The sequence below is a fragment of the Paroedura picta genome, chromosome 5, assembly GCF_049243985.1.
Source record: "Paroedura picta isolate Pp20150507F chromosome 5, Ppicta_v3.0, whole genome shotgun sequence".
Classification (NCBI taxonomy): domain Eukaryota; kingdom Metazoa; phylum Chordata; class Lepidosauria; order Squamata; family Gekkonidae; genus Paroedura; species Paroedura picta.
The window spans coordinates 58074337-58206714 of NC_135373.1; the positions used below are offsets into that span (position 1 = coordinate 58074337).

The 132378-nt window shown below is 42.9% G+C and overlaps 2 protein-coding genes across 4 annotated transcripts; one reads left to right on the top strand and one right to left on the bottom strand.

The window, feature by feature from the left end:
• The first annotated feature begins 15449 nt into the window (after positions 1-15449).
• On the top strand, positions 15450-33438 carry DLD (dihydrolipoamide dehydrogenase). The gene is made up of 14 exons (XM_077338189.1): positions 15450-15716; positions 17168-17240; positions 19250-19329; positions 19988-20056; positions 21414-21483; positions 23670-23770; positions 24359-24502; positions 24863-24964; positions 27025-27215; positions 28783-28953; positions 29664-29853; positions 30621-30758; positions 32408-32497; positions 32603-33438. Exons 1-14 carry the CDS (start codon positions 15678-15680, stop codon positions 32666-32668), a joined length of 1524 nt encoding a protein of 507 aa, XP_077194304.1. The 5' UTR covers positions 15450-15677; the 3' UTR covers positions 32669-33438.
• Positions 33439-36815: 3377 nt separating this feature from the next.
• On the bottom strand, positions 36816-104079 carry LAMB1 (laminin subunit beta 1). Of its 3 annotated transcripts, none has more exons than XM_077338187.1 (34): positions 103935-104079; positions 103722-103822; positions 100585-100757; positions 95922-96057; positions 91280-91353; positions 88028-88216; positions 87879-87942; positions 85705-85907; positions 83020-83140; positions 82579-82767; positions 80588-80767; positions 79760-79872; positions 75872-75951; positions 73558-73693; positions 72684-72842; positions 70688-70815; positions 70393-70513; positions 69204-69408; positions 68399-68542; positions 67872-68103; positions 65281-65444; positions 64444-64668; positions 63622-63839; positions 61641-61737; positions 52290-52659; positions 45843-46027; positions 44183-44418; positions 42780-42983; positions 42273-42417; positions 40724-40931; positions 40353-40494; positions 39730-39906; positions 37505-37664; positions 36816-37205 (listed from the first exon to the last, which is right to left on the bottom strand). In XM_077338187.1, the coding sequence occupies exons 2-34, from the start codon at positions 103756-103758 to the stop codon at positions 37072-37074; spliced, it is 5349 nt and encodes a 1782-aa protein (XP_077194302.1). In that variant the 5' UTR covers positions 103759-103822; positions 103935-104079; the 3' UTR covers positions 36816-37071. The 3 variants fall into 3 exon arrangements, with proteins under 3 accessions (XP_077194302.1, XP_077194303.1, XP_077194301.1); XM_077338188.1 differs by having other exon boundaries at positions 103722-103832; positions 103935-104073; XM_077338186.1 differs by lacking the exons at positions 103722-103822; positions 103935-104079 and adding an exon at positions 101775-102052.
• Positions 104080-132378: the final 28299 nt, after the last annotated feature.

A 132378-nucleotide genomic window follows, 5' to 3' on the forward strand; every position in this document is an offset into this window, starting at 1 on the left:
TGACTTTGCAACTAACAACAAGGATTATTAGTAGGGCTGCCAACCTGAATTTACTTTACTTTACTTCTAGTTTCTCTATAAGAACTGGTCTTAGTCACTTGGAGATCAATCAGGCAGGAGATTTCCAGGAGCAACCTTGCAGAAGTAATATCATCATGTCAGCATGATGTTCCAGGATTCACCGAAAACTCTATGGTTTAAGTGGGCACCTTCTCCCATATGGACCTGCCCAAGCACTGAGATCTCAAGGAGGAAGTCTTCTTGTAATTCTACCTTTCTCAAAAGTGGAAGGGGCAGTGACATGCAGGAGGGCCTTTTCTGTGAAACAGCCTGCCTCTGGAGATTTGCCAGGCACCTTTATTGTATGGTTTTAGTGAAAACACACCCCTTCACCCAGGCCTTTGATATCGAGTTTCACCTGTGTGCTGCCCTGCCAGGATGTGAGGAAGGGGGTTATGCTTTAAATGTTTTTAGTGTATTTTAGATTATTTTATTTTGTACTGTTTGTGAGCCACTCTGGGACCTTTGGGTGAAGATATAAATGCCTATATAAATAAAACATAACCCTAGATTCCCCCATCTCCATTTCCCCTTATCATCATTTTGAATGGCGGGGAGGGTCCAGGACTAACAAGCACCTATAGAAATTACAAGACTGCTTCATTTACTGATATGGAATAAAGACAGTTACACTTGAAAACTAAAATGGCAGACATATATAATGAAAAGAGTCTATTCAATTGAGAGACTTGGATCATTGGAGGCATGGATCATTTTCTGAGATGTGTCATGCCGATTCTTTGTCCAGATCTTTTTGGACACCTGAAAATGTGTGCATATTTCACGACAGTAGTAAGATATTCCTTGGGTTGAACGTGAAATGGCTCTCTGTATATTTTAAAAGAGACAAGAAGGGTAACTTGTGATGTCTTGACCTACTGATAACCCCGAATGTGAGAGAGAAAGGTTTAAGAGGCTGGTAGGTACTCTATGAAAGTGGAGGAGTATCACAGAAACATTGTTTTGGATATACCTGTAAGGACACTGCACAAATACAATAAAACAATACATTTAGAAACAACATGCTCAGGATTGGGACGAAAATACACTGTTGTGAACTCAGCATAATTTCATCTCTCCTCAAAATTATGTAAGATAAGACTTCCTCTTGGCAGCCCTTGGCATAGATAAGGATGCCACCACCCCTGAGGTGGGATCTGGCCGGTCCCCAGAAAGAGGTCAAATCCTCTTTTTTTAAAAAAAGATGCTTTGAAGGGTGAATTCTATGGCATTGTATCCCACTGAGGTCCCTGTCCTTCCATCTCCAAATGTTCAGGACTTTCCCTACCTGGATCTTACACCCCCCATGCCCCTTTGGTGACCAGAGAGGACCTAGTAACCCTAGGAGTAGAGAGTGCATAAATGTTTTTATAGTCTGTACTTTAGTGCTTATCTTGCATAATAAAGGAATGCTACTTAGGATTCTGTTTAGTGGGTAAAAGCTAACAGCAGAATCTGAACATATTGGAATGGGCTATAACCACCACAGAACCTCTATGGACAGAGAGCCAATTGCAGGGCTGCTGGATGGGGGGGGAGGGGGAAAACCAGGAGACAAAATTCTCTGTTCACCTTGAGATACTTCTGTGTTAGGGTCTTCTTTTCCCCTGGAGCAGAATTTCAAGGAGATTAGTGGGTTGCAGTGGGAAGGGGAGGGCCAGGAAAGTTCTATCCTGCCATTGGAAAACATTGTCTGAATCCAATAGTATCATCATCAATCATCAATAAAATTAATAAAATGGTATGGTAAACTGACAGCAATTGGTATAAAATAATATTTCAACAGGGAATGCCTTCATAGTCTGCTTGAAATTTTTCAGAAGTATGAGACTACTTACTATTAGAAATAAGCTCCTAGATGGTGGACTGATCCAGTATTCCCCTCTCACTTCTTCTCGTGGGCCCAGTGGTATGCTCCATCTACACATGTCGTGACAGTGACATGATGATGCAGGAAACATTATCATCCTTTGATAATCAGGAAGCCTAGATGGTGAGGAGTGCAGCAACTGATGCTCCATCCTATCCATGACACCCCAAAACTTACAATTGGTGCCAGTTTAATACATTTTGGGTAAATGACCAAATAGATTCTGACAAAAGATGCTTCTTGAATAAACATGAATGCTTAGAAGAATGTCATCAATAATTGTTGATGGCTCCTAGTGATCAGACATTCATGAGTGGGAACAGAAACCAGCATTTTTGCCTCTTGGTTCAAACCAGATATAACATAGATCATAGAGTCAGCTTGTCATAGTGATTAACCATGGCAGCTTCTAATCTGGAGAGCCCGGTTGGATTCTCTGCTCCATACATCAGTTAAGCTTAGTCAATGATCCCACTTCAATTCATCAGTTCAAATCCTGGCTAGACAGGTTAGTGGAAAGGCCCATGATCAGACATTCATACTAGAATCATAGAATCATAGAGTTGGAAGGGGCCATACAGGCCATCTAGTCCAACCCCCTGCTCAACGCAGGATTAGCCCTAAGCATCCTAAAGCATCCAAGAAAAGTGTGTATCCAACCTTTGCTTGAAGACTTCCAGTGAGGGGGAGCTCACCACCTCCCTAGGCAGCCTATTCCACTGCTGAACTACTCTGACTGTGAAAAACTTTTTCCTGATATCTAGCCTATATTGTTGTACTTGAAGTTTAAACCCATTACTGCGTGTCCTCTCCTCTGCAGCCAGCAGAAACAGCATCCTGCCCTCCTCCAAGTGACAACCTTTCAAATATTTAAAGAGGGCTATCATGTCCCCTCTCAACCTCCTTTTCTCCAGGCTGAACATTCCGAAGTCCCTCAACCTATCTTCATAGGGCTTGGTCCCTTGGCCCCAGATCATCTTCATCGCTCTCCTCTGTACCCTTTCAATTTTATCTACGTCCTTCTTGAAGTGAGGCCTCCAGAACTGCACACAGTACTCCAGGTGTGGTCCGACCAGTGCCGTATACAATGGGACTATGACATCTTGTGATTTTGATGTGATGCCTCTGTTGATACAGCCCAAAATGGCATTTGGCTTTTTCACCGCTGCATCACACTGCCTGCTCATGTTTAGTTTACAGTCCACAAGTACCCCAAGATCTCGTTCACACACAGTGCTACCTAGAAGCGTATCCCCCATCCAGTAGGTATGCTTTTTATTTTTCTGACCCAGATACAGAACTTTACACTTATCTTTATTAAATTGCATCTTGTTCTCATTTGCCCATTTTTCCATTGTGTTTAGATCTCGTTGAACTCTGTCTCTATCTTCCGGAGTATTTGCCAGTCCTCCCAATTTGGTGTCATCTGCAAACTTGATGAATAGTCCCTCCACCCCCTCATCTAGATCATTAATAAATATGTTAAAAAGTACCGGGCCGAGCACCGAGCCCTGAGGTACCCCGCTACTCACCTCTCTCCAGTCTGATGAAACACCATTGACAACAACTCTTTGAGTGCGGTTCTCTAACCAATTCCCTATCCACCTAACTATCTGAAAATCCAGATTGCAGTCCTTCAACTTATCCATCAGAACATCATGGAGAACCTTGTCAAAAGCTTTACTAAAATCCAAGTAAATGACATCAACCGAATTTCCCCGATCCAGCAAACCTGTTACTTGGTCAAAAAAGGAAACTAGGTTGGTCTGGCAGGACCTGTTGGAGACAAATCCATGCTGACTTCCTTGGATCACCAAATTGTCCTCCAGATGTTTGCAGATCGCTCCCTTTAATATCTGCTCCATTATCTTCCCCACAACAGTGGTCAGACTCACTGGTCTGTAGTTTCCTGGGTCATCCTTCCTCCCTCTTTTGAAGATCGGAATAACGTTTGCTCTTTTCCAGTCCTCCGGGACATCTCCAGTCCTTAAAGAGGTTCCGAAGATGATGGACAAGGGCTGTGCAAGTTCTCCGGAAAGTTCTTTGAGTACTCTTGGGTGCATTTCATCCGGACCAGGGGATTTGAACTCATCCAGTGCAGCTAAATGCCTCTCGACAACCTCTCTATCCATGTTAACCTGCCACCCAAACACTATCCTTTGGCTATGGCCATCTCTAGATGTGCCTAAACACTTTGACCTGTGGGAAAAAACAGATGTAAAATAGGCACTAAGCCTTTCTGCTTTCTCTGCATCTTTCGTTAGAGTTTGTCCATCCGCACCCAACAGTGGGCCTGTTGCCTCCTTTACTTTACGTTTGCTCCTCACATAACTGAAAAATCTTTTCTTGTTACAATGGGCTTCCCTGGCCAATCTTAGCTCACTCTCAGCTTTGGCCTTTCTGATGATTGACCTACAGTGCCTAGTAACCTGTAGGTACTCTTCTTTAGAGCTCTGTCCTTCCCTCCATTTCTTGAACATTTTCCTTTTCTTTCTTAGTTCCTCTTGAAGTTCTCTGTTCATCCAAATAGGCTTCTTAGAGCTCCTGCAGTGTTTTCGTCTTTCTGGGATAGTCATTGATTGAGCATGCAATAGCTCTTGTTTGAGTAGCGCCCACCCTTCACATACTCCCTTCCCTTCCAGCATTCTCGTCCATGGTATGACACTCATCACGTCTCTGAGTTTATTAAAGTTTGCCCTACGAAAATCCAACATCCGCGTCTGGCTACAAGCTTCCTCGGCTCCCCATCTCAAAAGGAATTCTATGAGGACATGGTCACTTCCCCCTAGGGTCCCCACCTCCTTCACCTCATCCACCAACTCTTGCCTGTTGGTCAGTATTAAGTCCAGTAAGGCTGAACCTCTTGTGGGTTCATCTACTAACTATATCCAGTTTAATTAAAGAATATGCTCAGGAGACTTTTGACATTGGCTGCAAGTGACTGCAGGTTTCTCTGGGTGAAATTGATACTTCTTTAAAGCCTACCTCTGTGGGCCTTGGTGTTAGCCATGCTTAAGATCTATATTTGTTAACAAAGAGATATTACAGAAATTAACCGTATGTCATCCTGTACACTCCTGAAACTCCTTCATGGGAAAGTGGGAAATCTCAAATCAATGGCAGACAGTGATGTGGATGCAACCTTCCTCTAAGGAACTTTCCTTCAGCCTAAGGGGGCTTCATGAACATTCAAGTGGCTCTTCCATTGGAGAAAAAGCCCCTTAAACTGGAGGAAGGCTTCTACAGCTGGATGAAGGCTTCCAGCTTTGCTTAGCAGAGTGGTAGGAGTGGGCTAAAATCTTCCACATTGTCTTGAAGCAGAACTGCATGGGCAGTGTTATAGGGGCTTGGTGCTTTGTTAGAATTCCCATGCTCATCTTCCGTGTGTTATGGTTTAGTGGTGCTGTGCTGAATCCAGAGCCTCATTTTTCATTTCTGGTCTAGTAGTCGCGCCTACATGAAACTTACACAGACCCAGCTTGTCTGAACTAAGCACCAAAAATTTCCATTCATCTCCCCTCCCACACTATCATTAATATGTTAACTATGATGCTCCTGGCCTTTGCAGAGGGCTTGTGTAGTTATGTAACACAATGGGAAGCTAATTCAGTTTTGAGGCTTTTATGTTTATGGATCCTGCTGGCAGAGAGATAATAATTAACGCCAGTTCTTGAGTAAATCTGTGAAATGGTTATTGTAACCCCACTGGCAGGGTTAACAGCAGCTATTATGTGTGTGACCCTTTCAGCTTATTGTCTGAGGGTGGAAAAGAATGTTGGGTGTAGAGTCAAGATCAGCCTGATGTTTTGAAAGCCAGGCAGACGACTCTGGACAAAGGATATGTGAATCCTACTGTATCATCTAAGACAGCATATGTAGTGGCTAAGGGTCTTTCTTCATGAATAGGGGTTGCTAGGTCTGGGTTGGGAAATAGCTGGAGATTTTGGGGGTGAAACATGGGGATGGTGGGGTTTGGGGATTGGAGAGACTTCAGCAGGGCGTAATGCTCAACTGGCCTAACTAACTTTCCCCTGGCTCTTCATCTCTTGACTCCATTTATGACCAAATATATTGGAGAAGGGGAAGATGAGAGACCAGGGCTCTTTTCATGAAACAGTTGTAAACTGCTGCGATCTTGTTAGATCTCAATAGTGTGGTTTTATGTATTTCCTGCTGTAAATTGCCTAAGGACATAGCTGGATATAAATATTTATTTGACTTATAGGTTGCTCCTCTGGGTGGCTAAGAACAGTCAAAGGGTCCAGATTTATATAAATTAAAACAATGAAATCATAAATATATAAAAACTGAATTCTGTTAAAAATTGCTCTGCTTTTTCTCACTAAGTCAAACTCTCAAGGCTAGATGATGGTAGTGGTGATGCAGGGGAGGTAGTCAAGTGGGGAAAGAAATGCATATAATTGTTTCTATGTACACTGTATTGGCCTCAACCATATGCCTAGTGGAAAGGTGCCCTTATGCAGGCCCTTTGGAGCCGTAGCAGCTTCAAAAGGCCCCTACTCTCTGCTGGCAGCTCATTTCACCAGGCCAAGAGCATTTCTTTGGGGTCAGGAACCACGAGCAAGTTAGAGTTTGATTATCATAGATCTCTTTGGGGGGACAGAAGTTAAATAAATAAAGTCTTACACTGCTGTGGTGCATATTACAAACCAGTGTTACAAATTATTAAGTGGGACTCTGGAGAGGCAGCATATACAATTCCTAAATAAATAAATGAATTACTGAGAGACTGCATGTAAGGTACTTTGATGTGTGCAGAAGATTTCAGGTTCAGTCTTTGGCATAACCACTTAAATGGATTAGGTAGGAGGGAATGTGAATGTCCTTGACCTGGCATCTTAAGGAGGCACTGTCAGTCATATTGGACTCTGCTAGACTCAGGCAGCTTCCTGTGTTCAAGTTGGCTCAGTTCAGCCATCATGTGAAATTATGGTTTTCTTGAACTATGGTTAGTTTGTGAAACCAGGATTCAGCTTACGATCACTCATACTCTGGTTTACCTTGACAAATGTTGGCTTCCTCACCTTTTCCCCATTCACCTGATTAGCTTCCAAACACTGATGAGATTTGGCTAGCCTGGGCTATCCAGATCATCCTTACACAACTATAGTTAAGACTAACTAAACCAATTTCAGATCTTGGTTTTAGATCCTGGTTGACAGGACCTAATTAATTATAATGGAGTTGCCTCCATTCAAGCAATCAAGTGAACCATAACCATGATAATATCTTGGTTACAGTGTCTAAGATTTCTTGTACTGTTAGGATCAGCTAGAAGAAGAGTTGATTTTTATACCCTTCTTTTGTCTACCCTAATGAGTCTCAAAACACCTTACAATCACCTTTCCTTCCTCAACCACAGCAAGTCAGTCTCCCCAGCATTGTTCCCTTGTTGCATCTTTACCATTCATCAGATTCTCTGACCTCAGTTCAGCTTCTGCTAACATTTTGACATCTCACAAAGCCCTCAGCTTTTGTGCTGTGCTCATCATTCCTTGGCTTACCTACTCTGTTGCTGTCATTGAGTCTTTTTGAGTTTCTTGTCTCATCTAAAGGTTGCTCAATATCTCCCAGGCTGCCTTGTTTCCATATTTTTCTGCTTACAACCTAGTCCATCCTACTGTGGTCAAATGGATTTAATCAGTATGTATGGTAAATAAAGCCACGTGTGGTCAGAAGCAGCAGTAGGACCATTCCAGCTCATGTTCTGCTCCAGCCCCAAATACCATTACGTGCATTTGCTCAATAACCTGTTTAGATAAGGAAAAGCTGCTTCTGTTGGGGTTGTTTGAAGAAGCAGAGAAACAGCAGGAACAATTAACCCTTCCTTGCTCCAACACCCCCACCCCCCACCCCCAATGACTTTTCCCCAACATGATTTCAAATGCAGCAGTGCAAGCTGATTTGGTGCTGATTTGGAGCAAGGAAACAGGAGAGAAGGGAAGCAGCATTCCCCTTCCCTTGCTTTTCTGCCCTGATTACCTTTCACTGGACAGAGTTCTTTTCTTCTTATGAAAGATGCCAAAGGTGGATTGAATGGTGGTGGGTTGCAAGTCCTTCATGGCCAGGAACTGGCAAGCCTGAAGAATCATCACTCCATTAATGAACCTGTGGGCCCAACTCCTTTCCCTCTAGTCCTTCTATATTGAGGTAGTTTCCTAGTCGGGGTATTCCACGTGTGTGTGTGTGTTACTATTCATTCACTATGACTCTTTGGAATCATCTTTAACAAGGGGTTAGAACTGCCCCTTCCCCCTCTGTTTTTAGAATAAGATGTAAGTCTCTATAATTCTGGAAGGCTTTTTGGAGATTTTACTGCTGTGTGATATGGATTATGGTTTTATTCTTCTTATATACATATTGAAATACATTTTCCTTTGGATTCCCTACTATTTTTGGGGGGAGAGGAAATGTGGCCAACCTTTTAAGTAATAAAAAGGTAAAAGGTAAAGGTATCCCCTGTGCAAGCACCGAGTCATGTCTGACCCTTGGGGTGACGCCCTCTAGCGTTTTCATGGCAGACTCAATACGGGGTGGTTTGCCAGTGCCTTCCCCAGTCATTACCGTTTACCCCCCAGCAAGCTGGGTACTCATTTTACCGACCTCGGAAGGATGGATGGCTGAGTCAACCTTGAGCCGGCTGCTGGGATTGAACCCCCAGCCTCATGGGCAAAGCTTTCAGACAGCTGCCTTACCACTCTGCGCCACAAGAGGCTCTAATTTTAAGTAATAAAGCAGGCTAAAGCTTCTGCAGAGCCACTTTAGCGCATCCTATGTGTTGTGTGGATCAGTGCAACCCAGATTTGCCTAGATGATAGGAGTGGAATTGTACCAGGCTACTCTGGGGACAAGGAAGTGAGGGGAAATGGTATAGAAAGACTGAACAAAGGTTACCTCTTTAAAATCTAGTTTAAGAGTTGCAGAACTGAAAAGCTTTCTACTTACAGTGTTCAGGGTAATCCGGTACTGTTGAAGGGATGTTTATGGTGCAGTAGCAGTGAGTCAAAATCATAAAGTTTGTGAGCAACATTTACAACAAACTAAAGGCTTAGACAGGCGTTACACAAGTGCATGAAGACATTTTATTACTTGGAGTTCTTCCCCAGTTTCTAATTGATCTATTTCTGGCACTTACTCGATCAATTTTAACCCGGGGAAGAACTCTATTTCTAGCATTCACAAGATGATCTATTCTACAATTCACAATTTTTCCTCCTTCAGATTCAAATGTCAACATCTCTTCTAGGTAGTACAGGAGAAAATTCACTCCATCCTGTGTCAATCCATTTTATTTATTGGTTTATATATTAGACACCTTTCTGTCTTGTGAAATTCAAGGTGGCTTAACATGTAGTTAAAACAACAACTATAAAAAATATACATAAACCACAATCTAAAATCACATCACATGACTGTTAATAATTTTAAAAAACCCCAAACAATCAAATACTGTTTTAAATAAAACTGTCTTCAACTGCTGTACAACCCAAAAGGGATTTTTATAGCACATCCTGCTCCATTTCTTTCACTGTCTTATTTCCCTCGTCTCCAGAGATACTGAAAAGGACTGGGAATTTTTTAATTAGTTTCATTAATGATGTTTAAATTTTTTTGCAAAAAAAGAGTTAAATGAATACTGTACATATAAGTACTGGTGTGAATTTAAACGTTTCCCTGCTTAGAGTTGCGGCAGTAGTGATTGTGGTATTCAAAAGGGACCGACAGGTAGAAATCTCTCATGACATTTTCAGTTTTACTGAAAGGAAGTGAGAAAAGGACAGTGAACTTGACAAGACTTCCCCCCTCATGTTCCCTTAGATCAGTGGTCCCCAACCTTTTTATCACCGGGGACCAGTCAACGCTTACTGAGGCCCGGGGGGGGGTAATCTTTTGCCGAGGGACGTCACCGCCGCCGCCTGAGCCCCTACTCCATTTGCTTTCCCGCCGGCGCCCCTGACTTCCTGCTGCGCCCCTGGGGGGGGGGCGCTGCCAGCAGCAGCCGCTCAGTGCCACGCTGAGGGGGAGCCCCAGCCATGGCGACTGCTGGAGAGCACCAAAAGTTATCTGGCAGCAGAGTGGCAGGACAGCCCCCGAGGCAGCAGCCAGGGAGGAGGAGCCGCAACCTGGTACCAACTGATCCATGGACCGGTACCGGTCTCCGGACCGGGGATTAGGGACCACTGCCTTAGATGATCCTCATTCTGAAGTGTGCACTATTCCATGTAAAATGTGATATGTGGAAGGTGGTCATATTTATGCTTTCACAAGTTACATGCATGCACACTTGGGAGCATAAACCCACAGAAAGGTTAAAATGTGATTGTAAATCCATATTCATGCATACCGTAGATGCCAACCAACCTCATACAAGTGTGTGTTTCAAAGTCACAGTTCTGTCTTTCATACAAACATGCTGACAACAGGAGAAGGGTTCAGAAACACTCCAGGGACAGTCTGTTTTAGATTTTAAAATGCAACTGTGTGACAATAAAGGCTGAAATCATGGTCCGTGGATTGTTAGATGATTGCTCTGTAGGTCATTTATTTCTGAAAGAAAAAAGACAGTTAAAACCCTCAGTTGCTGAAGCAGATTTACAAAACAGTACACAGGTTTGAATATATGACACATTAGCATGTTTATTAAGAAAACATCAAGAAATCAAGAAAACAAAGATCATGGCATCCGGCCCTCTCAATTCCTGGCAAATAGAAGGGGAAGAAATGGAGATAGTGACAGATTTTATTTTCCTGGGCTCCAAGATCACTGCAGATGGGGACTGCAGCAAAGAAATTAAAAGACGCTTGCTCCTGGGGAGGAAAGCTATGGCAAATCTAGACAGCATCCTAAAAAGCAGAGACATCACCCTGCCAACAAAAGTGCGTTTAGTCAGGGCTATGGTCTTCCCAGTTGCAATGTATGGTGCGAAAGTTGGACCATAAGGAAGGCAGAGCGTCAAAGAATTGAGGCTTTTGAACTCTGGTGCTGGAGAAGACTCTTGCGAGTCCCTTGGACTGCAAGGCGAACAAACCGGTCAGTCCTAGAGGAGATCAGCCCTGACTGCTCTTTAGAAGGCCAGATCCTGAAGATGAAACTCAAATACTTTGGCCACCTCATGAGAAGGAAGGGCTCCCTGGAGAAGAGCCTAATGCTGGGAGCGATCGAGGGCAAAAGAAGAAGGGGACGACAGAGAATGAGGTGGCTGGATGGAGTCACTGAAGCAGTCGGTGCAAACTTAAATGGACTCCAGGGAATGGTAGAGGACAGGAAGGCCTGGAGGATCATTGTCCATGGGGTCGCGATGGGTCGGACACGACTTTGCAAATAACAACAATAACAAGCATGTTTATTTGCGCAGGTGTTACTTTTGAGAAATGGCTATAGCATGGTCAGGAAGGGCGGGTTATAAAAATAAAGATTTATTTATTTATGGTCAGGAGATCTGATATTTGGCCTAGTTCCAGAAGGGTTACCGGCTCTGGGTTGGGAAATACCTGGAGATTTTGAGGGCAGAGCCAGGAGTGGGCGGGATTTGGGCAAAGAGGGATCTCAGTCTAATGCTATGGAGTCCATCTTCCAAATTTTCTCCAGAGAAATTGATCTTTTTAGTCCGGAGATGAGCTAATTCCAGGGGATCCCCAGGTCCCACCTGGAACTGGCATCCCTAAATTCCAAAGATTATGCAACAGCCCTATAAGGATTTTTTAAATTATTTTTCTTGCATAGGAAATGAAAGAAAGACAACTGCAGTCACGGGAATAGGGAAGAAAATGGCAGAAAGAAGATGTGGAATAAGTCCCACTTCCAAACTAACTCTGCCTTTTAGGATTGACTTGTAAAAGAACTCTATACTATTTTTCTCCTCCCCAACCAAGCTATGAGGTGGTCTAAATAAAAATACAGGAGAAGTCAGCAAAAAAAAAATGAATCTGTGTTATTCCTCATGAAAGCTGGTGCTCCAGCTTTTAGAAAAATGAAGCACGTAAGCACTGCAGAGAGCAAGTGTCTGCATCTGTCATATATTTATTTATTTAGATTTCTAAATATAGTGCAGCTCGCTGTGCGGAGAGGGTAATTTTCTGAATGTCACTCATTGCAAACATCCGAAACAGTTGCAGGATACTTGGGTACCATATTCAACAGTTCACTGAGGAATTAAGGAGCCAAAGAACTGAGCAGAAAATTAAAAAACAAAGAAATGATAGAGCATTTCATCTTCACCTTCATTTTTTAAATGGAAGTTACTAATTATTCAATTTCTGTCCAATGTTTATTGCTGTGATTAAAGATGATCTGTGATGTGTTTGTGTGTGTAAACTTTATCCTTATTCTTCATGGTAATATTGATTCGTAATACAGTTCTGTCATTTATTAAAGTGACTTTGCAGAAATACGAAATGAGTGAACACTGACACCTTGTGGAGGACTGCACTAGGAGGAATAAATTAAGAGATGAACTACAGAAAGCCTTTTTGAACTAAGTTCCATGTACAGTTTCCTATGTTTTATGTAAACTGTCCTGAACCTCAGGAGAGGGTGGTATATAAATACAAAAAATAAAATAAAATAAATAATGTATTTTAAGGAATGAACACCCCATGTTTACGAGTATAGATCCTTTTTCAGCCACCCTTTTCACCTTCCGTGTTTCTGAAGTGCAAGACACATGGAAGAAGTCATGAAGTACAAAAAAGTGCAGCATCTAGAAAGACTTCTAATATGTATGTTTTACACAGGAGGAGGAGGAGGGGGAGAAGGAAAGAAGGAGAAGAAGAAGACTTGGTTCTTATATGCCGCTTTTCTCTACCATAAGGAGTCTCAAAGCAGCTTACAGTCGCCTTCCCTTTCCTTTCCCCACAACAGACACCCTGTGAGGCTGAGAGAGCCCTGATATTACTGCTCGGTCAGAATAACTTTATCAGCGTCCTGGTGAGCCCAAGGTTACCCAGCTGGCTGCATGTAGGGGACTGCAGAATCAAACCCGGGTTGCTAGATTAGAAGTCCACTACACCAAACTGGCTAGAGGAAGAAACGATGAGGGCAAAAGCCTCTGAGAGTTTATGGAATACCCAATGAGATTTTACAGTGCATTGTAAATCCCCCCTCCCCATTATTCTTGGCTACTCAGTGTATGGTAGTAGTAACAACAACAACAAGTGCCATCAAATCACCATGATTCATGAAGGCTCAGGACACAGCTGCCCTTCTTCTGGAATTATAACTGATCTCCGGCAACATAGATCAGTTCACCTGGAGAAAATGGTCACTTTGGAAAGTGGACTCTAAAACATTATACCCTATTGAAGTCCTTCTCTTCCCAAACCCCACCCTCCTCATGCTCCATCCACAGGTATTTTCTAACCCTGATCTGTCAACCTTACTGCAAGGCTACAGGGTTCTCAAGGCAAGAGATCAGAAGTAGTTGCCATTGTCTTCCTTCACATAGCAACCCTAAAATTGCTTGGTGTTCTCCCACCCAAGTATTAACTGTGGCTGGCCCTGCTTAGCTTCTAGACTCTGATGAGATTGGGCTAGTCTGGGCTATTAGACCTCTGTGGTATTTAATCAATACTCAAAATAGTAATGTTTCCTAGCATAATTCTGGTTCTACTTATGTTGTTTCTACTTCCTTGATAGAGCCTGCACTAATGGAGCAGTAAGTTTGTATCCACGGTGATTGGCATTCCACTCTGATATATAAAACACATTTGTTGATGTATTATCAATGTAGTACACTCACAAAAAGAGGTGAGCTCTGTGTGCCTCATGGATAAGATTATTCACAACCTTGAAGAAAAATCAGATATTCAGACTCTATCTGGTTCAATTTTACATACCAGCAACTTTACATGTTAAATTACAGGCAATCCTATGCTGGTTTCTAAACACGTTGTTCCTAATAGTCAAGGAATCCTTAGTCTTGTTGAGCTTGCTGGTATGTTTGAAATTTTGAAACACCATCACAAAATGGCAGCCATGGAATGCTGAAGTCATTCACAAAACGTTGGGAGGTTGCAAGCATCCTTTAATGATGGAGACAGCTAAATTTGAATGGGTGCTCCCTGAAGATGTAAAGGTGATCCTTCCTGGGCTTTCCTGAAGCACCTCCTGCTCTAACAAAGCAGAAGAAGGGCAGGACTGATTTCTTTGCTTCAGGGAAGGGATGCTTTGTCAATGGAGCACTAGACACTAGGGAACCCATCAGCAGACACCATGACCCCTATGGGGCCACATTGGGGATCACTGCAACAGTCATTACTTGTGGCATCTTCCTTCAGTGCAGATATTCGTTTGTGAAAAAGAGAACTCAGCACAAGGGTTTTCTTTTAGCCAGACACATGTAGCTGCTTGTTTCCAATTGGGCTTTAAAACCAGAGCCGGCTTCTAATCTGGCAAGCTGGGTTTGATAAACCACTCCTCCACATGCAGCCAGCTGGATGAACTTGGGCATTCACAATTCTCTTAGGCCCATTATGCACAGCCGCCGAAACGGCGATTTCGGGTCACATGGAAAACGCAGAGGGGGAAGATGCGACGCATACCGGTTATGTACGGGGCGGGGCGCGACGGCGGCAAAACCCAGAGTAACCGATTATGCACGCGGCGATCCGGGCGCCGCTTCTGGTTGCGCCCCGGTCACCCGGAAGCTGCGCTTTCTTCCGCGTTTCACTGACGCGGCTTTTTCGGCGGCATGCACCGAAGCTGCGGCCAGTTGCAGCCGGCTCCGTGCGTTATCGGTGATTTTAGTCGCCGCCATTCCACCCCGAATGTGCGCTAAAACCCCCGTGCATAATGGGTCCTAGTGCTGTTCTCTCAGCCCCACCTCACAAGGGAGAGGAAGGGGATTGTAAGCCACTTTGAAACTCCTATGAGTAGTGAAAAGCAGGGTATAAAAAACAACTGCTATAATTACATGCAATCTTGACTGTGAAGTCCGATCTATTAGGATAGCACACATAGCTTTCTTCCCATTTCACCCTCACAGCAGCCCTGTGAGAAAAGATGGGCAGAGAAAGAGAAAATTCCTGAAGGAGGGGAGAAAGGGCAGTGAGAGGCTTGTTGTGGATATTACCATAAATCTAAATCCTAAAGTAAGCTAAACTAACCAGAAATAAGCAATCTGAAGCATCATCATCGGGATAGGATAAAAACCAGAACGGTCCGGCTTTTACCCTGTCCCTGACCTGAATGGTCCAGACTAGTGGTCATAGTCGGCAACTAAGAAGGTGCACAGATGCTATGAAGGGAATGGAAAACTAACTCCGAATATTGCTTCCCTTGTAAACCCTACGGCGTGCACAACAGATATAACTCTTGCAACGGGGTGGATACAACAGTGATACAACAGATTTAACTCTTGCAATGGGGCGGGGCTACAAGCTTTTTAGGGACTGCAGGTGGTGGTGGGGAGGGTTTTGATCCCAGCTCCTGCACCAGGAGTCCGCCTCCGCCAGGGGGCTGCCTTGGAGCGGCCGCAATGAGAAGCCCAGCTCTTCTCCTCTACGCTCTCGACTCCTCCGGCGGCTGCACGAGGAGGCCGCCTCTATCCGGGGCGGCGAGCCTTGCCTTGCCTTGCGGAGGACGGAGTCGGCCTCCCTCGCTTCGCCGTCCTCTCCCGCCTCAATGCGCCTGCGCGAGTCCTAGGAGTCCTTGGGAGTGTGGCCCTGGACGGCGGGCGGAGAGGCAGGAATCGCGGCCGCAGCCTGGAGGCGGTCTGGGCCGGGCAAGATGCAGAACTGGGGCCGCCTCTGCTGCGCTCTCGGCCAGGTGCGGGCGAGTAGGGCGGGCGGGATGCGGCGCTGGAGCCCCTGGGGCCCGATGTAGGACGCGGGGGCGCCTCCGGTGTCGTGCTTGTGGGCCCCGCTCCGACCTTTACGGGGCTGGGAGGATCCTTGGCCCAACTGAGTTGCTGTGGCCCTTCCTGCTCTCGCTCACCGGCGTGCGTGGCATGCCTTCCTATGAGGAGGCGCAGTCGCGGCCCATTGTCTGGTCGGATTCCTGTGGCTTTAACGGCAGGCAGCAGTTCGACAGGTGGGGCTGTCTTCCTGTTGGGAACTCTGCCTGTCACGCACAGTAATGCCAGGATACGATTGGAGTCCCAAATGAGCGAAAATTGAGTGGTATTTTAAAGGTTAATAAGGTTGCATTTCAACAGAAGCTTTTCTGGAGTGCTCCTTTGGATGCAGTGTGGTGGATTCTGCTGGCAGACCTTATATGGAGGATTTCTCCTTCCCTAATATCTGTTAAGTTGCATATGATAAAATCACAAAGCCTATGCAAGAAGAAAATTTGGTTATTAGACTCAGGCTTTGTGCTGTGCCAGACTGTAACTCTAATGGGGCAGCCTTTCTAGCTTGTTGCAGGCAAACTGAATAGGACTTCAGTGAGTCTTTACTCCAGCAGAAGTTTTCATGGAGCCCACTTTTTGGGATGCCAGGCATGCATCCTTATTATGCAGTTTGAAACTGCAGAACTGGTATGGGTTGAGAGATTTCAACCCTGCCTCCCACCCCAGTTGTTACTTGGGATTTCTGTTTCATTGCAACAGTCAGGTGCCTTAGCAAAAACTGGGTTTCCTCACCCATTACAAGTGTCAATTCATGAACAGTCTCTATATTTTTTCTTGACTAGGCATGTCCAGAGCTACTTGGAATCTGTCAACCTCTGTTTCATTTGGTTGCATTTTGCTATATGCTGAAATTGTACCTAAGACCACATTCAGATCAAATAGTGTAATCCTAAACAGAGTTATGCCTTTTTCAGCCTGCTGACTTCTGAGGGGTTTATAAGACTGTGTAACTATTTTGGATCATACTGTAAGCGTCAAACTGAAGTAAGTCATAGCTTATGGACTGATCTGCTTACAGACTCTGCTATGCCTGTTGACAATTTTAAAAGTATCAAATTCCTATTCCTAGTAGCACTGTGAACTTTACTGGCTAGAAGTAACTTAAATTCTTTGAGCATGGAAACTTTGCCAGCCTCTGTCTTTTGAAACCCATCAGCTAGAGTTGTTTTGCCTGTGAGGTAGGGGCTTTATAAATGATCTCTAAGGGTATTGCTATTCCTGTAAGTGTTTATCTAGATCACATGTCCCCAGCATTTTAAAATCACTTTTAAATGTTTGTAGACTCTGAAATAGTATCTCCTACCATACCTTTAGCATAATACTTCTCTTCCGGGAGAACTGAAATTTGTCTTTTTGTTTTTATCATTAGAGAAGTCATTTTAACCGCATCCATGGCTTACAAGGGATTTCTGCAGTCCCGTTAAGGACTTACGCTGATCAAGGTAAATGTTATTTAACAGTAAATTACTTGTGAACTCAAAAAAATGAGTATGTGTTTAAGTTATTTTGTTCATAGCCCCACAATTCCTATCTCTAAAATATTTTGCTGGATAATATACAAAAGCATCTATTCTGCTTTATAGAATCTGTGAAGTCCAGAAGTGGCTTCTCAAGCTACCTTGTCTTTTAGAATGCAAGTACTTTTAGAAAATATGTATCCTGTGAGTTGGCCAAGAAGAATGCATCCATGCTAATGCAGTTTCTTTTCCTTTGAAAAGAAACATTCAGGAGTCTAATCCTTTCTAATACAGCACTAAGCAGAATTACTTCAGTGGATTTAAAAGGGCTTTTCTCTGTTTGCCCTGAGACTGCTGTGAAAACTCCAGCGGATCCAAAATGCAACAGAACATATCCTAAGAGAGGACGAGTGGAGGGCACACGTGACACCAGTGCTAGCTTAGTTGCATTGGCTCCAGATTGGAGACTGGATCAGGTTCAAGGTTTTGCTACTAACCTTCAAAGCCCTAAATGATTTGGGTCCGGTGTATCTACAGGGCTGCCTTTTCCATTACATCCCCGAAAGAGCGTTAAGATCAGCTTAGGATCCCTGGCCCAAAGAAGGTGAAATTGACCCTGGCCAGGACCAGGGCATTTTTTAGCCTTGCCCTCAGCCTGGTGGTACACTGTCCAAAGAGAACAGGGCCCTGCAGGGTCTGTAAGAGCTGTTCCACCAGGCATACGGTTAGAGTCCAGAGAGACCCTCAAGAAGTGCTGGCCCTGCTGCCAGGAACTGAGGAAGTTCTGCTTCATGAACTCTGACCACCAACTTGACCTGTTAATGTGCTTGGGAGTAATTGAGACAACTGTTTTAATGATTTTATTTTGATTGTATACCATTGCGTTGTTGCCCCCCCTGGGCTCAGTAGGGAGGACGGGTAAAAAAATAATTTGATTATTTATTTAGAATTAGTGTAGGATTCTACTTGTGTATATTTTTGAAATAATAGTTGGACTGCTGCATATTTTTCTGTTACTGCATTATCTGTGCATTGCACGTGTGTGTGTCATGAACATTTCCACCCAAAGGCTAAATGATCCATTATTAAAAATATTTCTCCAGCAAAAGTTGATAGTCGGACGTCAGTATTACAGGCAAATAAATAAAGAGCAGCCCAGCATTAAATGTAAATCATGGTTCATTAAATCAGAAGGAGAGTTAGTGCAATATACCATGCTGAAGTATCTGCAACAAGCTTTCCTCTTTTTCTTAAATGCTGGTAAGACTTTTGAGCAACTTAAAATTAATTGAATGCTTATTGTTATCCTGTGTTATCTAAGGCAGGGGTCGTCAACCCCTGGTCTGCGGCCCGGTACCGATCCGCAAAGGCCTCAGTACCGGACCGCCGGCAGCTGCGCCTGCCTCTAACCCCCCCCCCCCCAGCGAGAAGCTCACCAGGCCCCAAAGTGGCCTCTTCGCTCACAGCCCGGCTAGCTTCTTGCTGTGAGGGGGGGAGGGGTAAGCGCGGCCTCCGGCATGCCAGCAGACACAAACGTGTATGCACGGAGCTGCCGTGCATGCATGTTAGCGCCACCTGCTGGTGAACACACGTATGTGCAGTGCCTGGGCCAGCAGCTCTTCCCCACCCCTGGAGGTGGCCCTCAACCGGAAAAAGGTTGGGGACCGTTAATCTAAGTCATGGTTGCCCCCATGTCAGTGGGTCCCTGTTGTATCTTTTTGCTTTTATTTTTACATTATTCTATGGATTCAACTCAGAAAGCACAGTTTTAAAAACTGTCAAGAAATGTTGACTCACCTTCTGTCTAGATTTCCCCCCTTGATTTAATTAGAAGTAAACTAAGCTTTGTTCCTTCTTTCACTTAAAGGCTAGGTTGCATTATGTTTTTCTTAATGTTTAAATATATGTGTGAAATAAAGTTATATTTGTAGAAACCAATTATGCAACTTATTTTCCAATATCTTGAAAAATATTGTACCTGTTTTTTCTGATAGTTGATGCTGACGTTACGGTCGTTGGATCTGGTCCTGGGGGTTATGTTGCTGCTATAAAGGCTGCTCAGCTTGGCTTTAAGGTGAGGAAGTATGTAAGCATCTGCTAGTCCAGATAATCTTGCAAAAAGTTCTTGTAAAGGCAAAATATTTCTTAGAGCATGACTATCTGTATTTTGAAAATTCTAATTACATTGAATACAATGCAGAAATCTTTGCATCAACTGGGAAGGAAAATTGCTTTCTTGTGCATTTTAAAGCTGTGTGTGAATAAATGGATTGCTTGGCTAAATGCATTTCATATCTGGAAGAAAGGCACTACAGATTAGTCAACTGACTAATTTTGGTTTTTCTAATTTTATCATGTGATGATGTAGTTTGCATTACTTTTCAGGTCATAATGCCTGTGAAGGGGGCTGTCATCTATTATCTCAACAAGGGAGTCTGATGTTGTTTCTCTGTTCTGGCAAAATTATTTCCATCTTGACTATTCAGAGGATCTGTCATTTGCTTTTAAATAGACATGTCCCGCATTTAGCCATAATTGCAGTATTTTGTTTTTAGCATCAATTGTAAAAACTTGCTTTGTGATAGCACATGGAAATGGCTACCCAGCAAGTAAAACATTCACAATTACAAGATTATTGCAGAAATACTAAAGACCTGTTTGATCTTCAGGTTGAAGATTATGAACAAAACTATCTGAAATTTTGTAATAATGGCTTTCCTTTTCAATTCTAGACTGTTTGTGTGGAGAAAAATGAGACGTTAGGTGGAACATGTTTGAATGTTGGGTGTATACCTTCCAAGGTGAGTTCTAGTCTCATGTTATTCAGGGTCTTCACTGAATACAGGTTGAAAGTATAAAAAATTAATATCTCTGTATATGCCCCCAAAAGAGTCCTATGCTCCACCGGCCGATGGTCTGTCCGGAGGAAGGGGCCAATCGGCACCCTTCCTCATCCCGGACAGAGCCCGCCCTAACTCATCCCCCTAAGCCCTTACGGCTTTATTTAGTCCGCGGCGCCCGCAGCGCCGCGGGCTGTGTTAAGATGTTAAACAGTTACTTGTTATTATCAGTTAATAGTATTATAAATAATTATATGTAATGTTCTCTGTATAGGTTCTTCAGTTCCATGTAAACTGCCCTGAGCCTTCGGGGAGGGCGGTATATAAATGTGAAAATAAATAAATAAATAAATAAATAAATATGTACTACTGGGACTATTTGATATATGGTAAAGAACAAAGCAAAACTTGGTTACATCAACATGAGTTGTGGAACAAGAAACTATTAAAATCTGATTTTTGAATCAGATTATGCCCTCTTTTTTATAAAACAAGAAGCACGATTTCAACTTTAATGGTTGTTGATTTCAGAATCTGGTGGAGAATGCAGTGAGTTTCAAGCAGGCCTTTTGCTGGCCTTTTTATAATGTTGAGCAAAGCTGTCCAATGGGCAGCCCAGATCTAATAGCTTCTGCCATTCACCATGCGTCTATTTACACCCTGATCTATGTGGATTCCTGGCATTCCACAAACAGCCTAGGGTTGGATAGTATAGATCTAGGTGTACTTCTGAAAAGTTCATGTGGGTTTTCAACCTGTCTCCTTCAGTCTTTTTATTTTGATAACCTTCATTTACAATAGGCGGTTAAGGAAGGATTAATTGCTGGCCAGGGAGAAGGAAACTGAATTTTAGACATCTAATCACTGTAGTAGTCCAGTGCTGCTAACTAGAAGGGGAAGATGAAGAAGGCAAGAATTGTTTTTAGTATCTAGAAATTTAATTTGTGAAGCTTCTTGAATTGGGGTAATGTACCTTTGTATACAGTGTGCATAGGACATAGGAACATGCATGAAACACTGATGGCTGGTGCACACATATGCATACTTTTGGTTATTGTCATGACTGGCAGCTGAATGTAAACTGGCTCCATTAGAAAGGAATTAGTTGATGAAAGAAAGAACTTTGATATTAATCTGTGATGGCCTTATTCACACATGTAAGTATTGCAGACATCAAGTGATCAATACATGTATCTCAAGCGATATTGGTAGCTAAGCCAAATTACTGCATTCTGGTCTTATAACTAGTACCCATGTTAAATACATGAATGTTGGCTGTGTAGATTGTGTTTAACTCTTTTGTTTGTTTTGATGGTAGGCCTTACTGAACAATTCACACCTCTATCATTTGGCCCATGGCAAAGATTTTGCTAGTAGAGGCATTGAAAGTAAGTATGCAGTGTATCTCTTGGTATGTCAGCAAAATGTTTGTTGTAGTAGAGGATCAACTGATGCTACCTTTAACAATCATTGTAAAACTCTGTAGGCAGAAGGCGAAAAAAAATCACATTATTTAAAAATAGAAAAATATTAAATACTAGTTTCAAAGCCCCTTTATAAAAAGGGGTTTTGAAAGGCAGGGAACCCCCAGCAGCCGCGCCTGACTGCTGGGGGTTCCCTCGGGCGCCTCTCGCAGCGTCAGACCGGCAGGGAGGGAACCCCCAGCAGCCGTGCTTCGCGCGACTGCTGGGGGTTCCCTCGGGCAGCGGTCTGACGCTGCGAGAGGCGCTTCGCGCCTCTCGCCGCGTTAGTCCGGGAGCAACTGCGAGCCGCGCTGCGCGCGGCTCGCAGTTGCTCAGGCTGGGAATCGGAGGGACCAATCGGCAGGCGCTTCGCGCCTGCCGATTGGTCCCTCCGATTGTCTGTCTTGAGGAAGGGTCCAACCCGGACCCTTCCTCATCACGGACAAAGCCCACCTCTAGGGGGCTTAACGAATTATTTAGTCCGTGGCGCCCGTGGCGCCACGGGCTGTTTAAAGATTATTTAATTTAAGTGCTTAAATATATATAAAAGTACCATCCAGACTTCTAGTTAGGATTCTTCTCACAAGGCTTGGTGTCTTTGCAGAGATGAGGCTGGTAGAGATTAGAAATGGGGCTTTTTCACAGTGACACCTTCAGCAGTGGCATTTTACTTAAGGTTTTAACTAGGGAGGTGATCTTGCAATTGGTTTTACAATCTGCTTCTATTGGACCATTGTGAAAATAGGTGATGTTGCCAAATGTGTTGCGCTTGTAGGCTTTTATGTGTGGTTGTGCATCTTTATCAGTTCGTCTTTAATTTTAGTGATTTCCCCCCCTCCTCTTACGGTTGTGAGCTGCCTCAAACAAGCCTCTGGAGAGGCATACAGATAATTTAAATAAGTGTTTGTTAATTATCCTAGGATATTTGGTCAGGATATTTGGAATGGTGGGGGCAGGTGATTCCTTTCTGAGAAGCAGGCTAGAACACTGTGTGTGCTCCTTTTATTATTTTTCTGTCAATAAAGAGCTGGAGACTGAGGCTTGGATCGAGAGAACTATGTCAGGTGTGTCCTGTGCAGCAGAACTTTGGTTTTGCTTTAGTCTCTTGAGTTCTTTGGAAACCTCTTGTTGATTGGGGATCCCATAGAACAGTATGTGATGGACCTTGCTTATAGGAAATGCAGTATCTTGAGTAAGGAATTAAGTTGGTGATTTAAACCTAAGTTTTTACACAAAATGATGTACCTAGCTGGGGCTTCTTTATATTATTTTAACTTTTTAAAAATAACTTGCACTTATGACAGCTGTTATCTTTAAGTATTATTTTTATTGAGTTATTTTGTAAATGTCTATGGCTGATCTAAGACTGTAACAGTAAAACTGTAAATATAAATGTGAGACCATTGACCATGCTGGGAAAAGACACAAGCTGAATATTCGGGTAAATCTGTGACTTTACCGTGTTCACACAGAGATGAAGCACTTTAAAATCTCTCTAAAATATCTGTGTTAAAAAGGAATTCATTTCTGTTCCTTGCAATAATTGCGGCTTTATTTTGAGGTTTTGTCCTGTGTGGTATTCAAAGGTATATCTATGAAGAGCACTGTAGATTCAAAAGACTGATTGCTGTAAACCAGGGGTAGTCAAACTGCGGCCCTCCAGATGTCCATGGACTACAATTCCCAGGAGCCCCTGCCAGCATTCGCTGGCAGGTTCTCCTGGGAATTGTAGTCCATGGACATCTGGAGGGCCGCAGTTTGACTACCCCTGATGTAAACTATGGGATAGCTTAAGTTAGTAAGAATGATTTGGATCAATGGTTCCCAAACTGTGGAATGGGGTCTTGTGGGGTGCTGTGGAGTTACGGCAAGGGGTCTGTGAATCCATATGCTCACTAAGTATTGTTATTTTGATCTTTTGGGTCATATAACAATTGTCACGTGAGAGGTCCTCAGAATTGTTTAATGTTAAAATGAGTCATACTCAAAAAGGTTGCAAACCTCTGAATTAGACATCTTGCTGTGGTTCATGACCAAACTTTGACGTGCACTTTAGTGCTTTGTGTTCAAAACTACAAAGCCCCACACTCATCTGCATATCCCATTTATAGTTACAGGACTCCGATTGAATTTAGAGAAGATGATGGAACAGAAGAGCGGTGCAGTGAAGGCTTTAACAGGCGGAATTGCTCATTTGTTCAAACAGAATAAGGTATGTCTGGCCTCTGCACTACAACGGCTTGTCGGTTTGTTTAATGGTGATAAGAAATAATGGAAATAGATTCTCTTTGTCCTCTAACGTTTTACTTATTTCAGCGGTAGTTCTGTGTGTGGTTTTCCCCTTCATTTAAACGGCTAATGAGGCTGCCAGGATTCCAACTCCCAGGATTGCCATTAAGCATGCAGGGACCCTGATGGTGATGTTGAATAAACAAGCAGGGCTAAACTGATGGCCAGTGCTCTGAGAGAGTGACAGGAAACTGGTCCCTTTTGCTGTCTCTTGTCAATTCAAACAATAGTTCCAGCTGAGGCCCAGGGAGGAAATCGTGACTAGCTCTGTTTCTGGTGGAAGGCTGTCATCCCCATGCTTTCTTCACGTTTACAAAAAACAAATAGCTTCAATGGAAACTTATTTACCAGTGAAGGAAATTTCTGTTTGGTGACTGGAAGTAGTCTTAAAGATAGCTTCCTTTTAAGATAAGCCGCAGTGGTGCTATAGTTGATATACATTTGGGGTAACCATAAAATATTTCTCAGTTCATTTTCTTTAAGTGGAATAAATCTCTTTTCTTTTGGGAAGGTGACACATGTGTCCGGTTTTGGAAAAATAACAGGGAAAAATCAGGTCACAGCAACTAAAGATGACGGCAGCACTCAGGTTATTAATACAAAGAATATTCTTATCGCTACAGGCTCAGAAGTAACACCTTTCCCTGGAGTTACGGTATGCCTTGACTTTGCATATTTTCTAGCAGTGATCTGCTGTCTGTTGATCAACTGAATTTTTGCCATGCTTTTCAGTTTAAAAGACCTTTGTTCCCAAAGCTGCTTACAGCACTTAAAAGCTATTAATTGAAAATAAATTCAATGGGGTCTTGATACAGGAATGAGGGACTGTCTCTTGTGCTGGCTTTTCTTATGGCTGAGGGGTGCTCTCAGCCAGCACCAGACACAGCCAATGGATGTTTTCAGATATGTGTTGTATGGTAGTTATGCAAAATGCCACTTATTTAATTAATATGTTGTTCTGTAAATGATTATTATATGAAGGACATAATTTTGTCTCTTCCTTCCATTTATTTAGATTGACGAGGACACAGTTGTCTCATCTACTGGTGCATTATCTTTAAAACAAGTCCCTGAAAAAATGGTGGTCATTGGTGCAGGAGTCATTGGTGTGGAACTAGTGAGTAACATGTCTCACTCTTAAAATTTTCCTGCATCTATAATCATCGTGACATGTTAGTGGCTTACTGGGGTTGTTCTCATGGCCCTAGGGCTACCAGGAGACTCAGAACACCACACAGAACTGCTGTTTTGCATTATGTTCCCAGAATGGTCACATGTGACCCAGTGAATGCTTCCACAGGGCAGGTATTTAGCAGGGATTCTGAAGGACAGGAACGTTTTTGGTAATAACATTTTCTCTGTCCCATTCGGAACTCTACGCGGCGTGTGGCTCCCAACCATTTCAAGTGATGCTTCTTTAAATGAAATGGCTTTTGTGCTTGGGCTAGGATAAAGCAGGGCAGCTTGTGAAAGTAGCCAGGATTGAAGGAACAGCATATGATATCCCTTGGGAAGGCATCAAGGGAGGAATAGTGGCTGTTGAAACAACGTTGGTGAACGCAGAAGAGAGATGTCAACAGACTGAGGCTGGTGAGGAGAAGAAAGGCCAGCAGCAGGAGGTTCTATAGGGAAGCAAAAGGGAAGAGAATGTAGCAGCTCTGGGAGGTGGAGTGGAAAGGGAAAAGAGCCCAGGGGAGGTGTAGTACATGCACAGGCTCAATCAATATATATGCAGCACTTAGCAATTTTTAGCCATTCCGGGGAGATTGGTTGCAGTGCATAACTCTGTTGAAGGATTCTGCAGCAATAGTAATTTTCAAAAAATGTTAGAACATCTTTACTGGCAGACAATACAAGGGAAGTAAAGGAGAGAATTATGTAGTGATTGAAGTCTGATTTTCAGAAAGCTTTCAAGGCTTCTTGTTTCTGGATATACTTCCAGTGGACCTCCTCATGTCAGGCTTAAGGTTTTGGTTATCACCTTTAAAGGCCACACACGGTCTGGGTCCAGCATACCTGAGGGATCACCCCTCCACCTACGCCCCTCAATGAGCCTTGTGCTGTACCACCTCCAACTTCCTGGTGGTCCCTGGCCCCAAGGAAGCCCGCATGACCATGAGCTTCTACCATGAGCTTCTACCTCATCACCTTGCCAACATAGGAATTTGGGGGACAGCCCTTCAATGGCTGATCTCTTTCCTCCAAGGTTGCAGAATTCCAGATCAGGCTTAAGGTCTTGGTAATTACCTTCAAGGCCATACGCAGTCTGGGCCCAGTGTACCTTAAAGATCGCCTCTCTGCCTATGCCCCTCAAAGAGCTCTGTGCGTCGCCACCTCCAACTGGCAAGTGAACCCTGGTCCCAAGGAAGTCTGTTTGACCTCAACCAGGGCAAGAGCTTTCTCCATCCTGGCCCCCACTGGTGGAACAAGCTCCCAGAGGAGATCAGGGCCCTGACGGAATTTGAACGGTTCCGCAGGGCCTGCAAAAGGGAGCTCCTCCACCAGGCATTTTGTTGAGGTCAACCTAAACCACCGCTTCCCTTTGGCTCCCATGCCTCCCTCCTACAACGACTACTACAAATTTACCCAACCCACTGGGCCTCAGTATGAGTTGAACTGATGCTCTTTGCAGTTTCCACTGTTCTTTAATGTTATTAAAGTTGTTATTATGTTAATGTTATTGTTGCTATCACCTTGTTATTACTATAAATTGAGTTACCTGCATTGTTTCTTGTAAACCGCTCTGAGCCTTCGGGGAGGGCAGTATATAAATAAAATAAAGACAGAAGAAGATACTATCCCCCCACCCATTTTTGAGGAATTATTTTGGGGCTGTATTGCCTTGATGAAAAAATGTAAATAACGGCTACAGAGTGGAGAGTCTTTCTTGCATCTTGTTTTGTGTCTTGTGTGCAAAAACACAGCTGATCTGTTAGCTTGCTATTGGATTTCAATACTTAAGAACTTGTTACCGGAGCATATAGACATTCTGTAGACAGTAATTTCCATTAGTAATTGCCACCCTATTTGAAAATTCCTGTTATGATTCTGTTTATCTTTGGTGGGCATTGCTGTTAATGGATAAATGTATGGGCAAAGCAATATATAAGTACAAAGTTCCTATTTTCCTTCTTCCTGAGATTTCTGCTTCTTAATCTTGCCTTGTATTGACCATAGGGCTCAGTGTGGCAGCGTCTAGGTGCTGATGTAACAGCTGTGGAGTTCCTTGGCCATGTTGGTGGTTTGGGCATTGATATGGAGATCTCGAAGAACTTTCAACGAATCTTACAGAAACAAGGGCTTAAATTCAAACTCAATACTAAAGTTACCGGTGCAACCAAGAAACCAGATGGAAAGATAGATGTTTCGTAAGTACTGAGCATGACAGTGTTGGACTTGTGGTGATTGGTGATTCTCCTGTAAAAACAGAGACAAGCCAGCAATCAGAATTGGCGCTAGAAATATGCCAGAGGTCTAGTATTATGACACCTGGTATATCTATGGCTGATTTTGCTGCGGCCTTCCTCCAACCTTAAACACAGGAAGTGAATAAGAGGCTCCTTGGCCATCTTTGGAGAAAACAGTGAGTAACATCAGATGACTCACACTGACTGAAGTCAACAGGATGCTTACAGCAGTGAGACCAACCATGTGCCCACTAGACCCTTGCCCATTATGGCTAATAAAAATTCCAGACATAAGAATAAGGAGCCCCCCTCCAGGAGATAATCAACCTCTCCCTCAGAACGGAAGAATTCACGGAAGGGATAAAAGAGGCAGTGGGTCACCTGCTGCTGAAAAAAAATCTCTGGACCTGCGAGAGCTCGACAATTACCGACCCATTTTGCACCTAGAGTTCCTGGGGAAAAATGGTGGAAAGGGCTGTTGCGGACCAATACATCATCTTCCTTGCTCCTTTCCCACTACTTAATTTTCCTTCACTGTTATCACTGCACCCTCAGCTGTCACTCTTAGCTGCCACTCTTAGCTACCACTGTCAGCTGTAGAATTCCATTTGAATCCTCTGTCACTCAAGGTTCTCATACAGGGTTAAAGCATTAACCATTTACGGTCTGTTACAACCACGTATTTTGTGCTATTATTACCCTTTAGAACTGAAGCTGAAGGTGACCATACAGATCTACAGACCATACAGACTAATTGACTCAGTATCATTAGAAGTTGGGGGTATGTGTGGTGGAGATGGTTATGCACTCCTTTAATCTAGAAGCCTCACACATCTGAGGTACATTTGAATGTGGCACAGATCACAGATGGAAGTAGAAGAAGAAGAAGAAGAAGAGTTGGTTCTTATATGCCGCTTTTCCCTACCCGAAGGAGGCTCAAAGCGGCTTACAGTCGCCTTCCCATTCCTCTCCCCACAACAGACACCCTGTGGGGTGGGTGAGGCTGAGAGAGCGCTGATATCACTGCCCGGTCAGAACAATTTTATCAGTGCCGTGGCGAGCCCAAGGTCACCCAGCTGGTTGCATGTGGGGGAGCGCAGAATCGAACCCAGCATGCCAGATTAGAAGTCCGCACTCCTAACCACTACACCAAACTGGTGTAGTATAATACTGTGCTGCATGCTCAAAATAGGATGGAACCTGTGTAAAAGAGTATATAAGATATTGTGGGTTTTGTGATGAAGCACAGTAATATATTTTGTTTAACTACTGTTCATGCTGGCCCTCACTCTTATGCATTGGTGTTAACAGGAAAACTACAGTAACAAGAGTATTAAAAAATCTCCGACTAGTATTTCTTAACACTACAATGGCTAATAACTTCCTATCAGATCTGCCATTTGATTTTCATGCTATTATTCCATATCCATTAGAAGAAGGAAGTAATTAGGGTTCAGAGATACGTGATGTGTTAGCAGTATGTGGCATCTCTGTTTCCTAGGACTTTATTTCTTCTGTTGTTCCTCAGGATTGAAGCTGCTGCTGGAGGCAAAGCAGAAGTGATCACTTGTGATGTCCTCCTAGTGTGTATTGGACGGCGGCCTTTCACTAAGAACCTTGGCCTGGAAGATGTGGGTATTGAACTAGATAACAGGGGCAGAATCCCAATCAACAACAGATTCCAGACCAAAATTCCCAAGTAAGTGAAATAATAGGAGGGGCTTGGTAGATTACTTTTGGCTTATATTTCATGTATAATTCAGAAGTTGGGAGTTTGAATTAGTCTCTCACCTTCGTGGAAGTAAAAAACCAGCCCCATTCAGCTCCATGCTGCCACAAAGCGCTGTGGAGCCAAACAGGGCATTTTCTGTCCCTACCGGGACACCGTAAATGCTGGAGTCAGGTCTGGGAGGCCCGACTTGTCCCTGTGTGCATGGGCCGGGCCCAACATGGCAACCAAGGGTGCCTGCAATGAAAAAACATCCATGTTCCCTTGCTGTGAGGCACCGAAGGCTCTAAAGTGGGCCAGGGCTGGGAGAGGGTCAGGCCAGCACCGATGTCATATGTAAGTGGAGATTAGCCCCTCTGTCATGTGAGTACTGACCTGGCCTTGTCCCCCCCATGTGGAATCGGTCCTGGAGCGTTAAAGTCTAAATGAAGGTTACAAATATCAAAGTTTAGTATTTCCAGGATACTGATTTTTGTTTATTTAGTCTGTTCCAGCCTTGCATTCATGTCCCTAGAGCTCTCTGGGCTTATTTTCCTGTACTTAAGCAGCAGTGTAGTAGCACCTTTAAGACCAACAAAGATTTATTTTATTTTATTGTGCTACTTCAGGCCAACACGGCTACCCTTTTGAATCTTTTGAATCAAGCAGCAGTATTTAACCTGGTTTCATTTGCCTGGCAGCATCTATGCTATTGGTGATGTAGTGGCTGGACCGATGCTTGCTCACAAAGCTGAAGATGAAGGGATTCTGTGTGTTGAGGGAATTGCTGGAGGTGCTGTTCACATTGACTACAACTGTGTGCCATCGGTAATTTACACGCACCCTGAGGTTGCTTGGGTCGGCAAATCAGAAGAACAGCTGAAAGAGGAGGTACTGTGCCTGCTTCCTTTCACTCACAGTGCAGTTGTGGGGATAAATAGAAGTTCTTACTGTAGAGAAAATGTATGCAACTTATACTTGGCTTGCAAGCTTTTGTTTTTGTTCATAAATCTTGACTGTAGAGTTTTGTACTGAGTAGCAGTTCTCTGTGATTTGGGGTATGACAGGGGACTTGCTTAAAGATCCAAACTGCCTTTTACAGAACAGGCAGGGCAAAGTGAGACTTCAATCAGGCCTATTGTCAGAGTTGGAGCCTTTGGCAAGGAAGGCAAGATGCAAAGAACTGAGCCACAGGTGTGGGAGATTCTGCAATCCTAACCCAAGTGCCCTTTTGTCACTTAAACTGAACTTCAGCCATTTCTTTAAGGGGTTTTGGCAGATCTGCTTACTCCCATATCTAGTCTGATACACTGCAGCATAGATACATATTTAGGCAACAACTCAAGACTGTGTATACGCATATGCATGCAAGCATCCCTACGTATCTTTATATACACATGCACTCATATGCATAGCTGCCTCCTAGAGAAGAATAGAGTCCAATCCTTGGGTTTTCTGTGTGCGAGGTAGTTTTTGGAATGCAGGTGCCAGCTCCATTCTGAAGCGTCACATCTCATAGACAGAAGGTTTACCATCTCAGCAAGAACTAAGCTTTGGCTTTGGTGTCCGCTAAAGGAAAACCTCTGGCTGCATAAACTAATTTTTCCAGATGCAAACTGACAATCATTTATCATAATTCTTTATTGGCATTGTTTTAGGGGACAGAGTACAAGGTTGGAAAATTTCCGTTTGCTGCGAACAGCAGAGCCAAGACCAATGCAGACACAGATGGCTTGGTCAAGATACTGAGTCACAAATCTACAGACAGGATGCTGGGAGCCCATATTCTAGGCGCAGTGAGTATGGGATGAGAATCACAATACCTGGATTGGCATAAAAGGATGAGACCTGTTTCAGCTGCTGTAGAATTTTGAGATCTTTAGTGTCTGGGGCAGGGGATGTCAAACTGCGGCCCTCCAGATGTCCATGGGCTACAATTCCTATGAGCCCCTGCTGTGAATGCTGGCAGGGGCTCATGGGAATTGTAGTCCATGGACATCTGGAGAGCCGCAGTTTTGACTACCCCTGGTCTGGGGTTTAACTACATAGCACGGAGCTGTGTGTTCCTGGGCCCTCAGCCTTGGTTAGCCATTGTCAAAATTTGAAATAGTTTTATGTGCCTGAGACGCAGCTTGTAAGGCTTTCTCTACTGTGGCCAGCTCCATTTCCTTTTCCATTTTTCTTGGCTGTTCTCTGTATTCTTCTAGCATTTGCAAGGAAAGTGCTTAATTTTATTTTTAAAAAATCCATCCCATATTTTATGGGCAGCTCAAAATAAAAAATCTTTCTGGGGCATTTGAATGTTTTGCATGGAAGAGGATTTTAGTTCCTGATCTGGGGTGCCCCACCATGCCCTTTTGCTGTTGAATAGTATAGGGTAGGGTGCTTGGTATAATTACGTATTGGGAGTGTTTCTTCCCCTTTATCCTCAGTGTTCTGTGCTGGCAGAACCATGGCATTGACTAACAAGGTGGTAACTTACAACGGGAATTAAGCAGTACATCTAAGAAGCTGTCATGAACTTCATAGTTAATGCGAACTGGCCCCCAGGTGGGAGGCAAATCCCAGCAACCATGGGGCTTCCCAGCAGAGGCTTTCACATCACAGTCTAATGTCAGACTCTGAGGTCCAGTAATATAATCCAAATGTAAGGCCAGAGGGAGGCCAAGGTCATTCTAAGACTCTAGGGTCAAAGCACTTGTTGCTTAGGCAGGGTCCAAAAGCAGTCCCAAGGTTCAGGCAGTGAGGTTTCATGAATCAGTCTCAGGCCAGGCAACTCAGATTGATCCCACATTGGCTGAAATCTCATTGCAGCCTTATTATACAGGGCGTTTCCTGGCAGGTGAGGCTGGGCCCATGTCAGGCTTCTCTCCACAAACTCTGTCACCTCCCTTACTTATGAGGAGTAGTGGGGATCCTCAACCTGCAATGACTACTCAAATTAGGCCAGGTTAGTTATCACCAGTGGTCAGAAACCTTTTGTTTGTGATTAATGAAAGCAGAGTAAATTATGTAGTGTTAGTTAATTTGGTTAGATCAGCTGCTTAAATTTAAAAGATCCCTCTGATTAATCGAAGAGATTTAAAAATATTTCTTAGTACACTTAATACATTGTAAAAGAGGCATTCATCCCCCTCCCTTGCTGTCCTAGAGGGCATGGTGACTGTTGCAGCATGATCTGAAGACGTTTTAAAAAATGTTTTATTCATATTGAAATTTAATAATCATGTCAAAAGCCAGAATATGTTGGTTAAGGTTTCTTTAATCTGGTTAATCTTAAATATTTGCGAAATAAGTGTGTTTAAATTTGCATAGTTGATACAGGTATGAAAAGGTTTTCTTGTCATTGTAGTTTAATTTTCTAAAGCAAGCATTACTCTGTTGATATCTCTATGCTGTTTTTCATCCTGGGTGTTCTTTGTTTTGTGTGCTTTTCTGTTTCTAGGGTGCTGGAGAGATGGTAAATGAAGCTGCTCTTGCAATGGAATACGGAGCCTCATGTGAAGATGTAGCTAGAGTCTGCCATGCCCATCCGGTAAGTGGGTAGAGTGTTTATTGTTTTGTGGATTAGTTAAGGATCCAGCTTTATGGCTGCTGTGGCTCTTATCAGTCCTTTCTTCTGTCATTTTCCCCCCAACAGACTGTATCTGAAGCCTTCAGGGAAGCCAATCTAGCAGCATCGTTCGGCAAGGCTATCAACTTCTAAAAGGAAAGGAAACCCCCAATGTACAAAGCACATTTTTTGTGGAACGTCAAGTCTTTTGAATACTTCTAGAACGGAATTAAGTGAACTTTTTGTTTAAAACATGGCATATTTAAACAAATGAGAGGTTGGAAAATAATTTCACCCCACAGCTTTGCATACAACATGTTTATTAGTTTGTACATAATAAGTTCTGCAGAGGGCAGATTAAAGGCAAAGGTGGTGGGCCTCTGAAAGGTTCCATCCTGTATTTGGGAAAAATATACTGGCTGATACTCTCCAGTGGTGTTGCTCTGTCATTGCTAAGGAGCTGGTACTTAAGCTGGCACTTTAAAGTATGCTGCTGTCAACTTTGCACAGTGCATTTGTAGCTTCAAAACTTCTTGAGCCTGCAGGCACCTTTGGAATTCTGAAGCAAGGTGGTTGCAGCCAAAAAATTGTGACCATATAGTGGCTCCTGTGAGTCAGAGACAGTCACAAAATGTATGCCTTATCTCATATTGTAGTGAAGCAACATTTTGAAAATCTGCACAGCCAGTTAAAAGCTTTACTGGGAAAAAGACCCATCTGGCCTTGCCCATTTTCGGAGCACCAGAAAAAAGTGCTGGTGAGTGCGATGGTGCCCAGGGGCATCACATTGGGGAGTCCCCATAGTGAAAGGAACAGAGATTTCATCACGTCATAACGTTTTTGCTACCTTGAAGTAAATCTAGGATCATGCTGTATCAGAGAGGACTTCTGTGACTTATAAAACTGATTTGGCTGTATGAATAGCCATGTGTATCTCTGCATTTTTTTCATATTGAAAAACCCTCAGGTTTAATATAATTGTGCAAAATAAAATCTAGTCTTGGAGAAGCAAAACATGAGTTGGAAAACAGTTGGGAAGAACCCCTTGTCTTGTTCAGTTTCATTTGTGAAACTTCCCAGCTTCATTTTAAAAAATCCTAAATTATTAGCAAGAATTGCCAGTGATTAAGTGGTGTCACTAGGAGGGCTTAGTATGCTAGACAAAGGTGAGAATTGTATTTTCTTTCCTGCAAGCTACATTGGCAATATAACTTTCATGGTGCCTTATTTATCTTCTGTCATGCTGGCAGTGCTGGTGCTTGGACTTGTAAGCTCCCAGCTTCTTTATTTGACATTCTGTTTCCTTATTCCTGTGTGGTTTGAACCAGAAAAGTAGGAAGTGGCTGAATCACAAGGAATACAAATCTTCAGTGAGAAATGAATTAGTTTTATATGAGCCTAAAATACCCATTCCTAGGGGAGGCTACCTGCTTTACTGCTCCTTGAACTTTGCCATCTTCAAGTCTACTTCTTTTGGAAACCAGCAATTTGGCATGAACTCTTTGAGGTTTTTGAACTCTGGTGCTGGAGAAGACTCTTGTGAGTCCCTTGGACTGCAAGGCAAACAAACCGGTCAGTCCTAGAGGAGATCAGCCCTGACTGCTCCTTAGAAGGCCAGATCCTGAAGATGAAACTCAAATACTTTGGCCACCTCATGAGAAGGAAGGACTCCCTGGAGAAGAGCCTAATGCTGGGAGCGATCGAGGGCAAAAGAAGAAGGGGACGACAGAGAATGAGGTGGCTGGAGGGAGTCACTGAAGCAGTAGGTGCAAACTTAAATGGACTCCAGGGAATGGTAGAGGACAGGAAGGCCTGGAGGATCATTGTCCATGGGGTCGCGATGGGTCGGACACGACTTCGCACCGAACAACAACAATACTAAGGGGTTGCAGAAACACAAGACCTGGAAAGAAGAGGAGAGTGACAGAGGCAGTAATGGCTGGGGGTGGTATTGTGGGAACTCTGACTCGACCATCTTTATTCCCTCTTGTCAACTTTTTGAGGTGCAGAGATGCAGAGTGCCTCTTAATTTTAAAGAAGGGAGGTGAAAACATTTGAGATGAGACTTGAACCCCATGTTCTCATTTAACCAAAGAGTGATTATTTGGCTTTTTAAGTCAAACTCATTTCTAGCATCCATAAGCCTATACCACAGAGATCTGAGCACATAGCCCTCCAGGTGAAATGATGGGGATGAGAGGAATCAGTAGTATGCCAATAAACAATCTAAAGGAATGAGCAATTTCAGAACCAAAACAGCATGTCCCTGTTCCAAAACATATTCAGTGTGCCAGGGTGATCTCCTTTGTCTATTTTTGTTCTCACACCAAAGACAGTCATGAATCAACATCAAGCAATAAGCATGGTAAGTGGGAAACTGACCCCAATGTCTCTGAGGTCCTAGTCCAACACTAACTAGTACACTACATTGCCTTGCATCATACAAAAGGTGGATCATCATGCATTCCACAGTTAATAGCAAAAGGGAGAGTTGTACAGGAATTAACATGTTTAAGTAACTGGGAGAGGACCAGCAGGCCTGGAGTTCAAATTCTAGCCTTGTGGCTCAGTCAAACTGCACCCTCAGATGCAATCACTGGCAGAGGTCTTCCCATGCCGATTCACATCCCCCAGCAATCTGGCCTCATTTAGTATATTTTTAACTTGACACCCGACACATGCCAAGTTACAATGATAATAAAACACTACATTACAAAAAATCCATAAATGCTAACAGGAGATAAAAAATGTGGCAGCACAGCGAAATGCACTCCTAAGTCATTCCATCTGGTGGAAAAACAAGTGTAAGCCTTCCTAACCACTTCAGGAAGGTTGTTCCCTTCTCTGAAGTCTCAGTTTCTCTCATTTAGTGGCTACCCCTTTTCTTTGCAGAGACATAAGGGGAGATATGCAAGAAGTTTTTGTCCAGATTACATGGGATAGAGTGGGGAAAATTAAGCTTAATAGGGGAGGAGCTGAGTTGGTTAATCCTGCCTGCAGTGTCACAGCAGGCAGTGGCAGAACACAGAAGGCCATTTATTTAGCATGGTATCTGGTTATGAGAAGGGGCATCTCTCCCAAGCATCTGCACAATGCTTTTTTCCTCACCAGTGACTAACAGCTGTTATGCTCATGTCCTCGCCTCCCACAAAACATGCAGTTAGGGCTAAGTTTTTTATGTGTGTGGTCATAAGTTTCATACCATATCAAAACAAGAAGGTAGAAATGGTTCTGATTTGCTAAGTTATGTCCAAAGGAGCTGATTCAAGCAAAAGGGGGCAGAGAACAAAGCCACAGTAGACCTGGAACACCAAAGGTCTGAATTCTAGGATTTGCTTCTAGGTGGTAACTGGTTTATAAGTCCAAGTTATCTTTTCAGCCGATGGTAAACAAGATTTATGGTCATTCTGGAACTAGAACATTTATTAGTAATTTTTAAGGTGTGTGTATGTTTGGTGGGGGGGAATAAACCTTAGAGGAAAGTTTTTGCAACTGCTTAAGTTTATCACTGTAGCAAGCCATGTAAACTGCTAGTTGTCTTGATTTTGACCCCTTTTAAAATTTAATTTAGACTTTTTTATTAAACTATTAGTTTAGGTATCTGAATTAAAATTGGGGGGAGGCAGCAAAAGCTTTGCTGTCTTTTCTCATTTTCTAGAATAGCTGAAGCAAGATCAAAACTAGCTAAACTTTCATGCTAGCTTCCATCTCTCATGGTTGTGTGTCTCTTTTTAAACTATCCTTTTGTTTTTCCTAATGGAATACCATGGAGGTTTGGTAGCTACACTTCAGTGTTCTTTATTACAATACATTTTAGAATATTACAAGCAAACTTAAACTCTAGTTCTGTGACTCAACATGTGATAAACTGGCTTTTAAGGGGGGAGCAACAAATTCATCTAAGTCTTCAACTGGAAACCAACAGTGCATTCTCAAGCAGAGTTTCACCTTCGAAAGGCAGGTTCAGGTGGGTAGCCATGTTGGGCTGAAGCAGGAGAACAACGTTTGGGTCCATTGGCACCTTTTAGAAATTTAGACCAACAAAGTTTAATTCTGAGTTTAAGCTTTCATGTGCAGGTGCACTTCATCATCAAAAAGTGTAACTGCTTAAGAGTTTGGATGGCCTTGCAGTATCCAGCTCCTCAGGGTTTCACACAGCTGTCTTTTAGGCCAGAACTGCTCTAGAACTGCCTACCTTTAACTCCTCAATTCCATGGAAGTGTACACAGCAGGAAGCACAGGAAATCGGTGAGCCCCGGGAATGTAACCCTCTAAATCAAAATTAACTTGTGAAGACCCATAATTTGAAGCTTTTATTTGCAGAGTAATTTTAAAATGGGTTAATCAAGATCACCATTTGGGATTTAAATGAATCATGCTTTGTTACAAAAGTACTGCTTTATTTTATAAGCAAGAGAGAAGTTCTTTGGTGTTTTTTTTATAAAAAGATATTAAAACTAGTATTCAACCTGATTACACTATCCATTTAAGGCATGTAAACTTTAAGAGGGTGTGAAGGCTTTTCTTTTTCCTAAGACATTCCTTCTTCCAAATTACTAACAGGTGCTGTAAACGGCAACTTTTTGGCTAATGGCTTTCAAAAGGCCGCGGACTGTTTCTTCCAGCTGTACCAACTGCTTGGCCTTTTCTTCTAGAACTCTTTGGTTTTGTTCATACGTATTTTCCAGTTCTGTAAAAAAAGGAGACAGGTTACTCTAACAGCACACATGACGGCCATGGGGTAGTCTGGGGGTGAAACACACACAGGGGAAATGAAAGCCAGCCTCCTTGTACCAGTTGAGTGGCCCTTAATAAGGGGAGAGGCTTCTAATAAAGAATAAGAACAGCTGCATCTCTCCATGTTTGGCTATGATGCTGAGGGGATGGGGAGGCACAGGGCAGAGCTGTAATTGAGAACACATGACTGGCGTATTTGTTTCTGGAACATTTAAAAAGCCTGCTCTGCTTCTTTCCCTTTTTAAAAAATACCTCTGAGCAGCTGAAGTTTGCTGTTTGTTTGATCCAGCAGCACTTTAGCTTCGTTCTGCAGGGCTTCTGCTTTCTTCCGGGCATCTGCCGACTCCCTTGTTTTTTTGGCAATTAGGCTTTCGACCGTTTGATACTTGTTGTTGACATCGTTGTCTAAGACCTAAGTGTGAGTTTCAGACACAAGGTGGCAGTAGTTGTTAGACAATGCAAGCGGCACCACTGTCATGATGGAGCATAGCCCAGTGCTATGAGCAGGGTCTGTTGGGCGGGATTTCATATTCTGTGGCTCAGAGTATCTTTCCCCCCTTCCTTGCCACTTATTCCTGAGAAGGAAAATGTACCAGCTGTGGTCTGCTATTCCTTTCAAGCACTCTTTCAACCAAGTCAGTGAGGATACTGTGCCTCTCTTGACTAATGCCATGTGTTTGTTTTGTTGTTCATGGCAATGGTTGACCACCTAGCTAGGAAATGCCGCAGCCTTTTTCAGTCTCTTTGTTTTGTGAGTTCCTGTCAGTGAGGAAACTATCTTAAGTATGACAGGTGAAGATTTATACTGGGATCCGCTTCCTCTGAACTGCCAAATAAGTACAGGTTTTCATACAAGCATTCCTCTTTACACCGTTTTTACCAGAAAGCCTGGGACTAGCAAATGCTGCTCATATAAAACAAAGAATTGTGAACAACCAGAGGAAGTTTATATTAGGGATGTGATTTGAATAGATCCAGATCTACCTATACATCTCTGAACAATACCTTACTGGTGTCTTCTAGATATATTTGGGGCTCTGGATGGTACCTGGAATTTCCTGGAATTCTAGGGAATCGGTCCCCAAATTCCTGGAAGTATTCAGGAATATCAGGAACCAACATTTTATGGCTCCCAGTACTGTTTTTTGTTTCTTGACATTTTACAATGTGTTTCTTGTCAGTGCCCTTTTTCAAGGGTTTGGTTTCAGCTTGTCAGGCTGGTTTTGTTTAGATTCCATGCTCTGAAATTAATTATGTGACTTTTACAACATTGTGTTCTTTGCACAAGTTGGTTTGTATCGGGCCTGGTTGGCTGTGGATTCTCTGTTTCAACATTGCCCTGAACTCTTGGGTTGTACACTGGATTGGATTCTCTGATTTTAAATTTGTGGGGACTAGCATGGGCTTTTGGCTGATCTCTTGGATTCTTGGGTTGTACATTTGTTGTGCTAGGATTGTCATGTTATCCTGCACTTTGGTTAGGATTCCCTGGTTCTTTGGGCTTGTTGCTATTCTGTGCTTTAACAGGCCTTTTGGGCTGCTTTGCTTGCTCTTGTGTCTTTGGCTATGATTTACCCTGGAGGCCAATCATAGGCCTCGCCTGGCCATGCCCAGTTCCTAAAAATACTTGGTGAGTACTGGGAAAGGTGATTTCAGGCGCCAATTAACCCACGAGCACTGTGTTGGGGCACTGCATCCCCTCCCATAGGAAGCCATGGAGGATGGCTGAGGACTCCTTGTTTGGGGGCTCATAGAATTAGACCTTTTAGTCCAATTCAATTGAAACTCTGAGGTTACTTAAAGGACAGGCAGTAGAAACTCCACTGCAGTTTGGGTGTAATTTGTCCCAGCCCTCTGAAAAAATTCCTCACAGGGATTAATGGAGTCAGCTAATATTGAAATCCTCAAAGACTCCAGATCCGAACACCAAACTAGTATTTGGAACTCAGGGTAACTGGGAAGGCTGATTTTTTTCGGTTTGCTCATGGAATGCTGAAGGGATGTCAGATGCTTCTTGTTCCCGGAAAGGTTGCCAATGGGTGTTAGAGCCAAACTAATGACAAATTTGGACAAGGAATCCAATTTAATTTATAACTTTTCTGTGCTACCACTCTAGAGAACCTGTGAAAATAATAATGCAAAATAAGGGCATAAATGTCATTACCAATCTGTAAACTGTATAAAAAATCCAGCATCAAAAATCAAAAACTCATAATAAAGGGGGAAAATAAAGGTTTCAAATCTCATAAAACAGACTAGCAGCAGACCATAAAGCCAATGTTAAATGGTCAAATAATTTAGGCCTCCCACAGCCTCAACAATGAGCCTGCCTTTTCAGTATTGTTGCCGACCGTTTGGGCCACAATGGATCTAGCTGCACTTCCTAGGCTTTGCAAGGGAATGGGCCAGCCTTGCTGGGCAACATGGCAATGAAGCAACTTTCTGAATTTCAAGATTTAAAAGAAGGAAGGTCTTACTTTTTTAACATTCTCGGCAGTTTGATTGACAGCAGCAACAGTTTCTTCCACTGCCTGAATGTCCTCGGAGTTCGTAGCAGCTTTTTGTTTAAGCTGTTCCACATTCTTCTCTAGTTCGGCAATGCGCAAAGTAGCATTGTTCAGGGTTTCTTCCGATGCTGCAGTTTCCGATTCAATCTAATAGACAGTAAAATGAGAACAACAAAATATTCTTCAAAACACCAGTGCATTGGGAACAGGCTGACTTATTTCACCAATGTAGCTGAACACCACCATGATAGTCACTGGCATCTTCAGTTAATGGGACCAGGCAGTAGGTGCTGATGAGAGACCCTGGGAGAAGTCTGAAAGGACAACACTGACTTCAAGGGACTAATGGCCTGACCTGCATAAGGAGAGAGCTGACTGCATTGAGCATAATGTGAAGAGTCTGAGGGTGGTTTTGCACATGATGTGGAAGCCGGGGACGACTGCATGAGTGTGCTCCGTACTCTCATTCCACACTTTAGGCTGTTACGTGAAAGTAGAGCTGCTTACACTGCACTTGCATTGGGAGCTACTTCAGCCACAACTCAGACTTTAGCAACTGCTTCCAAACACAGAATTCGCCAGTGAACACTCACAGAGGTAAGAAGGTCTTGGGTTCCCTGGATATCTTCATCTGCTAGTTTGATGGCCTTTTCAGCTGCATTTTGGGCTTTTTCAGCTTCCTCCAGAGCCTCTTTCACCATGTCTGCAGTGTCTTTAACATCTGCTGCACGTTTACTGGGTGATGGAAATTAAAACAAAAGGAACAATCCTGATGACGTTGCCCACAAGTAATCTTTTCCATTTCATTCAGTGTGCAACAGGCTAAGCTTGTCATTTATGTATGAGCCCTTCATAGGATAAAGCATTCAGATGAAAAGACAGACAACCAGAGACAATTGTTTCCTTCCAAATCAAACTGTCGCAAGAAAAGGTTCACTATCAAATCAGGGGTGTAATAAGCTACCTCGCTTGCTTAGCTTCATGCAAGAGCATCTGTGCCCGTGCGATATCTCCAGAGCTCTGCTGTAGGACAATCTCGACATCAGAAAGGCTTTCCACCCGCTCCCGAATATTAGCTGCCAGGGCCTGTAGCTGATCAGGTGTGCTGGGCATCTCCATGTTGAGCACTTCGTTCGCGACTGCTTCGATGCTGTCCAGATCAGCACTGTCTTCTGTTAAAATGTCAAACAAAAAGAAAATGAACAAGAAGACTGGCAGCTCCTCCGCTGCTATCTTATTCCACATGAAAGTCCAACTCAATATCTAGGAAACAACAAGATGGCAATTTTCACTTTCGAGACCTAAAGAATTTTATCTTTGATTAACGGGAAGGTGTCTGAGCCTTTCTTCAGAAGAAAGGTTCAACCATATGACAAAAGGCCAAGAAATCACAACAGGGTGACACAGTTTTAAAATGTTAGTGGGAGAGGGACTGTGATTTAGTGGCAGAGCATCTTCTTGGCATGCAGACAGTCCCAGGATCTATCCTCTCCATCTCCAGTCAAAGGGGTCAGGTAGCAGTTGATAGGAAAGGCCTCTGCTAGAACCCTGGAAAACCAGAGCGAGTCGGAATAAAAATACTGACCTTGACAGACCAAAGGCCCAGCTCAGTACAAGGCAGCTGTTTGTATTCAATGTAATGTGAAACTCTGACCCCAAGCAATTCTGGCCACAATTACCTACCAAAGATGGTAATCTGGCTACCTTTATTCTAAGACAGTAGTAAGATGTGTGTGTAATTATCCACATTCTTTCAGCTTGCATTCAACTTCAATATTGGGCTAAACACTAAAAACTGGTAGAAACAAAGGAAGCAATACTTGTTAAGAATATGATTCCAACTTCTTAATATTTTACTGGGACCTAATAGATTCTTGGTACCCAGTGAAAACTCATGTCCAAAATCCTGAGCCGCCCATTTCTCTGCAGTCTTCAAAACAGAAATTGGGATTCTTTAATTGATATCCTTTAATTAAAATTCAGAGAGGGGAATAAATTAAACCAATGGACTATGTCAACAGTAACTAAAATGTAAGGGAAAAAATCCCACGGACCTTTCAGTGGGCGACAGACGTCTCCCTCCAGTCCTCTCTGCACACTCATTCCCACGTCCACATATTTTTATGCATTTTAAGTACACGCTTGTTGCGGGGAGGGGGGGACAGTCTGAAAACACAGGCAAATGACAGGAAAAGAGCAGGAAGGAGCAGTAGGCCTTGGGGCCCAATGGCAGCTAGGAAAAGTATTCAGCATGGGAGTGGTGCAAAAGGAAGAACACCAGAGGAGGAGTTTACAGTTAGAGAAATGGTGGGCACCAGCACTTAGGGCCTACAAGATGCAGAGCTGAATAAAGCTGAGATTCACTTTCCGTTCTGAAACGACCAGTCAAATCTTTAATGGTAGGCTTTTGAAAAAAACTGGATGCCTTGAACTAATGGCTCAAGGAGATGGAGAAAGAGGATTTAACCTGGACAGAGATGTATCAGGAGCCCCACTATCAAAACAGTCCTTACTCATGAGAAATTCTCGGATCTGCTTAATAAGGTTCCTTAGATCCCTGTTGCTTCGATCCACTTGCTCCTTGGTTGCGTTGGTTTGTAGCAGAACTTCTTGGGCGTTCCGTTTTGCTTCATCTGCCCTCACTTTCGCTTCAGACACCTAAGCAGAATAAGTAAAATAGACCTCTGTTTACAATTTCTAACAACAGTTGTTTTAACACTCCCCCCCTCCCAAATACTGAGAAATTTGTTGATGCTGAAATTGTGTGGGAAACGATGTTCCTAAAATGACGTACCCAGAACATCAACAAATCTCTTGAACAGTCCAAGCTACTGCAAATAGTTTACAGTTGTGAGAATCTCCACTCAATATGGATCCATTTATGAGAGTGCCTAGCTGAATGTGGTGCAAATGCAATGAACAGTTTTGTTCACTTATGTCTAGACTTGCAGAAATGCTTTTATGTAGCTTGTTTCCATTCTAATCATTAGGATTTGAGCTACCACTTAAAAAAAAGTTACCATTATGGAGAGCAGTTCAACGTCTTCTAGAGCAACAAGTATGTCTCTGTCAAAATCCATGGCTTTTTGCCAGGCATTGTGGGCCACAGTAACCAATCCATCGCAGCCAGGCCCCCCGCATTTCTTCCTTCCCTCCTCGGTTCGGCAGCTCAGGCCTCCACACTCTGAATCAGCACAGGAAGCCCCGGGGGGAGTTCCGCATGTCTGCAACAGACGGGATTAGGCAGAAGAAAGAGTCAGAGGTTATCTCCCTTTTGAAACAGGATGAAAATCATTACCATCAGCACAAAGAAGAATGGGAATACAACTGCCATTACATTCTGGAGGAGACGCCGAAAATATTTAATTTTCTCCAAGCACTGCTTCAAGCTAACACTTAACAACACTCACTCATGATTTATGTAACAGATTTTTTAAAAATGTATAATTGCTAGTACATTTCCTTTCACAGAGGTGTGGAATTTCTTTCCCTAGGATGCAACAACCTGGGGTGAAGTGAGGGAGAAATCATTGCAACACAGAGTTTTATAACCGGTTTTGTTTATACGGTTCTGTAGAATACCAGACTGGTGTCCTTTGGGACAACTGAAGCAAAACTAAACAGGAATCTTGCGGCATCTTGGAGACTAACAACTTTTTATTCCAGCATAAGGCTTCGTGGGCTAAAGTTCTTGGACTTGTGTTGAAAATGTTGCTACATCTTTAAGGTGCCAAAAGACTCCTGTTTAGTTTGGCTACAATAGACTATCATGGGTAACCCCTCTACACTTTCTTCATTGGTCATATAGCTGTTGATTTAGGTTGTTCAAGTCAGGTAGAATCTATACAATTTCAATGACACCATTGGGGATGTGCCCCCACACTGGGGTTGTTTCTTTTGATATCAATCAAATGTAGGCATACAAGGACCTCCGAGGACTCAGCAGGACAGCATTGCAATGGACCCCTCGTATCCTGGCAATGAATCCATGTGTACAAGAAAGCAGACTCCACATAAACTGGTCAACTATATGTTACTTTTAGTTGTGATCTGACAGTTGAGTTTCAAACACAAAGCATAAAACCGTGTTTGAGACCCACATGAGAATGTGGGTTTATATGTTCCCATTCTTCTCAAGCCCTTCTTCCTTGGGTTTTGGCGTGCAGTCATTCCAGTTTATGGTATCGGCTCTCCTAGCGCAGCAGCTAGAATCCTGCGTTAGGACTCCGAAGACCCAAATTCCACTCCCCATTATAAACATGCTACATCTTCATCACATCCTTTCAGATTCTGTAATCCGTTGAAATCTCCCCAGCGCTGCTGAGCCAATGCTAAGCCCTTGTCAGGCAGCATCTCCCATTGCATTCCTGCCTTTCATTGTTGTCTCCTCTTCCTTTGCTGCAGCCCCTGCCCAGCAGATTACCTTTTCAGCTACTTCTGCCAGGTCCAGACTTTGCAATTTTCCAGCAAGTTGATCCAAGAGTCGAGAATGTTCTTCTTCCTTAACCTTGAATTCTGTTTCATTGATCAAGCTCTCCACTTCCAGGCGCAGTTCGGCTGACTGCTCTATTAGGCTGCCGGGAAGAAGAGTGGAGGCATTCACTCTCTCTTCTGCAGCCAGAGACGTCTGGAAGTACTTGGTGATGCTGTCCAAGGCACCTGCAGAAATCAAACAGCAACATCCACAGGACTGCTTAGTTTTGTAAGGCACAATGGAAATCCCATACATGCAGAGCGAGTCAAGCTGAGGACAAAGGCCGTCCCTTCACAATGGCACAAAACAAGAACTGCTATAGCTGTATTCTCAGCTACGGTGAATCCGTGGGTTAAGCTTGTTTTGCAAGTTGCATGTGACATGTTCTTACTCTGTTCCTGATGTTATCACACAGTACTTAGTGTGTATTTTGCACATACAAGGCCCCAGATTCACCCTCTGGCACCTACAGGGTTAAAGGTTACCAAGCAGCAGAGTTGTGAAGTGCTCCTCCCTTTCAAAGAGTTTCCCTACTCTCACCCATAATGGATTAGAAAGACTGAGCATCTGATTCAGCATCAGGTGCCTCAATATTAAATGGATTTCAGGGAACCCAGTTATGTACCTATTTGCTGCCACCACCACCCACCACCATCCAGTTAGGGCCTATGCATGCATGGTGCATCCACAAAAGTACATCTGTAGGCAGCAAGAAAACCCATGCACAAACAGCTACTCTCTCCCCCTGATGCAGAGGCCAAAAGCTGCCATCGTGCCCATCACTAGCCACCTTACTTCCTTTGCCCAATCAAATGGTTTCTGAGAACAATTTTCTGGGTTGTGGGGAGGGATTCCATATGTACAGCCCTGCCTGGCTGCTATGTGCAATTTAGTTATGGCCCTAAATTTATATTTCTCACCAAGTACTGTGGATCAGTATTACATGAATAACCTACCACTCTGCTTAGCAAAATCTGATACCTTCCTCCAACAGTAGAAGAAAAGCTTGTGTCAAAGGAAGGGTCCTTAGGCGGAAGGAAGGCCTCAGTCTTTATTGAATGAAAGGGTTCTGCTCAGGAGCATATGGGTAGGAATTGCATGTAAACAGGAACAACAAACGTATGCTGCAACCTTCATTTGTATAGTAAGAATGAGAACAAGAAGGGCTATGGCTCGGTGGTAGAGCATCAGCTTAGCGGGCATGAAGAGGGTTCCAAGCTCAATCCCCAGCATCTTTACTAAATCAGGTGGTGGGTGATGTGAAAGATCTCAGCCTGAGACCCTGGAGTGCTGCTGCCAGTCTGAGTAGACAATGCTGTCCTTGGTGGTCTAATTCAGTCTATAAGGCAACTCCAAGTGTCCAGATAGAGGCATGATATGGAGTTACAGGGAGACAATCCATGAGTCACCTATGTTGTTCAATTTATTATTTAAGAGGGTTCCCACAACTAGTGTTGTACTGCTGACTTAGAGTAGAAAACCCAGGACAGCCATCTGTCTAATGCACTGAAATCAATGAGAATTAAACATGTTCACCTTTGGTGAGCTCATGCCCCCAAGTCTTTCACATTCTTATTGATAGGACACATACAAGAGTGACAAAACTGACCTCGAATGTCGGAATTTTTCATTAACTCCAGTTGTTCTGCAATTGTCTTCATAACATTGTCTATGCTCTTTGCATCTGACTCTAGGTCATTCAACTGGCTGTCCATGCTTTTGCTTTCTGTTGCCACCTTGGATAGTTTTTCTTCTATTTCTTCTATCTTTTCTGTAACATCTGCTGTTAGTTTCCTGTGAACAACAGACATTTACTGTTACAGCACAAAAACTATTGGGTTTTCTTTTTTAAAAAATGCCCTAAATGATAGGCTAATTCCTTCCTTTCCTTCCCTACAGCGTAGTGAATTGTATTGTTACAACTTCCTAAACCTAAAATACTGCTTAATCAGAAGATGCCACTTTTTATCATGACTTTATAAACCCAAGACAGCAAAAGTCTCATAAAACAGACGGGTTAGGTGTACAAGTCCAATAGCACCTTTCAGACCAACAAAGATTGGTTAGCTTTTGAGTGCATGCACTCTTCCTCAGACTTGAACTGGATTCCAGAAGTCTGGTGGAAAGCCTACAGCTGCATGGGTCAGAGCATTGACTGTTAGAATCTACACATAGTTACTAAAAAAAAATTAGCAATTATTTTTACAGACTGTAACTGACTAGTTTCTGGGGGTGGGGAGAAGGAAACTTACTCAATAGATTCTTTTCAACACTCTGTAAAAGACAAAATAAAACAGAAATTTGAGAGCTGACGGTGTAATAGTTTTAACTGGCTGCATGCAAAGTAGATTTCACAAGAGTGGATAGAAGCAGTTTCAGAGTGCAGGAATAAGACCTGGCTTCAATCCTAAAATTCAATCCTTGGAGATTAATAGTAATTTATTCATATCGAGTCAGCCTCATTAAAAAAAACCATATGTAAACCATATGTAAATGTATTTCTGTGGGATAATTACAATGAAAAATTAAAATCTCCTTATGGCTACACTAGCCCTTTAGCCCTAGACATAGGCACTCTTCTTCTGAAGGGCTAGGCTTGAAAACAAAGAATCTACTTACCTCTCAGGTTGGTTCCTACTAACAAACCATTACACAAATTTCAACTAAGTTCACAAAAGCAGACCATAGTCACTTACTATGACATGAAGAAAGCCATCTTCAATGCATTATTCACTTTCAGTTTGCTGACATCACCAACTGGAATACATGCCCTGATATAAAAACTCCACATGTTTCCTCCTTTCCACATTATTACATATCTTTGGGAAGATAACATCAAGGGAAGGCCTTGGTCTCTATGCCCTATCGTTGCCCCCCAGAGTAACTGGTTGGCCATTGTGTAAGACAAGATACTGCACTAGATCAACCAGTGGTCTGACCCAGGAGGGCTCTTATGTTCTTATGACCTGTTTTGACCCTGTGCAATTGCAAAACGAAAGAGAAATCTTTCTGCACACTAAATTTTGAGATAATCTGACAGATTTTATTGCTATCTGAAATTGTACAAAAGGTCAGCTGTTGCCAAAGAGCCACTAGCTCAATACTTTTTGTCTAGAGCAGGGGTAATCAAACTGCAGCCCTCCAGATGTCCATGGACTACAATTCCCATGAGCCCCTGGCAGCTGGCAGGGGCTCATGGGAATTGTAGTCCATGGACATCTGGAGGGCCGCAGTTTGACTACCCCGGCTCTAGAGAGCCACTCTCTCAAGTATTCCTTCCACGTACAAAGCATGTTCCAGAGCTGTCGCTGCCTGATAAAAGTCCTCATTCAATAAAGAGGAAAGATGGTCAAAACAGCTCTGAAATTCAAGGAAAAGGAGTTCTGTGGCAGTCCATATTAGAGTCTGAGGGAAAGGTGAGGAGAATAATATAGTTTCCTCAGTCTGATCAAGAACATCAAACATAGTAAGTAACATATATGACATCTCTTTAGGAGTAGTCATTTTGTACCATGGTTTGTCTGCAATAGGGAAGGTCACAAACCAGCTGGTGAATGCCATGAACCACTAATTAAACCACAAAAATGTGGTTCGTGTACAAACCAAATGGTTTGTAGATGTATCTGTATTAAGGATAAGGAGAAATTATGAAATCCTTTTGTAATTTTTTTTCTTTGTACATCTTTAAGGCAAAGCCCTACTTTCCTCTCCCTTCATCAGGGTATTGATACAGGGCCAAAACTCATACTGTGCTATAAGAAATGTTTAATGTTAAGCATCTAACTCAAACCTAGAAATATCTGCTAGGATAGCTCTTAGATTGTATCAAGCAGTTAATGTGAGGTCTATGATCTCTCAAGTAAGTTGATTAATAATAACTTTTCTTTTGTATATCTAAACAGGCCTTTTTTTTTTAATGTAGTGGAAATGTGGATGGCTCTTAGACTCATGGCTCTTAGAGTTTTGGGCAAAAGTTTATATCACTGTGGAGTCAATGTGGGGTCGTATATTCTCAAATGATGATTATATTTCTATCTTTATGAAAATAAAAAAAAATCATTATTAAAAAAAAAAAAAATGTGGTTCGTGCTCATCCCTAGATTTGGTAGGGAAAAGGCTTAATCCTGTCAATTCCTTCCACACAAAGTTTGCACATGCTGCATTTGCACTTTCCTAACAAATTTGGTCTTAGTATCAATCTGAGAATTTACTCATATCTGTTAAATACCAAAAAAATTACATCGAAGTCTTAATAACTTTTCTGTTCTTAAAAAATAATCATGCTCCCCTTGCACCTGAATCTAAATACACACCATTTACCATCTGAGAATCATAGCTTCAATGGTTGTGCAAATGACACACAGTGTTCAGGTGATATATGACAGCCAGTGACATTGGATGGCGAATTTTCCTCCCCATATATGTAAGAACTAGTAAATAAGCCCGCTGCAGGCTTAATGCAGCGGGCGCTAGCGGGACTGGCGAGGCGTGCTGGGGCTGGGGCGGCTTGAGCTGTGGGGCACGGTGCGGGGGCATGGCCTACCTTGGTAGTGACCGCGCGGGGAAAGGAGGAGTTCTGTGGCCGGGTGGGTCAGCGTGGAGGCGGCCGGAGCGGTGCTGGAAGGTGGGAGGCCGGGCGGGGCACAGGGCTGCGGGCAGCGGCGCAGCTGCAGGCACGGCAGCGAGCGGCAGCACAGCCATGGCCAGCAGGTGGCGGCCGGCACGGCGGGTGGCATCGCGGGGCACTGCCGGCGAGGGCCAGGCGTGCTGGAGGCAGCGGCAGGGGCGTGTCAGCTGGCGGCTGGAGAACGCGGTGCGAGGGAGCGGCCGTCCAGGCCGCATGTCAGCACGGGAATGGCGGTGGGCGGCGTCAGGTAGGCCAGCAGGGGCAGGGCGGGAGGCACTTCATGCCTCCTGATTAGTGAGGGCGGTGGCAAGGGACCAATTGTGAGCCGCGCTGCATGCAGCTCGCAATTGGTCCCTTATCGCCGCACTGCGCCTGCCAATTGGGCCCTCTGAGTGTCAATCCGGTGGCAAGGGGCCTATGGGCACCCTTCCCCATCACGGACTGGGCCCACCCTCGGAGCTCTTAACTGATTATTTAATCCGCTCCGCTAGGAGCGGGTTAAAGATAGTCTGTTTATCGGTAGTTGTCAGGACTGTTATGCTGCAAATCAATCATGTTAGGTGGACTAAATGTGGGATATGAAGCATGGACAAGCCTCAGTCCTTTTACATGAGCCAGAATTGTAGGTAGTGGAGTTGCCTCAGTTTGCTAGCATGATTTCAATATTTAAGTTATTTACTTAAATTGGAACAAGTTTTTCCAGAAAACCCATATTGCTGATGATATCAATGCCTTAGCCATTAATTTATGTACATGAGAGTTACTAGTAGCCAGTGTGCAGTGCTCAAGTGGTGTATCCTAAACAGTTACACGCTTCTAAGTCCACTGACTTCAACAAACATATAAGGCTGTAACTCTGTTTAGGATCACACTGTTAGTGAGACCTGCATCCTCACTTTTGCAGCCTCACCTGACCTTCATCTGATTGTTTATTAAAGACCAGAAGGCCTTGTTCCCCTTTTACAAGATCACTCAAAGAGATCTTGGAAATCTGCTGAAAATTTCAAGAAACTCTTCCACCATTCAGTGGGGAAGGGACACTGCAGGGAGCATGAAAGTTTTACTGGATTCTAGTTGCAGTTTTGTGTTGTCTTTTAAAGGCTTCAAATGCACATGCGCACACGCGCACACATTTTTCTTTGGCTTTCTCACTGAGTATTGTGCAAGGACACACAGTCCTTCTGAAAGATTAAAGAGATTAAGAGTAGGATCCAGGATAAGACCAGATAGGCTACTACCCAAAAAGGAGTGGGAAGAGAAACCTGTATTGGTAACACCTGAAGAGAACTGCCTCCCCACACACAAACTAATCAAGGAAGGATTTTCGTATAATTTGGTAGTATTTAGAGAACAATGAATGTTTCAGACATGAAGGTTTGCCAGTCTTGAGAAACACCACTTGAGCAAGTCTGTACTGGGCTTGGCTGCCAAGCTCCAGATGCCGAGATTTCTTTGAAGCCATAATTCTTCTCTTTAAAGACCCACAAAGTGCAACAGTACTTCACAGACAGCAAAGTACAAATCAAGATGGATGCAACTTCTGTCTAGACACCTCCAGCAATATTTCATTCTGGCATTAACACTTCCAGACTAAACTTCTAGGATAAAATTATGATTTTAAAACTGCCTTCCAGGGAACCTAGGCAATTCCTTTGAAGCTGATTGCAAGTTCCTTGGTGAAAATATCAGTAATGGCAAATATTTTGGGGGGAAGAATGCTCACACACTGTTGTCTGCACAGCTTCAGGGTAGCCCTGCATGTGTACTAGGATGACTTCCATGTGGACCTTTTTCTTTCCCATTGCTACCAAACTGGAGCACTGTTTTGGGTAGCGTCCATACAACATTGTTCTCCAATTGTCCGCTTTGCATATTAACAAACTCTGGATGGGAAAGTATGTATTTTTCAAGGGTCCTGCCTGTATTGGTCCTGTTTTTCCTTTTGTGAGTCGTGGGGCTGCCATTTTTCTGCTGCACCACTTTTTAAAGTCTTAAAGTTCTGTTGTATTACAACTCTATAGCAACTACCAATTTTAAAGATAGACTTCTGGTGGCCCAGTGAGAAAAATAGAGAGATGGTGGATGATAGAATCATAGAACCATAGAGTTGGAAGGAGCCATTCAGGCCATCTAGACCAACTCCCTGGTCAATGCTGGATCAGCCTGAAGCATCCATGTTAAGTATCTGTTCACCTGTTGCTTAAAGACCACCAGTGAAGGAGGAGCTCCCTGCCTCCTTAGACAGCCAGTTCCACTGCTGAACTACTCTGACTGTGAATTCCCCCCCGACATCTAGCTGATACTGTTCTACTCAGAATTTAAGACCATTACTGTAGGTCCTCTCCTTTGCTGCCAACATGATGGAGGAAACTGCACAGAAAATTCTCATGTGGGCACTCTTATCATCAATGTGAATTTCTTTACACTTCCATGGCAGTAAGTCTTGAATGGAATATCTCTGTGGAAGGCCTTGAAGGTTAATACCAAAACCTTGAACTTGATCTGGTAAACAATAGGCAACCAATGCAGCTGCCTCAGCACCAGCTGGATGTGGGCTCTCCACGTTGTTCCAGTGAGAACCCTAGCAGTTGCATGTTGCACCAGCTGAAGTTTCCAGGTCAAGGACAAGGGAAGGCCCATGTACAAAGAATTACAGAAGTCTGGAGATGACCATCACATGGATCACTGTGGCAAGGTGTTCCTGGGACAGATAGGGTGCTAGTAATCATGCTTGGTGAAGATGGTAAAATGTCAATTGGGCTACCTTAGCAACCTGGGTCTCTATCGACAAGTTAACATTCTAATGTTTTATTGAACTATCTTATTGTTTTAAAATGTTGTTACTTGCCCTAAGCCCCTGGAGAAGGACAGGCTATAAATAAATAATTTATTAACATGGGGAAAAAAGAAAAATTAGGTTAACCCAAGTTGTCTCTCATGTGACCACTGCACAGCAGTTAAAGTATACTGAAATGACTGGTGAGATCGACTGCATCAGCCTTTGCCTTTTTACCTTCGTTAGACTGAAAATTTGGGGATGGGGACAAAAAATATTTATTGATTGATGTTATTATAGTCTGCCTTTCTCCCTTGGACTCAAAGCAGATTATACAATATCTAATCAAAAGTAAGAAGGCCTAATCTGCTACTATCATCTAGGGGCTAAAAATGCCTTATCTGTCAGTTCTCAGCCTCCCTTGCTTCATATAAACAGACGTCTCTGTCCGGTGCCCAGGGGAATGCAAGGAATCAACAAGTCGGTCTCTGTTAATTTACTATGCAGACTCACCATTTCCTCCCAAAATTTTCCATGACCTCTGGAGGGTAAAGTTGTATCCCCCCCTTACTTTCAGTACAATTCTCATAAAAATTATTTCACAGTGTTCCCGTTGGACGAGGAAATGGGATTATTTACAACATTATACTTACTCTGCTTCCTCAAAGAGATTTGCGATGTTCTTAAGAGGTTGAGTGGCTGGATTTTGAGCAACGATACTGTTAATCTCATTCAGTTTCTCCTCTACAGACTTGAGTGTCTGCTGGTAAGGACCACTGACCCCTGTGATTTTCAAAGCCTTTGCTCTCTCCAGGAATCTCTGAGTCCTATTAGTTAGTTCACTAATGATGACATCCCAGAGAGCAAAACATTGGTGGCATGGTGCACAGTCCGGGAAGGTGCCGGAGTAACCTCGGGTGCACTTGTCACATCGGAGTCCCTCAACCCCGTCCTTACAAATGCATTGCCCTGTGGTGCGATTGCACTGTGGAGTCTGGACACCGCGGGAATCACAGTCGCAAGCTGAAAGAGAGGGAAAATGAATGTTAACAATCAGAAAGATGGATTATGGTGAAAAGAATTAGGTAGCTTCCCTGATAAAGACTTACCCATTTTTTTCTTCAGACATAAACTTGGATCTGCTTTCTATACAAATGCTACCTCCCAGCTGCTTCTTCAGCAGAGCACCAACTATCCATTTGGTAAAGGACTGGTGCAGAGTGAATTCCAACATTCTGTGACATTGGATGCAGGTAAAGTCAGACTGGGAAGGTCTGAGATCTTTTGATTTAGGCTGCTCTGCTTTCATGCTTCTGGATTTTATTGGCTGGTTGTTATGGTTGTTAGTTTTAACGATTTATGATTTATGACTTCCTCTTTATGTTGTGAGCCCCCTCAAGTAGTCCTCTGAAGAGGTGGCATGATATTCACTAGGGTAACTTGCTCCACTCTCAGCCTAACCTTCTTTACCAGCTTGCCGTGAGGAAAAAATGGAATAACCCCACCCATACTGCCTAAATGTCTTGGCAGAAAAGATAGGACACAAATGTATTAAACAAATAAATCCTGTGGATGTGCACGCCAAAAGAATATTCCCCTACTCCCTTACAATAGATTGATATACTGATTTTTGTGAGCTGCCTGCTGATGGTGGGATGTAGAATTTAAAAAACAAACATACATTTGAACTATAGTCAGTTATAAGTGCAATTCTTATCTCATTCAGCTCAATGATAAAGTTCCACACTAGAATGAATTATCTGTGGCTCACCTTCAATAGCTGCTGCAGAATCTGCAGAATATCCTTTGGGAGGAACAAATCACATCTCTCAAGATGGCCTCAGAAATACTAACAATAGAAATATGCCTGTTCCGCTACTCTACCCAAAGCAGACAAGTAAAGCAAGGAACTGTAGAAAATGCCAGTATTTAAAAAGCTTTGTTTTAAAAAGAAGATGAGGCAAATTGACAACAAAAGTACCCTCACAGTGAACCAAAACGAGATCAAACCATACACCACCAGTATTCAAAATGGCACGGCTTTCACGCTCATTAGATTAAATAATGTGAAAGGATATGACATCTTTCAAGAAGGCCTCATAACTATTAACTATTAACTACAAACGACTATATCAGGAGTCCTGAAAGCCATTATTAACCCTCCTTTTTATTGTCCTGGTCAGGACCACTGACAGAGGAGAACATTCAGATATATAAAGTGCTGAGCCCTCCTGGGAGGAGCACCTGTCCGGACTTCAGGCCATTCAGGAAGCTGTGCGCTTCCTAATTGGCCTGGCCCCACTACTGCCCATCCCCAACAGCCCTGGCCAAGAGTGCTCTGGTGAACTCACCACCATTGTGCTCCTACCCATCATGCAGAGAGCCTGCTGGAGGGCTGGCTGAAAAGCTAGGATACAAATAAAACAAATAAACAAGCATCTATGGACAGACAATTATTTTATTATTATAGATAGATTCATGGTGACAGTAAGTCAAGTGATTTGTTTGTTTTGTTATATTTAGTTTGGATCAGAGTCATATGGGGAGGGCCCCACTTTGTCCAGGGGGCCATGGTGACTCTTGGCAGACCTGGTCCAGGTTTATTTCTAAATTATGTCAGCTGCTTAGAAAAAATTGACTTGGTATAGATAGGACAAGAGAAAATATATGAGGAGGGCAAATCTTTTGAAATGTTGTTACTGAACTATATTCACAATTCTTGGCAGCCATTTAAAAGAATAATTTGCTGTAAACAAAACTCACTGGCTTGGATAATAGCTCCAATGCATAGATGAATTCATGCACACACATAAATGTGGTTTAACTTATGTTGGCACAATTTAACAAAATGTCTTTTTTGTTCTTATAATTTCTACCCCAACACAAGGCATTTATTTCCATCAAAGCAACCTCAGTATTCCTACAGAGAATTGTGATGGAACATAAACCCTGTAGGGCAAGTCATTCTTCTTTGGAATCTGAGAGAAGAAAGGATTCACTTAACCCTTTCCAGGAGTACAGTTACTGTTGGGAATGGCACATCCAAGATAATGGTTAACTATTAAAATTCCTCACCAGGGTGTAACAAAAAGAGAAAGCCAGCAGCACATGACCTCTCTTCCTTGAAGCATCCAATATTGGATTTCACATACAACCCACTTCAGAATATCAAATTACTAGTTTCTGTAATGCACACTAAAAGCCTCAACTCTGTAAAATTAATGAAAAAAATATTGATCCTTTTTCTGAATATATAATTCAGATTGTATCTAAAATAGCTACAATTTTGAGGTATGTCTAGAAAGAATACGCTAAGCAAAACACATTCGCTGCTTTGTTTATAGTATTTGTGAAGGTAGTAAGAAGGAAAACATAGAATTGAAAGGTATTAATACTGTGACATACATTTCAGGAATTGCTTTGTGGCCAACCTCTAATTAGAGTCCTCTTTGTAATTAAGCCAGGACCCCATCTGGTTTACAAGTTACCATCGAATGACCTGAGCCTGTCATGTGATCAGTGTCAGCACCTAGCCATCTCTTTCTAGAATCAACAGCTTAGCACACAAAGTACCTGTGTCAAGGAAAACTGGCCATGGATAATTACTGTTTTGAGGTCCTTCTGATTAAGACCATCACAGATTGTTTTAATTGTAAGCCTCCTTGAGGGAATAGGCCTTTGAAGAGAAGGCACAGAAATAGCCTAAATAAACAAACAAATAGATCCTATTGTGTATGCAATTCAGCATATGGGGAATATTTATAAAAGCAACTAACTACAGAAGAATTAAACTCATTCTTGACCCTGTAAGTGTGTATTAAATGCAGCTGCCAGGATAGTCAGATAAACTGGTAGAATTCTTTGTATTTATTTCCATCAGACTTCCATCAGACTTCTATAGTGGTTAAGACTGCTGGACTGAGATCTGGGCTGAGCCTTTTTGGAAGGTGGCATATAAATTAAATAACTAAATAACTAACTAAATAAATACATAACAATTAATTAATTAATTTTAAAAGGCCTGTTCTCACAAAGTGGTCCTGTCAGAGCTCTCTCACTCACCTAACTCACAGGGTGTCCATTGTGGGGAGAGGAAGAGAAAGTGACTGTAAGTCACTTTGAGACCTCTTCAGGTTGTAGAAAACGGAGTATAAAAACCAACTAAATATGTATAGTATATGTTTGCTGTATTCACTACCTCATCACCACTGCATTGTTTATACATATGGTAATAGGATTAGAGTGATTGACACTATCTCAACAATCTCCTGAAAATCACTGAGAAATGATGATGATATGATCTGTTCAGTCATGCCCAACCTGGGGTGATTCTATAGGAAAGTCTTCGCCATGCGTCCCCATTTCTGACTGCTTTCACTGAGAAAGGTGGACTATAAATTGATAAATATTGTATGCTGTATTGCCCATATAGAGCCTGAGGATGATATTTCTCTGTAAAACTCATATTAATGTAACTACTGCAGAATTCTACTTCTTGCCTGTTTTATTACTACAGGTTCACTGTTGCAGTGTTTTGCAGTACAGAAGTCTCATTCCCTGTCTTTTTACCTATGTCCACTATATCAGAGTCAATTGGCGGCAGCTATGTCCATGCAGATGGTCGAACTTGAAGAACATCCATGCTGACGTATTAGGTGTCGATGAACACTAGGGAACACTAACTGGTGCTGGATCATCCAAGAGTGGATAAACATACATATGGAATCCAGGAATGCAAAAAATGTCCTCAGTACTAATCCCCAGCTAACACATCTGAGTCCCTGGAGCAGATGACCCCGCCAAAAAACTTGAGGACGTCAAACTGCTTAAGTTTCACAGTGACATTTTAACATGTTTAACAGAGAATAATTTTTAAAGATCTCATTTCAAAACATCAGACTTCCACAGAATATAGTGAAAGTTTACAACCTATAAAAGATACTACAGTGTTTGGCAACCACAATGCCCAAATGTCCCTTGTTTTAACCCCCTGGAAATAACTATCCCAAGAACATGGGTATATGTTGTGGATTACAAGAAGGTTATGTAAAATTAGACTAGAAACATCGATTTCAGTTGTGCCCCATCTTTCTCCCCAAAGCGGCTTACATCACTCTGCGCTCTCCCATTTTATCTTCACAACAACCCCATGAGGCTGAGAGAGCTGGGCCTGGCTCATGGTCAACCAGCAACTTTCCATGGCATGCATGGGGATCCCAACTGAGGTCTCCCAGATACTAGTTGGACACTCTAAGCACTGTACCACAATGGCCATTTATTTTCCTATGGACACAGGAAAGCACAACACAGAGGTGTCTGGGGAGATGAGGCTAGTCCTGATACATATTCAGTTGCATATTCAGTGATTTCAAAGGTCACTTGTAAGAGGAAGGAAAAACAGCACTGATAGGGAAAGATACGTTGGCCCACAAAGGATGGGCAAAGGGGAGGTTATTTTTGGAAGCATTCTTAAGTATTTTTTTAAAGTGCTGTTGCTGTTCTGGAAAATATACTTTTATTTTACACATAAATTGGTCAATATAGACTCAAATGTCTCCAATGTTAATGAATCATTAAAAGATTAAATATCTCATAGAGGAATGAAAAAAGTATAAAAAATTGTATGCAAATCCAATGCATTTATGTTTACGACCATCATTAAGAAGAAATAAATAATAAAAACCCAGTTCAGCAACTATCTTTCTGAACAGCTTTTTCCATGGTTCAACTGCTCTGACAGCTCTGTCAGGGACACTTTGTATATGGAACATTCTATTTTGGATATGAACAAACTATAAAAGGACACCCTTGCTTGTAATAAGTTCAACAGAAGCTGAGCTGTGATAATAAAAGAATCTGTCTGCATTCAGACATTGTGACAAACTGTAACTAAAACAGAGGATTGTTGGCATTGTGCATGAATACAGCTTGTTTTCTGTGCTTGCATGCTTTTCTCTCCCCTCTCCTCATGCGCAGAGCTTAACTGGACAAGCTCCAACTGGCCATTAAGTCCAAATACAGGTATCTTAGCAAACTGATTCTTGTTTTCACTACACATTGCAGGACCCCTAACTTCAGATGAATCCCAGGTTATTATTATTATTATTATTATTATTATTATTATTATTATTATTGAATTTATTTCCCGCCACTCCCTTGCGGCTCGTGGCGGGTTACAACAGTATAAACCCCATAAAATACATTAAAACCAATTAACATGTCAATAGTTAATGACTACCTGGCAAGAGCGGCTAATCAACTACCCATTCCCCCTTAGCAAGTGGAGAGGGGATACTGATGGTACTCGTGTCTAATCCCAATCCTCAGGTCCCGGGGGGGCGTAGGTGTTAAGCCTGGTCTCAACCGTAAACCTGGCGGAAGAGCTCCGTCTTGCAGGCCCTGCGGAACGATGGAAGGTCCCGCAGGGCCCGCAGCTCTCCCGAGAGCTCATTCCACCAGGCAGGGGCCAGGACCGAGAAGGCCCTGGCCCTGGTCGAGGCCAGGCGTGCTTCCCTAGGGCCGGGGACGACCAATAGATTTTCTCCCGCAGAACGTAAAGCTCTACGGGGGGCATAGGGCGATAAGCGGTCCCTCAGGTATGTGGGTCCCAACTCGCGTAGAGCCTTGAAGGTTAAAACCAAAACCTTGAACCGGATCCGGGCAGCAATTGGCAACCAGTGCAGCTGCCTCAGCACTGGCTGGATATGCGCCCTCCAAGGTGTACCAGTGAGGACCCTGGCAGCTTGTGTGTGTGTGTGTCTGTAAGAATCCAATTTGCCAAGGCAATTAGACATCAAAGTAAATGAGCTTGATCAGGCCAGGAAGTGCTGTTTATTGCATAGAGCAGGGGTAGTCAAACTGCGGCCCTCCAGAGGTCCATGGACTACAATTCCCAGGAGCCCCTGCCAGCAAATGCTGGCAGGGGCTCCTGGGAATTGTAGTCCATGGACCTCTGGAGGGCCGCAGTCTGACTACCCCTGGCATAGAGCTTGAATGGAGCAGGGAGGGGCAAGAAGAACATAAGAACACACTAAATAAGTCTACTTCATTAGGGTTTGTTATGATGCCTGAATGCAGCCTATGTCAGCATGCTGCTGCCGCTGCTGCTACTGTTACAAAGATTCCTGGAAACCACCTTGCAAGTATTCATAGGGCTATTTGTAAGGACACAAATATACACCTACATAACACTTTGTAAAAACTTATGCTATTATACTTTCAGTTATAACTTTAGTGGCAATGATGGAAAATAATAACTGCAAACCGTTTTCTCCCATCGTTTCCCCCTGTATTTAAGGTTTACAGTTCAGCATGACAAAGAGCAGTATTCTTGCAGGATGTCCATTAAAGACATCTGAGCTATTTTAATAAAAAAAAATCATATGCCAGGATTTCTTGGCAATATGCCAAATCTATGAATTGCTGGCATTAGCATGTCTTCACATGGATTCATTCAATATGCTCTTCCAGGAAAAGGAGGAAATCTGAGGGATTTGGACGCTTTAACAGCCAAGACAGTTTTGCTTACAGATGAAGCATCCTGATCTGATTCCAGAGCTATCAGCTACACACATTGTTCTGTATTCCAGCTAATTCTCTATCTGTATGATGCCAAAAAGGACATTTTATGCTTTTTCATATAAATATATTCACTCCATTTTTATATACAGCTTCTAAGTACTCATATCAAAAGTAATTTCATTCAAAAGACAAAATGGAGGGTTTTGTTACTAATACTGTGAATATGAACTTTGTCACTTCTAATTTTTTCATAAATTGCCCTAGATATAATGTTTGGTGACAATGGCTACTCTTGAATGTACTTTTAACCTACTGATGCATAAAGGGAGGGCATTGTAATACTATTAACACAAATCTGTACAAAGTAGGATTGACAGTTTGGGTTGGGAAATATCTGGGGATTTGGGGAGGGGTTGGAGCCTGAAGAGGGCAGGGTTTAGAGGGGGGAGGGACCTCATCAGGTTATGATGTCATAGACTCCATCCCCCGAAGCAGCCATTTTCTGCAGGGGAAGTGTTCTTATTTGTCTTGCTGATCCACTGTAATAGCAAGAGACCACCACCTGCCTCCACTGTATAAAAGCTTTGAACTTTCTAATAACTGGTGATGTTCCTTCTACTTCAAAAGAGGTAAATCTTTTACTTCAATCAAGAAAAACAAAAGTTCTAGTACTCCACTGTAGATACACTCCAGCTCCATGATTTGATTGCCTAACCAAGATGTCTAAAAATAAGCCACAGTGTTAAACAATATTACTCTTTAAGACATCTTCCTGATTTCAAGAGAAGGCACACAATGAAAATTAAACATGTTAAAACTATTTCATGTAATGATGTTGAGGAGGTTTCCTATTTTAAATACTTACGGGTCTGCTTTGACCAGAGATTAACTTGGTCAGTGCAAGCTGCTCATGTTAAAAGATTGGCTACATCAAATATCATCTGTCTTTTATTTTATTCATCTAGGGCTCAGTATATCCTAGTTGCCATCAAAGTGTTTAATGCCAAAGTGGCTGCACAAACTTTATATGGGGCTGATTCCTGGATTTATTCAATTCTTAGATTCTAACATTCCATCTGTAGAATACTGAAATGTGTAGCCCTCTGAGATGACAACTATCTCTTGAAACTTGGGTCTGGTTGAAGGATTTTCCCCTTAAACTCAGGCACTTCAGCATCCAAGAGGGATACCTCAGCTTAGTCAGAGATGACATTTACATTTCTGACTGGGATAAACTTATTGATCAATGATTATAGATCCTCAATATTCCCTTGATTGCCTTTATTCAGTAACCAAACAGGAAGTCATAAGAACAACCACCTAATTAATACAGATTATTCATTCTTGCCATCACTAGAAAGCCTGTGCGAATTCGTCATCCATCATTAAAGACATTTTCTTCTACCCCCATATAAAGCAGTTTGCAAACATAACCATATGCATGACAGTGGATGTTCATGCAAAATGTGAAATATACATCTTGTAGCTATTAAGTGTCACCTGCCCATAAAGGCACTATTTCATGGATCTTTTGGAAGAGTTATTAAACATTTTTATTCAGGCTCCTGCAGTGGCACTCATTCTGTGGCTCCTAGAGAGCCACATTCACAGCAGCATCAGCCTAAAGAGCCACGTCTACTTCCCTCCCTGGCATGAGGCATGTGCCTCAGGGAATCTAGCAGTTTACCAATTCCTCCAACAGCAGCTGTTCAAACCCAAGTCCCACTGGGCAAGGGCCTTGCCTGCTGCGCTAGAACATGGCATGAGGGGGCAGTGCTCAGAAGAGCCCCAAGTGCAATTCCCAAACTACTGCGGCCCTATCACTGGGAAACTAGATAGCTGGTGCTAATCTGGTTGTGTGATTGTAGCACTTGCACCTCTCATTTTAAATCACTGTAGATCAGGGGTAGTCAAACTGCAGCCCTCCAGGTGTCCATGGACTACAATTCCCAGGAGCCCCTGCCAGCAAATGCTGGCAGGGGCTTCTGGGAATTGTAGTCCATGGACATCTGGAGGGCCGCAGTTTGACTACCCCTGCTGTAGATTATAGCTGTGTGTGCTGTGAAATGGCTATTATTTGTTACAAAGAGTCAACAACCTACTTTGTAACCAGCTAGATCAAAAGTAAATTTGATTTCATTAAAATAGCATTTGAGAAAAACCAGCTAAGATCAGTGAGCTTCATTGTTAAGTACTGCAGTCACAAAGATTTGCAACACAGAGAGAGAGAGTGTGTGTGTATGTGGGGGGGGGGGGAGGCTGCTGAGTGCACTACAGAATCTTGTTCTCTCTTGTTCCTCTAAGCTTTGAATCTTAACTGTGCTCACATAAACGTTGCTTTGTTTCCTTCTATGTGCAGAAGCATAGGACAAGCTGGCAAATTATCTAGACTCCGGATGATGTTAGAAGTTACAATCATAGAAATATTCAGCAATTGGATGAGATCTTTCAAACGGCAGAAGTAATGAAACCAAGTTGCTCACCTTGGCACTCCACGCTGGGGTCACCCCAGTAAAACTCCTGGCATTCCGTACATGTGCGCCCTCCAAATCCTGGCATACACTGGCACTGTCCAGTATACTGTTAATGTAGAGAAAAAACAAGGAAATGTGTCTTTTGCCAGATGAACCCATTGCAAAACCTTATTAAGCCTTTATAATACTTTGTCTCCTCGATGATTGCTGTGCTAGAAGTAGTATAGGAAACAGTAAAAATGTGATTAGGCCAATATTCATCAGCAACCTTAATGCAATTGTTCTGCCTCCTTCAGGGTAGAATTTTCTCTGTAACTTGGAGATCAATGGACTCAAAAAGTCCTCATACAGTAAGTGAACTCCATTCCCTACTACCAAGACTATATTCCCACATTCCCCAGTTCAATGTACTCAAACATGATGTTGCAGATCGCAGGCTCAATACAAAAAAGATGCTGCCAAAGCAGAGACAGGTGACTCAAGCAAATGAGTCAAATCACGTTAAAAGACATGTTCAAGAAAAGTAACCCCCCCCCCCCCAATGGTCACCAGCCACACCAACATACAGGAACAAATTCTATCAAATTCTACTGCCATATACAGAGATGCAATAAGCACTCAGTGCACTCATTCAGTACAGCTTTTGCAGAGTTACAGCCTATGTTCTTTCTAATTTATCTTCTCCTCTGAGTGGAGTAGTTCGCATCCTGAGCAGACTATGACTGGTGTAATCTTAAATTGGGCAGTGGGAAGCACAAGACCCTGTGTGGCTCCAGACTGCTGCTCAGCAGGGCTTGCTGGGTTAGGGGGTGGCTGCTCACAGGCACAGCTTAGGAGGGACACTGGTTGCAGCAGTTCAGACTGTAGCTCAGGGACTGAATGGACACATTCCTATAGCATTACTTCCAGTGGTTTTCCTTTCCCTTTGGCTGCAGTCTTTTATTCGTTTTGTTGGTCTGTGGGCAGTTCAGGGCCCAAGTGAAGCAGCCAGTTGGGGCACCATATCAGCAGGGGTGGTGGGGGGGGGGCAGGCACACGCTCTTCCCTCACAGTTGTGCCTCTGCTGCCCAGAGCTTGGATTTCAAGCCATTCCTTTTGCCTTGCCTTGAACCTGTGGGGGAAGCATGAGAGGAAGGGGCAGCCAAAAACCGTGAACCATTTCTAAGGTTGTTATTAATGTTAGCTGTTCCTTTATTGGCTTCACATTACATTTTACCTGTTTTACTTAAACCTTTAATTATTACAGAGCCTCTTGTGGCGCAGGGTGGTAAGGCAGCTGACATGCTGTCTGAAGCTCTGACCATGAGACTGGGAGTTTGATCCCAGCAGCCAGCTCAAGGTTGACTCAGCCTTCCATCCTTCCAAGGTCGGTAAAATGGGGGTAAAACGGTAATGACTGGGGAAGGAAATGGCAAACCACCCTGTATTGAGTCTGCCAAGAAAATGCTAGAGGGCATCAACCCAAGGGTCAGACATGACTCGGTGCTTGCACGGGGGATACCTTTACTTTTTACCTTAATTATTATAGTATGTGGCCTAGATCAGATGGGCAGCTGCATACAGCCTTATTAAACTGATGTGTACAAAACACCTCAAGGCCAAACTAGACATGATGGCATCCTCATGAGCACCCCCCTCTCACACACTTTTCCAGAGCTGAACATTTCCTGGGAGAGGACAAAATCTCCTCAGGCCTTCTGCCTTGAAGCATTTAAAACTGACTCTAAAATGGCTGTGGTGTCCTTGTGCTGGCCATGAAAAGGTTGTCATGTCTAGCTTGGCCCAGAGTTACTTTTCACACCAGTGGCAAAGTCGGCAGTATTCTCAGTTGTAGAGAAGGTGAACCGTACACATTACTTTTGCTATACTTCCCTGGATAACTGGGAGGAAGAAGGGAAACCAAAAGCCAAACTTCTGGCCTGGTGCTCTCAAATAGTTCAGCCTAGCCCTGATCAATTCATGGCAGCAAGGCATACTGTGTACTTCTTACCTCATTACAAGATGAGCCAAAGGAACGTTCCACATTACAGCCACATGGCTCACACCCTGGGCCATCGGGTAACTTCCATGTGTTTGGGGCACAGCGATCGCAGTTCTGTCCAATTACATTCGGGAGACACTGGCATTGGCCGGTTTCTTTTTCACACTCACATTCATTGCTGTTGTTGCAACGCTCAGGTACTGTTCCCAAATAACTGCAACCACATTCTGGAGTGAAAACGGGTCAAAGTGAATTTACAGAAATAATTTCCCTTCACAAATGTGAAAATTTCAGGTGGGCAAATCTTTAAAGGTGCTAAAAGATTACTGCTTTCACCTTGATTTAGAAGATGACCCTACTCCTCCCACAATGCCAAAAAAAATCTACTTCTCTGCCCTTTAGCATAGTAAGAGTGATCCTGAAGACAAAGACTGAAGAGAGAAGCAGCAGGAAATGGTCAGGCTCATTAACTTGAAAGGAAGGGAACAATGAGTGCTATTAGGAAGCCTCATCTCTCACAAAGGCCTCAGTTCTTCAGGATATGCAAAGCCTAGCCAACTTCTTTCTCCCCTCCACTGAACCTTTTCATTTAAGTGCCCCCATTTCTAAACATTGCCCACACCTAATATTGCCTCTAAGTAATTAAGTTCCAGGGTATTAGATTAAATCAGAACACGCCTCACCATATGCAGTGGGCCTATTCAAACTAGGCTTGAGTTCTCATATTGACCTTTCCATTTGCAGATTCCTGGCATTTGGTGCTCTAAGAAATGCCCTAAAACTTAAAAGGAGACAAGCCAGGGTAAGAAACAAAGGCCCTCCCTCACTTACTTCTACAGTCCTGCTGAAGGGCCTGTCCATAATAGCCATGTTTACACAGCTGACAGTTCCCCCCCTCAGTGTGAAATAAACACTTCAGGCACAGCCCTGTCTTCTTGTCACAGGCCTCTGGATCAGTCACATCAATGTTGTTGTTACACTGGCAGGGTCTGCAAACCCCTCCGATCTCCTCGGGGTTTCCAAAGAATCCAGAAGTACATTCGCCACACCTGCTCCCTGTTCAACAAGCCAAGCACAGAAGAAATCATCAGCATCAGTACATAAAGTCATTGGCTGTGAAGGAAACCCAAGCCATGGGCTGAGAAACAAGGCACTCAATGACCACCCACAAAGATACTTCAAAAAAGGCAACTCTAGTCAAACAGCAAGGGAAGCCCAACCCTGTGGCTTGTGCTTGGCAGCCAGTTTCCAGGGGGTGGGGGTAGGAAACACAACTCATGAAAGGTTGCCAATCTCCAGAGAGTTAAACCTCCAATCCCCTCTTGAAGCTGTAAATTAGGCTGAGAGAGATTGACTGGTTAAAGATCACTCAGTGAGCTTCCAAGGCAGAGTGGGGATTCAAGCCTGGGTCTCCCAGATCCTAGGCCAATCTGATGTCTTTGTTGTTTTGAACATCTAACTTGAGAAAAGGCATTCAGAGTTACTCTAATTTACATCCTACAATGTGAAAACCAGCTTCTTCAAACATAAATGTATTCTTTCCTTGCTCCGTAGTATCAACTTGGTTGCCAAGCTCTTTGATTAGAACATAACCTAAAAGCATGATAACTTGTTCTAAGGACATTTTCCTTCAATCATTGGGTCATTTGTATTCACCAGATACTCTACCTTTGTAGCCTTTCTCACAGACACAAACCACCTGCAGTGTGACAGGATCTTGGTAGCAGCCACTGGCAAATTGGCGGCCACTTTCTGGCCCGTCTGGACAAGGACAAGGGCGGCAGTGATCTCCAGACCCCAGGACAGGATCGCCATAATAACCACCAAGGCATCTAATTTTAAACCAAAAGGCCTGTTAAGAATACCAAAGGAATATCACACACACACACATCTGCATATCCAAATGGACCAGTGGCACCTGACTGCATAGAGGGGAGTCAGAGTTTTCCACTCTTCAAATGCTGTCTAAGTACAGGCTGAATATCACTATTTTACAGATCTTTGACTAAGCGTAACTGATGTGAGCCGCACAGATGCCATGGCAAGCCAATTTCATTTCTCATGTTATATAAACACACTTTCATTTACAAACTTAATATGTATTCTGGAAACTTTTGTAGAGACACTTTGAGCAAGGAAATGTAATTACAATATTTTTCAGCAAAGAAATATGGGTTGGATCCAAAGAACCACAACCAGAAGGAAAATATCCACCAAGACCATCCTCTGACCAGGTGATGAAGCAACATGAAATGTTGATTTTATGAACTTAGACAGATTGTGAGTGGGTGCATGTGGCAGGAAGGGATGTGCCAGTGTTTGTCTCTTGTGGTCCTACCTTACATACCCGGGGAATTGCTCATCACCACTGTGGGATGGTAGGTGAATTTCCTCCAGTCCAGGCTGGATTCTGGAGATTTTTGGTGGAGGGATCACTTGGGCATGAAATTGGGGTCACTGTGGGTAGGCAGGTACTTATGAGTTCCTGCATTGTGCAGGGGGTTGGACTAGATGACCCTGGAGATCCCTTCCAACTCTATGATTCGATTCTATGCTTCTAACATTGCAAAGGCAGATTCCATAGACATTCTCATACTTTGGTGTGTGCAGGAGATTGCAGAATGTCTTGCACAAGGAAAGACATTTTTGCAGTTATTGTTACTTTCCCTGTGCTCCACTGTAGTGCTAAGTATGGAACAGCCTTTCTGTGAGTGGATAATGTATTCCACATACAGAAATGCGCTTTTAGATTCAAACTGGTGGTGGTGGTTGTGGGGTTTTACTTATGCCTCATGGCATCTGCATACACCACCATGCACACACAGTTAGAGTAGCCTCAACATCTTTAACATCCTATAATTGACACATGAACAGTACACACAATCAGTTGTAATTGAGAACCTTTTTCTTCCTGCATGTTGAGGTCTTTCTACTACACCAACCTAAAATTCCAAAATTAGCTGCCACTGGCAGCAATACTATAAAGTATACTAATACATTTCTTCAGGGTTACTTCTTGCATCGTGATGGAACTGGCAACCCATATGCAAAAATTGTATTATTTATTTAACACATCGCTGTCTCTCCAGAGATCTACCTATGGTTAACTCTCATCCCTGGCCTTCCCCATTCCCTTCTTTCTGAAAATGGCACCTACTCTGGCCTACAAAGCTAATAGTTCTTAGCACTCCTTTTCAAGCAAAAACCATCCTTCCCCATACAAATGCCAAAGACTGGAATGACACATAGCCAAAGAAAGAAAGCTAGACTAAGGTGACAAATAACATGTCTCTCAACCGAAGATCAGTGGGAAAGAGATTTGGAAGAATTGGCACGGACTGAGAAGCAGTGAAAATGACTTACTGTGATCGCTGCCTCCAACCTGAAAATATGCGCCATGCAAATGCCCCTCTTATCTGCCATCTGAGCAGGGCCTTCTGCAAGTGGCAACATGCAAATGGATGAGATCAGCGAATGCCCATGCACAGACTTCCTTCGGTGTGGGTTTCCTATGGAATGGCCTACCCGAGAATGTCAGGAAGGCTCCCACTTTCCTGGCTTTCTGCCAACTATGCAAAACTGAGTCATTCAAGAAGGCTTTTTTTGCACAGGCAATAGGGTTTGTACTGTACAAAATTACTTACAAACCTACCTGGATAAATGATTAGGAACTACGTATCATTTACTATAAGTAGGATCCTATTGTGCTATTTTAGCATCGCTTAATGTGTCATGTGAATACTTATGCTATGCTTCAGTTCCACCTTTTAGACTGCTGGTTAGTTCCAGACTTCTACAATCCTAGTGCATTGTTTACTGAACATCCCAATTTACTGACTGTACTGACTCACTCTAAGCAATCTGCCTTGAGCCCCCGTGAAAAAGGCAAACTATAAAGAACATAAATAAATAAGTAATGAAAGTAAGGAGGAAGAGTAGAATTGCACTGCAGAGGGCAGAACACCAAATATTTCATTCAGTGGCTCGCACCCCATAGTAAATCGTTGTTGTAGGAAAAAGCTTCCTTCAGACTAGGATTTTGCTCCCTTCTACCACTGCAGCCCAAAACAATCCTTCTAACTGCAGTTAATGGAAGACAGAGGAGCACCAGGAACAGTATGAGAGGAGAGTGGGGGGCTGACAGAGAGATGGAAGAGAAGAATCAGCAAAATGTGCTCCCTTCTTTCCCTGAGTGAAAATTTTCCATGGATCCTACTCAATGAATGTACCAGCCAATCAGATGTCAAAAGATACGGTACCTTTCACAGTTGTGTCCAGTGGTATGATCCTGGCAATTTAAACACTGCCCACTGTATGGGTCACACTCATCTGCATGGCCATTGCACTGGCAGGCTTGGCAGTTTGGGAATCCCCAATAGCCTGGTAAGCATCTGTCACACTGACGGCCATATATCCCATGGAAACAGTGGCACTGCCCAGTCTCAGGGTGGCAGAAGGGATTGACAGAAGCTTGGATGTGACACTCACACACTAAAAAGAACACAGAGACACAGCTTGAATCATTGACTTGACTCTCAATCACAAAGTCATGCCCCTAGGACCCATAAAATACCTGGAGGATAAGTGGTTTTTACTTAAGTTCATAAGAACTCTTACAGATTTTTGAAATAAAAGGGTTTTTCCCCTTCTCATAGTTAGTTTTAGCTTACTATAAGCAACACCAATTATTTTGATTACTTGCATCTTTATCCTGCTTTCCCTCCAAGGAGCCCAAGCTCTCCCCTGCTAATCTGCCATTCTGAGTTAGGATAAAACAACAACATACATCTGCATCCACTAGGTCCAAATCCAAAGGTGCCCGGAACACACTTGTCACATCTTCTTCCTCCCACATTTGGCCGGCACTGACACTGGCCTCCATTGGGATCACACACAGAACTTAAGGAGCCTTGTGGGTCACACTGGCAAGCTAAAAAAAAAAAAAAAAAAGGAAAGAAACGCAAGTTTAGAAAAGGGTAATCCATCTTGGCTTCAAAACCACTGTGAAAATTACCATTAAACACAGGACTAATGTTTATGGTCCTGGTATGTGAAAGTTATATTATTGGACTATATCAATTCAAAATGTCCTACTGAACATTTCAAGGACTCCTATGTTGTATTTATGTGCTGTTAATTTATCTTTCTACCATCCCACTGAAGTTGTTTCAGTGCTTTTTTGGGGCTGTTGTTTTTATCCTGCTGTATGGTGTACTGTTGATTTTATTAATTTCATTTTGTTTCATTTACCTTTTGGTAAAGCATTTATAGCCTGTTTTTTGGCCAAGCAATAATTTAAAAACTGAATGAGTACAGGGGTCATCCCAGAGCCTTTTTAGATAAAAACTAATCAGGACCAATGTTTAATATATTGTAGCCTGTTTCCCCTAAGCACCTTTTTTCTCATATGGCCAATGCTTATTTATTCAGCTGTTCAGTTTACTATTTACATGCTTGAACTACATGCCAGCTTCTAAGGTGAAGCTAGGTTTGCTGAAAAGGGGGTGGCACAATTTCCTCCTAGTCATCCCCAATTGTGCGTTGAATCCCACTTTGAACTACCTGGTTCTAAAACAGTTATACCTACTTACACAGTGCTGTCTCATGCAACAGAGCTGAGATGCTAAAGATCATATTCCTGCAAACATCCGTCATAGGTGTTTTAACAACACTCCGGCTGTTCTCCAGGCACCGGTATCTCTGAAATGTCTCCCAGGCACTGTTAGTCATCAAATCATCACCTCTCCCACCAACTGAGAAGATGTCCAATGATTTGCAAAAGGGCATAAGGACAAGCTGAGGAATGGAATGAGGTTGAACGCAGCAAGGTTAGTATTCAAATTAACCCTGGTCTTCTACAAAAGCCCTCTCTGTTTCAGACAAATACACAACAGAATCTAATACAAAAGATCAGATTGTTGTTTATTTCTTCTTGAATTTAGTTTTCCTTTTTTTCAGACTCATCAGATGAACCCCCCAGAACCTCCCCCAAATTAAACACCAAACTCAATAAAAACCATTTATAAGCTTTCAGCAAACAAAACTACCTCAACATCTTTTTTGTAGAAACTCCCATCTAAAAGTTCTATTTTACACACTCTGAAGAACTATACTAATGCAGAAGCCTTCTTAACCTCATTGGATACATTATTCCACCACAGCAAGGAATGCTTGAGCACAGACAGCCACTGTCCTTTCCCATCTGCAGGCCAGTACCCTCAAAAGGTGTTGCTCAGACCAGCATATGGTATCTGTTAAAAAGAATGCAGTCCAAAAAACTCCTACAGGTTTTTCCCCTCAACCTTTTGCACTACAGTGGGAGCAGCTCCTAAAACCTTGAGTTGCACTCAAGCTAGAATTCTGCAGTCCTGAAACATAACTTTTAAAAGCAAGGATATCAATTATAACCATATGTGAATCTGAGCAATAGCCACAAACAGTCCTGGGAAAACCCATGTCTTCTGATACATGAATGTCTGTGAGCTGCTTATCTAGGAGGGAATATCCAGAGGGTATCTGTTCTCCTCCTTCCTGTAAGCATCTCATTCAGCAGACAAACGTGTCAGGCCTACAGTGTGGCATCTAGCCATTATCACAAACATGAAAAAAGTGTATGTCCCTCGTGAGGAGAGATCAACTGACCTTCCTTCTCTCCAGGCTGCTCTGCAACACAAACATTTTATACTAAAAATCATGCTAAGAGAAGATGGATTGCATCCTCAACCCCTGCATACCCCTCCCCCCAATAAAACAATGCAAGCGATATTACAATGCACTTACTGAATCAATGAGAGTGTACGGATTTTCCACCTCTGTATCGTAGGAGTACTGTGGCAGCTCCAGACGAACAGTGTAATTCAGTCCCCTTTCAAAGCATACTGGATGCGGAAGGACTACATATCTACATTGATAATGGAAGACAACATCAGAACATGATCCATTCAAAGTGAGTATATTCAAGATGAAGTATACAAGAAGCAGTATGAATATAATTAGAAAAACAGTATGAGATCAGCAATTATCTTGAATACATTCTACTGCCCAGTCCATTACTGCACATTTACTGTCAACTTACCTAGAACCTGGAGCTAATGATACCTCTTGATTATCATCATCTGGAATTGTATTACCACATCTGCTGCTGCTAGGAATCATACCTGGGCGAAATACAGTGATAATGGCTTTTTCCCACTGATCTGGTAACTGGGGGAAAAATCAGTCCACATTAGTACAAAATACAGACAAGGTGCTCTGCATAGATATGGACTAATTTTGGTGATGCAGGAACAAGGTTACACAATAATGTCTAGTCACAGCAAACTACAGCAAATGGCCAGTGTAAGTAGCTTTTATGAGTCGCATTGTAGTTAAGTAGGAGGGTGAAAACTTCAGGGACTTTAGGAAGGAAAAAGGAAGCCAAATGTCCAGCCCTCACAGTTTCTGAAACAGATCTGAGGAACATTCCAGTTTCCAATGTTCAGAGGCTGGAATTCCTATGCTCTACAGGATGGCATCCTCTTTTTTTCATCACATCCAGCCACTTGGCCCCCTATAATTCAGTATATACTCATATTTAGACTTGAAAAAGCTTGCTAGCTTCAAAAAAGATCCTATAACAGACACCATCACACATCTTCAAATATTAACTTCAGAAACAATACACAAATTTGAAATGTGTGTTTATGCAATCTAATCATAGCAGTATTTTTAAGCCTGATCTGCATAACTGACCCCTTCCAAAGATGATGTCAACATTCCCTTTATGAGTTACCAGCACTTGAGATATTTTTATTTCGAATGCAGCCTTTCCACATCTGCTAATACATACAGATAAGTAATTATCTATTCAAACTTGGATTTAGGTAATACTTAGTAGAGATTACAATATTTGTGTGTATTTAGAAATTAAGACAGGAAGGTTCATTCATGCCACACTGGTAGATTTTCCAATCTCTTAAAAAGATACTGACTTAAGGGTCACTAACCTATGAACAGAAAATGTCCACATAATAGTTCTATCACCCTTTCAACTGCATTGTAAGGTCTCCCATGTCCCTGGAAGGGATCACCACCTTCACCCACCTTCCAAACTCCTCCTGTTCTTGGACTTGGAAAAGGGAGGGGGTTAAACCACCCAGTTCATCCTTTTCCCAGACAATCTCTGGTATGCTCTCTCTCTCTCTCTCTCTCTCTCTCTCTCTCTCTCCTTCCTGTCTGAGCTAAGCCCACTCATCCTCCTTAGTCAGGTATAGCAGTGTTCCTTTTATAGAACTCTGCTGCTCCGCCCACGCTTTGTCCACAACCAATCTCCTTCTACCACTATGCCCTTCTCTCATCCTCTTCACACAGGCTGCCCTTCTGCGGCTTGGTGTAGTGGTGCAGAGCTAGCTTGGTGTAGTGGTTAAGAGTGCTGGCCTTTAACACGGAAAGCAGGGTTTGATTCTACATGTCTCCTCAACATGCAGCCAGCTGGATGACCTTGGGCTTGTCACAGTTCTCTCATAGTTCTATCATCCTCACCTACCTCACAAGGTGTCTGTTGTGGACAGAGGAAGTGTAGGCAACTGTAAGCCACTTTTATATTCCTTAGGGTAGTAAAAAATAGGGTACAAAAAAATCCAGTTCTTCTTCTTTCCAATCTGGTGAGGGCCCTTCCATTCTGGTTCTCTGGTGAGGGCCAATTTTGGCTCTCTTCCCTCTTGGGTTGGCCTGATGTCTAGTTCAAGTCCAATCTCCAGATCTTGGCTACAGCTCTCCCCTCCTGCTGTCTCCTCCCATTGGCTGACAGCCTTCCCTGCCACACTGGCATGCCTGAGTCTTTCAAAGTCTTTAAAAGCCTTGTGGAAGACAGCACCCACTGATGACATCTCCCATGGCTGCAGCCATTCCACCCAGGCCTTGGTCACTGCAAGTGCTTCATCCACCATCTTCTGGTTCTCCTCCCAAATCAGTGCTAGGGTTGCAGTTCCCTGCCCACAATCAGACACTCCCAGGCTCCTGAACCTCATGGGCACAGTAAGTGGGACCTCTCCCCACACTCGCCAGTAGGGGTCTGAAAGGTAATTATTTACCTGTGGTTCGTAGCGAATCAAAACATCATATTCCATGGAGTATGGAATATTGTCAATGTAGAATTCCAGGTATGCTCCTTCAGGAACTCTGGCAAATCCTATTCCAGTCCATGAAGGTGTACGCTCTTGAGAATACTGACGCTCAACTACAGTCACTCCCTGTAAATCACAGGGGAAATTGTTACATTTTTGGGCAAGTTGGACCATTTGTATTCAAAGGCAACAGTGTGGTATTAAAAACATTTACTCTGTCCTTCTTCCATTTGTTTCTCTCTAAATTTGGTCTTTTGTCTCTCTCCCTCCTTTCCATCAAAACATGCTTATGCTACGGCTGGTATGTACCTGTTATGGGTTAGAATCTACCAACTGAGAGCCAGTGAACTACATAAACAACTCTCATTCTACAACCTGAGATACTAGGCTGAGCTTGAAGAGTTTGCATGTAAAACAGCCTACCTAGCAGGGAGGATGGGAACTCTAAAATACCCTGTCACTACAGATTGCTGAAGAGGCAACCCTAAGCAGGCCTTCTCAAAAGTAAATCCCATATTATTCAGTGGGGCATACTCCCAGGAAAGTGTCCTGAGGGCTGCAGTTTTATCATACTTATCAAGGCAGGTGCAGTTCTTTTGTGCACTAGATATTTACTAATTAAAAAAAACTTTCATTGTGCCTTTTCAGCCCAGCCACCCCAATAAAATTGATATTTGATATGATCAGTTTTTGGTGGCCATGCTCTAAATCCGAAAGGGTAGAAACCCAACAGAATGGGTGGCGATTGCAGAATCCTTGGCAATTTTATAGAATACATAAAAAGAAAAAAAAAACCCTATGGTGGTTATCCTTTCATGCATCTCTAAATGCTGATACTCACAGGGCCAAATACCGTTTCTTCTGCTTCATAGACATAATGGTCTAAAGAAATAAAATAATAACCCGGTTCCACTTCACTGCATTGTCGGCCAATCATATGAGGCCTGCATAGGCACTGGCCAGATTCACTTGAGCAGCTGAAAAGGAAAAGGAAATCAAATTTCAGGCCTCCTAAGAAAGACTAAAGTAGATAGGCAAAAACCCTAGAAACAAGCACACAAGTTAAGCACATTTTCAGAGTAAGATCCACCAACAACTACAGTAACATAACTAGCTCAAATTGTAGTGCTTCATTGCAAGAATCATTGTTTCTTCAGACAGGTATCTAGCCCAGATTTTAGATACAAATAATTTAATATAGGACCCAGCTGAAAACTTGCAAGGATTTGACAGATTCATGGAAGATAACTCTCCCTCAGGGGCTACTAGCCATGGTTTCTAAAGGAAACTGCAATGTTCCAAGGAAGCAAACCTCTGAAACCCACTGTGAGGAGGCAGCATTGGGGGAAGGCATTGCCCTCTCTGCTCTGCTGGTTGGGCTTCCTGGAAATAAGATGGGGCTTTTAGAGCTTTCGTGTTCTTATAAACAACCATCAACAGTGGGGAAAATCCATGGAGGTGACAGCTATTGTTATTAAATATGCTTTCTTCCCCGGAAATTATTTTGGACTAACTCCACCTTTAATAGGTATTTTAAATATATCATCGCCCACAGTTTACATCTTGTTGCCACAGCCGGGAACAGATGATTGAAGACTAAGTGCCTAATGTGGGATTGTGTGAACGCCATCTGTGTAGTTTTATCAATTTTATACTGTATTTATTTTATGGATTTTATGTTTTATATATTGTGAGCCGCCACGAGCCAGCTCGTCAGGGAGTGGCGGGATAAAAGCCCAATAAACAAACAAACAAATTTATAAATAGTCAGAACATATATCTTAAAGTTATAACAGACTTAATCTGAATAATCTGAACTATACTTCATTTCTCCCCTTTACCTCAGGCCTAATTTTATTTTTACACTGCTGAAGTATTTTCCAGCATCTGCCCAGAAAAATACCTCCTGAACAATGGGGAATTAGTCATTCCTGAGTCGTCTCAGTGGAAAATACAGGAAGTTATATATCCCAGATAGATTTTAACAAATATAGGAACCTTCCCATGTTTGAGACAATGACCTCATCCCTTGTAAAGATTTCTTGACTGTCTTCCAGCATTCAAAACCATGAAACAGACTTTAAGTTCACTTGAGCATTTCAGGAACCGTGTCAAGCAATCTCAATATATGTTACTGGTAGCCTGCGCACAATAATCTTCTTTTGAATAAGAACTTCCCACTTCTGCAAATGGGCTGCTATAAACTTTGAAAACTGGCTAGTCAAAGGCATCTCAATTGCAGCAGTTTTAAAGCCAACACTGTTCTGAATGAACCCATTCTCATGGGACAGTCAAAAAGGAAAAGTACATTGGCTTGATAGCTGCTAGTCAATGACACCCATATTCAGATGGTTTTGCAATCAATGCTATCAGCACATTCACAGGCCAGGCAGCAGCACAATTCTACTACCACCTCTTCAAAACAGTGTAGCTGATACCTGTGTGGGGAGCAAAATAACTTGGGGGCAGAGTATAAATACGAGCCTGGTCAAAATGTCCTTTTTCCAAATCACTTTGGATAGGTGAGAGCGCAGAACAGTGGAACTGAAAGGTAAGGAAGTTTTGTTAAGCTCAGATAATAGGACTAAGAGCTAAGACAAGTGGAAGCTAAACCAGATTAGGAAAGAAGAGATGTAGTAGACCTCCAGATTTTCCAGATGGCAGGGATAATCACCAGGGTCCTTTGCCGACATTTTCCACCTGTGAGTTTGCTGGAGGCACTTGGCTGAGAATGTGGCACTAAATGGACTTTTGCTCTGATCCAACCAAACAGTGCCTCTATTCTTTTGGCAATGATCTTGCTGCGAGCTGTGGCCCAAGCCACCTTAAGCTGCCTGGCCAGGGGCCAGGGGAGGGGACCCTTTCAAGACCTGTTCTTAGGAACAAGCTTTGAAGCTAGTAAGACAATATGTCAGATAAAAGGCACTTACATAAGGTCAATAAAGCCTCGTACATACTTGCAGATATACTTGACTACCCAGAATCTACATTTTAGCCATTCCTTCCTGCATTTTATCACTACTGTAATTAGTCACTTTGAATGTGATCTTTTCATTCTTGTCTTCTAAAAATCAGAGGTCGCCTGACTCAGTCCATTATTACTATTATTTAAATAAACATAACAAAGTGAGTATAGGTTTCAAACTGAGTCTTACTTATTATTCAGTGCCCCTCCTTGATCACAGTCACATGGCCGGCATCCATCCATATCATTGCTCAGTCCCCAGTGTTCAGGCTGCAATATAAGAATAAGCCATTACTGGTAAAACATGAAGAATTTGAGGTAATGCAAAATGTCCAAGACAGCGCTGAGCAGTGACAACAGAACCACTGGCCTTACAGGGCATTACACATGAAGTTGCCTTATACTGAGTCAGACCACTGGTCCATCAAGGTCAGGATTGTCTACACAGAATGGCAGCAACTCTCCAGGGTCTTGAACTGGGATCTTTCACATCATCAACTTCTGGTTCTTTAGATTGGACATGTTGGGGACTGATCCTGTAATCTTTTGCATACCAGGCAGATGTTCTACCACTGAGCCACAGCCCCTCCCCTCAAAAGATTATCTCTCCCTCTAATCCACTATTCTTTTATATGACAAACAGAGGGATGGGAGGGGCTTGTATTCCTAGGACCAGAAAACAAGGATGCATTTAACTGTCACCTATGTTCTTAGAGCTCTTCTGTGCAGGCACACATCAGCACTAAATTGTGCAAGCATACCATTGCAAGATCTTCTAGTTTTGAATCATTAGGGGCATCCAATTGCCATTGGAGATGTTGTGAATGTTTCCCAACCCACAGTTGCACAAACAACAACACAATGCCCCTTTCCCCTTCAGTTCCCTCTAAGATGCTATAATCATCTGATGATGTAAGCTCATGGAGGGAAATGTGGGAAGGAATGTATGTCGGCACAGAAGATCTTGATGAAAATCAATTATAGATAAATGAAACCTTGTTTTCATCTTCTGTGCATTCCCACACTGGGATTTTTGCAAGCTTAGGACTCAGGAGAAGGGTATGAAGCTTTCTGTGTCAGAATCAGATATGGGTGACAGTGTAAACTAGACCTCATCAAAACTCTTTTCTGAAATACTTTTAGGAAAAGAGGGTCTATACACAGGGCTGCTAATTCATTTACTCACCTTGCTGATGTAATCCGCTACCAAAACCACACAAATTGACATTCTAATGTTGCTAAAGCCTCAAAGAGTTTAGCCATCAAATAAGTCAAAACAGAATCATAGAATCATAGAATCATAGAGTTGGAAGGGGCCATACAGGCCATCTAGTCCAACCCCCTGCTCAATGCAGGATCAGCCCTAAGCATCCTAAGCATCCTAATGACAGAGACCATTATTAGATCTACAGTGGTTTTTGAGGGTCAAAGTTAAGCAGACCTTTAAGACAGTTGTGAGACAAACTATGGGGAAAAACTCGAACCCTTGGGTGGTATGTTGAAATTGCTGCTAAGTATACCTGGATAAACAAGTGAGATAAACCCTTTGTCTTCAACTAAAGTAAATAATCTAATATGAGAGACAGAAGTGTCTTTTCAAGTAAAGTGCCCTTAGCCAATGTCTATTCCCCAAACTGGTTCCATTTATTTCTGCAGAACATTGTGTCACAGTTTTCTCACTTGTATCAGCATTTCCCTATCACCAAAAGAACACTCCTGAGAAGGATCCTCCAAGTGTCAAATGTAGATTGGCTAGACTATGACCTCTTATCTGCCCTACAGATTGGGAACTACCGGTAAGTAAATATACACCCCTTTAGACAACTGCTTCGGGCTGAATTCTCCCAAATTATCTTTGTCACAACTCTCCTTATTAGTGGAATAGGTGGAAAGTGTAAAAAAGCTTCCCTGCCTATTGAAGAAGAGTTGGTACTTATATGCTGCTTTTCTCTACCCGAACACATCTCAAAACGGCTTACAGTTGCCTTCCCTTTCCTCTCCCCACAACAGACACCCTGTGGGGTAGGTGAGGCTGAGAGAGTCCTGATATCACTGCTTGGTCAGAACAGCTTTCTCAGTGCTGTGGCGAGCCCAAGGTCACCCAGCTGGTTGCATGTGGGGGAGCGGGGAATCAAATCTGACTTGCCAGATTAGAACCCCACACTCCTAACCACTACAGCTGGAAGGCATCCCCTAAAAAGAGAATTTGATGGGTTAGCGTCATTTGGGCACTCCTAGAGGATGACAGATCTCTGTTGGTTCCATTCTTAAAACCACCTTGTTGCATTCACTCCATTTTTATAGATAATGAGGAAGCATAAAGTTAGGCCATAGTGGGAAGATCTGGTGACCATGGAGCTGAATGTGATTTCGTACACGGAAATTGGACCTGGTGGAGGGATTAGATCTATCCTGATCTCCCCCTCTAGTAGAGACAGCATCGGCAAAACTGTTCTAACAGATGGTGTTCTGCACAGAAGTTTGGGGGATGGGTCTCTCTCCCTTCTCAATTCCTTTGTTGGAACTGACTTAGCTCAGTGACACTTAATCTCTGACTTTGCACCTTCTTTATATTTGCTCTTACTATTAACTTTCTTAGCCAGTGGTTCTGAGAGACTTCTTGGACCCAATGGAGATCAGGTTTGTACACTGGATGGTACATTGTCTCCCTCCAGACTGATGATGCTGACTTTATGGTCACCACTGCCCATGCTTTCCACTTTCGGACAGCTGGAACTAATCAAGTATCTCTGAAGTCTGCAGAGTTTTCTTCCATAGTGCCATTCTTAACGTCAATATTCTTTAAGAGTGAGCTTTCTGCATGAATCGCTGAGAAATTCTGCAACTCACAAGTTTATGGCTCTTGCCTGGTTGTATAACACACAGACTGCATTCATTCATCTGTGCCATATTTGCCCCTTATTGGGTGTATTTTTTGAATAAGCTCTTCTGAGTCAATTGATGATCTGATTCCCTCTTACAAAATTACCGGCAGAAATTGCCACAGGAGAAAAGCAATCTAAGACTAGGATTTTTTCTCTGCAATCAGGCTTCCTAAATATAATCTGTCAATCAATTTGTCCAAGATGATACAAAATGACAAGAATGCTAGAAGATAGACCTACTCTGTCATGGTGCAAGAGGTGCAGAAGGTGAAGGTACATTTTGCCATTATTCCAACGGCCATTGGGAGGGAAATGTCCAGCTCCAGTGGGCAGATGTCCCTAATGATTCTAAGCTAGAAGAAGATCTTGCAGTGCCAGACTTGCATGAGCACAGTTCCAGTGTAGGACTTCTTTCAAGGTGCACTGCTGTTGGCTGATCTGCTGCATAGTCACAGCAGAACCATACAGGCAAAGGGATCACAGCCTCAAGCACGAACACTGACTTAACTGCTTTGGAACTTAATGAACATCCTAGGCAAAAAGAGAAGCATAAACCCTTTTGCAGTAATATGATCAGGAACAGTCAGATCTGGACTCCATACAGCTAGGATAGGGAGCCCTAAGAGGAACATGGCAAGCCTTAAAATGTGAAACTGCAAAGGATAATGTTCGCCACTTCCACGAAAGTAAATATTGTACCATAAGACTTTCTTACACAATATGGTGCAAACCCTGCTCTCTGATCCCCCCCACACACACCTGAAATGAAGCAGGCAGCAGAGGCAGGGCTTTTTCTGCAGTGGCACCTTATTTATGAAACGTCCCTCTTGAGGCTTGCCTGCAGTCTACACTACTCCCTTTTAAGCACCAGGGGGAAATTTTTTTGTTCACCTAGGCTTTTATAATAAGGACCTGATCTCTTGACAGCATAGAATTTCTCAAAACATCTAAATCCATAAACAAACACTTCTTCAGAAAGTCATCCACTGCTTTTCAATATTTTATACCAGACAACTTCATCTTGATATATCCATTCTATATATCTTATTGAGATATATTGTTTTATTCTCACTGTTTTTATGTAATAACTGGAGAAACAGGGTCCTATTTTTGCATTGTATTGTTTTAACTATGCTTTGTAAAGGCCTTTGGCCATATACAATAGATATGTATCTATCTACCAGACAGCTTACCAGACATTCATCACAGCGCCTTCCTGTAACAAGACGCTTACAATAGCAGCTTCCTGTCTCCGAGTCACAGGGATTCCCTCCAGGAAGGGTGCCCAAGGGATTACATGCGCAAGCTGCATTAGGAAACACAAGCAAATAAACCAGAAGTCAGGTGTTATATTTATCATCTGCACAGCATTTAATGCTAACAATTTTCCTGTGCAGGGACTTAGTGGTAAATGCCCAAGTGCCTGGGAACTATATCAGTGCATTGTATGTGGGTGATAGCTCTAGACTGGGAAATTTCAGGAGATTTGGTGGGTGGAGGCTGGGGAGGGCAGGAATGTCAGCCTACTGTCACAGAGCCCACTTTCAAAGCAGCCATTTTCTGCAGGGGAACTGATCTTGGTCACATGATAATCAACTGTGAAAGAGATCTCCAGGTCTCACTTGTAGACTGGCAACCCTAGCCTTGTACAAAATAATGGATGTCTTGCATTTTTCTACTTTTTGTGCTGCTAAACAAAATAGGGCTCTAGACTTCATTGCTATTTAAAAAATTAAACCTGAAAATTCAGGAAAGGGAACTGCATAGTCCCCATGTGTGCCTGCACAGAATCCTTGAACTGAAATATCCCAGAATACTCTTCTCCCACAGTCCCTATCAAGCCTTTTAAAAACCCATGGGATTTTAATACATAGTTAGAACATTTACATCCTAATCCTCTATATAGGATCTCTGGGCAATAGATTTATGAAGGACAGGAACAGCTTCTGTGGAATTAAATTCAATTAATACAATCAAAATATACAGCGTTAACTGCTGAAATCTGTGTTTTTCATACTTACACTGACAACCAAGAGGATTGTCTCCACTTAATCCAAAGAATCCTTCTTTACAGATATCACAACGTTCCCCTTCCACAAATAATTTACACCGGCACTGGCCGGCAATAAGCCCAGTTGAGAAATCGGTGTAGCGGTCACATACTCCACCATTCTGGGAGCCAACTGGATCACAGTTGCATGCTAAAAATAACAAGCAGAAACACTTTAGTCCACAATCAGCTGGACACAGGACTGGATTCAGAGTATCTCCCCCCCCCACACACACACAAATGGGAAGCAATTCTGGCAGCAGAACAGAACTTTGCTGCCTTCCTTCTCCCATTTCTGCCCATAATCTCCCCAAAGTGCTGATCCTTGGGGACAGGGGTTCCTCAGGAATGGCTTCAGGGGCAATTTGGGGGTCTCTGCAGGTAGAAGGGGGTTGGTAGAAATTACATTAGCAGACAACATACTGGCAAGCCTAATAGAAGAAGAAGAGTTGGTTCTCATATGCCACTGTTCTGTAACCGAAGGAGTCTCAAAGTGGCTTACAGTTGCCTTCTCTTTCCTCTCCGCACAACAGACACCCTGTGAGGTGGGTGAGGCTGAGAGAGCCCTGATATCACTGCTCGGTCAAAACAGCTTTATCAGTGCTGTGGTGAGCCCAAGGTCACCAAGCTGGCTGCATGTGGGGGAATGCAGAATTGAACCCAACATGCCAGATTAGAAGTCTGCACTCCTAACCAAGCTGGCTCTCTGGAGGTAATACCTGGTGGTAGCTTTGGAATGGATGAGGGCTAACAACTTGAACCTTAATCCCAACAATTCCTTGTGGAATTCGAAGGTCTGGCCCAAGAGATGGGTTACCCCTTGTTCTGGATGAGGTTGCGCTCTTTCTAAAGGAGCAGGTTCACAGCTTGGGAGCACTACCAGGCCCTTGCACGAGTTTTGGTGGGTTTGATGGATGCATTCCTTCCTGAACAGAAAAAATCCAGCCACTGTGGTGCATGCCCTGGTAACATCTAGATTAGACTACTGCAATGTGCTCTACATGAGGCCACCATCAAAGACTATCTAGAAACTGCAGGTGATACAGAATGCTGTGGCCAGAGTGTTGACTGGAGTGGGTTGTGGAAACCATGTCACTCCAGTCTTGCTCCATCTACATGGACTTCCAATTTGCTTCTGGGCTCAAGTCAAGGGCTTTTTATTGCTTAAACCTCTATAATATGAATCCTCTGCTTATCTAAAACCAGTGTGTACCACTACTTTACATTTTTAATTATCAGTTTGTATACATCCTTTTCCTCAGCCACACAAATGAGGTTACAACTATTGTGGAATAGCCTTTCAGAAATGTCCATTAATTCCAAATACATTTTTGTTTATAGCTTTTAGGAAAAGAATGAAACAACAAACCTTCAAAATCACAATAATTAATTACATTTGTTTGGTCATACTGCCCCATCACTACACATGACAATCTGTGCAGAACAAGATATATAGCTACCTCAAAGAACTTACAATTTAAAATTCAACATATGGGAGACACCATTAGGGAATAGAGATTGGGGATAAACAGGAGAAGAATGATACAAAATATTACTGAGAGAAAAAGAGGAATAAATGATGAAGCCTTTGCCAGGCTGTCTTATTGACTGTGTTTTTCATTGATTGGTAAGAAGAAATAAGAGTGCACCAGTCACATGATATAAAAAAGCAAGGCCGAGGCCAATGGTGCAAAATCGGGTAAAAATATTGTATTACTCAGTTTAAATCCCCCCCAAATTCCTGATGCATTTTGCAAAAAGGCTTCAACCGGGAGGCCTGTTCATCGTTCAGTACATCAAAAAACTACAGATCCCCCCAGCGAAACCTTTTGGCAAAAGGCATAGGGAATTTTTGAAGACTTAAACTGAGTGATAAAATATTTTCATCTGATTTTGCACCATTGCCCTCAGTTTTTTTATATATAGTTCTCATTGATTGGGACAGGCCATCATTGTACTTACGTTCACAAATGCTGGGGTCCCGGATGTCTCTCTCTGGATGTTGGAAGTAGAAGGGTTTGCACTGCTCACAGTTACGCCCCACAGTGTTATGCTGGCAGTCCTCACACACTCCCCCGCTGCTATTTCCAGTTGCCAGGTACACGGCCATATCAAAATGACACTGCGCAGAATGTTCATTGCAATTGCATTCTAAGGACAAGGGACAAACTCCAGGTGATGGCCTCTGACTTTAAAATATTAAAAAAACTGCATTTTTAAAAAGGTGACAATGACTGAGCATATAGCAGCTGCCTCACCATTAAGGAAAATCTATCTTCAGCCCTACACAACTTTGTCATTCCTTCCAATGTGCTTTGTGTTAGAAATAAAGGAGAATGAAGTAGAATAACTTAAGCTGATGTTACACTTTTGTTTTATATATTTTTAATCTGTTACACTTACTTTTGCATGCATTGCTGTTGCGACCTTCAGCAGGTCGCCAGGGTAAATCGTGGTAAAAATCCAAGCACTGTTCACAGTTTAAGCCTTTTGTGTTGTGCCTACACATGCAATGCCCATGGACCTTTGATTAAAAAAGACAAGTTAAAATATGTTTATACAGAGAGATACAACTTAAGAAAAAAATTTCCTTGTCACTGACAGAAGATCTTTGATCACTCCAGTACAATAGCAGGGCAACACAGACACTGTCGCTCTGCTATGAGGTGTAGAGAGCTGCCGGTTCTCTGGATCAAGGCCTTAGCCGCTCTCCTCCCCTCTTTCCCCTGTTTAAGGACACTCGGAGTGACACCCCTTTCCACTGTGTGTGTGTGTGTAGGGGGGGGGGCTCTGCCCCCATTCTGGCTGCTTCTGCCAGAATAGTACTCTGCTAGGGCCCTGCAAATCCTTATACCACTCCTGGCTGACACCCTGTTTTGCCAGTGAATTCCACATATTCAGTATACAGTGTGTGAAGTTTTTCTTCTATCTGTCTTTTACTGGATGATCCTAGTGCCAGTGTAATGAAGAGCTTTCCAGTCCATATAAACTGCTAAATTTACCTACTATATATTTCTTCCTAAACTTATTTCTACACCAACCAGTCCCAATGAAAATGGTCTAAGCTTTTCAACATTTGGGTCATTTTTTCCTGCACTTCTTCCAGTTCCACAATATTTTTTTTGAGGAGGACAGCCAGATTTGTACAAATACAGCCACAGCACAGGTTTATATCAAGGTATTGTGACCTGACACTTTTATTTGCAATCCCCTTTTTAATAACTCCAGCATGGAATTGGGCTGCACACTGCTGCACACCAAGTTCACTTGCCACAACCAAAGACCTTCTCAAGGAGAAGTCACTGCCAATTCAGACCCCATCAGTGTATAGACTTGGGAAGCAGGTTGGTGCAGTGGCCAAGAGTACCTTCGATCAGCTGTATTTGGTCTACAAACTCTCTCATATTCAGCCATATTAATCTTTACTATTGTATCCTCACGGCTGGGCTGTTGTGATACACACTGTGTTCAGCTGCCCCAACCAGGAAAGCACAGTTGGTTCAAAAAACAGCAGTCCAGTTACTGTCGGGTGCTAGACTATCTTGAGAGTTGTTGTACTGGTTAAGGTAGTGCACAGCCTGTGTCTTTTCTATCACAGCTCCCATGCTATGGAACAGGCACCCTGAGGAAGAGAACGGTGCTGCCTCTAGGTATTTAAATAGCACCGCAAGATGACTGTATTTGCTGGGGCTCCCAGTGGGGTGTAGGCTACTGGCATTTTTTATGGGGAAGAGGATTATGTGGAGTTTTATCTTTTTCATTTGAATTTGTACCTCACCTTTAGCTATGGGTGTGTGTACACACACACACACATATATCCCTATCCATGGTTCCTCTATATATTTGTGAAACAGCCTGGGGAGTGGAACGTGTCAGGCTGTCCAAGTTTAAATAGGGCCAATCAGGGTGAAACCAGGAAAGCTGATTGGCCCTGCCCCTGCAGCTCCCGCCCTACATCCATGGACTCTAGCCTCTTTGCTCTCAGATGCACCTCAGTGCCTGGAGCCAGCAGTAGGTAAGGGGAGAGAGCCCTGGGCAAAGTGTTGTGGTGGAGGGCCTTCTAAGCAGGGCCTCTTGGCCTGCTAAGCTGGGTCTGCTAACTAGGGCCTCTTGGCCTGCTAAGCAGGGCCAGCTAAGGAGGGCCTCTTGGCCTGATAGGCTGGGTCTCCTAACAAGAGCCTCTTGGCCTGCTAGGGTGGGCCTGCTAATGAGGCCTGCTAAGCAGGGCCTGTTAACAAGGGCCTCCTGGCCTGCTGACTGCCTGCTAAGGAGCTCTGTCCTGGGCCTGCACCTGCGAGCTGCGGCCCAAAGCCACCTTAAACTGCCTGGCCAGGGGCCTGGGAAGGGGACCCTTTCAAGGCCCATTCTTTGTTATTAAATTTCTATACCGCCACTTGCTGTAGCCTTGCGGCAATTTACACATACAATTCTAAAACAATAAAACCCCAATAAAATCCCCATTAAAATAACAATCACATACTAACTAACTATGTAATGGCGACCATAATCTCTAATAACCCCTCCTTTTTCGGGGTGGGGCACTGATCTCAATCTAATATTAATATGATGTTAATCTAATCTAATGTAAGATGAATTTGAGAACCAGTTGGAAAGCCCCTCTCCCGGGACTCTGCCCCGGCCTCAACCATATGCCTGGCGGAAGAGCTCCGTCTTACAGGCCCTGCGGAAAGCTGCTAACTTTGAAGCTGGTATATATATATATATAAAACAATATAAAATAGTGAATGAAAATAGCCAGCATGGTAACAATGAGGAAGAACACTTGGTGTGACAGTTTGAATTCCAGGTTCAAATTTCTGCTCAGCTATGAAGGTCTCGGTAGTGCGGAGACTTAAGCATATTGTCCCAGACTAATCAACTTTACAATTTTTTAAAAGAGGTATGGCATGCAATTATGACAAATAAAGAATGGACAAATAGATTTCAGTAAAACAGTGCCTAAGCCAAGTTTTGATAAATTTGTTTATTGGTATTACCCAAAAGGGATTATTTGTAGAAGGGAACTTGTTAGTGTGAAGCAAAATGAGCTTCAACACCACTTGCTGGCAAAGTAATGGAAATGCTTACCATCCCTTCCACCTCTTCATCATGCCCATTGACTGGTGCACACTCACTGGCATGTCCATAACAGAAGCAATTCCCACGGACCACCATGTCATAAATGGCATAATAATATTTTTCTCTGATTTCCATTCTAGAGTCCAATAGGTTATCCCCCAGTGTATGCAGCCTGGTAAATTTGATTCTTAAGTTTGTGATTTTTAATAAATCTGAAAAAGTGAAAGACGAGAAAGCTGAGCTGTTTTTTTAATTTAATCTAACAAAGCAAGATATATAACAAGCAAAGAAATTGAGATAGGTAATAGTTGTGTTTGATTATAATAGCTGTGACTGGCCTGCAGATTTTGTATTAAGTGGAACCTGGAGTCTTGCACCCCAACTCACTGAAATAAAGGCCCAAACTGAACCATATAGAAATGTTAGCGACCAAGGTACACTGCATTAACAAAACAAATTATGCAGGTGTATGGGGTGGAAATAAAAACCGGAAGTTTTTCTTTATCATTTGTTGCATTGTTACTGTTATTACATAAAACCTTATTTTGGCTGACTCAAGCACTGGGGCACTTGATATATTTTATGTATTTGTCATTTTTGATGTGCCAGTTACTATTATTTAATAAACATCTAAACTCAGAAAAGAAGGTTTTGTGCTGCTCAAATGCCAACAGCACAAATACGGGTGGGTACCTGCCATTCATACACCTGAAAAATCAGCAAGAGACTTAGTTTGAAAATTGCTGTAGATAACCTCACCCTATGTGCTGTACAATTGCAATGTAGTATGCAAATATTTCAGTTACCTCAGTTTTAAGAAACCAGGACCTCTAGGAGATGGAGAAAGGCTCAAACAAACACACAAATTAAAACGGATGTCATACAGTAGGACATGCCCCCACCAGCTCCACCCTGCTATACTAATGCTCAGAAATGGAACAGCCCAATTTAACTGAAATAGGAGTAACTCAGCTGCAGGGCAATTTGCTCTGCTGAGCCAACAAAAACCTCAGTTTGCAAGCTAGAATACTTCTGTAATTATTACAAGCTCTGGCCTGGCTGGCCCAGTCTAGCCCAGTTTCACCATCTCAGAAAATTAGCAAGGTCAGGCATGGTTAGTCCTTGGAAGGGAGACACCAAAGAATTAGAGTTACTATGCAAAAGCAGACAACAGAAAACCATATCTGTAAATATCCTGCCCCCCCAAACCCCTTGGAGGTCACCATAAGTTGACTGAGTCTAGGCAGCACTTTTTGCCACCGTCAGTATTACAATTATATGAGGTAAGGTTGTTGTTGCTAGGTGCAAAGTCGTGTCCGACTCATTGCGACCCCATGGACAATGATCCTCCAGGCCTTCCTGTCCTCTACCATTCCCCGGAGTCCATTTAAGTTTGCACCAACTGTTATTTCACTATATTGCACAGATGGGAAAGGAAAACCTCCTGTGTAGCTCATCACTGATGTAATACAATTTACAGTGCAGTCCTAAGAGGAGTTGCCACTTTCTAAGTCCATTGACTTAGAAAGGTGTAGCTGTCCTTAGGATCACAGTAGCACTGTTAAGATTTATTATGCTCTTAAAGTACTGTGTTACGCTAATTCATGCTGTTCACCATACATTTGTTCTAATAGAAAACACACACACATGTGTTTTAATAGATCAGTCCAGCAGTGAATTTTCAGTTGCAGATGTGTATGTGTGTAAATAAAGCATGCAAATCATTGTTCATGACAGACTCCTGAAAACATTTCAGCACCTTTTCATCAGGTCATCATCCTGAACATTACTTGTTCCTTTGGTCCCAGTAGGGAATTCTGTTTGGTGTTAATGGGAAGGCAATCAGATATATTTCAGAGCTCACATAAAGACCATTCTAAAGGGAGGAAACAAACCAATTCACATCTCACCACAAGACTGTGTGTTTTGTTACAACACTGCACCATTTTTCTTGAACTTATAAAGTGAAAGAGAAGCTATGCTATCAGCAGAATGATAAAACTTGAGCCTGAGAGATTAGCATTCAGCCCAGTCAACGAATTATTGTCTGCTCTTGTATGTGTGTCACTATTTCTCAACCTTAGTTCATCTGCAAAAGGACAGGGGGTATACCTCTCAGGCATATGGGTGAATAATTGTAAAGTATTAACATTAAAGGAAGGGAAAAGAAATGGCATACATACTCTGAATTCTTGGGCTGTATGGGTCCTCAATTCTAAAAGCAGGATCTAGAGCACGAAAAATGACCTGGAACAAACATGTGAATTCATGAGAAGCACAGAATTTACTACATCACTGATAAGGCAAATCCATTGTACATAAAACTACCAACCTCTCCTTCAGTTGAAGGTTCAATATCAGAATATCGGGAATCACAAATCACATCATCTACTTTCTTCATTGGTCCAGTGTTAACTCCCGGGAAAGAGTTCTCGCAGTCATAAGCAAAATATCTATAAACCTCCCAAGTTTTCCCAAAATCTGAGGATCTTTCAATCAGCATTGCAGATGGGCGAAATGTCTAGGAATCAGAAACAACGAGAGTTGGCTAGAATTTTAAATTGCATATTATCTGGGCCTTTGCTCAGTCAAAACAACCTGTTTTTACTTTTTTTCTCAAGTCTATTTTGTTTCCTATCTCTTTCCCCCTACTCCCCCAGCCCCACTTCTTACAATGTGGACTATGCATGCCAATCAACAGCGTATATTTAAAATAACAATAAGCCTCTTGTAACTGCAGCTGTTCAACCAGGTCAGTGCATCTGTGGGTCAATCGGCATGTTAATAATGGTATTCAGTCACTCACACTGCTCCACTGCAAGGCACACCTGCACCAACAAGATCCCCCTAAGACATATGGATGGTGTTGCCTGGTAGATGACGTATTCACAAGTTTAAACTAAGGATAGTGCAAAATGTATCATTAAAAATAAGGACACACTTGTTTAGAGACACCTACCAATCAATGGCAAAGCATAACTAAGAACATCATGTACAGAGCCTGTGAATCAGACATTGTGATCTACAGGAATAAGGGGGGGGAGAGAGAAATCCCTTTATCTCTTGCTTGCTCTCTTTTACTCCCACAATTCAAAAGGTAAGATTTAAGAGACCCCCTCCCCTCTCACTTGAGTAAGCTTTTTGCTCTTGTGAAGGTTTTGTAGCGTGGCCAGGTCTGCATTAGGAAATTCCTGGAGGTTTTTTTTTTGAGGGGGGAAAGCACAGGGAATTTGCAGAGGGGAGGGAGCTCAGCAGGATTCAATGTGATAGAATCCACCTTCCAAAGCAACTGTTTCCTCTAGGGTAGCGATCCGCAATCTGTGGGCTGCGGACCACATGTGGTCCGTCAACTAATTGGAGGTGGGCCCCGAAGGACGCCTTTCCCCCACCCCGGCCCTTTACTACATCCCCCCCAGCCCTTTACAACACACTTCATTGTTGTGGCGTGTCTGTATCTTATTTTGAAGGGATGTTTAAACATTACCATAGCGATCAGAGAGCGCTAGGGCAGTGGTTGAGAGTAGAGGAGTAAACTACCCCCCTCCACCGGGCCTTAGTAAAAGGCGTTGAGTGGTCCCCAGCGTTGAGTGGTCCCCCGTGATAAAAAGGTTGGGGACCACTGCTCTAAGGGAACTGGTCTCTGTAGTCTGGAGATCTGTTGTAATTTTGGGAGATCTCCAGGCCGTACTTGGAGGCTGGCAACCATGAGGATTAGCTAGTGAAGGGGAAATACCATGCAAATAGACCTCAGATAAAATAGGTATGCCAGCCTAAGATCCCTGGAGGGATGGTAAGCTAAAAATGTGATAGCTAAAAACCATGAAGGTTTGAACCCACACATCTGGGAAAAGAGGCAAGCCATCTGCCAGCATGGCAGAGTAGTTAAGGGTGCCAGACTAGGGCTTTGAATCATCACTCTTCCACTGTATGTTCACTGGATGACATTGTGTTTCTCAGGCCAGCCACCCTCACAGGGCTGTAGTTCAAAAGATAAGATAGAAGAGGGATGCTATAAGCCACTTTGGGGAGAAAAGCAGGATACATAAGCAAACAGTTAAATGAAAACTGAAATTTCACTGAATATTCTAACTGTGGTCTTGGCATAACTACAATGGAAAGGGAAAAATAAATGTGATTCAACAGCTTTGCATTAGAAAATGAATGTATTAAACTTTTGGAAATGTATTCCTAGAAATTCAGCTATAAAGTACAGTGTGTATTATTTCTACAATTAGGTACTTACAACTGAAAATATTCTTCCTGACAATATTCTCTAGTAAAACAAATTCTCACAGAGTCCAAAATTTAGTCTCCAGATCACTTTCACATAAGTTATGTATTTAACCTTAATGAATACAACCCCAGAGGATGTTTTCTGAATAAAGTCTCACTACAGCCAAGTTATGATGTACCTCCCCAACAAAATGTATTTTGAGCCATATGGTGCAAGTGTACTGCCAGGACATCTGTTTAGAAGGAAACAAGAGTACTTTGTATACAGATGTTCATTTTTCCTGTAATGATGTCAGTGGACAATTGTAAAAGAGTTCTAAATCCAATATTTCTGTTGTCTTAAAGAATCTTACTGTGAAATCTGGGACAAATCTGAGGAGTACCGGAAAAAAATCAAGTGCCTTCACATTGTGATTCTAAGCAGAATGATATCATCCTAGGTTATTGACATCAGTTAATTTGGAAGGGTGTAACTCTGCTCAGGATGAAACAGTGCTATGATATGCAGCACTTCCCCAAAGTTGGACTGCAAGTAATGCAAGCAAAATGAAGGGAAAGCACAACTTTCAAAGCACCCGTTTCAAGACATATTCATGCTGTCATCTTATTGTTTTTTTATGAACAGCAGTAACTTCTAAGAAGGTTTATGTGCCTTGCCAAACACTCAGGTCAGCAAGAGGGCCTTGTTCTCTGGGCCTGCCATCATTTGAGCTGTACTGCATACTGAATGGGACTTTTCCAGACATGTTGTTGCTCTTAAGAAATCCCCATCACCGCCTCCCTTTCAGAAGGCAGCAAGAACAAGGTGGCGGGTTTAGAGTTGAGAACAAGCCTGCTAGCAGGTTTATTTGCTGTTCAAACTCAGCATGATTTAACTTCCCTCCCAAGGTGGGGGGAAAAACCCGTACAAGAATCCTATCCTACTTAAAACAGAAACATTGCACTTGCAAAAACAGGACAACTCTTAATTTCGGCTACAGAGAAGAAACAGGAAGAAACGCCAAATCTCTTTCTGCCTTATTAGTGTTTGGGATTCACGCAAACTAGTCTTATCTACAGGAAAAGCTAATTAAACTGTCTCTCAAAACTAACAATTTTATGGTCTGTTTTCCCTCTTGCATTCCAATATTAATAGGGTTATTTTTTTTCAAAAGAAAGAAAGAAAGAAAGAAAGAAAGAAAGAAAGAAAGAAAGAAAGAAAGAAAGAAAGAAAGAAAGAAAGAAAGAAAGAAAGAAAGGTTGCTTGTCTTATTTTTAAACAGCTAGTTGTGCTTCTGTCTGCCATGCATAACCAGAACCCTACAGAACAGTTGTTCATTTGTGAACGGAGAGAATGTTATGGATTCTTTACCTTGAAGGTCATGATGAGATGAGTGAAATGGAATTCAGCTTCCAAATCCAGCTGGACAGTGACATTTTCCAACCCTACGGGACCAACAGAATACATGGGATATTGTTGCACAGTAAACAAGAACATTGGTCAGGGTTCTAATTTCATCAATTTTTTCCCCTCAAGGGATTCGATTTGTACAAAAATGTGTTTGTTTTTTTGTTCAGAGGCGGTCTATTTTTGAGTGAGGATCCAACAGCTTAATGTCCTACCAAATTTTGTTTTAAAGGCTAGTTGCTGAAGAAACTAAGAGCGCAATCCTAAAAAAATATATACCCTTCTAAGCTTAGAAGGGTGTAATTATGTTTAGGATTCAAGTCTGTCTTGAGTACTTTCTAGAATTTGTTACTAGACTCTCAACATGAGAATACTCAGAGTCTGAATGCTTAGTCTTTAAGTTTGTTATGCTAAGCACATGCATTTGAAAGCAAGTTCTGTATTCAGGATCAAGCACTAGTCAGAGATTAAGTTAGTTATAAACACCAATATGATTTAAAATATTTTCAGCAAGCAATAGAGTTTGCAGTTTTTATTTCACAACTATTTTTTCATAGCAGCTAAAGTACTGCCTATATTTCACAGGATTGTATTTCATTTATTTATTTATAAAAGTTATCGGCCACCTTTTCAAACCTAGCTCACAAAGCAATAAAATAATTTTTAAAACCAACATTAGTATTAATAATACCATTTCAGTATAGATGGTTTTATAGGACCAAGCAGTGACAATATATGTAACTGTATACCTTTATGACCAAAAGTAATTACTAGGGCAGCAACAGAAAGACTTTACCCAATAAATGCACAATTATCAGGGCCATAGGTACACTAAATAAGTTGGACCCTGCAAATGCTAAATAGAGAGAATTAATGGAATGCATCATTCTCCTTTCTCTCTGGAGTTTCCTACATCCCCTAAAAATCTCATCGAGAGGATTGGAGAACTGTCAGAAACACAATGGCCCATTATGCACGGCCGCCGAAACGGCAATTTCGGGTCACATGGAAAACGCAGAGGGGGAAGACACGAAGCACGCTGGTTATGCACGGGACGGGGCGCAACAGCGGCAAAACCCAGAGTAACTGATTATGCGCCGCTTCTGGTTGCGCCCCGGTTACCCGGAAGCCGTGCTTTCTTCCACGTTTCGCTAACGCAGCTTTTTCGGCGGCATGCAACGAAGCTGTGGCCGATTGCAGCCGGCACCATGCGTTATCGGTGATTTTAGTCGCTGCCATTCCACCCCGAATGTGCGTTATTCCCCCTGTGCATAATGGGTCAATGGGATGCAATGTGGTAGGTTGCAGATACACACATACAAAGTAGAAATCACCCTTGCATGAAGTGCAAATCACTTGCATGAAATTTTTCCATAATGGACAAATGTATCAATTAAGTGTATATGTGTGTGTGTGTATATATACACACACAGCCCTATGGCTCTGATAATTGTGCATTCATTTGGTAAAGTCTTCCTGTTACTGCCCTGGTATAATTTTTGGTCATAAAGGTATATAGTTACATAATATATTATCACTAGACTACTATTACTATTACTTTCTTGCACAAATGGAAGTGCAAAACAAAAGACAGACAAGTTGATTTAGCTCAAAGGCTACTTGCTCCCTAATTTCTATTTACACAAGTACTATTGAGAGTACATAGTTGTTATATGGGATCCACTCTGTGGTTTTCTGTTCATTCTTGTCCATGTTTCTTGCGCTCATACTCTATAATCAGGTATTTACACAGTAAAGTACTTTACAATATGACTACCAGTGTTAATGACATTATCATCTTAGTAATCCCCTGAATAGTTCAAAAAAGTACATTTACTGTCTTTCTCTTAACCTATTTTACCTGGGCTTATCTCATTTGTAAACAGATGCTACAAATACAGTTTTCAAGAGCAGCCAGCCAGATGATTCTGGGAGCTCAAGAAGCATGGTGGTGCTCTGTTTCTGTTGCCTCCAGTATACAGCATTCAAAGGTACAGTGCAGCTCTGCATGGAAGTTCCACTTCACTGTCATGGCCAGTAACTACGTTAGGAAACTGGAACTTCTATGTACGAAGGCAGTATTGATCTAGATACCAGAGAGTCCTGAGATGCACAGGAAGCAATTCTAAGGAGAAGTAAACTCAGTTTTATTCAATGCTTATCCCTAAGGAAGTTCTCTTAAGAGTGTACTGATAGCAACTCTGCTTCTGTTATTGCATCAGTCCTTGATGAAAAGCAGAGCTTGCTACATACAAGCTTACAAAATGAATCATGTGCCTTCAAGTCTCAGCTGACTCAAGGTGGCTCCTTCTGCAGTGTGTTCAAGGAACGAGATGAGCAGAGGTAGACTTTCATTGCCTTCCTCTGAACAGTAACTCTGTCTTCCTTGAGAGTCTCCCATTCAAGTAGTAATAACCACAGCTAACCCTGCTTAGCTTCTGAGTTCAGATGAACCCACAAGCTGGACTGTTCAGGTTGTCATAAGTATACTAGGTAGCCTAGAGAAACTTTAAAAACAAAACCTTAGATTTTGCAGCAATAGGATCCTTCAGCTGTGGCCAGGCAGTGCCAAATGGTTGGTGTTTTTTCCCTAGATAACCAGGGCCAGAGCTTTCTCTGTCCTGAGCTCCCAGAAGAGATCAGACCTCTGCTGGAGCTAGCACAGTTCCACAGGGCCTGCAAAATGGAGCTCTTCCACTAGGTATTTGGTCGACTGAACCAACAATATCTACTGGACCAGAACCCCTCCCCGTGAATTCTGAACTGGCCAACCATGGGATAGTTATCATGTTAATGTTGTTCAACCAATCACTTAACCACTGTGATCAGTGTTACCACTGTTATTTTATTAGACATGAGTTATGCTGTACTTATTCCATGTTCTCTCACGTTCTATGTAAACTGCCCTGAACCACAGGGGAGGGCAGTAAATAATAAATAAATATAAATAAAAATTACCAGTGAAAACTGTAAGCACAATAGTCAGTACCTGGAACAGTGCACTCAAAATGATAAACAGCTATCATTTTAATTAAAACATCACTAATAATTTAAGCTAAAACTTTCCTGCTTCATATAGACATGCTTGTTCAGCACAACATGAAGATACTGAGAATACTGAATAAGAAACACCAGAGACAGTCTGACTTAGTTTTATAAACTAAGGCAATGCTCCAAGTATACTCCCTTAGAAGCAAGTCCCACGGTACTCAGCTCCCAAATAACTGAGCTGAACAGGGCTGCAAGATTTTGTGATGGATTTCAGAACTGCCAGTAAATTACAGCAAGATAACCATAACTGTTTTCATGCAATTACTAGATTGCAGCTACAAGTATCAATGCTACAAGTATCAATGCCAAAACACAAGTATAAAATGCTAATATAATTCAGTCTCTGGATGTTGCCATTGTCCAACAAAAACATGGCAGTAACATTTGTCTGCGGAAGACAAAGAGGCCTCTGGCCAACGTAGGGAAGTGGGAGTAATGGCATTTTAGATTCCATTACATTTTGCTGCAGACTTTCTGAATGGCCTTGGCTGAGCTAAGGCTCAACTCTGGTCTTGGTAAAATAAAAGCACCTTTGTCATCAGTGCTATAGGCTATAGTATCTCTCTGCTTTAAAATTATCCTTCTCAAAAACTCTTATGCTCACGATGTTTTTTTCATAGCAGCTATGATGGTATTAGCAGCTATAATAAATATTTGCATGACCAAATGCCAACTCAGCTATAATCACAGGACATGAAGGGAACAAAAGGATCGTTTAGAAAACTAAGTCAGGCTGTTTCTAGTGTTTCTTATTCCTGATATACTGCTTGCTTAAAGGCAGACCATCTTCCAGAATAACCCACATAATCACAAATTAAGTATGTCACAAGCAGAGAGCAGCAATGCCAACTGTCTCCTGGTTTAAATATTTACAGAAGCCTCAAGGCTTGCTCCTCTGTCAAACACCCTCACCCAACCTCTTCCCCAACAGCTTGTAGCTACCCGCCCAGCTTTAAGTAGTTGAGGCTAGTACGCAACCATTCTCCTTCCTTCTCTTTGCTACTCTCCCCATGCCTACTTCCCAAGGGGTGGAAAAGTGAGAGAGAAGACACAAATGGTGGGGCAGAAATCCCCACTGAGCTGTCAGGAAAAGCAGAACCTATATAGAAATATCTTCAATGAAATACTTTCTTTCCCCACTACAAGTTGGACAGTTCCAGATGGATAACCCCCATTATGGCACATGCCATAAGTCACTGTGTAGCAATGAATGAAAGACTTGAAACAGGGACTGTTCTACCTCTTCAGCAATGGAATGATTCCAGGGAAAACATATCCTCCTATGCTCACTTTAACTTCACAGGGGAAAGGGATCAGGGCAAGTGTGCGTGAAACCTATCTTTTTTCATAACTAAATGTCTTGATCTGTTGTCTTTTTACAATATTTTGAAGTGTATAGGAAAACATTGCTTGAAAAAAAAATACCAGCTCTAGTTTTACAGAAAGAAAATATCTGTTGTGTTTAACACACCGAAATTAGGAAGTGGAAGTAGTAATCCCAAGGTAGAGATCATAATGAGCACATAGGGCAACTATTTCCACATAAATAGCATACCGTTCTCCGACTGCCACCAGAGTTTGAGTCGGTTTGGAGCAAAGGTAGTGACCACATTTTCAATTCGGTGGCTATCAGGATTGATTGTCTCATGGAATGGGTCCCGTGAATCGCAGATAAAACATTTTTTATCCTCCTGTAATTAAGCAGATTAATCAATCAGTCTTGCAGAGGCTTCCATCCTGTTCCACTCAATCCACCAAGCACACAATTCACAACTCTTGAGTATATGCCATCTAGACCCGAGTATATGCCATCTAGACATACTTCTTTTTAGGTTGTCTGAAAGCTCTGAACTTAAGCTTTTATCACATCTATTTCACTTAATTATTCAAATGCCCTTCTTGAAAGAGAAGGGGAGACAGAGAGACTGTCCAGCATTTTTGTGAAAGTTTCATTCAGCTTCACTTGAGTCTCTCTATCCTCCTTTAGCAATTCTTTGTTTTCCTGCAATCCAACTAACAGTTTTGACTGGCTTTCTGCTTGTGATGTATGCAAGTTAAAGTTTTTTGTTTGCAACATGTTTAGCATTCTAATCCTCAAATTCTTTATTTTTGTACATTGATTTGCTAATTATTTGTGCTGTTTTGGGTTCTCTTCCTTTTAAAGGAATCCTTCCTACTAGGATAGCTGCCTTGACTCAACACACAAACCATACATTAAAGCTGAATTTCTGCTAATGTTGTTTTGGACAGGCTTGACTCTCCAGATTCTTCCAACTTTCTTTTAACTCATCCATTCTTTTATGAGAAGTCTCATCTTTTGATATTAGATTCCAGCAAGTTGGTCTTTCTGGGCCATTCTCTACTTTTATTTATACTGAACTGGATGGTACAATCAGTTCAACAAAACATACATCTTATCCTTATCCATGGTTCCTCTTAATATTTGTGAAACTGGCATGGGGTGATGGTGCAGCATGTCCGGGGTGTCCAAGTTGGAATAGGGCCAATCAGCGCTCCGCAGGACTCTGAATCGTCGTGGAGAGGCAGGGTGGAATGGCTACTGCCTTCCCCCCCTCCCAAAGATCTGTGGCTGCCTCCACAGTGCTCCGAAGCATCCCGGGGATGGAAGGTGGAATGCCTGCCGCCTCTCCACCTCCCAAATCCCTGTGGCTGCCTCTGTGGGGATCCGCGGGGTTCTAAAGCATTGCAGGGGCAGAAGGTCAATCGCCGCCTCCCCCACTCAAAGTCCTGCAGCTACCTCCACGGGGCTCTGCAGTGCCACAGGGACGGAGGGTGCAATTGCCGTCACCTCCCCCTCCCAAAGCCCTGCAGCTGCCTCCGTGCCACCACATGATCCTCTGCAGATACCCAAAAACAGCGCGGGGAATGGCTGCTTCCTTCCTCCACCCCCAACATCCCATGGGCACCTGTGTGCTCTTTGCACTGCTGCTCCTGAGGAGGGGGGCTACAGCCCATTGTATTTTGCATACAACAGGCTTATCTACTAGTAACAATAATAATAGTCTTAAAAATTATTTCTAACCTACCCTTACCTGAAGGCTCAGGGCAGGTAACAGTATATATAAAAATAATAATACAACAATTGATATATTAAAAGGTTCTACCATGGAATTAGTTCAAAACCAGCTTTTATTTCCCAGCGGAAGAGCACGGCAGATATTAACTATGGTGAAGGCTTGGCTGATGTTTGGGGCAGGGAGGCCAGTATTTCAGTGATATTTCTGGCCTCAACCGCAGGCCTGGCAGAACAGCTCTGTTTTACAGACCCTGCAGGCCTGCCCCAAGTCCTGATCTCTCCACGGAGAACATGCCATCAAGCCAGGGCCAGGACTGAAAAGATCCTGTCAGTTTGACATCCTTGGGGCTAGGGATTTTGAGTAGGTTCTGTTGACTTGATCTTAAGCTCCTTTGGGGAACAAAGAACAGGAAGTGGTCCCACAGGTATGAAGATCCCAAACAGTTTTGCAGGTTATAACCAGCACCTTGAACCTGCTCTGATCTTCAATCTGGAGCTAGTGCAGCAGGTCAAATATGCTGGGTCCCAAAAACTCCAGCCTAGGATACATTAAACAACATTGGGGAGAGAGTAGCTCCCTGTGGAACCCCACATATCAGGGCATGCTGCTGGGAAATTCTCTCCCCTAGAGCCACTCTCTGTCACCAACCCTGGAGAAAACCATTGCAGTAATTTGAGGGCTGTACCTCTTATCTCCATACCAGCTAGGCATTGGGCAAGCAGCCCATGATTGACTATGCCAAACACTGCTGTTAGATCTAATAAAAGCAGCAGCATTGACCTGCCTAGATCCAGTTCTTTTCAGAGATCATCCAGGAGGGTGACCAGAGCCATCTCCACCCCGAGGCCAGGTCAGAAGCTGGACTGGAATGGATCAAGAGTCAAAACTGTTCAGCAACTGCCCAATCAAACAATATATCATTTGTATGTGCAGTTTCTTCTTTTGGCCTGTTAAAGCTGTTATCATTATTTCTTCCCATACGTCCAAGTTCTAGCCCTATCCCAAGTTAGGTAGCATAAAATAGTCATGTCATCCCTAAGGGATGAGACATCATCAACAGGATGTTTCCCAGCTGTTCGTAGCTCCCCACTCTGGGAAGAACTTCTCTGCCTCCTTCTCAGTTTTTGTTTTTTTAAGGAAAAGTTGTGTTTCATTCTGATTTGCTAATGTGAAACTAGATACATTTCCTTTCCTGTGGTTGTTTTCTACTTGAGTATATGATGTTTATGTTTTTATGCAAAGTCCTAGAAAAAGAACGGTTTGCCTTCATTCATTCTTTCAGCTCTACAACTACAATTGTACTGAAGTTGTTACGATGCATTAAACAAGAAAATAGATGAGGAAATAGTCTAGACAGAGTTCACACAATGTAATTGGAAGAAAAACCCTGAATGTTTCTTACAAATACATTGGGACACATTGTGCACAGTAAGTGTCCTAACTGTAACTCTCCTAAGTAAAAAAATTCCAACTAAAGAATATCACAGTGCAATCACAAACACAGTCACAACCCCTAAGGCTGTTTAGAATGGTGATGTAAATCACTTGAGCCGCAAGCATTGAGGTTCGCTAGTTACAGGAGCCATGCCTGAACAGAGATAATACAATATCGGCTCCCATGTCTGCACTGAACACATAGTTTTTAAAAATCTTTTTAAAGTCTTCCCCGCCTCCCCCATTAAGATTGCGAGCCAATTTGGATCCCCACCAGGGAGAAAAGTAAATGAAGCAACTGAAATAAATTCTACATTTGGTATACCACATTCCAAAGTGTTTTAATGAAAATTGTTACATTAATTCACCATCCATCCAGCACGCAATCCAACAGAATATCTGTTCCATATGGAAATGTTATTTAAAAGGGGGGAAATAGATCTATGTCACATGCCCTTATGTAACTAGGAAATGTGCCAAAGGGATACTTCATTGCTACATACTCTTTGATTACGCAGTTCTTAATTCTACATGCTGTTATATGCTGTTACCCGCCACAAGCCTTAGGGGAGTGGCAGACTATAAATCCTAATAATAATAATAATAATAATAATAATAATAATAATAATAATAATAATAATAATACATGTCAGAGCTCTAAGGTAAAAACGCAGACCAATTTTGGAATTTAAAAATCTGTAGATTAATACCTCATGATATATGGGGGGGGGGAAAACTCATACACATATTGGCCCCCATGGATGCATTATTTTCTCAGATGATTATCTGAGCAGGAGAATAAATAGGAGTCTAGTGGCCCTTTTAAGACTATGCTTTTTATTAGGTGACATCTGAATCCAAAAAGTTCAGGCAGGAATACATTTTCTACTTTTTAAGGTATGACTGGACTCCTGTCTTATTATGATTTCCCCCACTTGTTGCTCTAAAGTTAAGCTCTGTTTGTGTACCAGTGCGCTGACAGAAGTCTCTCAACTGGAAAACTGGTAAATGGAAAACTAGCAACAATTTGTGGGGCATCTCTGTGCCACTGCAAAGCATCCTGGGATATACTTGTAGCACTGCATGTGGCAGCTGTTTTGGACATCAACTCGTCTTGGGAGAGGGCTTTCCAAATGAACAGAAGCACAACTATTTTATCATGCCTTATTGAACTTTCTTTGCTTCAAGACGGGGGGGGGGGGTGTGAAACAGGCAAATGGGAGAAATTCCTATGATATCACACCCAAAAGGACACATCTTTTGTTACAGCTTGGAGCCTAGGGGCAAAGTTTTGAATTTTCCCCTAGGAATGTCTGTATTTTGGGACAAAGCCCCAAGGAGTTTGAATTCAGAGTTTTCATTGATATCACAAGAAACTTCCAGGGAAGAGTACTTATGCTCATAATCCTGGGAGACAGTAGTTTGATGCATTTAAGGAGCAAAAACAAACAAGAGCAGGAAACTGCAGGACACATGCAACTGTACAAACAAATCTGTGCCTGAGGGATGCAGTCTGCTTCCTCTCAACCCTTAGGCAGCACCAGATGTTCCTACTTATCTAGAGAGGGTGAGGGGCAGCTTGGACAGCCAAGGGGAGAAAACGGAAGAGGAGGAGGAGGCAACATAGAGATCAATTTTACTTGAATGATGAATTCCACACATTTCAAAATTTCTGGCAATGTTACATTCCTGGCAATTTTACATGCTTAAATTATACCATTCTCTGGTTGTTCAGCTATGACTTACCTGAAGGTGACTCACAATACAGTATGGTTCAGGTTTTTGTAGACCACAAGTGGAGGTGACAGAAAGCTTGGAGGCTCGCCCAATTAGCAAGTCTCCAGTAGCTGGATAGCAACTCCCCTCAGCACATCCATAGCTGAATTCTGGTTCCTGACCTACTACAGTGGCCCAGAGGCCTACAAATATGAAAAGAGAACCAAGAGCAGATTAGTAGCTGAAAGAGAAACTTTTCAGCAGTGGAGATTCCACTATCACAATCAGCTTACATTTACGTCACCAGAAGTTCCAGAATAAGGAAGATCAATTATGTATTACAGAACTGTGAAATTCCAGAATAGGCAACATCACCTTAAAATGATCTATCTGGCAATGGTTTTATGAGTTTGTGAGCTTTGCTGAAGTCATCCGTTTCTGTCTTATAACAGGCTCAAAGCATTCTCAACTCTATGGCTATTGTGAAATTAGACAAGTAGCAACAATATCTAGCTTGCTTAAAGTGTACTAGCCATAAAATCCGCAACACTGGGATTTCTTCACACTGCTGATTCTCAAGGGGGAAGGGTACCCCATTGTGCCATGACCATAAAAGTAACTGTGGGATGGGATAAACAGTCACCTGAGACATCCTCTCATTCCAGATCCCTGCATGCAGCCTCATTTCATCTCCACCTCTGAGGGGGATTTTTGTCACAACAGACAGAAAATGAGGTGAGGAAAGAGCCACGAGCTCCTGCTTCGGTAGACAATTGTCAATACTTCGAAAGACGCACCACTGTTTGGCCCACAACAAGAAACATCCACAAGACCCATTATGCACAGGGGGGGGAATAACGCACATTCGGGGTGGAATGGCGGCGACTAAGATCACGGATAACGCACGGTGCCGGCTGCAACCGGCCGCAGCTTCAGTGCATGCCGCCGAAAATGCCGTGTTAGTGAAATGCGGAAGAAAGCGCAGCTTCCGGGTGACCGGGGTGCAACCAGAAGCGGCGCCCGGATCACCACGTGCATATTCGGTTACTCTGGGTTTTGCCGCCGTAACGCCCCCTCCCGTGCATAACTGGTGTGCATCGCGTCTTCCCCCTCCGTGTTTTCCATGTGACCCGAAATCGCCGTTTCGGTGGCTGTGCATAATGGGCCCAAGTGATAATGGAGCTCAAAACAATTGCCTGGTTGGATTTATTGCTGCTCACCTGGTTCTAAGGGCTTAATATCCTTGCTCCATTTACAGGGGGAAAGAAAGGTCACATGTGTCTGCATTAAAATGTACTAGAGGAAAGGGAAGAGATTACGACCAATTCTGCAATATATATACTCCATAATTCACAAATTATGTTGCCATCCTGGTGACCAAGTTTCTAACAGCTATAAGATGGACTGGAATTTAACTGGCGATGCTTTTCATGCTATGGAGACGGAGGGGGGAGAGGATGCTTAACCCAGAGAATTTCAGCCTTTCGGCACTAAGAATCTGTTCCAAAACTAAATGCCCTGAGTTTTAAACCAAGCTGCGGGGGGGGGGGGGGGAGTCCTCCCTACACTCTCCTGTTAAGTTACTTGGGAGTTAACCTGGCTGGATGGAAACAGTGGCTGGCCTAGTGCATGAAGCCAGATGTTGGGCTGGAAGGAAGGCTAGTCTGAAGCAGTACAGCTGTTCTTAGGGCTTCCTTTAGGAGTATAAGGTCACCTAGACATGCCATCCGGCTGGTTGTAATTCCAGGAAGGTGGGAAGAGCTTCTCTCTCAAGGGACAGAGGCAGAACAGGAGGCTGGCCTTTCAGAGGGGGAAAGGGTCTTAGCCAGCTCTGCAAAGAAGCCCGCCAGTATTTCTCCTGCAGCTCCTTCTCCCCGGGTGAGGGGGACACAGTCCAGCTGTGCTGGGGATCTTCCAGCGGTGGAGAACGAGCAGGCAGTTAAAGCCATATGGCGCCAGACGAATTCTCTTTCCAAATTGGGGCGGGGGGGGGGGGGAAGTGGCACATATGCAAGCGGTGTTCAAGGCAGAGTGATGTCCTGTTCACCAACTCCCAGGAGGAACAGAAATCGGGGTAGAAAGGACCATGAAAAACCCAAAGGCTTTAAAAGGGGGTGCATATGGAGGGCTGCTCCCCTGAAGACGCCTGTTTTCTGGGTTCCCAGAAGTCTAGGGCGGCTTCAGATGAGAGAGGTTTGCCTGTCCAGTTGGACAGGAATGGATCTGGGTGTGTGGCGGGCCCCGCGCATGAATGCATCCCCCCCCCCATGAACTGCCTTTTCGCACTTCCCCAGGTTGCAAGGAGAAGCGCCGCCCTCTCCCACCCACCGCTCCGGAGGGCTGCCCCCCCCCATCCAAGGGCTCAGGCTCAGCAGACGGTGAGAGTTTGTTTTTAATTGGCCAGATTAAAAGGTGCTCTTTCTCTTTCTCCGCTCGCTTGCTTGCTGAAGAGGGGGATTTGAGCTGCAAGGAAAAATGCCGCCTCCAAAGGGTGCCAGGCAATTAAATGATAACTCCCCCCATCCCGGTAAAGAAAAACCCAGCGCAATTAACCCTGGCATTTACAGTATAATCCTATGTTCTGTTACTCTGGATTTCACCAGGGATAGTCTGGATTAAGAGCACAGGGTACCCTTAACGTCTAAACATGCAGGAACACGAGACTGTAGCCCTAGTCAGAGAGAACCGCTGCTCTGGGGGACTTTGAGGGACGCCTGCTAAGGACCAGCGATCTTATGGCAGCGTGAACCTTTTCCTGTGCAACCCAACAAAGTCCGTGCTCTGGGTGGTTTGCGGATAAATCTAAGCCAGAGCGACAGGCCTGTGCCCCGAGGAGCTTGCAGCCTCCATGCGGCCGGGGAAGGCGGGGAAAAGGGCTTTAAAGACCATCTAATCGACGGTTCAGGAATGCAGCTCCACACAATCGCCTTCCTAGGCTGCCCCAGATGCGCCCTCCCGGTCATGCCCCAGGCATTTCTGTCCTGCAACCACCCTACTTCTCTAGAACTTTTCAAAAGGCTCCTCTGAATGAAAGAAACCCACCCGACCCAAGTTCTTCTCGGCTCGGAGCGGGCTCTTGGCTGGGACACGCCAACGGCGTCCAAACAATAAGGCAGGAGATTACTTCTTTTGAAAAATAAAATAAAATCACAATAATGCTTCATTACCTAGGAAGCAGCAGACGTGCACCTGGAAGAGCCCCATCGCCCGCCTTCTGCTCGGGCAGAAGAAAGAAGGCACCCCGCTTCGCTTCGCTTCGCTTGGCTTCCTGCAGGAGACTCAGGAAAGAGAGCGAGATGAATCAAAGGCATGCACTGCCGCGCGCCCCCACCCCCCGCCGCCCCTTGAGCAATCGGGACATGCCGCGCTGCTCTCCTTACCGCGGAGCGCCCTCTGCTCCTTCCAGCCCGCCCGGCCCGTGTGGGAGAGAGGAAAGCGGGAGGCTCCCCCACGCAAGCGCCGAAGGGGCCGGGAGCCAGCCCTCTCCGGGGAGCGCGGCCGCAGAGACCCTCGAGGGCCGCCCCAGGACGCCTGTCCTTTGTCTCCCGCCCGGAGCTGCCCGCTGACAGTTGTTTACCTCGGAGCCTTCAGGTTATTTCTGGTCCAAATATTTAGATCTGGCGCTTCGCTTCGCTATCCTCATCGGTTGGTTCACACTTCAGAGGAATCAAACCGGAATCCAATGACATCTTGAAGGCAAACTTTTATTCCAGCATCAATTTATCAGAGGACTCTGGGATTCTGGAAGGCAGCATAGGACATATGCTCAATTGAATAAAATGTAACAACCTAGGACATTTAACATGTACTGCTTACAATGCAATTTCAGCTTCTGGGCATTCACAATACCTGTGGTAATTCTACCCTTCTACATCAAATAATTTTGTCCTGTCCCCCCATCCCCCCCCAATTTAAAGAAGCTCAGGGCTACTGAAAGGATCCCCACATTCAACATTTCATCTCCCCAACAACCCTATGCCAGGTTAGGCTAAACGACTGACTGAGGCAGATATATTCAGTGAAATGTATGGAAAGCAGATATCTGAACTTTCTGGCCCTAATGGAACACTGGTTATAAGAAAAAACACGTGCAATTTAACCTCCTCTGTAAACAGCAAATTCTCTATTTCAGTATGTTGGTTCAGCCTGGGGAGACCCAGGTTCAAATTCCTGTTCACCATGAAATTTGCCAGATTATCTGTGGCCAGTCATTCTCTGTCAGACTTTCCTCACATTTTACATTTAAAATTTAATCACTGATATATTTTACAACAATTTAATCATTACTACATATTCCATGCTACATAGATTATCATTTCTACATACCAGCCACATCTTTTAATATACTGAGCTTAAAATCCTTGGCATGCTTCTTTTGCAACTGAATTGCTTGTTAGTTATCCATTTATTAAAAACGTAGCTTATTAATTTTGATATATACTTTGCATCCAGTTCCAGAATTCTGGGCTGCAGTCCATATTCTGAAGTACATTAAGTAAAAAATGGCCACATTAGGTTATCAAATGCTTTCTCTGAAAAATTAAAATGCATCTATTATAATTTGGATATCAGCTTTCATGTACCTCTTTGGTACAAAGTTTGATCAGCATGTATTACATTTGGTATGCATGTTCTTAATCCTTCTGTCATTATTGTGGTGACAATTTTGTAATCTACATTCAGTAGATTAAAGGGGGGAATGCTTTACATCTCAAAGCATTGTCCATGTTTTAATCATGTAAAGAAAAATTACCTTTTGTCATTCCTGCATCTACTGGCCATCAACTTCATTGGATACCCTCTTGTTCTAGTATTTTGGGAGAGGAATGTTGCTTCAGACCCTTAGTCATCTTGGTCGCCCTCTTCTGTAGTTTTTCCAGCTCTGCAATGTCCTTTTTGAGATACAGTGACCAGTACTCCAAGTGAGTGGCAATGTAGATCTATTTTTCAGTCCCTTTCCTAGTGATTCCCAGCACAATATTTTTTCCCTATTGCTGTGGCACGGCAATGCTATCTTCCACTCTCAGACTCAGCAAGCTCAGTCACTTAACTATAAGGTATAGTGATATCTTTATCTGAAATATGGAGCAGCCTAACCATGAAAAATGGTGGCTAACTGTGGAATTATGCCGCACAAATTGAAATAAGGGTTCCAAATTTCGGTGTGTTGAGTGTACAGGAGCAGGCTCTGTTAAAAAGTTGACATCCACAGTTGTTTCATTTCTCCAAGTCACTTTCAGTAAACTATCTTGCTGTATGTGAATTTTTGTAGCACTTTCAACAGCTAAGGTGCTTCATCCATGTAGGTCATACAACAACCCTGAAAGGTAGGCCAGTCTTATCATGTCCATGTTACAGATGGACTGAACAGAGAAAGAGGGGAAATTTGAACTTGGGACCTCTAGATAACAGCTCATCTATTTAGAATGCAACACTTTCACACATCTCATAGATTTGGTTGTTCAGTTATTTATGAAAATGCAGGCCACAACAAACTGCTTCCTATCAAAGGCATCACTGCACTTTTTATTCCACAAATCTAGTGATATTGCCAAATGGCCAAAAATGTTTTAAAGTTTACAGCTAAAGCTTCCTTTAACAAATGGAGGCTTGCTATCCTAGACTACATAGGGTCCTGTTTTAAGCAGCAGCTGAGCTATTATAGAGACTGGCCAAAATTGTTTATTCCACACTCCCCAAACCATCCCCCTTCCATCTGATCCTCAAAAGCAGCAAGCCCAGTGAAGAGAGCTCCTGGAAGAAGTATCTGCCTGCTGGTTGCATTTTTTTTTGTCCAGGAGCTGTTTATAGTGTGGGGGGAGGGTGGCTGGCCATTGACTTGAGCCACACACATTTGTGAGAGGTGAGTCACCAGAAAACACTGAAGGCTCTTAAAACTGTGGGTCAGAGTTCTTGTTTAACCCTTTAGGGAGACAAGCAAGAGAGAGAAGCATTCTGTACTAAAAACACTTTGCTTCCTAAAATGTGCACAATTGATCCAGTCTTGAGATCGGAAGAAATTGTTCTGGCAGCCCATCATACCTTAAAAAGTAACATTTCTGCTTAATGTAAACATCCTACCTCACAAAGAGTTCTGGAGCTTGTATTCTGGTTGGTCTTAATAAAAGGTATTTCATGTCACTATGAAGTACGTGCCAATAAACAGTATTCTGCAGGTTTATCATCAGCTCAGTTGAGCTGCCTTCTCAAACATGCCTTGGCTCAGGCTGGGATGGTGACATAAATTTACGTAGGCTAGACTACAACCTGGGAGGGAAGGTGGCTTGGTATAGCTTGATCTCATCCCATCTCATAAGCTAAGTAGAATCAGTACTTGAATGGTGGACCACCCTGGAAGACTCTGCAGAGGAAGGCAATGGACACCCCCTCTTCTTCTGACTTGCCATGAAAGTCCCTTCCTATGGAGGCCACAAGTAAAGTTGATTGCAACTGTGGACTAGAGAAAGCCTCAGCCTGCAATAGAGATACTGTCTTTATTATGCTTGTTAAATCCATGGGTTTGGAAGAACATGGACACTGGGAGCAATATAAGCTCTTTATTAGGAAACCCAGCATGGTACAGGGAGAGAGCAAGAACTGAAGTGAACCCCGCCCCCCAACATGCCCAACATATAGTCTATATCACATAATAGAACGTTAATGCTAGCACCTGTTAATGGTCAGTTTCACTTTAAACTGACTTGGAGGTTCAGCCAGTGCAACCACATGCTGGTCAAAGAGCTGTCCCGGATTTTGATCCAGTCTTGGACCTAAGTTTGGTCCTTTGCAGGTCTACAAAAATGCTTGGTTCACTACAGATACCTGGCTCCAGTTTACCTTCTGGAGAAGAATCCTTTATTAGAGGTAGAATCTACCCTTACTGCTTGTTCCAGTGGCCCCAATATTGCAGGCAAAATAAATAGGAATCTAAGAGCACCTCAAAAGCTATCATGATTCTATACCAGCATCATCTTTTATGAAGTGAATGTATGCCTGTGCTGGTCCCTGGCAAAGTGCTCTGTGCACCTATACTGCACCTAGCATGCTCTATCTGATCTAGAATGCAGCAGAATGAAGGGAATGTTTTATTTGATTCATACTCTCTGAGTTGCAGACATACATGTCCTAGAACACTCAGGTCCATTCCGCACAACCGCCTATGTAGCCAAATGTAAGCGTTATTGTAAAGCGCTAGAATTAATAGCGGCAGGTCTTGATAACGCACACAGCCATTCCTACCGCAAAAAGGGCTCTCCCACCAGCGCTGTTTCCAACCACTGGTGGCAGCTAAGATAAAGATGCAAGAACAAGGCCCAAGAGATTGAATAATGGAGCACTCTGGGATTACTGTTTTTATTGTTTGATTGGAACTATATTTATATTGAGAATCTATTATGTCGTACACTGCTGTGTGCCTGCTCTGCAGAGGAGATTGGTTTATGAGTGAGTGAGAGTGTGTGAATGAGTGACATGCATTCTGAACATGGGCAATCTGGCTAGAAACACATTGTTCGCTAATTGCACTGAAGAAGGTGCTTTCATATCCAACAAGATAAATGTCTATGTGTCTAGAATTGGGAAACAAGGCAGGGGAATCTGTCAGAGAATAAACTCATTTTGTCTTTAATGTAGCCTGGTTGAAACCTTGATCTTCTGAATAGCAGTTGAGTGGGTCAACCTGTACTATGCTAGTCCAACTTCAGGTGTCATATTTGATGATGCCCCCGCAGTTTTAGTCTCTACTTCCACTCTTCTTGGTGTGAAAACAGATACTCCCTCAAAGGTCTAGCCCAGAGACCATACAACTCTTTGAAAAATTGGTACAATGAAGGACCAAATGATGTGAACAAATGTAAGCATAGGAAAGTAATTATGCTGCATAGACTTCAGTCACTTTGAAAACTGGATTCCCATATGCAAACATAAATAGCAAGAGGAGATTTAAAATGCATTTTAAATGTTGTTTGTCAAAAAGACTATGGCAGAAAAAAGGCAGTTGGGTGCTGACATAACAGTGTGACAGAAGACAGTATTTTGATACTGACCAGACTTAGGGGAATATAACCCCAATATCAATACTAGAGAATGTTCAGACCATACTCAGTTCTACTGAAAATTATTCCAAAAATGGATTGAATTTTTCTGTTCCTTTCCCTGAACTTTGCAAGGGAGCATGTGAGTGGGAGTGAATTTATTATCAAAAGGGTTCGTTGTGGGTTTTTTTTTTTTTTTGGCCTTCTCATCAATCTCTCTGAGAACTGAAGTGTGTATGAGGGGGAGGGAGATGAGTGTGGGTGAGGGGCTAGTTCTCTCTTCTCAGCTTCTCCTCCTCCTCCTCCTCCTCTTTGGCCTAATTATTAAACTCTCCAGGCTCCAGAAAGAGGCATATGGGTTTAATCATTAGGCAATGAGGCTAGGGTAATAGTAAGTGGAAAGTGGTACCGTGGTAAATAAATGTTGGTACGTAAGGTTGTTATGCAAGATGAAAGTATTTCTCTCCTGCTGGGACAGTTGATATTTTCTAGAAATTAACAGGGAGAGGAAAGATTTATAATGGGGGGGAGTGTGTTATGGATCCTGAGTGTTATTGTGTGTGAAAACTCAAAGAAAACTAACACCAGGTGTTCAAAAAGCATGATCCACGAGGCCTTGAAAGCATTTGGTCACCTGAAAGGTCATGAGAACGTTTTGTAAAACAATATGTACTCTTTATACCCTGCCTTTTAATCTTTTTAGCATACAGTTTGTCCAAATAATTAGTTTGAAGCGTGTCTTAACTGTATGTGCAGTGTAATTCAGGAAGTCCTAATTCAAAATATCCAGCCCAGTTATATGGGAAGAGGAGGAAACTTGATTTAGAGCAAGAAATCTTGACCTGGAGAATGGCTGGTAGAGGAAGTAAAACTGATCAATATCAAGGCAGTGTGGTAAAGTGCCTTCCTTAGTTAGATTTTAGGTGTTTTCACTGAAGGTTTAAATCAGTCTATAATGGAAGTGTTGTCTCCAGACCAATACACAGGGTTTTTCTGCACGTGATATAGTGAAATGCTTACCTAATGTAGGTGTTATATTCTGGCTACTCTGCATGACATCGCCCACATCTAGGATCTGGCCAGCTGACAACTTGCTACATCCTGCATTTTAAAGCGCGAGTTGGGGAATCGCATAAAGTGGATTCACCAATCTAAAAAGCGCTAGCTACCGGAGAGCAGCCAGCAGAAGGAAGGTATGGAGGCTCAAACGCGCTAGAGCCTCCTGTTTCATCCTGCCCTCATAACCTGCCTCCCTCTCCCGGGGACAGGAATTTCTTTTTAAAAATGGCTAACTTCCTGGAGCAACGAATAAGCGGACACGTATAGACAATGCCAGAAATAAAACAAAATGTTTTTCTGTATTGTGCCACAAAGCATGCCTTTCAAAAGTTTTCTCCCCCCACAATCAGGAACGATCCTCCCCCCCCCAAAATCAAAGGACTCGTGAATCACTAAGGGCCCAATCCGGCTGATCTGGCTTCAGCGCCCATTAAAAACAATGTGGCCATTGGCTGTAATGAGAATTTTGGCTTTTCCAACTTTCCCGGGGGCCTTGAAGGGTGGGGGTTTAAGTTACAGCCTCCAAAATTTCAGGGTAGCTCCAGGAGACTTTCCCCTGACACCACAACAATTTCAGAATGATTGGTTCAAGGGGTCCACTTCTAGGTGCTCCCAAAGAGGAGCATCCCTCCATTATATCGAATGGAGAGTCCGTTCCATAGGATATAATGGAGGGATGGGGGCATGCTCTTCGGGAGCCTCTAGACATAGATGTCTTGCACCAATCATTATGGAATTTGGAGGGGAGTGAGGGAAGAGCCTCCTGGAAGTACCCTGAAAATTTGGAGACTGTACCTCAAACTCCCCTTCCCCAGGCCCCAGGAAATGTGGAAAAGCTGAAATTCCCATTGTAGTCAATGGAGGAAGGGGATTGGTTGCCTGAATTGATTGACAGAAGGAAGTGCAATGTGTATGAGGTGCGTTGCTCTCTTCTACCATTTCCAGCAGCATTTGTGGAGGGTGAGACATGTGAAAGGGTGGCAGACAAAGGCGAGACAGCAAAAAGTGGCCGGGAGGCACAATAATATTTAGTGCTACACCATTCAGCTGGTAAAATGTTATTTTTACTAATGATTGGAAATGCCCACAGAATCTGCTCTTTGAAGGCAGGTTCTGGTGTAAGGGCTCTATACTGACTATGAAGGGTGGCGTGGTAGTCACTCCTCATCAGTGACAGCATGGATACTAGCCAATACATGTCCAGCCCTTACATAAACACATTCCAGAAAGTATTCCAAATGATTTGATTTCAAGCAACAACCTCTGCTGCTGAAGTACCGATTAACCATGGTGTGTCCCCCAAATAGGTGCTCCTCCTGATATTTTACAGCATTTTTTTTAATTGAGATGTTTTTAAGCACACTTTTTAAAAAAAGTCCAAAGATTAATTTCTGTCTTCATTCAAACTCTGCAGAAGAAAAAAGTCTCAAGCTGGCAATGGTGAAATGAGTTATCACAATGTTCAAAACAATTTCAAAATGGATTCCCAGGTATAGTTTGTTTTCGATATCTACATAAAACATAGACCATAAACATAAAATGCGACTAAATGGCAAAGAATTCTTGGCAGGTGGCTAGATTTTAAGACCTGTCTGCCTGTATTTGACAAGTTACTTTATGAACCCCCCATAATCTCCCAGACTCTGTCCAGATAAGATAATTTCCATTTGACAAGCCAAGGTATTTTAGTTGCCAGCAATGAGCAGGAGTATCCATCCAGTATATATAAGACACCCAGGTTTGATTCTTCTTTGTTGCGTGCTACTTTTCTAAGGCCTGTAAGGTTTTATATTTGGGGCAAGATGAACAGTATGATTTACATCTGCTGATTGTTAGAAGCCATTTCATGTACAGTGTGGGCATAAAATCCTACTGTACTCTCAAAGCACTGAATGCAGATTTTTTTTTGGGGGGGGGAGGCGTTGTCCTGGTAAGAATCACTATATCAGGATCTTTGGGCAATTTAGCTGGGCACCGAAGAGTATCATGTCTCACTACTTAGGCTACAGTTCCTTCCCATTAAGCATAGAAAAGTGAGGCAATGTTTTCCCCCAATATTTTGCCCTAAACTGGGTAAATTATTTGTAGTTCAACGGGTTATATTCTATTGCTTTAATATGTTGGATTGTCGTTCTTGAATGTAGATTTCAATTTTCCAGGTCAAGGTCAATGGTGCAAAATAGTTTAAAGCATTTTATTACTTAGTTTGAGTCTCCAAAAATTGCCTATGCATTTCACAAAAATGGCTACTTCAAGGGAATCTATAACAATGCTTAGCTTACATAAGTATGGTTAAAATTACATAGATACTATAGTAAAAGTTAAAACTCAAGTCTTAAAATATCACTTACATACAAAACTGTAAGAGTTTATTCTATCTTTGAGGGTGTACAGAGGAGAAAAAAAGAAAGAAAAGGTATTCCAGCACTTCATTAGTTATAACTCAGAATTATTAATTTTTTCTACACCTGGATAAAAATTACTAACCTGTTCATCTTCAGTGATTCCTTGAAAAAGAGTAAAGAGTTAGTAATATTGGAATAGCTTCACTATATTCTGACATTTAGCAGAAATAATCTCTCTTCTTTATAAAGACACATTTAATCCTTTAGGTTGTTTGCAGTCTGATGATCCAATCTGCTTCCTTTTTAAACGACAGCATTTTGTTTCCACAGGCTTAAAACAATTGCAATTTCCACAGGCAAAATTATTTATTTGTTTGTTTGTTTGTTTATTTGATTTATATCCCACCACTCCCCAAGGGCTCGCGGCGGTTTACAATTAATTAAAACCCCAATAAAACCCCTTAACAATAAAATAATCTCACATAAAACCCAGCAATCAGTAAGAGAATCCGGCGGAAAACCTCGTCCCAATTTAGTCCACCTAATACTCTTTGAAGAGGGGAGGGAAAAAGAAGAGAAGAAAGGGAGAGGACGCTGATGGAATACGCTACCACCGCTTCTATGGGGGGGACACCGATCTACCGGGCCGCCCAGCCTCACCTGTAGACCTGGCGGAAGAGCTTAGTTTTGCAGGCCCTGCAGAAAGTCGAAAGCTCCCGCCGGGCCTGCAGCTCCTCTGGGAGCTCATTCCACCAGGTCAGTGGTGTTCCCTCTGATTCTTAGTTTTCCTAAAAGCATTCATGGTTTAGATTTATCCTTACAACTGCAACTGGATAATGACTGTTCTCTTTTACATATACTGGAGGGCAAACATTTTCTTGAGCATAGAGAGCCCCCAATTCTTAAACAATGACTTAAATACAATGATAAAACATCTGATTTGAACATGGACACTGATACCAGAGCTTGCAATAAATCCAGATGCCAAATTTGCTGCCGCATATACCCAGACAACACAATCACTCAATCTAGCGACATTAACTATACCATCTCAGGCACATTCACTTGCTCATTTTTTAACATTGTCTATGTATGCCATTAAATGCCAACAGTGCACTTCAGTTCTCTGCATTGAACAGACAGGTCAAACTCCACTCCAAAAGATAAATGGACACAGATCTGGCACCAAGAATAACAATACTGAGAAACCTGTAGAACATTTCAACCTCCTATGGCACTCAACTAAGGTCTTAAATTAGCTGTTTTATTGCAAAGGAATGTCAGAAACAGAATGGAATGGGAGATTGCTAAATTACAAATTATTACAACACTTGGGAGAATGAAACCTCCAGGGCTTAACGGAGATATGGGGTTCTTATCTCACTAAACATACTAAGTCACTCAGAATTAAACCTTGTTGGTCTTAAAGATGCCATTGGACAGAACCTTAGTTCTGCTGCTTCAGACCAACGTGGCTGCCCACCTTCTTCAGACAGAATTTGTATGTGAAGCTGCCTAGGACTGGCATTCCTTAGAGTGTTTGAATACGTTAGTTCTCTTTATTTTCCATCTGTTATGATGTGGTCTTAAGGTGTGTAATACACCATTTCTTAAAACAAACAAACAAACCCTGTGGGTTGTTGAACTGGCAGCTCACGATAATATTCAAGCAGGGCTAGCAGTGACAAGCCTGAGAAATGTTTGTGTCTCCATGTATCCCATGCATTTTTCTAGATTAATCAGAGCTTAATAATGGTCTGTCTTTGGCTCAAGATCAACTAGTATTTTACAGGGAAGAGCATTATCACCTTCTAGTATTTTTTCTAGTGGGGGCTTAAATTGTACCACATTCAAATAAGACAGTAATCTTTTCATTTTTGGACTAATAGGCTATTTTTTTTCATCTCAGATTGGCATTTCTGTTTATTTTTGTTTTTTGTCAAATGATCTCCTTCTGGATCTTGATTGGCTCAACATGGGACTTCCTGTTCCTTTGAGCACACTTCTTCCCTGTTTGCCTTCAAAGGAAGAGAGCAGCTACTCAGTTAGACTGCTAGGACTCTCTCTCCCTCCCCCTCTCTCTTTACAAAGTTGTTTCAGTTCTCAATAAAGCGATTTATTCTTTAAGCAGCTGGTGCTTCCATTGCATATTTACTCTGCTAACAAAATTAACTTTAGCAGTTCTGTCTCTCTCAAACAGGTCATTAGGTGTTCAGGCTTAGACTTATAGGGACATCATTAAAATGATCCACTTCCCAAGTCAGATGGAAGTGAGCCGCCACAAGATGGCAATGGGAGCAAAATGGGGGTGGGAAATCAGCATCACAACAATTAACATAATATTACTACCAACATAACTCTGGAGCTCTAGCAATGATGGTAGATGGTAGCAGCGATGTCTTAGGTAGATAGAAGAGAAAGCAGCATGGAGTGCTCGTTCCCTTAATGTGAACAGGATCAAGGGGATCCTAGAAAAGCCTTGTAAATGTATGGTCAGGAGCAGTGTTCCCTCTAATCTGTGCATGTGTGCAGCTGCTAAGGATGCCAGTCCCCAGGTGGGATCTTGGAATTCCTTGGAATTCCAGCTCATCTCCAGACTAAAGGGATCAGTTCCCCTGGAGAAAATAGCTACTTGGTGGGAGGAGGGCTCCATAGCATTATACCCCACTGAAGCCCCTCCCTGCCCCAATTCCTGCCCACTCCCAGCTCCACCCCCAATGTCTCCAGGTATTTCCCAACCCAGAGCTGGCGACCCTAAGTTATAGTCTGCTCAGGATGTGAACTGCTATGCTCCTTAAGGGGAAAAATTAGAGGGGACAATGACCAGCAGGAGTCCCTTTTACCAGTGTCAACTGGTTAGCCAGCTGTGGCCATTCGTGAGAAAAAAGGTCTGGCCACTGTGGTGTGTATCTTGGTGAAATCTAAATTAGACTACTGCAACATGTTTACATGACTGCCTTGAAAAGTATTTGGAGACCGTAAATGGGGCTGCCCTTGTCTTTCCATCCAAATACATTTCAGAAAAGTTACAAATAAAGGAGTCTTGTACACTGTTTTTTTTTTTTTTTAATATGGAAAAATGCAATAAACTTTCAATCACGCATTTTTGGCATACCTCCACAGAAAATGCATTGTTAGAGGTAATCAAATTTTGGATCTAAGGCTTGCAAGATAACAAAGCTAATAAATGCCTACTGTGTGCTGCCCTAGGGGGCATATTGTCCGAATAATTAGAATACCTTTAAAGCCTACCATAAGCCGTTCTCTTCAGTTGACTACAGGAAAGATGAATACCATCTTAGCTTGTAAACCCCATCCCCCCCCCCCCACACACTGACTTTGAACGTTTTATCTTTTTTGGATCAGCAATGCGCTTACTGGGTGTTTAGGAATGTTCCCTGCAACATTTTCAAGATTACAACTTGTAGTAGGAGGCAGGAAGCTTTCCGAACCTTCTGAATTTTCCAAGTGGTAAGACCAAATACATTTGTGGGGAAATAATGCCTGTCAATGGGGTAACTCATTTCTCAACAAGTCCAGAGCAATTATAACAGTTTAACGTTATCAGTCAAGTCAGAACTAGATCCAGGCACAGACAACAATTTCCAGACTATTCCAACCTCTCACTGACATAAATGGGTTGCAGTGGGGATGGGGGCGGGGAACAGTGTTTTTGGAATCCCCCCACCCGTAGGATGACTGTAGTTCCATTACCCTTTTAGACACAGTTAGGTCTCTTGGGTCATGACGAGAGGTTGCTCATTCTCTGGGATGCAAGTTTTTAACGGGGCTCAGAGTCCTGGCGGATTGATTTTGGCGTATCCTAGGCATCCGGGGGGGGGGGAATATAAGAATAATTAATCTAGTAAGGAAAACATTAATCGATTTTCGGGTGCCCCTGAGTTCTGAGGTTAGGTGGAAGGCAACTCAGGACAGGGACTTTTCAGTTGTGGCATCAAAATTATAGCACTTTCTCTCTCAGGGATCTGTGTCTCTTCCCATCTTTTGCCAACAAGTGAAGACATTTTCATTTTGCTGCAGCCTGGAATCTCTGGGGGCAGGGACAGGTGTGCTGGTAAAAATCAGAAGTGACATCATGACAGGGGTGCAGGCACTCTAATAACAGAATTTAAAATTTTGACAACTCCTGACGTGTCAGTGGACAGAAACACAGGGGCTTTTTGCACGCCTTCAAAATCGCACAATGGTTGCCAATTGGAAACGCTATTGATTTGCCATAACGCACGACGTCGTAGACAATCTGCCACACACCTGAAACCAATCTGCAAAAAGCGCTTCCTTGTAGCGCTTTCAGGGGAATCCCAAAAAGTGGATTCACCCTCCGGAAAGTGCTACACTCTTGCAACCAATCTGCAACACTAGCGAAAAAGACCTGTGCGTTATCATTGTTGCGGTTTCTTCAAAGTCCCTCCTCCTGAGCCTGTCCTCCAAACTTCCGGCGAAGCGATCGCCATTTTTTTTTCTCCGAGCGAGCGGGGATAAACACACCAGCGAGCCTCTTTCTGTTTAGAGGCTTCCCTGGCTTCAGTCCTTCACCTTTAGTCACTAAGCACAAACCACAGAAAAGCCCGTTTGCTGATGTATTTTCCCATTAATTTTTACACATTCATTCAGCCGAAAATCGGGCCCGTGAGGGGGGGGGGGATTTTTTTTTTTCACTCGAGGCAGCGTGGCAACGATCATACGATCAAACGACAGCTCAAACACATTAGGCAGCTGGATGGGTCTCTCCGTTGTAACGAATCTACACAGATTCGTTACAATGGGTCTGTTTTTTTTTTTTAAAAAACCTTTCTTAAAGGGAAAGGGGCTGTTTGGGAGCATGCTAACGGCTGCCCATTGGCTGCTTGACGGCCAGGGGCGGGACGAGCTTGGCAATAGCGCTTCCTTTCTAGCGATTTCTGCCGAGACTGGAAGCTGTGGGAAACGCTACAAAACACAACTGGATTGTGCCCTAAGCTACTACTTTTGCCTCAGATAGGTTTGATAATAAATGTTGGAAATGTCATAAAGCAGTAGGTTCTTTCTATCATATGTGGTGGAATTGTGAAAAAGCAAAAAAGTACTGGGTTAAAATACATATGGTGTTACAGGAAATATTTAAAATGCGATACCCAATGAAGCCTGAATCTATGCTGCTAAGCTTCCACCCAAGTGCTTTACCTACTTCTTCTAGAATCTTCTTCTTCCATGCAACTACGGCGGCACGGTTGGTGTGGGCGAAGCACTGGAAGGCGACTGAGACTCCAACTATTTCTACATGGCTTGATAAATTAGCGGACTTAGCAAAAATGGCAAGACTCACCAACATGGTTAAGAAGAGATCTCCGGAAGAATATGATGAACAGTGGAGTGATTATTTGGACTTTCTTAAGAAAGACAGCAGTAACTGTTAGAGTAAGACCAATATGTAATGGGAACTGACTATATATCTCTTGAGATAATATCAGACTACATCAAGTATGATATACGTGTATTGATGACACTTATCAGCTGGTCGCTTTTTTTTGTCTTTTGCTTTTCTGTTTTTGTTATTTGCTTTTCTGTAAAAGCTTTTTATAAGAACAAATAACAATAAAAACTGACTTATAAAAAAAAAAACAAAAAAAAAAAAACACAACTGGATTCCACTACAAAGGCAGGTATGCATAACGACGAATTCCACTATTTTAAATGGCGATTTTTCATTCAGTGACCAATTTGCAACAAAGATCCCGGTGCGTAAAGCCCCACAGTATCTCCCTTTGGAGAGATACTAGTTCAAACTGTTTTAAAAGGACTGTGGCAGAGCTTCATCTACTCAACATTGTTTTATCCAGTCTTAGGATGGCTTTAACAGCTGTGTGATTTCAAACTATGCTTCTGTCACTTTAGCAGATCACTATCCTAAAACACCGACGGCTGCTCTTCTCTTTATTTGTGGAGCCTCGGTCCCAGAAAATTCTTCACATTATATTTAGTTTTGCCCTCTGTACCCAGAGCCCAGAAATGAAATTCTTGCTGGCATTATAAACAAAATTAAATGCCCTTTCAGATTCAGATCAGTACATCCCTTACAGAGTGGCACAATTTGCCCTGGCAGGCAAGAAAATACACGCAAGAGAAGAAGAGGAGTTGGGTTTTATACCCTGCTTTTCTCTATCAGGAGGAGTCTCAAAAATTGTCTTCCCTGTGTCTAAAGACAGAACTATTTTAATTGTTATAGGTATTTTGAAGGTATTCACATGTTTTTAATTGTGTTTTAAAGGCTTTAACATTATTACGTACATGCTATTGTGATGATCCTAGAGCAGGGGTAGTCAAACTGCGGCCCTCCAGATGTCCATGGACTACAATTCCATGGGAATTGTAGTCCATGGACATCTGGAGGGCCGCAGTTTGACTACCCCTGTCCTAGAGCATCCCCCATATGTCATGAGGTCACTTCTTGTTTTCACTGAATATGCTGCTCTTTTTCTCCACCAGCCTTTTGGGTACCAGTGGGCAACATTAAGGTTGGTCAGGAAGTTTCACCACATAGCAGGAGACCCGATGTTGCTGAACAGGCCCCTGGTCTTGGTGTTCTCAGGTCAGAAGGCACAAATAGATTTTATAAAATTCAACTATAGGAAAGGAGGTGAAAGCAATTTGTTTATTCAGAATGGCATGGCTTCTACAGAGCACACAATGAGCAAAACAATTAAAACCAACTTATAGCCTAAAATGACTCATTTTTATTCAGACGGCTCTACCTTTGTTCTCAAGCATGAAAATAAACTCTTGACTCTGGCATTCCCTCCCTCAGGCGTTAGTCATGTCAGAAGTTAAGGTGTCCTGGCCTCCACATGCACAGACCTTCACTTTTAGGCCTTGAGTCTTGTTCTCAGGACCCAGGACCAGTCAGGAGTGCTTTCTGACAGAACACTTAGAATCATAGATTCATAGAGTTGGAAGGGACTTCCTGGGTCATCTGGTCCAACTCCCTGCACTATGCAGGACACTCACAGCCCTATCGCTCATCCACTGTAACCTGCCACCCTCTTGAACCTTCACAGAATCAGCCTCTTCATCAGATGGCTATCCAGCCTCTGTTTTAAAATTTCCAGAGATAGAAAACCCACCACTTCCCGAGGCAGCTTGTTCCACTGAGAAATCGCTCTGTCAGGAACTCCTTCCGGATGTTTAGAATTTCTTTTGAATTAATTTCATCCCATTGGTTCTGGTCCATCCCTATGGGGCAAGAGAGAACAAGTCTACTCCATCCTCTATATGGCAGCTTTTTAAATACATGAAGATGGTTATCAGATCCCCTGTCAGTTGTCTCCTTTCCAGGCTAAACAGAGTAAGCTCCCCCAACCTTTCCTCATACGTCTTGGTCTCCAAACTCCTCACCATCTTTGTTGCCCTCCCCTGGACACGCTCCAGTTTATCTACATCCCTCTTCAACTGGGATACCCAAAACTGAACACAATACTGCAAGTTAGGCTGAACCAGAACAGAGTAAAGCGGTACCATCAGCTCCCATGATCTGGACATGATACTCTGCTTCATACAGCCCCAAATCCACCCTTTAGCACTCCCCCCCCCCATTCCATCAACATCCACCTGAGAAAGCAAATAGATCAGAGAGGGGTGGGAATGTGACTTTAAATAGTTTATGAGCAATTTGGTGTCCCAAGTGCAATCCTTGGGGGGGGGGAGGGTGGAGTGCTTTCAAGCAGAATCCACTATAGTTTTCCTTACAAGTGCCTCAAAAGTCCAATTCCATAAACTGTGTTAGTTCTTTTTTTTTGGGGGGGGGGAGGTAAATTATTTTTTCTTTTATAGTTCTGCAGTTCAATTGGGAATGCTGAAGAGTTTTAAAAGTTAGTTATATAGAGAGAGCTCTATTGAGTTTCTCGCATCTGGTTCCATTAATTTATGCTGAAAGAATTCTTAGTTCTAATATGCTAATTAAAAAAAAACGGGGAAATCCATAAATAATTATGTTGGCCTTGTACAGCAGCATGAGATGGAGTGAATTTTTAAACAGGCACCTGCTGCCATCTAGTGCATATAAAGATAGTTGCCATTAATTGAGAGAAAGAGTGAGAGCAGTATGCACATCCCATCTCTCTCTACAAAGCACTGATCCATCAGTGGTCAAGGACTAGAACTAAACTTAATACTTGGCTCAAGAAACCTTCTATTTAAAAGATGAGTTAAGCTACTTACAGACTCACCTGTCCTTCAACAAGGCATGTTCCCATGCTTCTGAACCAGGGGCACATTCAGCAAATCTTGGGTATTCTGCCCACTTACAAATTAGGGTCCATGAACCCATGTTTCACCTTGCTCTTTCAGCTAAACAATGGGCAAAGGGCCGTCCAGGCAAAAAAATTAATAGGTGTAGGTTTCCCAGGTGTTTTTTTCCATTATTGGTCACCCTATCATATCAATGTCTGCACTGATTGACAACCTTGAAATCAGCAACAACTAAAGTGGGGACAGTAGAATGAAGTTAAAAAGGGCCTTGCAGACACTGGTCTTTGGTACGCCCCTCCCTTTGAATCTCAAACCTGAGTGGAACTACGACTAACATATTTTAATGCCATTTAGTTAAACATATACAAGCATGAAAATGAATGGTGCAGTAAACAAGAACAGTTTTAGATACTTTTCAGAAAATAACATAATAACATTTTATATGACAACAAAGAATTAAGATCATTTCAAGAAAGCTGGAAGCTATGACTGCTGGGCATAAAGCTGACTGAATGAGGAGCTGAGCGTATGGGAAAATATTTACATATGAGCAGGTATTAGGGGGCAATGATACATGAATATAAATTATCATCATCATCACCACCACCACCATCATCATCAATATAGGTCATGCAGAACCTGGAACAAAGAGTTTGATGTTTTAATTTTTTTCAAGACCAAAACCTGAATCATAATTTGAAAGTATTTTCCAGGTCAATGAAATGTGATCTGGGACATCCACAGTTTAGATCTCCTGTTTGCCCCCTCCCCCCTGAAAATCTGAAAGCAACTGCAGGGGCAAGGGAATTCGGATCATAGCCACAGAACTGCAGCTGGGATGGCCAGTCTTCTCATCCTTTGTTACTTCAGTGACCTCAATTACTCCCGCTCATGCCCTAAGCTACTACTTTTGCCTCAGAGGATAATATATAGGAATCAGTATTAAACAATGAACAGGCATATATAGTTTGGGCCTTAAAATCATTCACAATTCCAAGTAAATGGATCAAAATATATGGTCAAGTAATCCCCCACACATAAATCCCAGATTATATGATGCATTCACTGGCCATAATCTTCAGAATGCAGAGCAAGCACACACAACTGCTGGACTGGATCCTACCAGCTTTTTCACTTCGTTTCTTCCACTTCCTCCTCCTCCTCCTCCTCACTGAAGCCATCGTTCTATGTACTTTTTCATTGCTTGGGACCCATGATATTCAGTGGATAGAGGTGTGGATTTCTTTTCTGGTATTTTTTGAACACCACAAACATTTGGGATTCTCCCCCCCCCAAAAAAAAAAAAAAAAGAAAGAAAGAAAAAGAAAAGAAAAAGCTTGTTCTCAATATTGGTAGAATATTCGGATCTAGGGTTTTTCAGAAATCCTTTTTTTTCTAGGTCCATTTCTGAATAATGACTGCCACTTAATGAAATTTAAATGTATTGATTTTTCGGGGATTTATGAGTGAAATTCTGGACTGAGTGACTATTGTGAATACGGTTCCCAACCTCAGGGTGAGGCTCAAATTTCTGCCAGAATTACCATGGAATTTCCAGAAATCAGCTTCTATGATTGCCAGGTCTTCTGTTATTGGAACACTATAAAAATAACTGCTATTGGTTCAACAGCATGAAGTCATCTCTAGGAATCACCGAAGCTCTATAGTTTTACCATAGAGTTTTCTGCAATTCCTAGAGACAACTTCTGGGGTTGCCTCGGAAGTGACATTGCCAATTGGAAACCATTGCCAATGGAAACCCCCTATGTCCCTGCTCCTCAGACTCCCATTAGTTGTGAGGCAGGCTTGGCAATTGTATTAGCCCCCTGAACTAAATAACAATTTCAGAAGGTGGACTCTATAGCAGTGATCCCCAACCTTGTTATCACCAGGGACCGGTCAACGCTTGACAATTTTACTGAGGCCCGGGGGGGGGTAGTCTTTTGCCGAGGGACATTGTTGCCACCGCCTGAGTCCCTGCTCCACTTGTTTTCCCGCTGGCACCCCTGACTTCTCGCCGCCCACTGGGGGGCACTGCCAGCAGCAGCTGCACAGAGCCACGCCGAGGGGGAGCCCCACATGGCAGCCACTGGAGAGCACCAAAGGTGAGCCGGCGGCAAAGTGGAAGGGCAGCCCTCAAGGCAGCAGCCGGGGAGGAGGACGAGGAGGAGCCGTGTCCCGGTACCGACTGATCCATGAACTGGTCCCGGTCCCCAAACCAGGGGTTGGGGACAGCTGCTCTATAGTATCATATTCCTGCTGAGCTCCATAACAGCTCAAAATTCCACATTTCACAAGTACTGCCCCCAAATCTCCAGGAATTTCCCAAGCCATAATTTTAAATTTCCTCTAATACTATTATTGCCAAGTGCATGCTCCTTGGGAGTTGTTTCGGGATGGAACATGGGAATTAAAAGCATAGTTGTCACCTTGTTGTTACTCCTTGGTGAAGAACTGAGTGTGCTGAAGTGATGGACTCAGCCCCTGAGCAAGGTTGCATGAGGCAGATGATTTTGCTACCAGCCTATCAAAACTTGACAAAGTATGCTCCCAGAAGGTGTCCTTAGGGCAAGAAGCCTGATCAGACCTAGGCTTGAGGGTAAATTCCTGACTATGCCAAAAGGAGCTGATGCTGTGGGATTGACCCAGGCAGTACAGTGAGTGCTCATCAGTTTGAGGCATTTTTGTCCCTCATTGGAGAAACTTGTTAATGAAGGACTTCTGAGCCATAATGAAGAGAATAAAAAATGAACCAGAAGGAGAAACAGAGTGAAGCTAGAACTTGCTGGCAGAGTTTTAATATGCAAAGAGAAGCAGAACACAAAGCTGCTTAAAAGAATAAAATAGTTTTATTTAGAAGATATTTTGTATTTAGAAGATAATTTAGAAGAGAAACAACTTTATATAGAAAGACAGGAGAGAGACCTAACTGTCTAACAGTTGTGCTGCATTCATTCTGTCTGTTGTAGTCAAGTGAGGAGGTATGCTCAAAGGAGCAGGAAGTCTTTAATGGAGTCAGTCAGGACACAGGAGAAGATTATTTGAAAAATACCAGGAAGTTCGTGATAAAAATATGCTAACTACACATCTCCTACAATGCCCCCAGTAAGATTTTCTTTAAATGCCGCTGAATCATGCACACTACAGATCTTGCATATTTCAACAGAACTATTCTCACAGCTTGGTGGCAGAAGAAGAACTGAGGGGTGTCTTTCTACTCAATAGAAAAAAAGCTAGAGGCTAGAATTTCTTCTCCATCAACAGGCTTATGTTTGCACAGAAAATTGAAGATGAATTGTCCAACCCCCCACACTATCAGGACACTCACAACCCTATTGCTCATCCACTGTAACCTGCCACCCCCCTTAAGCTTTCACAGAATCAGCCTCTGTTTAGAAATTTCCAAAGATGCAGGACCCACCACCTCCCGAGGAAGCCTGTTCCACTGAGAAACTGCTCTAACTGTCAGGAACTTCTTCTGGGTGTTTAGACGGAATTTCTTTTGCATTAATTTCATCCCATTGGATCTGGCCCATCCCTCTGGGGCAAGAGAGAACCATCTTTCTGCTAAATTCAGTCAGTGGTTCTCAACCTTCCTAATGCCGCAACCCTTTAATACAGTTCCTCATGTTGTGGTGACCCCCAACCATAAAGTTATGCAAGTGTTCTTTCACAGATATTAAACGAAACTGACCAATGCCGTGAAGATCCATTGTTCATGATTGTATATAAATTGTTCCCCCCCCCAGGGTTTCCCAGTTCAGTTCTACCTCTTGCCCCACTATGCCAATCTCGCTTTTCTCCGCTGCTCCAGACAGACGAATCCTCTATCTCGATCTACCCCGCAAGGCTGTTGTGTAGATGGTGCCCCGCCACCTAAGTAGCTTGCCCTGCCGTGACCCCTGTGAAAGGGTTATTCATCCCCCTAAGCGGTCCCGATCCCCAGGTTGAGAACCACCCTAGCATGTGCTTGGGATTTCTTCCAAGGTTGTCCCCATGTAGGGCTTGAACTAGGGACCTGGGGCATGCTATACCAGTTCATTTCCATTGTGCTATGTGTTTCTCTACAGTCTTTCTTCCTGGAGTATGGAGAGCCTCCCCCCGCCCGTTAATCTCTGGCTCAGGCCCAAATGAGAGCTTTTCACCTACTACTTCCTACAGCACGCAGTAGCTGATGCTTGTACACCATGGGTTCCCATTATTGCCATTATTAGAGGGAAGAAATTTCTCAGAAATATATGCTAAATATATCTCAATCTTAATAATTTGGTAGCCTAGCATTCTTTAAGCAACTATATCCAAAGGCAAAGGACATGATCTATTCTTTTACTTGTTACAGTCATTTGCCCATGGCCCCTGAGGCTGCACAGCAGCTGGAGGTAGAGACCACATGGGCTCCCAAGGGCTCTGCGAGAGGAGGAAGGGCTCCTCCCCCCAAGCAGCATTCACACACAAAAACAGCATTGGGAGAGTCATTTCACTGACTTTGCTGCTCCATGCAGAGCATCTGTGCTCATGCAGCAGCAAAATCAGTGAAATAACTCCTCCTCAAATGATGTTTTTGAGCGAGAAAACTACTTGCAAGGGAGGTAGGAGTACACCTTGCCCCTGCCAAGCTGTTGAGACCATTTGAGTTCTCAGTTTTTCAGAAGCTGCTCCCTGCAATTACTCTGTGGCTGCAGGGAACACAGTGAGACTAATATAAATGAGTGGGATTATTATTATATTGCCTGTTTCATTTGGGCATGGAAACACTACATCCAGGCTGGAAATTAGCCTCAGGCTAAGGAAATCTGGTTCCGATGTACCGCAAGAAGAAGCTGGATTTGTTAGACGGTCAGGGGCAGTCAGTGCCAGAGGCATTCAACGGAGAAGTCCTTCTGCTTACTTTTACTCCTATTCCACTTTCCCCCATGGTGCCGGGCAGCTTACAATAAAACCACTGAACAAGAATAAAGCCCCTAAAACCTTCCTCCCATTAAAACCCCTGTAATAACAAGTGCAGTTCAGGAAGATGGATAATAGCACTTAACAGACAAAACAGGGAATCTTGCAATATTGTTAAGGAAATAATCCCATGCCGTGGTCCAGGTGCATTTGATAATAAGTTCTGTACTAGATTTATAGAATGTATAAAGCAGGGGTAGTCAAACTGCGGCCCTCCAGATGTCCATTCACTGGCAGGAGCTCATGGGAATTGTAGTCCATGGACATCTGGAGGACTGCAATTTGACTACCCCTGGTATAAAGAAGAGTGGATAAAATACACACATATAAATAACTTCCTTGGATAAAGGTTGACCCTGTCCCCTACAGTAGCGGACCACATGTGGTCCGCTGACTAACTGGAGGTGGGCCGCGAAGGACGCCTTCTCCCCCCCCCCAGCCCTTTACTTCATCCACGATCTGGCAGGCGCACATGGGACTATCTCGTTGCAGAGAAACAAACTCAGGGTTCCCATTGATTTGTCATTGTCATGAGTTAAAATTTCCATGAAAATAAAATGTTCCTTATATTCATTGTTGTGGTGTGTCTGTATCTTATTTTGAAGGGATGTTTAAACATTACCATAGCGACCAGAGTCAGAGAGCGTTAGAGCAGTGGGCCTCAGTAAAATTGTCAAGCATCGAGTGGTCCCCGGTGATAAAAAGGTTGGGGACCACTGCCCTACAGGATGCTCAACCCAGAAGGAAGCAGAGACTGACTAAGCTATAGAATCCTAGGCAAAATAAATTCCCCAGTTCTGCTTAGTTGGCTGGAGACTACACCCACCAAAGAATCTGGCCAGGGGGAACTGGAGCCCTCTGATGTTTACACTCAAGTAAAAACTTCCACAAAGCTGTTTATATGATTATAATTATTGTCATTGCAATTGCTTTGTAAACAGTTGGTGAAAACCATTGGATTCATGCACCACTGAACCATTTGCCATGAGACTAACCCACACATGATACATGACTTGGTTTGTGGAAGGGTGGAGAAGCAATTGAAGTTTTCAAGAAAGCACTCTGACAGATTCCTGGCATAGTTGTCCCCCCCCCCCAGACAGAACCTGAGACAAGATCTCATGGGGGGAACAGGGAAACAGCACCTCAGGACTGTCTTGGGGGAGGAGGCAAGAAAGTCATACTTCCACAAATCCTTCTGTCCACGGGAACACTCTATGGCAGCATTTTTCAATGTTTTTGACGATGGAGGAGCCTCTGAAATAATTTTTCAGGCTTCGAGGACCCCTGGAAGTGATGTCAGCTTGCCACACCCCTGGAAGTGACATGTCATCAGAAGTGACATCACCACTCACATCCTTTGCTTTCCTTTTGCTCCCTGCGTTTACTACTACTAAGGTAGCTCGGCCTCATGTAGGCTAGAAAGAAGAAGGGCAGGATCTGAGAAGACAGTCCAGACATATCCCCATGAGCCCTACTTTTCTTCTTTTGGAAATACTTCAGAAGTCTACCTGGTATGAACACCAAGAGATTCCCAGGTTAAGCCTCTGGAAAATGAGTAGCCTTTTTGCACATGTAAATAAACTGCATGGTTTAATATTACTCCTAGGAATGTCTCATGCCAGTCTTGCCCCAGCTGCAGCTTTTGCTGTCCTGGGGTGAGTCCATAGGATGGGACTAAATCATATGGCTCACGACTGACAAATTTGACTTTGGCTTACAAGAAAAGTTCATCTCTTGCATAAACGATCCCTGCACCCTTTGTCTTTATTTAGTTCAGTAATATTATCAAAATCACCAGATCATCATCCTAATCCAAGCAACTCTGGATACAAATATTTCTTGAAAGCAGAGGAACTATAATGAATTTCAGCAGAAGGAGACAGCATGTAAATACCAGATTGGCTCCGTTCATTAAAACAAATGGGAGAACTGTTCTGGGAGGGGGAAGTGTACAGAGATTGGGGCTTCCATGCCTGGAACCAATGTGTGGATCAGAACAAATATATCACAAAAAATGTGGTAGAAAGGCACGTCTAATAATTATGATAATCCCATGCATTTGGATTATGTAAGCAGAAAAGCACAAAACTGTAATAATGTAGGACACATAACTGAGGCATCTGTCACTGAATTTCGGTCTCCGTTAGTCGCCATGAGTGGCTTGGGAAAACGGAGCATTGGTAAATGTGGTTTTGGAGGAAAGGATAGTAATCTTCAGGCCAACATGCTATATTTTTATCATGTGGACTTCATTATGAAAAAGCAACTAATTCTGTTCTACTGAGTGGTTAATTCCAGTGGACTTGGCTTCAGTAGGAAGCTACTCAGACAAATCGTTTAAGGATGGGACCCTAAGAAAGCATTATTTCTCCGCAGTCTTGCTTTGGTACATGTCTCTGTATGATGGATAGATTAGTAATGGACACTGTGACTCCTCTGTACTCCACTGCTCCACCATTTCAGAACCAGAGTGTAAGAGACAAAGTCATTTTTAACACTTATACAGTTCTGCATATGACACAAGATGTTACATATTCTTAAAGAAAATTTCAGATTTAAAGAAAATTTACTGTAGCCCTTGAACTGGGCAATATTAAAACGTAGAAAAAATATTTTCTAATAAGCTGAAATCACTATGAAGCATTGAAGCAGCTAATACTATCGCAAGGTAATACTATCTCAAACAGATCAACAAGACAGAACATTTCAGACAGGATCACTAACGAACAGAGCAACAACTTTATAAACCGTATCAACTGTAAGAACAAGCTACGGTTAGCTCAGTATCTGAGGCATAGATCTGACATTTCTCATTGAGAGCTCAGTATGTCTGAAAATACATAGAGCACGGCAAATGCTAGCAGTAATTCGAAATTCTATTTATGCCACCTTAATGTAAACATCAGCAGACATCATATAGCTTCCTTGCTATCAAGGAAGAATGTTAAGGCTTATAAAATGTCCTACCTGGTTTGAAGTGAGTGTAGGAGCACACACAGCAAATCAAAGGCTGTGAAGTAAAAGAGGTATTTGTGAGTTGGAGCGAGGGGGGAAAGTGTTTCCCCCTCAGGCACCTGGTGTAGAGAAAATGAGAATTAGTTTAAAACCTGCCCAAAAGGTGATTTGTTAAACCATCCCGCTGCTTCTTTTGGCAAACATATTAATCAGAGGCTGCATTAGATTTGTTTGTAGTGAATAACTGAATGTGATCATACTACTTTCATTTACAGAAAGGAACTGGAAAGGAAAACTCATTTATATATCTATATATATTAATTTACACCTTAGAATGTGGTATCAAACAAAGTGACAGCCTCATGTTGAATTTTGTCCCTCCAAAATGTGCCGTCAAATTACCTCCTGTCAGGATGTCATTAAGTGGTGAGTTTCCCATTTCTGCACCACATCATTAGCTACTATTATTGTGGACATTGTGAGAACAGGAAACAAGGTATGTTTCATTACCTGTTAAAGAAGGAGAGAAGAACATATTTTTATAGTATTGCCAAACTCCAGGTAGTCCCTTGAGATTTCCCAGAATGACAACTGATTTATAGAGAGTGAACTTTATATTATATTATGTTGATTGATGATGATGTTGATAATGATGTTTCTTCCCTTCTTAAACTCCACCCTCTCTAGGCTTCACTCCCAAATTCTGCAGAAACGTTCAAACCTGGGTGTAGTCTGCACGGGGCTTTTTATCCAGTCCCAGTTTGAATGAAGCCCTTCCATCTACACTGAATTCAATTTCCATTTTGATTTTGGGAGCTTCAGATTTTCCCTCTGCAAGATGCATGGTTGATCTGGAGTGACCCTACCTTTCCCCTGCAATACCCAGATGTGGATATAACCCTCGATATTTGAAAACCCAGCATCAGGAAGTGTGCAGATTTTTGCTTTAAAAAATTAACTTCCTTCTCCATGCCTTGTAACAAAGCATTCTTCCCTGATTGGCCAGGGCGTCAGTTCAAAGACTTCCTAGCTCCTGGTTGCAAGGCATGTCTTAAAGTGACTGCACTCCAGAAGCCCTAACTTCTCTCAGCAGAGATTTACCTCTTGGATTTATTCCCCCTCCTCTGCTGTCTCCAATCCTCTCCCCTCCCCACCAACATCTGTTCAAAAAAAGAAAGAGACTCCTGCTGCACTTGGCTCCCCTCCCTGTTCTGAGTTTCTCCAATCAAGTGCAGAACACTGTCTGTTTCAATGTGTGTGGGGGGGGGGGACAGAGGAAGACGTGAGTTCAAATTGATCTGAATGCGGCAGGATCCCCAATAGGAAAAACAAAGTGCAGAATCAGTCCTGGAATTAGCAACCCAGCATTTTAATGAGGAGTGCCACACTTATTGTAACATGTAGCGTAATGAATTTCTTACAACATAAACTTTGTTATCACCAAGATTAACAACTAACCAGAGAACAGACTATCCAAAACAAGTGAATGTGCAGCTTTCAATGGAGGACTGTGAAGAGGCAGAGGTGGTAAAGTTTCCTTAGTTCTTCATTTCCAGGGAGACCTTTCCACCCTTGAGAAATGGGGCACAAACTTCTCAGTTTTTTTCCAGGGCAATAAACACCAGGGAGAGCTGTGAGGAGTGTTGTCTGATTTTACATATAAAAAGAGAGCAAAGCACCAGACTGCTTAAAATAATAGCATAGCTTTATTAAGAAAAGAAACAAACTTTGTACAGAAGAGAAGATAAAGACCCAACTGTTGATCTGCATTCATTCAGTCTGTTGTGGAGGCATGTAGGGAGGAAGTGTGCTCAAAGGATTAGGAAGTCTTCAAATGAACCAATCAGGATGCTAGAGGAGGTTATTGGAAAAATATTGGGAAGTTCCTTCTCTAACTATGCTAAAGAGACATCTGGTCCAATGCACCCTATAGGACATTCTTCATATGCCTTTGAATCACACACAAGGAGCTCTAGAGAGATCTGGCAAGCAAGGTTCAACATGGGCAAGTGCAAAGTAATGCACTTTGGTGCCCAAAATTCTAACTAGAAAGATACTGGTCACTAACACGGAGAGAGATCTTGAAGTCATGGTAGATAACTTACTGATATTTACTTAAGATACCACCCTCCCTTGCGGCTCAGGGCAGTTTACATATAACATAGGAATAATAATACAGAATAATTCAATAACTTAATAAATATAACAATAACACTGATTTCAATGACAGTCCAGTCCAGTAACATTTTCTATAACAATTCCAACACTATGTTAACCTGTTGACCATGGTCCCGTAAGGTTGGTCAATTCAGGACTCAGTGACTGACTCAGCGTGACTGCAATAAAAAAGGCAAATGTTATGCTGGAGATTATTAGGAAGGGGACTGAAAATAAATCAGTATCATAATGCTCCTGTAGAAATCGATGATGTGGCCTTGTTTGGAATACCACGTACAGTTTTGGTATTATAATTTAGGAATGTGCAGAAAAGGGCAAATAAAATTAAGTACTTAGTTACCCAGAGAGTAGTATTTCTTTACCCAAAGGAAATTCATTGCTACAGGAAGTGATGGTGGCTACAAGCCTAGACAGTGTCTAGAGGGATTCGATAAACATATGGAACAGAGGTCCATCAGTGTCTATTAACCACAAGGTATAGATGAAAAACATTGTCTTGGGTAGTGATGCTCTGTATTCTAGGTGCTTGGGGGGGGCACAGTGGGAGGGTTTCTGGACGTCTGGTGGACCTCCTGATGCCCCTGGGTTTTGGCCACTGTGTGACACAGTTTGGGCCACTGCCCTGATCCAACATGGCTTCTTTTATGTGCTTATACTAGGCTAAGATGTGAATATTCGGAACGGCAAACCATTCAGAGGAGAGGCAGAAACAGGACAAATTAATTATCCAACCATCAAGCAACTTGTTTCCTCATAAGCAATCAAAACCTCCCAAATGATTTTGATTGCAAGGACTCAGACATTTTTCTTCAAATACTCTTTAATGGCTTAATCTCAGTTCTTGCAATTATCACTGATGTATTGCATCTAATTTTATATCTATAGACCACATGTTTACGAACCAGCTTGGTATCATCTTGCTTAAAATAAATGCCAGCCATCAGCAAAAGCTTGTTAACGAATTGCAGTAGCTGAAATCTTAATAGATTGTCCTGGTATCTAATATTATTTTTATCACTTTCCAGATAAACATTAGGAGCATCAGATTTCCAGTATACTTAATGATTTCATAGTAAGGATGCCAGGTGCCAAAGAAGGCGATACATAGTATAAAAAGGTAAAGGTAAAGGTATCCCCTGTGCAAGCACCGAGTCATGTCTGACCCTTGGGGTGACGCCCTCCAGCGTTTTCATGGCAGACTCAATACGGGGTGGTTTGCCAGTGCCTTCCCCAGTCATTACCGTTTACCCCCCAGCAAGCTGGGTACTCATTTTACCGACCTCGGAAGGATGGAAGGCTGAGTCAACCTTGAGCCGGCTGCTGGGATTGAACTCCCAGCCTCATGGGCAAAGCTTTCAGACGGCTGCCTTACCACTCTGCGCCACAAGAGGCTCCCGATACATAGTATATAAACACAAAAAAAAAAAATGAGGCAAGAGCCACTATGTATGAGTATAAACAACAGTATTCAGAAGATCATTAATTTATTTGTATAAACAGTAGACCAGGGGTCTTCAACCCCCAGTCCGCAGCCCGGTACTGGGCCGCTAAGGCCATGGTACTGGGCCGCCAGTGGCCGCACCTGCCTTCCCCCCACAGTGAGAGGGGGGGAAGAGGCAGGCGCGGCCGCTGGCACGCCAATGACGCAAACGTGCACGTGCGGAGCTGCCGCGCATGCGTGTTTGCGCCCCCTGCTGGCGAAAACGCGCACATGCGGCTGTTCTGCGCATGCATGTTGGCGCCACCTAGTGGCAAAAACGCGCATGTGCGGCAACTGCACGTGCGCGTTTACGTGCAGCTGCTGTGGCCGGGCCGCCGGCTCTCTCCCACTCTCATAGGCGGTCCCCGACTACGAGAAGGTTGGGGACCGCTACAGTAGACAATTCAATAACCAAATTCAAATATGCATAAACCTACAAACAATTTTAGAAAAAAGGAGAGCAAAACTACATATGTCCTGAAATCCTGAAAGTACTATTTTATAAAATGAATACATAAATTCTTCAGGCATCAAGAAACCCCAAAATTACTGCAGTTGGTCAGAATATGGAAGGGAAGCA

Excerpts from the sequence above, each read along its gene's own strand:
- DLD (XM_077338189.1), top strand. The coding sequence starts at position 15,678 with ATGCAGAACTGGGGCCGCCTCTGCTGCGCTCTCGGCCAG. Across the intron at positions 20,057-21,413 it reads TTGGGTGTATACCTTCCAAG|GCCTTACTGAACAATTCACA; the intron begins GTGAGTTCTAGT and ends TTTTGATGGTAG. Across the intron at positions 29,854-30,620 it reads AAGAACAGCTGAAAGAGGAG|GGGACAGAGTACAAGGTTGG; the intron begins GTACTGTGCCTG and ends GCATTGTTTTAG.
- LAMB1 (XM_077338186.1), bottom strand. The coding sequence starts at position 101,841 with ATGCAGACACATGTGACCTTTCTTTCCCCCTGTAAATGGAGCAAGGAT. Across the intron at positions 70,514-70,687 it reads TCATTAGCTCCAGGTTCTAG|ATATGTAGTCCTTCCGCATC; the intron begins GTAAGTTGACAG and ends TTATCAATGTAG. Across the intron at positions 46,028-52,289 it reads AATCTCTTTGAGGAAGCAGA|GAAACTAACAGCAGATGTTA; the intron begins GTAAGTATAATG and ends TGTTGTTCACAG.